General features: G+C 39.7%; 1 protein-coding gene across 2 annotated transcripts; it reads left to right on the top strand.

Annotated features, from left to right (window-relative positions):
- Positions 1 to 43,144: 43,144 nt before the first annotated feature.
- Positions 43,145 to 115,446, top strand: LOC117411898 (gamma-aminobutyric acid receptor subunit beta-4-like). Of its 2 annotated transcripts, XM_058989019.1 has the most exons (10): positions 43,147 to 43,793; positions 45,772 to 45,860; positions 93,748 to 93,815; positions 96,428 to 96,648; positions 99,312 to 99,394; positions 102,697 to 102,834; positions 110,271 to 110,423; positions 111,771 to 112,027; positions 113,836 to 113,925; positions 114,900 to 115,446. In XM_058989019.1, exons 1-10 carry the CDS (start codon positions 43,711 to 43,713, stop codon positions 115,251 to 115,253), a joined length of 1,536 nt encoding a protein of 511 aa, XP_058845002.1. In that variant the 5' UTR covers positions 43,147 to 43,710; the 3' UTR covers positions 115,254 to 115,446. The 2 variants fall into 2 exon arrangements, with proteins under 2 accessions (XP_058845003.1, XP_058845002.1); XM_058989020.1 differs by lacking the exon at positions 113,836 to 113,925 and having other exon boundaries at positions 43,145 to 43,793.
- The last annotated feature ends 28,733 nt before the right edge of the window (positions 115,447 to 144,179 follow it).

The following is a 144,179-nucleotide window of genomic DNA, read 5'->3' as shown; positions in this document are numbered from 1 at the left end:
CCTATCCCCATACCCCTACACACACACACACACACACACAGCAACACTTCCACCCTGACTCCTATCCCCATACCCCTACACACACACACACACAGCAACACTTCCACCCTGACTCCTATCCCCATACCCCTACACACACACACACACACAGCAACACTTCCACCCTGACTCCTATCCCCATACCCCTACACACACACACACACACACAGCAACACTTCCACCCTGACTCCTATCCCCATACCCACACACACACAGCTACTAGGGGTGTACTGATACTCGTCCTCGTAGTCCTAATTGCCTTTAAGAAGCATTCATCGGCAGCTACTAAATAAATCCATGTAGATTTCAGAACAAGAAAAGCTGTCCTTCCCTCACCTTTACAATTGAATCTCAATCAGTGGCAATTAACTTCCGCACTGACCGGGCGGTTTTTTAAAAGATTTTGCTCTACTCCATTAGTGTATGCTAATATGCTCTTCGCTTGTTCTTGTGCAAAAAATGACTATTTGTAATTGATCTCTGTGTGGTTTTGCTCCGGAGCACACAATCAAATATTTGTGTATTCATTCCTATGGTAATGAAGGACTTTTACATTCTCTTTGCTCTGCCAAACAGGAGCAAACAACAAAACTAATGAAAATAGGGTAAAAGCAACTATATATATATATATATATATATATATATATATATATATATATATATATATATATATATATATATATATATATTTTAGCTCAAATAGCCAGCTGCCCTATATAATATATATATTATATATATACAGTGCCTTGCGAAAGTATTCGGCCCCCTTGAACTTTGCGACCTTTTGCCACATTTCAGGCTTCAAACATAAAGATATGAAACTGTAATTTTTTGTGAAGAATCAACAACAAGTGGGACACAATCATGAAGTGGAACGAAATTTATTGGATATTTCAAACTTTTTTAACAAATAAAAAACTGAAAAATTGGGCGTGCAAAATTATTCAGCCCCCTTAAGTTAATACTTTGTAGCGCCACCTTTTGCTGCGATTACAGCTGTAAGTCGCTTGGGGTATGTCTCTATCAGTTTTGCACATCGAGAGACTGAAATTTTTGCCCATTCCTCCTTGCAAAACAGCTCGAGCTCAGTGAGGTTGGATGGAGAGCATTTGTGAACAGCAGTTTTCAGTTCTTTCCACAGATTCTCGATTGGATTCAGGTCTGGACTTTGACTTGGCCATTCTAACACCTGGATATGTTTATTTGTGAACCATTCCATTGTAGATTTTGCTTTATGTTTTGGATCATTGTCTTGTTAGAAGACAAATCTCCGTCCCAGTCTCAGGTCTTTTGCAGACTCCATCAGGTTTTCTTCCAGAATGGTCCTGTATTTGGCTCCATCCATCTTCCCATCAATTTTAACCATCTTCCCTGTCCCTGCTGAAGAAAAGCAGGCCCAAACCATGATGCTGCCACCACCATGTTTGACAGTGGGGATGGTGTGTTCAGGGTGATGAGCTGTGTTGCTTTTACGCCAAACATAACGTTTTGCATTGTTGCCAAAAAGTTCGATTTTGGTTTCATCTGACCAGAGCACCTTCTTCCACATGTTTGGTGTGTCTCCCAGGTGGCTTGTGGCAAACTGTAAATGACACTTTTTATGGATATCTTTAAGAAATGGCTTTCTTCTTGCCACTCTTCCATAAAGGCCAGATTTGTGCAGTATACGACTGATTGTTGTCCTATGGACAGAGTCTCCCACCTCAGCTGTAGATCTCTGCAGTTCATCCAGAGTGATCATGGGCCTCTTGGCTGCATCTCTGATCAGTCTTCTCCTTGTATGAGCTGAAAGTTTAGAGGGACGGCCAGGTCTTGGTAGATTTGCAGTGGTCTGATACTCCTTCCATTTCAATATTATCGCTTGCACAGTGCTCCTTGGGATGTTTAAAGCTTGGGAAATCTTTTTGTATCCAAATCCGGCTTTAAACTTCTCCACAACAGTATCTCGGACCTGCCTGGTGTGTTCCTTGTTCTTCATGATGCTCTCTGCGCTTTAAACGGACCTCTGAGACTATCATAGTGCAGGTGCATTTATACGGAGACTTGATTACACACAGGTGGATTCTATTTATCATCATTAGTCATTTAGGTCAACATTGGATCATTCAGAGATCCTCACTGAACTTCTGGAGAGAGTTTGCTGCACTGAAAGTAAAGGGGCTGAATAATTTTGCACGCCCAATTTTTCAGTTTTTTATTTGTTAAAAAAGTTTGAAATATCCAATAAATTTCGTTCCACTTCATGATTGTGTCCCACTTGTTGTTGATTCTTCACAAAAAACTACAGTTTCATATCTTTATGTTTGAAGCCTGAAATGTGGCAAAAGGTCGCAAAGTTCAAGGGGGCCGAATACTTTCGCAAGGCACTGTATATATATAAGCTCAAAAAGCCAGCTGCCCAACGTTTTGATATGTTGTACATATCTTTCTCAAGGGAGCCTGTGTTTGAATCAAAACATTAGAGGTATTTATAGGTGTTTGACAGCAAAACAACTACTTGTTATTGTTTATATTCAAATAGATATACTGTATATATATATATACACGCCGGTAAGAAAAACACTTCCCAGTTAATCAGCTTTTTGTTTAAGTTAACATGTACAGTATGAGACCACACAAGAGGTTGAAAGCTAAATGCACTATTTCTCTTATTAATTATCATTTCAAAAAGTACCGGTATAAATTAAAAGTGTATGCTATGTACAAGCTATAGGCCAGGTTTGTTTAAAGAAAACAAAATTAGCTTGAGAAACACGTTACTGGCTTTACAGAGACCACAAAAACATACAGAATATGAGACCAATATATGAGATCCTGAAATATTGAACGTTCAGTATTCTGAACGCGCGTACCCAAGGTAGCGTGGGCAATTTCAAATAAAAAATGTTCGCTACACTGGACAAAATGACCAAATATGTATTCTTATTCAATAATTGAGTTATGCAAGTCGCCCTGAATAAGGCGTCTGCTAAGAAATAAATCGTTTTTATGATTTTGACAGAACCAAAAACAATATCTGAATATTTATATTACATAAATTTTCCTAACATCTGGTTTCTTTCCTATGATATGTGTCCTTGGCTGTGATAATTAGTTGCATGCTTATTAACGATTCCAGTGAAATGCTTCTGAAAGACTCCTCTGCACTGATTGTGGTTAGAAGCGAGGCAGGGAAGAATATCAGTGCTTCACAGGCTGCGTGCTCAATGCTTCATCTGTGGCCTTCAGTCGTACCTGTCAACATTGGGTTCTCAAAATAAGATAGCTTTTGTAAACTGAAATCTTAGTGGCCTGGATTGAACTGAATACCTACATAAGACAAAGGCATACTGTTCCACTTTATTAGACTGTGATACGGTCTCCTTCTCATTGCTTTTAAAAAGGAAACATATCAAACAGCAAAACAACCATGCCATGCTTCCCAATCCAATTCTCTCTTGGCCCCTGTGGTTCTTATTGTGCTGTAGTTGTAGGTGGCTGATTTGGCAGCAGCCAGTACTTTGTAAACAGGACCACTGTAGTTGATTTTGCAGGACAGCAAAGCAAACACAGTTGCCGTTGTTACTTTCATCACACGAGAGATCTAAAGGCTTAGTTTAGTGCTGCACTAAAGGACAAGCTATGGAACCTACTTTATAACAAGACACTTTATTAACTCCATCATTACACTGCACGTATGTGGCGGATCAATAATACCCGTCAGTAACATTTAATTGCCAACTATCTTCAGTTTTAAATGAGCACACTACTGCTGTATATAAATACATTATCAATCAATCTGAATTTCTAAAGCGATGTTGATGCTGAGACTGTAATAGAAACACCTTTCACTATTGTGTGACTTAGACTTTCTGCAGAATACTCTGCAGTGTGTGAGTCTGGGAACATGTCTAGTACAGATTTGCTGAACTAGTCACAACATGTAAAGGTCTCTGCATATATAACTTTCTTGATCTCCATTTTGACTCTTGTAACACTGTTTTCGGTGCAAGCTTTAAGACTCCAGATGTAACTCTCTCTTTTAGTGGTTTGGTTCAGAAATGATTTAGTGGATTCTGATGCCCTCTACCTGATGAGAAAAGAGAGCAGATGCACTGAGAAAACCCCAACAAAACATTCAGCGCTATTACTGGATAGAAGAAAAGAAAGAATCTGTCTGGACTGTCTCAAACATTCTGAAGCCACAGGTAAACGTCTGCTGTGTCCTGCTTTGTGGTGCTGAGGATAGCAGAACTATAGCAACATTTTAAATCATGTTCTCTTTAACTAAATGGGTTCTGTACTTGATCCCAAACTGTAGCTCCACAATGGCTGAGCTTGGCACTGGCTTACTGACCCAAAGCTAAGAAATCTACCTGAACAGATGGGCCCATTCTCAATGCACTTTACCCATGATCATTTAACAAAGTGTAAAAGAAACACTGTTTATTTTAGTGCACAGCGCCACGCTATCATGCTTCCCCACAATCAGCTACAGGGAGTCTTTTCAGAAGCAGACTTTGCTGGAACACTTAGAAAGCACATACTGATCAGATCAGAAACAACATCAGAGAATCATATATAACACACTGTTACAATACCATTCTAAATGAACATGAAAAACACTGCAGTCTGCTCCCAAGCCTCTAAATTCAATGGGGTTTATTTCTAGCTTGGCAATGTTTTTTGGGGTTTTTTTTTTCTGAAGAAATAGTGTTATGACAAGATATCTGGACAATAGGGCAAGTCCAATAGTTTAGGTTAAAGAAGTGTAGTGCTGTTGAAAATGGAATCGCCTGCATCTGGAGGGATGCGTCAGCCCAAGATTTTGAATAAATAAACACTATAAGGGTTAATGAGAAGTCTCTGGAATGAGCACAGCTGCCTCTTCATGTGGAGCTGCCTGCCCTGTGGAGACGGGGGGTGGGAGGAGGAGGTGGGGGGGGGGGGGGGGGCTGGATTGAGACGGAGGCCAGAGCAGCCCTGCAGGAACATCCCCAGCTGCAGGGGCAGAGGAGGACAGATCACTGGCAGCAAGGTCATCCATACTCCCAGCCTCGCAGGCTCGCTGTGCATGCCATGTTTTAATTTAGGCTTGCACATGCTCTCCTGTAACAGACTGCTTTAACTCCTTAGGAATTATGGTGCTTTAGTTCATAAATAGGGCCGTAGAATTTGTCTTTTGTGCACAACAACAGTCATTCCAAATCACTCAATATATCCATATTGGTTTTTTTGTTTGTATAACAATATATTTTTTCATTTACCTCCTTTCCAACTACAAGAGCCAGCTAAATAGGTTTAGTTGAAGCCCATACTTCAGTATTCTTGTGAAGCCCATTGTCACTGCACCTGTAAATCAGAAGAGCCCTAGTGTGGAGCTTGATGAAGCACATAAGACTCAAGAGCCATCCGTTACAGCCCTCCAAATATTATTTGTGTTACTAGTCCTTTAATCTAGTTAAATACATTAAAGTAATTACACAGTAACAAAATACAGCGCCTGCACTTAAGCACACTATATTACTATAGCAACATTCAATCAGATGTCTGAGAAGTGTGCTATAATACTGTTTTAAATGAACAGCTTATATAATGTTTGTTTTGTTTTTGAGCATGTGTGCTTTATTTGAGGTTCATTATTGAGTAACAACAGAACGACTGGCCTCCACATGGTAAACATCCAGTGTAAATACGAGAATGCTTCTACATTATAATGCAAACATTTGCAAAACCCCACCTTTAATGCGCCATAGACCATAGAATATGGTCTTTTCTTTTTAAATTATAGCAAGCTGGGTCGTCACTCGTTACTGAAAACCAGGCCCTTCATAGAACATTTAAAAAAAAAAATTAAATATCTGATGACCGGATTTCACTCAGATTATGAGCATAAGAAAAGTTTGAGAACGAGAAAAGGCTATTTGGCCCATCAAGGCTCATCCCTTGTTAGCACACCATTCTCCCCTACTGGGGGGAACTAATTTAAAAGCACAGAATCTATTTTTTTTTTAATGTTTCCAGTGTTTTAGATCCCACTACTTCACCTGGTAAGCTATTACGTGCCTTTATAATTCTGTGTAAAAAAAGTGCTTCCTACCCTTTCTAAACTTACTTTTACTTGGCTTCCACTTATGCCCTCTTGTTCTCTCTTTGCTAAATTTGAAGTAGTCTTGGGTTAACTTTATCTTTTCTTGTTTCTAAGATGAAGAGATTTAATCATTTTAACCCGTCCTCACAGTTCATGTCATTAAATCCTGGGATTAGCCAAACTGCCATTTTCTGTACCTTCTCGAGTGCCATCGATGTCTTTAGCAGTACATTTTGCCAATGTACAGCATAAAAATAAAAAGAGCAGTTATTTCAAGGTATGGCTATAAATATTCATGAAAGATACAGATGGAAACAAAACATTAATGAGGGAATTTCTCATTTAATGAGAGGTTGGCTTTCCTGACAAAACCATTAAAATTCATCAGCTAAGACCTGATGGCCCTGCCTCGTTAGGCTTGTGGCTTAACGAAGAACCTGAGTGCAGAGAACACATCACTACTTATGTTACTTTGCCCAATTAAAAAAAGACAAACATTGTGTCATCTGTGGGATTACAATCTGGAGGTTATGAAGTACATTACAGAATGAGGGGGGGGCAATACAAACAGAATATCACAGGGCTTCTAGTCAAAACGTTTTTCATTGAATTGGGTTCCTTTTAGTGTTTCTAAATTCACAAATCAATATAATATAAATAAGGAGATGTGGTCACTGGATAGTTCCAGTGATGGCTCGTGATTTTTTTGACAGGTGAGGCACAAATCACTAAATAGTTATTAGCACCCTGTGACCGGGTCTTACGTCACTTGCGTGGATAGCCGCTGTTTACAACACAGAGAGACAACTGGGGGTGGATTTGAAACGCCGGCACACGCACGCAGGTTTTATTCACAAACAGAAAACGAAAGTAAAAGTGGTCATGTGACATTACCAGCGATGGTAACGCACAGAAGACACATACAGCAAGCTGTACAAAAAGCAAAATAAAACACAGTTCAAAAACTACAAATAAAAGGTGCCCCAGAGGGCGAGCGCTAGCCTTAAAACGAGGCGTCCCGCTCCAGGAACCGGTTACACTACGTAACCCTCGCTATACATCACATGGGATCACAATCGTCTAACTAACCTACTCATGAGCCTGTATTCATACAACGACTCCTGCTGCTTCATACGGCCTTGGCTGTGCATTGCCATCACAAGCACAGCTTGCAGTCTCAGGGTTGCGTCGCTGTCGTTCCTGCAGCGCGGACCCTCTCCTCCTGAGTGTACGCCGCTCCCCTCTGGCATGGCGTTACAGTCGCCCCGAACCATCTCCCGCTGATGCTTTTGAACTGACGGACACTCGGTCACCTGCTGATTGAGGTCCAGCACAGCCAATCACTTGCTGCCCTTCCCCTCAACCAAGCCTAGCAGGCAGCAAGTCTCAATCGAGCGTTCGTCTGTAAAACAATGATTCCATTCAATAAATCAACTCCAAAACGACACACAATAAACCCATTTCCCCATACAAATTATATCCACACTAAATACACGTGCAGGGCAATCGCCCTGCTACCCCCCCCCCCCCCACTCAATGGCTAACGTACTATAAGGTAAATGCAGTTTGTTCAGCTGATTTCATACATGCCGCCGCTGAGAGCGTTTAATGCATTCAAATAGACTGCAGTCGCTGTGTAAAATATACCCTCATCAATTAAAAAAAGCAACATTAGCACAGTAAACACCACACAACTTACAGAATTGCGGATACAAGTTTTTATAATCAATTCGCAAATCAGAAACTTAAAACCATGTATTATTTAGTTATAACACGTGTATTTTACTAGGCTACATGGTACTATATAAATGTAACACCTCCCTGATACAGGAGTGTACAGAAACAGCATTACACATGCCTTCAATATCACAAAATGTAGAAAGATGCCAGTTCTGTGTGATAAGGCACAGAACAAATGATAGGATACCTCTAGGTTATTTTTATTCAGAAAACAGGTTAAATAGCAGGAATAAGGTCACAAAGAAAATCACCCAAATACATTAAAAAAAAAACAACATTTGTTTATTGTAGAAATCCTCAAGTAGCAACACATTGTTTACAAGGCAGAGAGAACAGTTAAACACATTAATGAGAATCATTTATTTTGTAAAGTGCAAATGCAACAACGCTGCTACCCATCAAAGAGGGGATATACATTTTTACAGAGCACAGTAACAGCAATAATAAATGCAAACTACCACGTTCTAAAAGTCTAAACACACACAACGTCCGTACAGGGGAGGTGTTACATTGAATGAGTGTTTGGCTACCGAGTGAATGATGACAAAGTTGTTTTAATAATGGTGCCCTTCTGTTGTCAGGGAGACGGCCTGAAGTTCTGGATGAGCACTGCAAAGGGAAACTGTTCTGAGAATGGAGCTGACTTTGACATGGTGAGCCACTTCCTGAATGGAACTGGAGGGAGAAGGGGCAGTGGAGATCCGGCCTCCCTCAGTGGACCATGGCTGGTTACGAGATGCTTGGTGAGGGGTCCTTGCTAGATATGGTGGTAAGGCTATGGATGCTGCTCCCTAAGGGAGAAAGAGAGAGCCTGCCACAGAACTAGTGTGGGGGACACCACTGCAGATCTATACCCCAGTGTGGGGGACACCACTACAGATCTATACCCCAGTGTGGGGGACACCACCAGATCTATACCCCAGTGTGGGGGACACCACTACAGATCTATACCCCAGTGTGGGGGACACCACTGCAGATCTATACCCCAGTGTGGGGGACACCACTGCAGATCTATACCCCAGTGTGGGGGACACCACTGCAGAGTTATACCCTAGTTTCTGCTGGCTAAAGAGGCCAGAAGAGAAGATCGGTTACATGGGCATATTAAAGCATCTCTGCCACCTGTTGGTTTATAACTGGAGCTATAGATGTTGGTGATACATTAGTAGATGGTGCTTATCAAACAGTAGGGGAGTTTATAGTGAAGGAATTTAAAAGGGCAAATATTGTAAGGGATGGGTTGTGTTTTTGTTTCTTTTGTTTTATTGTGCAGGTGATTCAAGCGCCAGAACAGACGGTGATGCTTCTTGATATGGACAGACAGAAGATTGTACACCTCAGTGAACAGGCTGGCTGTAGTGGTGACATCAGATCCGGAAGAAACACAGCACTGCGAGTGAAATGAATGGAAATCCACAGCAGATTGGGGTAATGAATGTGCTGCAGCGTTTTTATTATTAATAAACAGAAAATAAAAAGGTTGAACAAAACGAACACTTTTGCAAACAAAAACAAACAGACAAACAAAAACAGATAAACAACAAGTACCGTGCTGGTGCTTCCAACGCGAGTAGCAATTGTTATTATTATTATTATTATTATTATTATTTATTTATTTATTTATTTATTTATTTATTTATTTCTTAGCAGACACCCTTACCCAGGGCGACTTACAGTCGTAAACAAAAAAGACATTTCAAGAATCACACTACAAGTATTAATACAATTAATGTTATTGTTAGCGTTAAAGTTTACTCCCTACTTTCTCCCGTTCTCCAATCTCGAACACTCAACCCCCGAGTGAGTGAAACTGACTCTTTTTAAGCAGCTGTACTGAGACTCAATTGCTAATCAATCATTCAATTGGAATCTCGGTACATCTGCACGTGAATTACTTGTGCTCCCTGTGCTTCCATACTAACACCCACTTTAATCTGCAAGTGGAGTGATTGTGCAATCCCCGTGCCTAAATACAAATATACATTTTACATCACCTGTGCTACATAACCCACACTTCGTGCACCACTTCAATAATACATATAACAGACAACATTAACACGCCACATACAACATATAACACAAACTACACACAGGGGTGGGGCACCCTGCCACAACCTCCTGATAGTTACCGGCTGAAGACCACAAAAGATATTGAGAGATATGGTATGGTGTCTGAATATTGAAATATGTAGTATGTCTCAGTAGTTGTACCATAATATGGGTTTTGGGCAGTCATGGGGACATGACTGGGTTTCAGTAGGGGAGGATGTTATTTTAATGTATTTTTATTTGCACGTTCACAATCTGGTTTGTCATTTAGTATCACTTAGATTAGTATGATTTATTAGGAGTGTTGGTTTTGTTTATTCATTATTTAATTATTGTTTGATCAAGCATAAAGTGTGTGTGAATATTTAATTTGTTTTGTGTTTCTTTCCCTGCGTGAATGATCTTGCTGAATTTCAGAGCATGGAGTCGATTTTTTAGTGATTGACAGCTGTCCTCCGAACGGGAGTAAGATGACATCAGAAGCGTTGATTGAATCAATTTCTGCTTGCAGCTTACTTAAAACCAACAAACCAGGTTGGAAAGGAAGGGAGAGAACAGAGAGGGCAGAAATAAAAGCACTCCTGTGCCTTGTGTTCGTTGGTGTTTGTTTGTCTGTCTTGTTGTTGTGTGGTTTGTGTGAGATATGAGCTACCCTCTGTCTTTTGTCTTTTTAATTCTGGTTTTGTTTTTGTAAATTGAACAGGTTGCAGACCATGTGTCTCCGATAACGAGAAAGCACATTCAGTATTATATTACTGGACCTTGTTACGTGAAAAGGATATTGTCTGTAACTCTTAGCATATACATTAGGCGCTATAAAGGTCTTCTGTTAAAGAAAATGATTTGAAATTGTAATGATGCACAAATTATGTTTTAAAGCGAGTATGATTATTCTGCTTTGTATGGTAAAACTGAGGTTTGCACGTTATCTAATGAATAATGTAGATCAATTTAGAATGTGTTAAAAATGAAACTGGAGGTACTTGAATTAATTATACAATCAACTTCAAAACTATAATAAGAATGAAACGGAACTGAACATACTAGTTTTGAGAGTGTGCTGTGTTTTATGGGTAGTCCTTTTTTGTATTTTATGTTACCAGTTTTAGGTTTGTGATTTTTGAATGAATGTTGTATGTAAATTGACAAGATGATCACAGTCCCAGCCTGATTGAGGACTGTTTAATTGATTCAGGATGGAGGTTATTTGGGCTCAATTGTATTCCTGGTGTTCTGAGGTGTGTACTGAGTGCTGCTACCTGGAGGGGAGTAGAGCTTTTCAATGTACCATCCTCTGCACAACAGAGGGCTTGGTGGTGATTGGCTGCTCATGTAGGCAAAAACCTTAATGAAATGGAGCCATTCAGGTAAGCGGGAACTGGTGGTGCTGTGTTTGGCTGCCTAGGGCCATCCCAGCTACAAGTTCTTGTGTGTCCCCTCAGGGTATTAGGGCCCTAGCCATTGGGGTGGGTAGTGATTGGTGCTTTTCCTTCAATGTACTAATTTACAAGAGACTGCTACTATTTATTGATAGTGACTACCTATTTTAAGTACTATGTGGTGTTAATGATTATTGATACCTATAGAAATGTGATTTAATGATTATTGATATCTATTGAAAGACTTTTTGTTAATTGTTGATACCTGCGGAAGTATTATTTAAGACTGCTAATCATGACCTGTTCGTATATCCGTGTTTCTGTGTATAACTGCTGAGAAACACTGACCATTAGAACTGGTTTACGTTTTTAAATAGGATGGTACTGTGACAACAATAAATTGTTTCATTTTAAACTCTTTTTGCATGTGTGGCGAGTGTACATCTGCTCTTCCAAATTAAAGAACCTTTGTGTGTGGAACGACTTTATTCTGGTTTGCCTTTATAGTTGGGGTGGAAATTAATTAAAACAGTTTAGGGGATCTCTCACCTCTATATAAAAACTAAAGAGAGTGGCGTAGTTGGGACTACAATTATTACCTGCCGGTAACTGTAATAGTAGTGATGAAATAAGTCAATTGATACACTAGATAGTATGTGTGTCATCTTTTGGTAGCAGGACGGGCTCCGCCGCGCTTCGTCTCGCGCTGGTCCCCTTGTTACATATACAGTATTTATAATCCAGGGCTGGCAATGGAACGTGAAACAAGCAATGCGATTGGTCGAGCAAGGTTCCAGCTGTCCGTATATTGGATGGATACGGATAGTTGGAGCCTTGTCACATATTCTAAATCACTGCGCTGCCTCACAGAATTTAAAATACCGGTAGCTATCTTGTTTACAGCTACAGATGTACAGTAACTATAAAACTGAGTGACCAATTACCAGCAAAAAAAGCCAAAAAGTAGTAAGTAGACATGCTGATTTGGACAAAGAACAATTAAATGAACTGGAAGATAGCAAAACAGAAAAAAAACCTAAAAAAAATCTTTATGCTCACTCACCCCGATTTTGTCACTTCTAATAATGTATTTTTAGTGGTTTGTAAACGATACGGAAAAACACAAAAAGGCACTTCTGCACATTATCCACCCCTTTCTGACACAGACGACAAAACCGAGACGTCATTATTATTATTTTTTACTCCCCGTTCTGCTGAAATAACAGCGTCTTGCAATCGCAGAAAAACAAAGAATCAATGCCGTCTCAACTGCGCCTCCTGGTGGCTCTTTTCAATGACAATGTGCAATTCAACACATCAAAAATAATATTGACTTACTTGCACGTTTCAATTAAATCAATTTACTCCGCTTAATTTAGTGTGTAGTTCAAAGTTATAAATGGGACTGCTTTTAATAAAAAAAAAACTGCATTTTTTTGCCCTAAAAATTACTTCTGCTTTTTTTTTTTTTTTTTTAAATCCACTGTTTGAATAAATGCAATAAGGCCCTTCAGGGCTACAATATGTTTCAAACTAAGTCATACAGCTATGGACCAGTCAAGCATATTCTGTGCAATATACTGTAGGAGATACTTTTGTAGGGATGTGTATGCCAAAATAGACAAACTAGCTTGTAAGCAAGACAGTAGAAGTGCCATTTGTTAAACTGCTGATTTATTCCATTTTGTGACTACCTGTCATTTCTAAATAAATCAACAGCTAGAGTAGAGCCTTCGCCTCACTGCAAACAAACACGTGGCTAATTCCCAGGGATTGCCACTAGGGGCTGTCAGGGGGTTATTTAAAGAGCAACACAGCATGTGCACTTCAGAAGCCTATTTCTGAAATGGTTGGTGTTGCTGTTTCATTGTAAAATTATACAAATGATATATATATATATATATATATATATATATATATATATATATATATATATATATATTCAGAAAAAAATGAATAGTAGTTCATTCTATATATTAATTATTTATATTTTAAACTTATGAATTTAGGTTGAGTTACAATGACATTCGAGACAATGAAACGTGAGAGAGAGAGACAGAGAATGGAGAGAGGGAGAAAGGAAGAGAGAGAAAGGGGAAAGAGGCAGAGGAAGAGAGGAAGAGGGAGGGGAGACAGATGGGGAGGGAGAGAGCACACTTCAGTCCTGTCCTGAAACCCCCTTACCTATCAGTCCTCGGTCTCTCTCAAGCACACTCTGTGCAGTGCTTCCATTATATATGCTGCACCATACCTCACTGCTTCAATATGCAGCATTAAGTTTGCAATGCATTTTTCTATGGTAAATGTGATTTTATTTACTTTGCATGCATATTTGTTTAAATCCACGATAACAATCAGCTCATTTGATTGGCATACAATAGGCGTAATTATTAACAAAAATAATTAATATGATTTCAATATTTATATATAGGCTATATTACAACTTAACAAAATAGCAGAGATCATTTCCACTGAACTGTATTGAGACAGGATCATACAAATCCCTGTTCCATTTTTATAAAATGAAAAAGGCACTTTACAGTGTTTAAAAGGGACCAAAAACAAAGTACACAGAAAGAGTACTTGGAACTGCAAACACAAGTCAAAAAGTAAGTTAGAAAAGCCAAGAGAGACATAGAAATCAATATTGCTAAGGGGGCTAAAACCAATTCCAAAATGTTTTTCCAATATTATAACAGCAAGAGAACATTCAAAGAGGAGGTTAAATGTCTAAGAGACACAAATGGCAAAATCATAGATGAAGAAAAAAAAATAGCAAATATATTAAATGATTACTTTTCACAGGTTTTTACAAAGGAGGACACGGACAACATGCCCCACATGTCGACCTGTTCCTATCCAGTTTTAAATAACTTTAGCATAACAGAGCTTAAAGGGAGTGTTAAAGGGACTAGGAGCTGTTAAAGTAAACAAATCCCCTGGGCCGGATGAGATCCTCCCAATAGTACTCAAAGAAATGAAAGAAGTTATTTACAAACCGCTAACCAAGATCATGCAACAGTCTCTTGACACAGGGGTTGTACCGACAGACTGGAAAATAGCAAACGTAATACCGATCCACAAAAAGGGAAACAAAACCGAACCAGGTAACTACAGACCAAATAAGCCTGACCTCTACTATATGCAAACTTATGGAAACTATAATAAGATCCAAAATGGAAAATTACCTATATGATAACAATATCCTGGGAGACAGTCATCATGGTTTTAGAAAAGGGAGATAGTGTCTAACAAACCTGCTTGATTTTTTTGAGGATGCAACATCGACAATGGATACTTGCAAAGCATACAACATGGTTTATTTAGATTTCCAGAAAGCTTTTGACAAAGTCCTGCATAAAAGATTAATTCTCAAACTGAATGCAGTAGGGATTCAAGGAAATGCATGCACATGGATTAGGGAGTGGTTAACATGTAGAAAACAGAAAGTACTGATTAGAAGAGAAAACTCAAAATGGAGCGAGGTAACCAGTGGTGTACCACAGGGATCAGTATTAGTTGCTTTTCCTAATCTATATTCATGATTTAGATTCTGATATAGTAAGCAAACTTGTTAAATTTGCAGACAACACAAAAATAGGAGTGGCAAACACTGTTGCAGCAGCAAAGGTCATTCAAAATGATCTAGACAGCATTCAGAACTGGGCAGACACATGGCAAATGAAATTTAATAGAGACAAGTGTAAAGTATTGCACACAGGCTATAAAAATGTGCATTATAAATATCATATGGGAGATACTGAAATTGAAGAAGGGATCTATGAAAAAGACCTAGGAGTTTATGTTGACTCAGAAATGTCTTCATGTTGATTCAGAAATGTCTTCATCTAGACAATGTGGGGAAGCTATAAAAAAAGGCCAACAAGATGCTCGGATATATTGTGAGAAGTGTTGAATTTCAATCAAGGGAAGTAATGTTAAACCTTTACAATGCATTAGTAAGACCTCACCTAGTTCAGTTCTGGTCACCTCATTACAAAAAGGATATTGCTGCTCTAGAAAGGGTGCAAAGAAGAGCAATCAGAATTATCCCGGGTTTAAAAGGCATGTCGTATACAGACAGGCTAAAAGAATTGAATCTATTCAGTCTTGAACAAAGAAGACTACGCGGTGATCTGATTCAAGCATTCAAAATCCTAAAAGGTATAGACAATGTCAACCCAGGGGACTTTTTTGACCTGAAAAAAGAAACAAGGACCAGGGGTCACAAATGGAGATTAGATAAAGGGGCATTCAGAACAGAAAATGGGAGGCACTTTTTTACACAGAGAATTGTGAGGGTCTGGAACCAACTCCCCAGGAATGTTGTTGAAGCTGACACCTTGGGATCCTTCAAGAAGCTGCTTAATGAGATTCTGGGATCAATAAGCTACTAACAACCAAACGAGCAAGATGGGCTGAATGGCCTCCTCTCGTTTGTAAAATTTCTTATGTTCTTATGTAACATAATTATAATTATAAATGGAACGATAAATGCATGATTAGTCACATATACAAAATAAAGCATTTATTAATTTTGTTTTATTATTTGTACAATGAAAAATAATACAATACAGTTCCCGGTGTAGTAAGGTAAAGTTAACATTTATGAGTAAGTGATAACAATAGATAATAACAAAAAACACAGTCTATTTAATGGTATGTCTTATTAAAAAGTGTTATTATTAAAACGATGTGATTTATGTCTGTAGCACACATTAGCAAAATATGTTTTCACATAAAATGTGGTTTTAATAAAGGTTCTGACAACATCTTTTGCTCAGCAAAGACGATATGTACTTTTTTCACACTCTACCAAAAGTGACGCTGGATTTTACAGGTTTTACAGTACCATAGAGTATAATAATAATAATAATAATAATAATAATAATAATAATAATAATAATAATCTATTTTATATAGCGCAATTTATACGACACATCTCAAAGCACTTTACAGTCCAAGAATAATAATACATAATCATGGGCAGCAGTGTGGAGTAGTGGTCAGGGCTCTGGACGCTTGACCAGAGGGTCGTGGGTTCAATCCCCGGTGGGGGACACTGCTGCTGTACCCTTGAGCAAGGTACTTTACCTAGATTGCTCCAGTTAAAAAAAAAACTGTATAAATGGGTAATTGTATGTAAAAATAATGTGTAAAAAAAAAAAAAATGTAATTGTATGTAAATATAATGTGATATCTTGTAACAATTGTAAGTTGCCCTGGATAAGGGTGTCTGCTAAGAAATACATAATCATAAATAATCACAGCAGGCTATATACGTCAAAACACACAAAACACAAGTACTGTGCAAACTCATAAAAAGCCAGTTCCTTACACAGGTTGAAATGCCAATTTTAAAAAATGTGTTTTTAGGTGTCGTTTAAAAATATCCACATTCTTTGAATCCTTGATTATCTGTGGAAGAGCATTCCATAACTTAGGTTCATAGCAACAGGAATGTGACAGGAATGGACGAGTGGTGACGTCACGGCAGAAGAAGGGACAACAAAAACAAAAAGGTATGGTGCAGTGGCGCGGGCGCCGTTTTATTTAAGCAAACCAAAAATAAAATAAATATTTAAACAAAAACACTCGCTCACAGAGCAAAATAAAAGGGTAAACAAAAATAAGTCATGAACACAAAATAACTGCAACACAGGTCAGGCTGGGCAGATTGCCTTCACTGTTCCTATGTTTACTTTCTTTCTCTCGTTTCTCCGTCACTCCTCTCGCACACTCTCTCCTTCTGACACCCACCACGAGCTAGAGAGCTGCAGGCTTTTTATAACAGGTGACCATCTCCCGATTAGCAATAAATTAAATCACCTAATTAATTCGGGAGATGGCCACCTTCTGCACGAGTTTTAATTAACTTGTGGATGGGGCTACCCATCCACACTAAACAAAACAAAATCGGCTACGCCGTCATGTATACAATAATACAATAAAAATAATACAAAATGAATACACTGCACAGGGGCGGAGGGGGAGACCCCGATCTAAAAATAAACAAAACAATGTACAGGGCTGCTCGCCCTGTTACACTCCTATAGACCGGAGCCTGGTTTTCGGAACTTTTAAGAGCCCAGCATCAGTAGATCGCAGGTTTCACACAAGAGTATATTCAATTAACATATTGGGGATGTAACTTGGTGTCAAACCATTCAAGGCCTTATATTTTAAGAGTAATATTTTAAAATCAATCCCGAACTTAACTGGTAGCCAATGCAGGGATGCCAACACAGGTGTTATATGTTCAAAGGATTTAGATCTAGTTAGGACTCGAGTAGCCGAGTTCTGAACATACTATAGCCTATTGAGAGCATGTTTTGAAACACCAGCAAGCAAGGCATTGCAGTATTCAAGTGGAGGGAAGACAAAGGCATGCACAAGTCTCTCAGCATCAGATATAGAGAGGATAGGTCTTAAGCAGGCTATGTTACGCAGGTGAAAAAAGGACACCTTGGTAACATTTCGAACATGCGCTTCGAAAGTTAGACAAGGATCAAAGATAACACAGAGATTTCTCATTTCAAAACTCGCTCTAATTCCAAGCCCGTCAATAACCAAACTGAAGCTCTCTACATTACTCAACTGACACGGAGAACCAAACAGCATAACCTTTGTCTTATTGCAATTTAGCTGCAAGAAATTCTGTTGCATCCATAATTTAATTTCTGCCAAACAGTGTGAAAGTGCAGAAACAGCTACTGTGGTGTCAGGTTTAATTTGAAAATAAATCTGGGACTGTCATCGGCATAAGAGTGAAAACTAACTCCATGGCAACAAATTATCGGGCAGCAGTGTGGAGTAGTGGTTAGGGCTCTGGACTCTTGACCGGAGGGTTGTGGGTTCAATCCCAGGTGGGGGACACTGCTGCTGTACCCTTGAGCAAGGTACTTTACCTAGATTGCTCCAGTAAAAACCCAACTGTATAAATGGGTAATTGTATTTAAAAATAATGTATATATAAAAAAAAATAATGTAATTGTATGTAAAAATAATGTGATATATTGTAACAATTGTAAGTCGCCCTGGATAAGGGCGTCTGCTAAGAAATAAATTATAATAAACAACAAAGACCCCAGAATAGAGCCCTGTGGAAACTGGACTGGAATTAGATGAATAACTCCCCAACAAAACAAACTGCTTCCTGTCCGACAGACAAGTGCCGGAGATACCAACAGATTCTTTATTAACAACTGAGATCCGCTGAAAGTAGCCCTGGCAAGCTTCTTTGACCAAAACACAAAACAAAACAAACAAAAAACAAATTGCCCAAAAGGTACGACCAAAATAGCATGACAGAAAGGTGAGGCTTATTGTTATTTGTGCATGTAAACCAAGCCAGTGGTCTGTTGTCCACCCTTGACAATTAACCAATTGGTGCCATCTCAAGTATACATGTTCACAGCACAAGCCGTCAGTGTGCTCCCAGAATCTTGCTCCACAGCACAGGCGATTCTGGCTTTAGGCTTTAGTCCGTGCTGTGTGGGAGAAAAAACATAATTGGACATTCCAAATTGGGGGAAAATAAATCAAAATAATAATTGTTCACTCTAAACTAAAAAAAAAAAAAAAAAAAAAAAAAACATAACAAGAAGTTCTCTGGCTTTTCTGTTCTATACCACATCATGGATCATTATTGCTGTGTTACCTGTTTGACAATGTGGGATATAATCCTCAATGCACCAGAGCAGCCATTTTAAAAAGAGCTTTGAAACAAACTTTAAAGTTATCAGTGTAAAAAGTTGTCAGGATGTTAACAATGAAAAGAAAAAAATACAAGTATGTTATTTAAACAGGTGCAGTAACACGTGGGGATGTGTAACGCTATATTTAAACAGGTGCAGCAACACGTGGGGATGTGTAACGCTATATTTAAACAGGTGCAGCAACACGTGGGGATGTGTAACGCTATATTTTTCAGAACCCCGCTACTTACTCTTTGAGCTCTGTTGAATATCACTCTTTTTTTCTTTTTTTTTTTTTTTTTTTTATTGTTTTAAGTATTGTTTCATGCTGTATGTAAAAATAATGTGATACCTTGTAACAATTGTAAGTCACCCTGTATAAGGGCGTCTGCTAAGAAATAAATAATAATAATAAATAATAACAATTAAGCTGTTCTAAATTAGGTCTCTCTTTAACAGCACACAATACACAAAAGTTACTCATGGAAAATGTGCTTTTTCTATATGCAGCTATAGACAAAAGTTTTGCATCACCCTATAGAATGAACTCATTTTGATTCATAAAGTTGAATGAAACCAACTGAATAATGTTATGTTAAGAGATTGAATTATATACCGCTTTGTATTCATTATGTGTATATTTCTATACACATAATGAAAAAACGGAAAAATTTTGAAAAAATTGAAAAATGTGACACTCTAACATAAAATACTGTACTATTATTATGGCTTTCTTTGATTACATGATGTTAAATAAAATTATGCTCATATAGTGTTTTTTTTAATTCTGTAATGATGTAATGTTCTAGATGGCCATAGCTGTAGATGTATGATTTTGTATGTGATCTTTTTGTCCTGCCTGCAACATTACTGTAGTTATTAAATGTTTGTTTGTTTTTTTGCTAATGTTCATGCAATGTATTACAAGGCATTGTTTTATATTATTAAACATGGATGCCCTGATGACATGTGTATGTAGTTGTGTACGCCTCAGACCAGGTCAAACTGCATCTCCACACTGCACTGCATCGTACTCAACTTCATACCGAAATGAAGCTGAAATATTTTATATGAAAGAGGAATTCAGTAATGATTTCAACATGTCTCCATGCTGGGTCTTTAATAGCAAGGTCACTAACAAGTATTTCCTACATTAGACTTGTTATATAAACAGGATACATATTTAACGAGTGCATTGTGTTTCTTCACCACTCTTTTGGGGGCTCGTTGATTACCTGGCCACCCTTATTGAAGCCATGCCTACAGTACACCTTAAACGTTCAAGGAGTATCCTGTATTCATCCTTATAGCACAGTGAGAATTTCAATATTTAGCTTAAAGCAAGCTCTATAGGTGCATTCCCACTAGTAGCCATATAGTGTATTTAAACCCCCTCCACACACAAACACACACGACATGCTTTGCAGGCGAGGCTCCCTGATGCATAAATGATGAAACAATGGGACTCCCGAACAGCATCAAAACATCTGTGCTGAGAAGCTCAGTAGACCGGGCAGCCAAAATATGCTCAGCAGAAACATGACTAAAATAGGAACTGAGCTCTATCGGGAACTCAGCTGAATGATACCCAAACGGGATGGTAAAAAAAAGAAAAATTAAAATAGATACGCAATCTGTCCAAAGAACCAACCAATGTAAAACACACTGATAATAGCAGCTGCTAATATCCCACATGGAGCATGTGTCAATATACCTGTTGACAGGAGCAATATAATACACTGTGGTGGGGTGGGGGTGTTGACTCAGGCAGGGGTGAAATTACAGGCATTATTACAGGAGTATTTTTAACTGTGGCACAGCAAGAGCTCTGCCTGTAATTAGTGTTGGTGTTTGTGTTGTTTTCGTGGTGGTTGGCAGGGATAGGGTTAATTCCTGTCCCTGCCAAAATCATGCCAGAATGTGGCTGCTCCCAAAGGGAATAATTGGTGCTAATTGGGAGCAGCCACATTCTATAAAAGGAGAGCCCAGAGCTCCATCAGAGAGAGAGGACCAGGGAGCTGGAACAAAGAAAAGGTTTATATTTCAAGAGTATACATGTTTGATGCTGGTAAACGGCTTGGCCGTCCAGTTTATTATTTTAGAACTGAAACGTGTAGTTAGCAGTCCTGTTATTTTACACAAAAAGCTAAGTGAAGACGCTCCTGCACGTGGCAAGCACAACCCGGTTTGTCACGTTAACATTAAGTAGATTACGTTTACAATGTGTAAAATTCAAAGGTAAAGCACAGCACTCTAAAGAATCAAGAAGTGCAGTTAACATATTTAATGACTGGTGAAACGCAATTCAGAACTGCTGCAGTATGTCCACTGTTTTGTCATTTAAAATGTTTTCACTAAACAAACATTGAGCTTAAAACTTACAAGGTCGATTGCAGATCCAAAGTTAGGCCCTGTCCACACTATATAACCGATCTCGGGAACCGTAGTCGAAACTGTTCTAATTAATCCAGCTCAAAGCGTCCACACTGAAGTACGGTTTCATGTTTAGTCAGGCTTAATGCGTCCACAAACCATTAGAATAGTTCAGTTACAACTCCCAGCAGCGCAACGAACCGTGTAAATTAATACGATAGTATCCCACCATGCACTGTATTTTATTTTAAAATAATGTGTTATGCCCCATATTAACACAGGTGCATATTGCATGAATGAAATATAACAAGTATTGCGGAAAAAGTAAATCCGAACACACACACACACACACACAGGTAGGACTTGAAGTTTTCAGGTTTTATTTTTAATCAGATGAAGTCCCTTTAAACAAATTGAGCTGATTCTGTTTTATAATTAAACTCAGTAAAAGCTGTTCATTACTAAACAATCTTTGTTTTTACCTTCATATCTTGCCTGAGCCTAATTCTGGTCCCTTTAATTTTATTTCAAACAGAGCTGACAAATTACGTAATTTGTTCATCCCCGATCATACTTTTAACTCGCATTTCATTTTTGCAGTCACCTAATTTAACGTTGTGTTTTTGTTATTTTCCCCACTAGTTTAACAGAGATGTCCTCACAGATGTTTTGAAGCACGAAAATGAATACCTAGTGCGGAGTGTACACTGATAGCAAGTTCTTCAGGCGCCTGCACGAAGTATTTCGCCAAACATAGCACAAAGCATTTTGGGTTATTGGAGGATACACAAAAAAAATATAGCTTGGTATTACAGCGTCCACACTTCTGATAAACCGCACTACCTGATGCGATCTAATTAGAACTGGACTCGAGACTACCTCCTTTGGTGGTCTCGAGTACGGTATTAAATGCTGCGTATTGTGGACGCAAACCGTATTTAGCACGTTTAAGCCGGTTTAAATGCAACTAATACAGTTTAAAGGCATAGTGTGGACAGGGCCTTAGTCCACTTGATGCGTTAAGCACTTGCTTAGACTATAGTTAGTACACTTGTTAACCCCGATTGCAGCGTACCAGAAGATCACCACAGGTGGATCATCCGCTAAATCCGACTAAACATGATCCAGATTGCAGCGGACCAAATCGAACGTGAGAAGATCCGGTTCAGGAGGATTAACTAGTACTATGAAGTATAAGACTAACGTCCTACGTTTGTACAGCACATTTTAACACGAAGACAGCGCCATTATTGTCTGAAATGACGTCTAAAAACAAGTGAAGTGAAAAGTGAAGCCTTTTGAACCTCAGTCTGAACCCTTTGAAGCATTTAGTTCAGTAAAGTTCGCTCACCAAGTCGCAGAAATATCCTTAATAAATTGACAATTGCACTGTGTAATGATATAATGTACCTTAATATGTTGCTGATACACTATATTAAGCAATTATTCATTTTCTTAGGTAGACAGCGAATGTTTCCGGTAGTTTAAATAAACTACTATAGCAATGTAGCACCCTTTTCCTGTTCGTCTAAATTATTATGGTTGAGGAACAACGTGTTCTAAAGATATATTGGTTTTGTTTTTTCATTAAAATATTGTACCAACTTTAATGAAGTGCTGCACAATAAGGTACTGTGTATGTAAATAATAAGCATGCATGTTTGATGCATTCAATTTAAACTGAAATGACAGTGTAATGTGTATTACAGTGCCAAGAAAAAGTTTTTTACCATGATAGCCTTCTTGAATCAAAACCAGTCTTTTCTTAAATATCCAATAAGGTTTATATTAACCAATTATATGTCTTGAAACAAAATGATGTATGAATTAGACAAACAATGAGTAATTAAGATTCAGGGTATGTGAAAAAGTAAGTGAATCCCTGGTTTTATGAGCTCAATTAAGGGGATAATTAGAATCAGTTGTTTAAATAATTAGGTAGATCAGGGGTGAGTTTGGGAGGCCCCACCCTATATAAAGATCAGAAAAATTGTGAGTTTGGTCTTCACCATACAGGTGTGTGGAAACACGTCATGCCACGATCAAAAGAAATCTCTGAGGACCTCAGAAAAACAGTTATTGATGCTCATCAGATTTGGGGCTCCACCAATCCACTGTCAGACAGATCTACAAATTGAGAAAGTTCAAGACCATCGTCACTCTACCCAGGAGCGGTCGTCCTACCAAAATCTCTCCAAGAACAAACCGGAAAATCATTAAGGAAGTCACAAAGAACCCCAGAGTAACATCCAAGGATCTGCAGGCCACTCTTGCCTTGGCTAATGTGAGTGTTCATGACTCAACTATCAGAAAAAGACTGAACAAGAATGGTGTTCATGGAAGGATAGCCAGGAGGAAACCACTACTCTCAAAAAAGAACATTGCTGCCCGTCTGAAGTTTGCCAAAGAGCACATAGATGATCCACAAGACTTCTGGAACAATGTTCTCTGGACAGACGAGTCAAAGGTAGAACTTTTTGGCCTCAATGAGAAACGCTATGTTTGGCAAAAACCAAACACTGCGTTCGAACAGAAGACCCTCAACAGTCAAGCATAGTGGTGGGAGTGTGATGGTTTGGGGCTGCTTTGCTGCCTCAGGACCTGGACGGCTTGCTATCATTGACACAACCATGAATTCGGCATTGTATCAGAAGATTCTAGAGGAGAATGTCAGGCCATCCATCCGTGAGCTGAAGCTGGGTCATGCAGCAAGACATGATCCTAAATATACAAGCAGATCTACAAAAGAATGGCTGCAGAAGAAGGAATTCCACGTTTTAGAATGGCCTAGTCAAAGTCCGGACCTAAACCCCATCAAAATGTTGTGGCAGGACCTGAAGAGAGCTGTCCATGCAAGGAAGCCCTCAAATGTCACCTGATGTGAGAGACTGACCAACAGTTACAGGAAATGCTTAGTTGAAATCATTGCTGCTCAAGGGAGTGACACCAGTTACTGAATCTAAAGGTTCACATACTTTTTCACACATGGATATTGAATGTTGAATCATTTGTGGATAAATAATGTAGAAAAAGTATCATGTTTTTGTGTAATTTGTTTATTCAGGTTATCTTTATCTATTATTAGGACTTAGATTAAGATCCAATAACATTTTAGGTTTGAAATATGTGAAAATCCTGAGGGGTTCATAAAACTTTCTCGGCACTGTAAATATAAACAACACATTTAGAACTTAATGTTCAGTGTCAAGCAGCAATAGGCTACCGGTAAGTTAAAATCCAAGTATGATCCGTGTGCGGAATGTGCATAAAAAGAGATGTAGTAGGCTACAATTATATTATGAATATAGGTGTACTTTTACTTAAATGTGTTTGCCCGAATCAAGCTAATGTAATAAAAACGCTTTGACCATTTTATCATTTATATATATTAATTATTTGCTTTTTTCTTTCCTTTTCATATTTCTGACTTTTTTGCCGGTTCAATATCTTCAATGATTTTTTTTGTTTGTTTGTTTGTTTATCAAACGCTAGTAATGATAATGTACATGTCAGAGTTTGTGTTTACACTTTAAATTGTGAATTTTCATCCGCATTTTTAATGGCTTATTATGGGTTAGTCCTCATTATCAGTCTAACTTGTTCCACTTTTTCAGGTCAGCTAAACCAATTTTCAGGATTAGCTGTTTGGCACACTGCAATCAGGACTAATTTAGTACAGAGCTGCAGGATTTGCTAGACCGCATTTTAGTCCACTTGATTCGGACTAAATCACTGGTACGCTGCAATCGACCCGCAGTGTCTAGTGCAAAATCACATCATGAAAAAACACGTGTAGGTGAAAAACGCTAAAATAAAAGTTGTTACATTTAAAACATATATAAACACACATTAACTTTTTGGTCCACTAAGTTACAAGCTCTTGCTGTGTCTACATTTTTATTATCTAAAATATGGATTGTAGTGTAATAGGAAAGCCTAATGAATCAGACTGCGGAGTCTGAAACCGCCGAACTCCACATCTTCTTTATCTGAACCGAAGATAACCCTAACCCTGAATCATTAATGCACAGAGCAACTACTTCTAGGCAGTTTTTTCTATTCACATGACCCGCGATATTTCCCCTCAGACGTTATTTGCGCATGGTTATTAAAAACTTGAAATTAATGGTGAAAATGTGACTTTCAGCTAAAAGTAGGGGTGGGGCGATCGTTCAAACCGAGGTGTTGACTTGGCAGAATTCGCTATATAGTCCCAATTATGTACAGACATGTCATGGTTTACTAAAGATATATGATTTTCAGGCAGTTTCAGTTTATTTTTTTAAACTGCAAAAAAATGTCTGGTGCACGAACAAAGATTTTTTTTCTGACGAATGAAGATTAGACCCTTGCGAAAAAGGATATTTTGTCGCGAGGCCAATTACTTTTTTTTCGAAATCAAACTGAGCATTCTCAGAACCAAAATTTCAAATCCCCATAACAGGAACAGATTAATATGATTTGACCAAACCAGAATACGACACTATTCCCCTTGTACCCTAAAGCTGTCAAACAAGAATTCAAAACCATTTTGGAGTGGTGCTACTGTGCCACGCCTGGGGTGGTGATAAGGCCTGAGGCGTAATATATATATTAGGGGTTTTAATCGATTAAAGATGAATCATGCCTGTGGGTGTTGATCGATTATAAAGTAATTGATTGATTAATCTAGTCTACCCACGTGCTGTAGGAAAAAGCAGTGCGTGAGAAAGACATCTAGAAAGATGGCGGAGTACTTCAAAAGACCATGGCAAACCGATTACAGGTGATATACTCAACATTTTGCCATAGCTCAGAACAGTGTTTTTCAAGGTTATTAGAGGGGCGCCAAGACCTGACTGGAAAATACATTTTTCTGACTTCCTGCCGATTGTAAAAGCTCCACGATAAATGGCAGACTCAGTGGGTCTCCAGGATGATTGACTATCATTATCCAGACAAGGATCACATTTAAACTGACCAACCCCCGTCCACAGAGGTTGTGTCATTTCAGACCTATTGTAGCTCAGCGCCTCTATCGCCCAGCCCTGCTTCATTTGAAAGTGTAGCAATGGTGGGTGTTAATATCAGTGAATCGCAGTATTACATCTGAATGCAGTGAAGCTGCGATCAGTGCATCGCAGTATTACATCTGAATGCAGTGAAGCTGCGATCAGTGCATCGCAGTATTACATCTGAATGCAGTGAAGCTGCGATCAGTGAATCGCAGTATTACATCTGAATGCAGTGAAGCTGCGATCAGTGAATCGCAGTATTACATCTGAATGCAGTGAAGCTGCGATCAGTGAATCGCAGTATTACATCTGAATGCAGTGAAGCTGCGATCAGTGAATCGCAGTATTACATCTGAATGCAGTGAAGCTGCGATTAGTGAATCGCAGTATTATATCTGAATGTACAATTCATTGTGGAGCCCCTGCAGCTTTAAATCAGTTATACAAAGAATAGGCAAATCTGCAAACTATTGATTTTGGATACTATATGTGAGCTGTGTCTAATTAATGTGGGAGGAAATTAATGAATTATTCCCAACATTGGTGTGTTCAAATTATCATGGGAGGGTTCAGTACTTGAAAGAGTGGCTGATTAGTTTTTAGCAAGGCAGCACTTCCACTCATTAAAGTGTATCAGCACTAAACTGTCCTCTTGGCTTGGCATGGCAAGCACATTTTGCAGTTCTGTTCTCATTAGTGAATGCAGTCTCTTGCACGTTTTTTAAATAGACTGTCATGCTATTGCTAAATAAGGTCCAGCACGCAATCCATTAATGGTCTTTTGATGAGCTGCAGTTGGCCCTTTCATGCTGTCCACTAGAAGGCAGACAGCAATTCGTTTTCATATACTTTGAATTGATGCAAAAAAAATTAAGCAGGTTTCACACCATTGCTAAATGGTTTAAATCTGTAATTAAAACAACGTTAAAGTCAAGGGATTCAGGGTGGAGGCACTAAATATACTGTACAAACATAACCAGTTCAGGGATGGAAATAAGCAGTTTCACCAATATTAAGTTTTAATACAACCTTGATTAGCCACAGCATATATTGTAGGTAACAAGCTCAGGTGTGTCTGATTAAACTCATAGTAAAACCAGGAATGCATCAAACTGCTATGCAGTAGGAGTCTTATTACTACCCCTGCTGTTTCATATTTAATCCTGTACCCTGATGGTGATAATGCACCCATCCACTGTGCCATAATAGCTTGTAAGTGGTTTGAGCAGCTTCACACATTTTCCATGGCCACCACAATCCCTGATCTCAATCTAATTGAGCATGTTTGGGATGAACTTGAACAATGCATTCAGCATCGTGATCCTCTGCCTACCTCTCTGTACAACCTGTGTGAAATATGAATAACTGAATGGATCCTTTGAGTTCTATGCCTTATCGTGTGAAGGCTTTGATCAGGGTGAACAGTGGCCAAACTAAATATCCTAATAAAGTGGTCAGAGTATGGGCACCCCTGTGGCTATTAATTCTACAGATGAACTCATTGAAAGACAAGCAACAGCACTGATGTCATGGTCTGGAGACCACTAAAATGAATGGTAAAATGATTAAAATACAGGTATTAACTCTTCTGAGGTTTTGTCATATCTTTACAGAACAATAACTGCTGGATATGTACTTTCCTTACCTTGTGCCATATATTATTCATTAAAACAGTGGTGGCAGTTAGATCCAAAGTGATTTAGATCAGTTGAATAGACCCCTAGAGGAGCCTGGTTAACAATTCCAAATGAAGAAGATACAAAAGAATTGGTACAGTACATTATATATAATGTTCCCATACTTGTTGTACAATTGGTGATTTGTATTAACTGAAATATATGGGACAGCTGGAAACAGAAATGCTACAGTATATAACCAAAATCACATTTACACAGAAACCAAAAAGGGCTAAAAGCAGCCAAACATCGGAGCACTGACCCCAGAGGTGCGAGGGTGTGCATGAACACAAGGCTCATACCATACCGAAAAGGAGGGGAACCTGGCTGAACTAGAATCCCAACCGGCTTGTTTTCTATTTTATTTTTCTACAGCATTGAACTGGACAAAGACAAGCAACGAGCACCCCACTGTAAACAGCTGCCTCACATGATCACCAAGGCAGCTCCTCCCCCACACCATTGGCCAATCAGAGAGTGTGGGAGGGCTGCAGCTCCTCACTCCTCCCCTACACCACTGGCCAATCAGAGAGTGCGGGAGGGCTGCAGCTCCTCGCTCCTCCCCCACACCATTGGCCAATCAGAGGATGGGAGGGCTGAGAAGTGTTCATTTATGACAAGGAGACAGAACTTGTAGATAAAAATAGTGAGAGTGTTGTTATGCTTGTTAGTGCTACATTTAACTGGGAAAAAAAAATGAAAGGTGTTGAAATGTGTTAGCGCAGCAAGCAGTTCTCAGTGTTCTTGTTGGTTTTTTTGTTACTCTGTGATTGAGCCAGGCTGCTTGAGCTTCTGCATTGCCCAGCTGAGTGCAGACTGAAGAAAGAGTGAAGTCTGGCAGAGCTTCACACATAGGAAATGAAATGTACTGTAGCATATATGAAATGCACCTCAAATGTGTTTGATTACTCATAGATGCCGTGGCCCGACTTGATATTATAGAGATACTTTATACCATTCCCATTCCTGATTAATATCCTAACATGTATGTGTTGCGCATAACTCTGTTGCTCTTTTACTACAGTAACGCGATAATTCACCAGGAATACTAACTAATGTAATGTCCTTCTTCTGAAAAGACTCCTACACATTCTAAATTGAAGTGATTTCCGTAATGGGAATTAGGGGTGTGCAACTGTCATTATTGCCCCCTCTGAAACTAGCACCTGAGAATTAATACATGGAAAACCTTTATACAAAATCACAGTTTCAGAGGGGACAGAAATGGCAGCTGCGTGTTCCACCTCCTCAGCTTTGCAGAATTGAATTCAATTCAATTCAATTCAATTGAATGGCCACATGTTCTGGAATATATTATTAATAGAATAATGTATGGGACAGAGTTTATTATTGGCTTTGTGCACACTGTATAATATTATTCGAGCAACTGAATAATAACATACTGCTGGGGAGGGCTTTTGTGGAGGGGTTTTAACTTACCGACTGTTTGTCATGTTCCGAGCAAAAAGTGACCCATTTCCAACAGTATGAGGAATGTTATGCAAATGAAGTGGGTACCTAATTAACATACAAAAATCAAAAGGGTTGATGTGATCGGATTGAGTATCATCCGTCTAAAGTGGTTCTGCCTGTTTCAAAAAGTCCTAACGGAGATGGGAACCTGTTTAAAACAGGCTCTCTCTAAAAAAGGCTCTGGTGTGGGTGCAGTGACTCTGACTGCTTTGGTGATGGAGCCCAATGTGCTGTAGAGATTGCTGAGGATGAAAGGGATAATGTAGCTGCTATGCCAAAGTGAAAAGCAAATAAATAAACTAATACATAAATGAATAAAAACAAATATAGAAATAAATAAATACATGCCATTTTGTATTTATTTTGACGTGTTTATTTATTTATGCATTAATTTATTTATTTTTCATTTTGGCATAAAATATCCTCCATAACCGAAACTATACATTAGGCTACAATAGGCTCATTAAAATAGGAGCTCTCTAACTTTACTCTTTGATCTCTTTGTCCTGATGTATTTGCTTTATTATTGTGTTCTATGAAATGTATCTTCTCTTGTTTCTCTATCTCCTGAACCACACGTCTGTTTTTATTTTTCATGGCCTTTCAAACTTTCAATCCCACCTGTCCATTGATTGAAATCATTTGTGTCATTAGCATATAGGTTTCTCATTTAAATACTGAATCGTTATTCCAGCACTTTTATGTAAATTGCATCCATTCCTCCTGTCGGAAAATAAGCAGAAAATGGTTACATTGTATGATGGAAACAACTTTCTGGAAAGAGTCGGGTTAAAACAGTCGGAGACAGACAGTTTTGGACTGTCAGAAGGCACTTTTGATAGTCCGCCACCGTCATCAATGAAATGGATTGAAAACAAAGACATCGTATCTCTCCAAGCCCTTCTTGTGTATCTTGAGTAGTCCCTTTGTTTCTCCCACTGAAAGCAAATGCATTTGTGAGGTTTGGTCTGTATCAGCATTTTTTTTTGTTCTCCATTTATGTTCCCTTGTAAACATATCCTTAAATTCTTCTATTACTGTTCTGAACCAGAGCATGTGAGCGGAGTGGAGCGCTCATAAACGCCGCTCCTCGCTCTCTTCCTCTTTGAAACCGCTCGCTCCAAGGCTTTCATTTCCCCAGTCCGCTCCTCTCTGGTGCTTTTAATTCTGCAGCCAGCTCCACTCATATCTTATATGTACAGTGTCAAATACATCTCTAGTTTTCGCAGTCTATTATTGACATATGGACATGTTTTTTCGAAGTAGTTTTGGAACCGGTTCCAATGACAGATACCCGGTTCAGAACCGATTCCAAAATTCTCCTCAAATGCACATCGCTACCAAAATGTATATCTTGCTATCCCACACTTTCTCACTCTGTTCCCTCTTCAATTATTTATTTTTACTTATTTATTTTTATTATTACCCGTTTTGTACGTGCAGCTGAGTATGTTGGTAACTAAATTTCATAAATTAGTAACGGACTTGCTCGCTCTATTTACTAATACACTATAAACCCTGATAAGTCAAGTTTACTCAAAAAAATTGAGTAAACTCATTGCCTTAATATAATTAAGTTTATCTACTCATTCAGTTTTTATTATGACAACTTTCTCTGGGGCTGAATAAACTCAACATGTATTATTATTATTATTATTTATTTCTTAGCAGACACCCTTATCCAGGGCGACTTAAAATCGTAAGCAAATACATTTCAAGTGTTACAATACAAGTAATACAATAAGAGCAAGAAATACAATAACTTTTGTTCAAGTGTGACAAACCACAATTCAATAATACAGCAGATAATAGTGATAGTTACATCAAGATATGATTAAATAGTGATAGTTACATCAGGATATGATTAAATACAAAATACTACAGGTTAAACACTTGGCAGATTACAGTATTCTGAAGTACAGGATTAAATGCAGTAAGATAAGGGGCAGATAAGAGCAAAATAAAGCACATTTACATGAAGGGTGATAGTGTCCCAGGATACAAACAGAGGAGTTCTACAGGTGCTGTTTGAAGAGGTGAGTCTTAAGGAGGTGCCGGAATGTGGTCAGGGACTGGGCAGTCCTGACATCTGTAGGAAGGTCATTCCACCACTGCGGAGCAAGGGTGGAGAAGGAGCGGGCTCTGGAGGCAGGGGAGCGTAGCGGAGGTAGAGCCAGTCTTCTAGTGCAGGCGGAACGGAGAGGTCGAGTGGGGGTGTAGGGAGAGATGAGGGTCTGGAGGTAGCTGGGTGCAGTCTGGTCAAGGCATCTGTAGGCTAGTACAAGAGTCTTGAACTGGATGCGAGCGGTGATCGGGAGCCAGTGGAGCGAGCGGAGTAGTGGAGTAGCGTGGGCGAAGCGAGGCAGAGAGAACACCAGGCGGGCAGCAGAGTTCTGGATGAGCTGGAGCGGACGGGTGGCGGACGCAGGGAGGCCAGCCAGGAGGGAGTTGCAGTAGTCTAGGCGGGAGAGTACCAGGGCCTGGACCAGGAGCTGGGTAGCATAGTTGGTGAGGAAAGGTCGGCTTCTTCGGATGCTGCTCAGGAAGAATCGGCAAGTGCGTTCCAGAGTGGAGATGTGCTGGGAATAAGAGAGGCAGGGGTCCAGGGTGACTCCAAGGTTCTTAGCGGAGGAAGAGGGAGAGAGTGTGGTAGATTCCAGAGGAACAGAGATAGAGAGATCAGAGGAGGGGGAGGGGGGGGGAGGGTGAATGTATATTCATGTAATTTAATCCATTTGAGTTACATTTACTTTTTAATAGTCAAGTTAGTTTGAACATTTTTATTTAATTTAAACAATAAAAAGTTAGCTGAGCAACAGAATGTGTAATCAACATGCTATTTTGTTAGTTGCTAGTGCAGCACTTCTGCTTATGCGCTTATGGCAGCATTTACAAGGGCTGGAACCAGGCAGATGGAGAGATGCAGTGTCACACACAGAGTGAGTCTCTTCTGATCAGCCTACTGAAATTTATGATCTAAATTTTAAAAGCAATTCAGCAAAGACAAATTAACGAGAAGCTTAATCAGCTTTATTAAACGCTACATGAAAACTTTATTTAATTTTATACGAAATGAAAGAGCTATAAAACCTTTTTTTAGTTACCTGAGTTAAATGCTGTAGGCTATGATACACTTATAAATCGCCTAGATTAATAATAATAAAATTTTTTATTTTTTGTCACCTTTTTTAAAAAATCTCTCTGCAGCATACTCCATCTTGCCTATAGATTTCGGCGCGAGTTTTACGGCAGAATCAGACGCGCAGCACAGCACAATGACACCCACACACACACACAACATGTGCACTGCTCAGGCTGTCGGCGAGAGGGGTATTGCTGCAGAACGAAGGCTCCCACAGCGTAGCTCACACAGGGTAGTGCTGCATGCGCAACCCGTAATAGACCTCTCAAAGTGATAATGTAGTAAAGGTATCTGAAAGTGATAATGTAGTAAATGTATTTGAAAGTGATAATGTCACTTTGAGACACCTTTACTACATTATCACTTTCAGATAGCTTTCATAAATGATCACTTTCAGACACCTTTACTACATTATCACTTTCAGACACCTTTACTACATTATCACTTTCAGACACCTTTACTACATTATCACTTTCAGACACCTTTACTACATTATTTCCACTTCATTTTGAGATATCATTAATACATTTGTTTGTTTAGATATATCTTAAAATGAACAGGAAGTCAATGTCGAAATGAATTACAGATATCTACAAATAAATTCTATTTAGAAGACTTCATTTTCGTGATATATCAAAATGAATTTGAAATATCTCTAAATCAACAGGAAGACATTTTAAGATATCTTAACATGAATTACAGATACCTCCATGTGAAAGGAAGCTGTGATCCAACTAAAGATATCTTTATGTAAGATATCTCAATTGCATTTGAAGATGTCTCAATCATTTTAAGATACAGTACTGTGCAAAAGTTTTAGGCAGGTGTGAAAAAATGTTGTAAAGTAAGAATGCTTTCAAAAATAGACATGTTAATAGATTATATTTATCAATTAACTAAATGCAAAGTGAGTGAACAGAAGAAAAATCTAAACCAAATCCATATTTGGTGTGACCACCCTTTGCCTTCAAAACAGCATCAATTCTTCTAGGTAGACTTGCACAAAGTCAGGGATTTTGTAGGCATAGTCAGGTGTATGATTAAACAATTATACCAAACAGGTGCTAATGATCATCAGTTCAATATGTAGGTTGAAACACAATCATTAACTGAAACAGAAACAGCTGTGTAGGAGGAATAAAACTGGGTGAAGAACAGCCAAACTCCGCTAACAAGGTGAGGTTGCTGAAGACAGTTTACTGTCAAAAGTCATACACCATGGCAAGACTGAGCACAGCAACAAAACACAAGGTAGTTATACTGCATCAGCAAGGTCTCTCCCAGGCAGAAATTTCAAGGCAGACAGGGGTTTCCAGATGTGCTGTCCAAGCTCTTTTGAAGAAGCACAAAGAAACGGGCAACATTGAGGACCGTAGACGCAGTGGTCGGCCAAGGAAACTTACTGCAGCAGATGAAAGACACATCATGCTTACTTCCCTTCGCAATAGGAAGATGTCCAGCAGTGCCATCAGCTCAGAACTGGCAGAAAACAGTGGGACCCTGGTACACCCATCTACTGTCTGGAGAAGTCTGGTCAGAAGTGGCCTTCATGGAAGACTTGCGGCCAAAAAGCCATACCTCTGACGTGGAAACAAGACCAAGCGACTCAACTATGCACGAAAACACAGGAACTGGGGTGCAGAAAAATGGCAGCAGGTGCCCTGGACTGATGAGTCAAAATGTGAAATATTTGGCTGTAGCAGAAGGCAGTTTGTTCACCAAAGGGCTGGAGAGCGGTACACGAATGAGTGTCTGCAGGCAACAGTGAAGCATGGTGGAGGTTCCTTGCAAGTTTGGGGCTGCATTTCTGCAAATGGAGTTGGGGATTTGGTCAGAATTAATGGTCTCCTCAATGCTGAGAAGTACAGGCAGATACTTATCCATCATGCAATACCATCAGGGAGGCATCTGACTGGCCCCAAATTTATTCTGCAGCATTACAATGACCCCAAACATACAGCGAAAGTCATTAAGAACTATCTTCAGCGTAAAGAAGAACAAAGAGTCCTGGAAGTGATGGTATGGCCCCCACAGAGCCCTGATCTCAACATCATCGAGTCTGTCTGGGATTACATGAAGAGAGAGAAGCAACTGAGGCTGCCTAAATCCACAGAAGAACTGTAGTTAGTTCTCCAAGATGTTTGGGCCAACCTACCTGCCGAGTTCCTTCAAAAACTGTGTGTAAGTGTATTTAGAAGAATTGATGCTGTTTTGAAGGCAAAGGGTGGTCACACCAAATATTGATTTGATGTAGATTTTTCTTCTGTTCACTCACTTTGCATTTTGTTAATTGATAAATATAAACTATTAACATGTCTATTTTTGAAAGCATTCTTACTTTACAGCATTTTTTCACACCTGCCTAAAACTTTTGCACAGTACTGTATGTCCAATAGATTTAGATATACTGTAACTTAAATGTATTGCAGATATTGTATCTAAAAGTATATTAGAGGTCAGGAAAGCATTTGAAGATTTCTTTGTACTGATATTTGAAGAAATCTCTAGTTATTGGAAGATATCTTTAAATATTTCAAGATATCTCTAAAAGATTTAAAGAGATCTCTTAATATTTCTACACGATCTCTACATGATCATTTGGCTTCCCATATTCTACCTTCCAAAGATTGAAAAGATTGTACTTCAGTATTTTACCATAACAACGAATTCCAAGCTGTTTGACTCTTCCCCCCAAAATCTCTTTCTTGGATACAGTGTCTGAAATACATTTGAAGAAAAGTCTAAGCAGATTTAAAATGCAGTGCACAAACAGCAACCTATTACAAAACAGTATGTTTACACATAGCACACCAGACATTATTAAGTACATGATTTATTCATATGTTTACCTCATCTATTCGACTCGTTCTACCCCTACTACAGTGTAAACATAATTGTTTTTTTTTTTTTATGGGATCTCATTTTCGAATCTGTCTTGCATTCACTCAATTCCAATGTCAGAATGACTGGCAGAGTCTCACTCTTCCAAACGACACCACATTGTTCAACACATGCAGAGCTTGATTTAAAAGAAATCCCCAATTCAGCTGTTTAATTTAGATTTAAACATACTTACATTTACATACAGTGTTATATAAATAGAACACTCCGTGAGCATGCTGTATCTACAGACACAGTAGAACTGCATGTAATGTATACTGCAGCTGGTTCAGCAATATAATATGATATATTAGCAATATATTTCAGATGTATTTATTTATCACTCCTTTATACAGTTCTACATGTTGTAAAAGGCATAATATATTTTGAAATATTCGTTACTGCATGTGCATTGTGCTTGGCACAGGAATACCTCTGTTGTTCTATAACCACATTTGTCCTGAATTGATGATACAGTATTTGACATTTATAGTCTTTCCTCTATTGCTCACTGCTCAGAGAATGTGTTGGAAGATGATCACCTGTTGTTAGGGCTGGTAATTGTGAGTCTTTGTTAGGAGCGGCTGAGTTCTGCAGATTCTTTGAGGAAGGTATGTGATGTAAAGCTGCTCTCTGAATTTTAAAATACTTCCAGCTCTATTGGTTTTTCTCTGTGTGTGCTGAATGGCTCTGTCTTGAAGTAGTCACACTGCTGTTTCCATGGCAATATCTATCTGTGAGGAGAATATATTAACCCTTTAAGAAGGGGGCCTGTCTTGCAATAATAATCATACACAAGGCACTTAAAGAAACAGGACTGCTTTCAATATTTAATGGCTGGAGGCTGCAGGGAAAAGTCAAAGTACCGTATAAACAAATCAGGATCTTGCGAATGAGCATATTTTGATTACATGCATGATCCCAGTATTCTTCTTCTTCTTCTTCTTCTTCTTCTTCTTCTTCTTCTTCTTCTTCTTCTTCTTCTTCTTCTTCTTCTTCTTCTTCTTCTTATTATTATTATTATTATTATTATTTTGGATATGAGACCTGCAAACCCATACAGCAAATGTGTTCAACAAGGAATGCAGAAATGTCCATAACAAGGCTGAAAACAATGGCTACTGTACTTGTTAACCACATTAGACGACATAGGAAGCGGGTTGTATAAGGGAGTTTCACTTTAAAGTCAGTAGCTTAATATCACACTCATCTCATACTGACAAGAGCCATGTATTATCTTCTAAAATATTTAAAAATAAAGCATGCCACCTGAATTGCATGTGCACTTCACAGGCACTTTTTTTGGAGAGACAAAGATACAGTGATGCATTAGGCATCTGATACTATTTTTATCACACATGGATGACCTAGTAAGAAACTCACACGTGTTACACAACATGTTTGGAAACTAAACATCAGCGTATGCACAGGCTCCTGCAAAGTGCAAATCTGGGGACTTTGTCACGTGAACTGTGCTTGTAACAGCCACACAGAGGCCAGAAGGTGCCCAAGATGGAAAGAACCTTATTGATTTCAATTAGCAATGATTGAGCTTAACTGGCAGAAACTGACAGGCAGACAGATCTGAGAGATGAATGTCAGATGTTTTTTTAGTGGTAAACGTTTTGGAAAACCTTAAGGTTCCGAGGCGTGTCACATCAAATATGTTCCATGGTGACCCTTCATCCTATTAATACAAGTCTGTTTTAATGAATAAAAGGAAGTTTCATATTCACAGATAAATGTAATATTTAGAAAACATCATCTAGTAACAACTGTTAATAGAGTGGGATGCTTGTTAAGCTTGGGATCCACTGGAACAGCTGTTGCTTTATGATCTGGGCGTACGCTGGAAAACCGCACCCCCCTTAGTCGAGCCGCAGAACTCAAGACTCAAGAGCTCAAGACTTAGCTAATACTACAGTTTTTGTTCTGCTCACGTTGATCCTCTTTACAGTCCATTCTGAATTCTGACACGGCTCCTGCTTGGCTACCTAACTTATATTCTCCTATCTCTACCCCTTAACCCTTTCATGCATGACAACCTCCTATGGGGATGGACATAAGGAAGTCGCAAATGCATGATGACCTCATATGAGGATGCCATTTTTTTCCAATACAAAGCAATGGAAAACATGGAAAACATTTTCAATGAAAAATATAATTAATATAGAAGTTAATGACCAAGTCCCATCCCAAACATCACTTCCTAAACCAATACCCTCGTGGGTGAACCCAGAACCCAGGAGGGTAGGGTGCCATAGTGAAAACAGCAATGAACGTTCTTTCAATTTCAGCTTCCATTGCTCAGACTGCTTCTTTCTAAGCACAGTGTTACCGCTGGTTCCTTTAAAACTAAACACAATACCATCCCACTATCCCCCAGAGACCTTTGACGCACGGCAGTGGAAACGAGGCACAAGTCCCACTCCTTGACACTCCAAATATTGAATCACAGAATCAGTTATCATGCTGTGTGTCAGGTGCCTCTTACTGTTAGAAGAGATGTCTTCTCATGTAGTCTGGGTTCTGTCTGCTCACTGTGCAAAAGGTTGCTGTTATATTAAGAGACACACAATATATTAACTTGTTATAAATCACAAAAACAAATATTGCACTCATCAACTACTATTAAGCAGTGTGGAGTAGTGGTTAGGTCTTCCTTTGATCCCCTGGTACTCGTTCTGGCAGACAGGAGAGTCTTCCCTTGGTCCCCTGGTACTCGCTCCGGCAGACAGGAGAGTCTTTCCGGTCCCCTGGTACTCGCTCTGGCAGACAGGAGAGTCTTCCCTTGGTCTCCTGGTACTCACTCTGGCAGACTGGAGAGTCTTCCCTTGGTCCCCTGGTACTCACTCTGGCAGACTGGAGAGTCTTCCCTTGGTCCCCTGGTACTCGCTGTGGCAGACAGGTGAGTCTTCCCTTGATCCCCTGGTACTCGCTCTGGCAGACAGGAGAGTCTTTCCGGTCCCCTGGTACTCGCTCTGGCAGACAGGAGAGTCTTCCCTTGATCCCCTGGTACTCGCTCTGGCAGACAGGAGAGTCTTCCCTTGGTCTCCTGGTACTCACTCTGGCAGACTGGAGAGTCTTTCCTTGGTCCCCTGGTACTCGCTCTGGCAGACAGGAGAGTCTTCCCTTGATCCCCTGGTACTCGCTGTGGCAGATGGAGGGCTGTGGTGAAATATGTTCTGTTTTTTTTATATATTTATTGTGTATTAATCACCTGTATATAGAGGTTATGAATATATTACTTTCAATACAGCTGTCGAAAAAAAATAAAAGTACAGGTTGTGTTGAAAATAGATGAGGGAATCTCAGGTGTATTGGTGGCGGTCCTATAATCATGTAGCTTGATTTAGTGCCTCCATCACCTGCAAATATTCATTGTTCTGCAGTGAATGGTACAGTATACACAGCTGCATTGCAAAGTGCTCTACTCACTTTAATACCAGCTATCTTATCTATGCCTTTAGAGAGTTAAAGCACACAGAATGAATAATTCCAACGAAAGCATGCAGGTCACAACAAAAGAAGTGATTGGTTACTGAGAAAGCTGGGAGTTGGAGTCTTTATGCTTTGGCTCTCGTCAGTAAGCTCCTGCTGCTATTTCTGTGATGTGTTTTTTGTAAAGAAACATTATGATAGGAGACACAGAAAAAAGAAGGTCCAGCAACTAACCTACTTGTGTTTTTTGAGGACGATACAGCCAATGTATAGAACTGGATCAAGATACAAACTACAAGATGAAGATGTTACATTTGCAGATGTCACCTGACTCGGGGGCAGAAGTGGACAGCCAATTAAAAGAGTTAAACATCTTCAGTCTAGACAAAAAGACAGGAAGAGGGGATTTAATTGAAGTTTATAAAATGCAAAATGGTATAGATATACTGTATATATACTGTAGTTAACCCAAGTGAAGCACAGAGAGAAGGACGAGAAGACGAGTTTGTTCAGAACAGAAGGTCTGAGTTATAAATGCATGGAACCAGTACCATCTAAAACACTGTGATCTGTTCGATTGTCCTATTAAATTAGATCCCCCTCAGTGAGGATAGGAAGGGGTGTGCTAGCAAGGGGTGAGCCTGATGGGCTTCCTCTAGAAATATTGATGACAGCAATGTTTTTACTAGCTGTATGTGCTTTTAGTTTTGTTCAGTAACGGGGAAGGTAAGTAAACATAAATAGGCAGACAAATAGGCCCAAATCGGAGCCACTTCAGCACACTGATAACTTCATGATTACCATGCTTTTAAGACTAGAATCATTTAAATGAACATGCTAGTACGACTGAATTAAAAAATGAACAAGGTAAGCATTTTAGTTCATTAATGTGGACTTGGATACACTGCAGTGAATTAACAGGCAGTAACAGGTCCCCACTGATGAAGAGGCCAGGCTGGTATTGACACATCTGACGATTGCAGCTTTACAGTTATGGATCGGATTTTACACTTTTACAGCAAACGCTTTCATTATCAGCTCTTACGTGGGTAATGCAGATGCCATATTAAATCTGAGTTTTTCTCTGTGGCTAAAAGCATCTTATTAAAATGATGGCTAAAAACTCCTGAATATTAAAGGCGGGTGTTGTAGCACGTGCGTATCTAGCAGGAACACCCACAATATGTAGCACACACCTGCATGGGGCAGACTGTCCATTTGTCCAGCACTAGATGCTCAATTGTAACCGTGTATGTTGTAATGAGAATGTTGTTTCAGTCATTTCTATGGAGAACATACTATCAAATGTGGTCTGATTTAGATTTTAAGGTGAGGATTAAGCTAAAGGTTTGGGGTTAAATTGACTTAGTCTAGAATAGTTTAGTCCATCAAAAACAACTTAAAAAAAACCTCAGGAGTAAATGTCTTGTGACTAAGGCCCCATAGCTTATTTGATCGATAAACTTTATAATTACAACATTTCATTTTTGTTATGCACTTGTTTAAGAGCAATACTAAACAAGCTCTCATCCTATTCTATTTAATATTGGTTAGCCACGCCTACAATTGAGCAGGTAAAGATAAATTTGCTTATGGGACAAAATAACACCACCTAAATAAATCCACCAATTACAAAACCAGCTGTACATCAGTTCTTTTTCTTGTCTTCGACAGCAATAGCAGTAACTGCAGTTTGTCAACCTGTAAATTTAAAAAAAAAATGAACACAGTCAGCACCTATACTGTGGGTTATTGTTTTCTGTACTAAAGTCAAAGCAAATCAAATTGTATTTATATATTGCGTTTCATCTCAAAGCACTGTACAGTACAAGGCATAGCAACTCAATTAGACCGTTACATTCAAAACCAGTCTGATAAAGAATATTTTGAAAACAGTAGTTAAGGAGATTTAAAAAAAAAGTGGTTTTAATTGTAAAAAAATATATATATATATTTTGTATCAATAAAACAATGAAAAATGTTTAAAATAAAAATGTTATACAATTAGAATTTTTAAAAAAAGGACTAAAAGAAATTGATTGCAAAATAGGAAACCTAAGATAGAGAAGCTGTTTTATAAAAATAGGTTTTCAATCTTGACTTATAAACAGTAAGAGTCCCAGCTTCCCTGACATAATTATAGGAGCTTTACTATAAAGGGCCCTCCCTCCTGTGTAATGCTTTAATACAGAACACTGATTATAACTCCCTGGTAACGCCCCCCCCCCATCTGTCAAGGGGACTTTAAATAAATTGGAAGTTGTAGGGTCAGGATGCAGTATTTACTCAAGGTGACATAATCATTCTTGGTGGAAGGTAACTTATATTTTAGATAGACGTGTACTTTTTTCATAGCATCAGTGCAAATAGACATAGATACTTGATAGCCACTATGTATTGTGATAGCCTTTCCTCCTGCTGCTTTCTAATCACATGCAGGTTACTGCGGAATACAAATGAGTTTAATGTCAATCACATGTTCCCAGGCTACAATGCATTAAATAGAGCTCAACATGCTTTGTATCAATGCGTGCTCTGATGAGCATATTTAAAGTTCCCCACCCATAAAATACTCCACACACAATTCCACACTACTCTTATATTGTTACGGGGCGCCAGTAACAAACACCTGGGGGGTTTCTGTCTTAACGGAGGAGCGGAAAAGCTTTCACCTGAAATTCAACCCCAATTCTTTGCAGCGACAGTCTGTTACTTAGCCCTGAGAAGAGCCTTGTTATTCCCTGCTGGTACCAAAAATAGAACACAAAAAATAGAACACTAAATATAGTGGCGTATAGGAAGACATTGAAAGCATACAACACATTAGAAATAAGAGATACTGTGTGGTCATTATTACTACATGGGTTTCATTTTTGTTATTGTAATTATTATTTAGCTTCAGTCCAACAGTGTTGATAAAAACAATAACCAAACACAAAAAACAGGCAAAATACAAATACAATATGGCAGAGGCTCCTAGGAGTTGGATTTTTTCAAGCATTAAGGCAGCTGATTTTGTTGTTGCTGCACAAAAAAAACACATACTTAAAATTTAAGTATTCATCTTTCTCAGGGCTGCTGTGAAACTAGTTCTGGAGCAGTCTGTTTGGGGTTTCTTGCCTCCACAAAAGGCTACTGCCAATAGATTGTCTACTGGTTCAAGTCACTCCGTTAAAATATATGTTCTATTCATTAAAAAATGTACAACTTTACTGAATATTATATTGAGGTATGTATGTGCAATATGTATGTACGTATGTATGTATGTATTTTGCGTGTCCATTTGTGGCCATTGTACAGCTAGATTGTTGCTAGTTGCTGTCTCACGGAAGCTCCTTGTTCCTTTAAATCGTTCTTCGCACATAGCCTTGGAAACACTAGTTTTGCTGCTCTGCATCACTGCTCATTGTGTGTTGCTAGGCAACTAGGCAGCGCACAGAGCCCTGCAGAAATTCTCTTATTTAAAAAAAAAAAAAATCCTTTTAAGAAAGAACACACTGTAATTGTTTTGAATTGTGTTTCAACAAACGCATATCCCGCTTTTCGTTATCTCATTTTGAAACGTGTCTTGCTATTTTTGGTTATGTGTTTAGGGATAAGCAGTTAGTATTTTTTTCCCCCTCAGTGACATCAAAGATAGTCCCAAAACAGTGGGCATGATGAAAATGCACAGGAACACATTTTCTACATTTCAATGCATTGCTCTGAAATACATCAAACATTCATCTCGCCACACAGTGTATTTATAATGGACATCATATCCTGCTTTCATTGTTATTAATAATATTGTTCTTAACGTATATTTTCTTCAGAATATTTTTTAGTTATTTTCTGCTTTTCTGTTTCATTTTCAAGGTTTTAAAATCGGGATATAGACTGATATTTTGTAACTGAAATGGCTTGTGTTGTATTAATTTAATGTAGTACTGTACTGTATTCACATTATACCATGGCTGCTAGTTTGTAGTCCTGGGAGGGTCGCTGAAGTAGGTGAGAGGTAGGATACCATCGATTGTAGTCGGATGTTCTTCAAAATACTCTGGTAAAAAGGATTTTTTTTTTTAAATATCATTTTAAAAGCTAGTTTCCCTGATGGAATTCGGTATGTTCTAAAACAATACACACCCAAGCTCTGTAAATGGTTAATAGACGCTGTTGTGACGTCGGACTCACAATTTGCCCAGTGCATTTTTTTTTTTTTTTTTGCAATGTGCAAATTATTTTCTCCCTTAGTGACTTTGCAATGAGAGAGAAGCAAATCTACATCATCAACAGCAATAAAAAGGGATGCAGATTCTTTTTTTTTTTCAACGTTTGCATCTGAATAAAAACAAACCCTTAAAACTCCAAACAGATTGAGGTGATTCCCATCTCAGGAAGGAGAGGAGGACCATCAGGAACAATGTATCTGCATCTACAGACCTGGGCTGAAACATTGCAGCAGCAAATATAACGAACAACCAACTGCTGCTGCAGTTCTGTCTTTATTTATTTATTTATTTATTTATTTATTTATTTAATTTTGAAGTCTTTTCTGTGTATTTATTTTTTATTTTATTTGTGCTGGTAGAGGATGTCTGGCCGTCTTATGGTATTGGCAGAAAGGGTCTGTGACTTGCACGGATTTCCTTGAGGAGAAATCTTGGACAATTTTGGTTTATTTATTTGTTTGTTATTTATTGCCTTTTGTGTGGTTTTTTTCTATTTTTTTTTGGTCCAAAGGCAGTTGGATTACTGGAACTAAAGGACTGTTGGAAATGTTGGGTCTTCAGGAAGACACATTGTGTGGATTTGTTTCTGCTTTGGCAGCTTTGTGTTGTGTCTGCTGTGCTAGTCAAAGGTAAGAACATAAAACTGTGATACATAGCCTACATAATGCAAAACAAATGAAAAATAGCACATTCATTCATTCATTCATTCATTCATTCATATATATATATATATATATATATATATATATATATATATATATATATATATATATATATCGTATCACTTTTCTAAAAAAAAAAGTTTGCAGTTGGTGAGATATATATATATATATATATATATATATATATATATATATATATATATATATATATATATATATATATATAAGAGCGTTTTGAAATCTTGAAATAAGACTGCTAATCATAGAGATTGAAATAGACAGGCATACGGGTGTACGTGACAGCCAGGTCTCCGATACCAAGATTAGATGCTGAATCTTAAACCAGAACTGTTTGCGGGGGGTGGGGGTGAGGGGGGGTATAGCAGGTGGGGGTGATGGGGGGTTACATTTAGTTAAAAGAAGGTGTTTAACATGTTTACAAAGAGGGGGTGATGTACATTAAACGCGCGTATAAATGAAGGAATATGTATGATAGAATACTGATGCTGTTCTGAAAGGCTTTGGAGGCTTAAGAGTGAATGATACAGTTTGAGGCGACGGTCCTCGCTTCGCTTTCGCATTCAATTGTTCTATTTCATTTAGCTCCTTGAATTATTAATATTAGTTAGCTATGACACCGATACAGATTATTCAGTTTCAACTCATATATATTACAACAACAAAAAACAACCTGTAAACATTCAGGGATTACATATATGCCTCTGTGAAGGCACCAGTAGGAAGGTGTTTATTATTATTATTATTATTATTATTATTATTATTATTATTATTATTATTATTATTATTATTATTATTTAGCTTTACTCATTATTTCTACAACAATACGCTTTTCCTTGGATTAAACTCCCGAAGATGCTGGCATTATTAATAGTATTCGGTATAGAGGCGGCACAGTGCGGTGTTCTGAGCCACCTCTGAGCGCGGAAGCGAGCAAGGGGAACAATACAATAAAAAAGAACTGAATATCAAACAACCAAATTATCAAGGGGATTGGGCAGCTGGGTATCGGATTAGTACTTTATTACTTGAGTCGACGGGCTATTATCGTAAATACACCGCACCAAGAGCAGTCTCAACAGAATACACTCAAACCGGGAACAATATGTCTTCCATTTTGATGTTTTACTGATTGCTTCTATTAAATTTCAGTTAAATATATGTAATATATAGCTACATGTCAAGCGCTTGTTCGTATTGTTTAATTATGATTATATAAATGTATACTGTAATTGTAAGGAGCCGTTTAGAAAGGCCACAGTATAAATAGCCATAACAGATTTTTTTTTAAAACCAATTGATGCTTGTCAGTCTTCCTTCACCGATACATATTTAAATATATTGCACCTTATACATTATTCATTCAACCAGGGTTTCTCCACATGTCGTAAAACATCATTGCCATGTCATTTTCTCGAATTAATTAATTTTTACTGATTGATTTACAGCCTCACATAACATAAACGAAATGCTGGTTGTATGGGCTGCTTCCAAGGGTTGGCCTTCTGGAGAAAAACAAAACAAAACATTTTAGACGCCTATATCGTGTATGTTTCAATATAATATACACGCTGCTGCTTCACTTCTCAATCATAAACCCTTTGTGAAATTACATTATTCTTGAATCCGGGCGCTTCTGTGCTTACATATAGAATGCCTCATTCCAAATTGTGACAGCATAATAGATTGGACCATTCTTTTCAAAGGGTCAGGTTAAGAAGTAAATGGGGTTGCGTTTGAGAGTTACTGTCGATATTTTACAATATAGTTACAGCAGGATCTAATCATGCTGTCTTCCATTTTACCAACTACATCAAATCAGTCATAAAGATGGAACACACTGCTGTATAGTCAAGACAAAATAATGCACTTTTAATACAACACTATGGAAATGTTGTCAGCTTGCTAACCATATTATTTTCACTAGCTCCTCCAATGGGAACATATCTGTGGTGAAAAACACGGTGGACAAGCTGCTGGAGGGATATGACATCCGCCTGCGACCAGATTTTGGAAGTATGTCTAATTTCTTTGCTTTAGGACATTATTACATTATTGATTCTTTCTTCACAGCTCTCCATGATAGGTAAGTTCTTCCAGTGTACTTTGTTTGTCAGAACTGTAAAGCCTCCAATAAACACTAAATATTTGCTTATGACCTAAACCCTGGAAACCCATGCAGTATTGAAGAATCCTTCAGGTTCTATCTTCTCATAAAAGTGTGATCTCACTTGGCATGGACATTCCTCCGAACAGAAAATCTGAAAATCCATGTTCTTTTGAAATGAAGTGAAACCAGCTGATTGCTCAGAAAGAGGAGGGCTGTCTGACATATGACAGACCTGCTTTAAGGAACTGCATTTGATGTTTTTGCATCGCTATCTGATTTTATGCACAAAGGGGCGCTCATATGGATTTCTCGTGTTTGTTTGTCAACCGCCGCCACACAATCTGTGGGACTACATTGCAGGTTTACCATACTAACTTCTTTGACTTGCTATTCAATATTACTGCCCAGCCAACAAATTAACAAAAACATAAACAAAGGTAGTTCTATATTCTTTTGTTAAGGACATACTACTAATTCCAAACCAGTGCATGTGTGTAGAAAAAATTAAGAAAGCAGTGGACCTTTGTTGACTCAAAGGCCAAGGAAACTTGTGTCTAAACACCTTAAACTGCCTTGGAATATAATATTGTAGACTGGACTGCTGACATCCTTTCTGATAAAGTAGAGCAGACAGAGGGCTGAGCTGTGGAAAGATGTCATGAAAAACTGAATTGAATTACATCGTTGTTTGTTCCTGGTTTTGTAAAATGTTAAAATGCTTTGAAGTTTTGCTCCTGTGGGACAGGCCTACATTTTATTATCTCGCAAAGCCTCCACAAAATGTCCAAGCAAAGTTTCATTAAATCTGAGGAAGCAGTTCTGAAGATATTCAACAGTATGAGTGGTTCTCAAGATGGAGCTGTCGTACAGGGTTAGAATAAAAGATTCAGCCAGCTCCAGGCTCTTTTCTGGGTAGCAGTTGTACAACTAAAAGGTTAAGTGTCAATGACCAGTTTGATGAAGGGCTAACCTAACACAGACATGAATTGGAAGGCCATTCGGCAGGTAAGGATATACTTATTTAGGTTTTCGTGGGCAGTGATGAACAATTCTCTTACTTAGAATGTTCATTGGCATATGGGGTAGAAAAATTGGTGTGCCACAACCTTTTAACATTAATGTACTGCACAACTGAACCGAAACACAAAATAGAAAGATTTCCTGGACTTGTGGCACTGTTAAACAGTATCTATTATATGTACACCTATGGCCAAATATTTTGCATCACCTAGAATTTTAGGATTGAGACATCATATGTAAAAAAAGCTACATGAACATCATTTAGATCTTTAATTTTAACATCATGTAATTAAATAAACTACAAAATGATATCGCAAAAGTCTACTGGAAGCCATAACAGTATTTCATGTTATATACAGGGAAATCGTGTTCAACACATTTTCATTGTCAGGCCATGGAGTTTCAGAACGTGCTTGTACATCAGCAATGATACCAAGCAAGCACAGAGTGCCGTATTAGTCATGTGATTACTCTATGAGCCCAAGCTTCCTGGAACCCTACTTACAGGCTGACAGACATGTTGTGTATGATTTCATAAGACTTACTGCATGTATGTTCTGTATTAGCTTGTACTGAATAAAGATAGAAGAAATGCTCTGCAATAATCCTGTCTTGTGACGAGCCTTCCACAGCCTAGCCCGAGTCCCAGTCACTGGTGTCATTCACACGCTAGGAAAGAATGGAAGGTTGCTCTGGGTTTGAGTTCTCTCGCCATGCACGCACACACAATTTAGGACTTATTTTGGCTTTGGGAGCACAGTAATCATGAAAGTGTAAAGAATGAGCATCCGCGTGTCCTGGCTCAGATGCCCGCGAGGAGACATGGTGCAGTGCCAGCCTTTCACATCTGGAGGAGGAGCCTTGAACAATACGCCATGATTCAGTGCACTTGTTTTTTCTGAACTCAATGTTGGCCCACACCACCATGCATTTTGCTTCTGTTTTTGTAAATACTGTGCTTCGTACTGAACACCAAGTGTCAAACTGCAGGCCATGTCTCACAAAGAATACCTCTTTTATTCTTTTGAGGCACGCGGGAATTGATAATGTTGATATAGTCATTTTAATTTAATACTAATGTCATGTAGTCTGTGTTGCCATTGAAACAGAACGTTATATTGCGAGAAAAGATGTCCTTGTAATTTTCATGTACATACGTAGGTATGTGCAAAAAATATATAACATCAGATAACAAAAAAAGAGATCCCCTTTGATCCAGGTCAGTACAATCAGTTAATAGAAGCCCTGACATTTAGGGATGTATTTATTTATTACCGATCTCACAGCTAACAACTGGAAGCTGTATTAAGCATTCTCTCCACTGCTGCCTGCCTGCCTTGTTTTTTGATTTGTAGCAAACTTACTGTAGCTTATGTTTCTACCAAAACTATGACCTAAATATTAAACTGATACATTAATGTTACTCTAACTACTGCGTGCTGTATGCTGCATAAACCATATTATTATTATTATTATTATTATTATTAGTCGTAGTAGTCGTAGTAGTAGTGTAAAATGTAGGCTAATGTAGCAGTGCAGCTAGTGCATTGCAATGGTTTGAAACGCAGTGCAGCTAGTGCATTGCAATGGTTTGAAACGCAGTGCAGCTAGTGCATTGCAATGGTTTGAAACGCAGTGCAGCTAGTGCATTGCAATGGTTTGAAATGCAGTTCAGCTTTTGCATTGCAATGGTTTGAAACGCAGTGCAGCTAGTGCATTGCAATGGTTTGAAACACAGTGCAGCTAGTGCATTGCAATGGTTTGAAACACAGTGTAGCTAGTGCATTGCAATGGTTTGAAATGCAGTTCAGCTTTTGCATTGCAATGGTTTGAAACGCAGTGCAGCTAGTGCATTGCAATGGTTTGAAACACAGTGCAGCTAGTGCATTGCAATGGTTTGAAACACAGTGTAGCTAGTGCATTGCAATGGTTTGAAACGCAGTGCAGCTAGTGCATTGCAATGGTTTGAAACGCAGTGCAGCTAGTGCATTGCAATGGTTTGAAACGCAGTGCAGCTAGTGCATTGCAATGGTTTGAAACGCAGTGCAGCAAGTGCATTGCAATGGTTTGAAACGCAGTGCAGCTAGTGCATTGCAATAGTGGTGCACGTCTACTTTGTTAGTTTTGGTTTAATTTCCTGTGTATTAAATTTATTTAAAACGTGTTAAAACATTTTGTTTTTAATCCTATGACCGAACATATAGATTGTCTTCCATTGTAAAATAATTTCCAGCATGTGACACCTGCTGGTGAACAGATGTATTTCAGTTATAATTCTTGAAATTTCAGTTTCTAGCCATGTAGCGCCCTCTAGTCGCAATGGCTGGTTAAATAAATGGCACGTCGCATCGACTTCAACTGTGCTGCAGATTTTGCTGGAAGTTGGTTTTGGGCAGTAATGCACGAGTGGGAGAAAAAAATAAAATAACACAACACATGTTTATCTCAGAGTTTTAATATAATCTCCCCTTTCGTTTACCATCACTCAGTGGCGTAACTTTGGTTTCAGAAGTGTGTGTGTGGGGGGGAGTTTCTGTAGCTGGGGCATGCATGAAGATTACTCTATCTGAAATAATAAAATATGTTACAAACAAGTATAAGAAAACATTGCATCCCTTGTATGTCCAATTAAAAGATCCAAAGACATTCCTGAGGCAATCATTCAAAATTGAAATCATTCAAATGGTTGGCACAATGTTGTCATGAGTGATGCGTGTGGCAAATAGCTATATTATTCAGTCACTTCTGAGGTCATGTAATTACGAAACCATGACTTTAGACTTCAAAGAGCACTGAAGCTCCACTAAGCTCAGAGCCTGGCTCACAGATCAGATCCCTTTAGTACAGCCAGCCCCTGAGGCAGCGTTGGGCGCTAGAGCGAGTGTGGCACAGTGCAGATTTAATGAGATTGCCCTTGAAATACATTTCTAGAAACGCTGAGGTTTCCCCACAATTGAAATACTTAAGATGAATACAGTTTTGCTATTAAAATTATGCTAGTACTGTATTGGTGTAAGAAAAGGGTGTTTTTAAAAGGTATGTTCAGCTTCCATCCACTTAAAATATGCAGATGTAGCTTGAACCTCAAACCGCAGTGTATCGACGATAATGTAAATAACACCAAGCTCCTGACAATGAGTTTAACATTTTAAACGTGTTCCTATTTACAGGTAGAAACTCAACTTTACTATGATGAATATGATAATGTTTGTTATAGTAATTGTTTATGTATTAGTTTAAAAATGTTTAGCAAAATGTGACAAAGAGTTTTTGCAACATTGATAAATGTATATGTGAGAGTCTGTGTGATGTATTTAAACACACTAAGTAATTTAGAATTGGTAATATATTGTGATTAATTTGGTATAATAATTGTGTAAAAAGTGGTAATGTATTTAGTTGTTATTGATGTCTATATTTATTTGCACAAAGGTAATTTTGCTGTTTTAAGTTTACTGTTTCAATTTAAAATGAAAAGTTAAACTGTAAGTAGACAGAAACCTCAGTGTGATAACATTAGTAAATAACACGAGCTATGGTGAATTACAAACTTAAACCATTTCCCTGTGTTTTGGATACATAAGTGTACTGCATCCTCCTCTATCTTTGTCCATCCGTTTGCCATTTTTCCCCAACATTACTGTGATCTCAGGCTGTATACAAATGTGTCAGCCGGGATCTTTAAACTACGTGCCATGGGCCTCATTTATGAAAGGGCGTTAAACTTTATGGTGCACGGTAATTGCAATTTCTGTACATGTTAATGATTTCCATATGAACTATTTCACGGGGCGGAAGCCCGGGCTATAAGAATAGCTTGTTAGATCATAGATTGGGTTGGCATGGGAGAGACCTCTAGTGAAAACATATAAAAGAGTTGTCTTGCTCTGAGGAGAGGCATGGCCTGCAAGACCGTGCACAGCATCCCTGAGGATAGAATAGGTAGTGGATGCAAACCTGAATCCTTCGAGGATGGAATAGGTAGGGGATGCAAACCTGAATCCTTCGAGGATGGAATAGGTAGTGGATGCAAACCTGAATCCTTTGAGGATGGAATAGGTAGTGGACGCAAACCTGAATCCTTTGAGGATGGAATAGGTAGCGGATGCAAACCTGAATCCTTCGAGGATGGAATAGGTAGTGGATGCAAACCTGAATCCTTTGAGGATGGAATAGGTAGTGGATGCAAACCTGAATCCTTCGAGGATGGAATAGGTAGCGGATGCAAACCTGAATCCTTCGAGGATGGAATAGGCAGTGGATGCAAACCTGAATCCTTCGAGGATGGAATAGGTAGTGGATGCAAACCTGAATCCTTCGAGGATGGAATAGGTAGTGGATGCAAACCTGAATCCTTCGAGGATGGAATAGGTAGTGGATGCAAACCTGAATCCTTTGAGGATGGAATAGGTAGCGGATGCAAACCTGAAAATGAAAGGACAGAAAAGTAGTTTCCCTGGCTATTGTAGGGCTGCTCACGGTGGGAGCGGAGACCCTCCCTCAGGGAATCTGAAAACAGGTGGCAAGTAGGTTAGTTAGGACATTGAGCACTAAACACAGAGCAGGCTACGGTCCGAGCGGAAATAGGAAGAGAGAACTGAGCCTCCTGATTTAAGATAAGTAATAGCGCACGAGCTGCGAAAGGATATGTGTGGCCAGGGGGTCCCCACTGACTCATATGATGAGAACCCCGCTTATCCGAAGGCAGAGGTGGCGTAGCCGGACCCGAGGTCGGGGCAGTGAAATCACTTGACCCCGAAAGAAGGATCTTCAACTCCATAGAAGTTCCCCAAAATCGTGCGACAAACAAGGAAAAGACCACGTCCCAACGCATAGGAAAAAACACACAAGACAACGATAAAATCGGGTTAGATAGATGTATGGATTATGTGCATGTATAACTATACCTATATCTCTCGCTCAGTGGAAAGGAAAACCCCCTCGTGGGAGGACTTCTCTGGTCCTGGCGAAGAGATCCACTCCAGGCAAGCTAGCAATACTTTGTTGAGCTGTGGAAATGTCAGAAATGGAAGAACAAATGTACAAGTTAACTGCTGAAGAGGACCAGTGCCTCAGACTTTTAATGAGATGCTGGTTCAGAATTAGCAATGAAAATTTAAACTAGATTTATGTCCTTGACTTCAATGATCTGACACCTGAGATGAGGAGCCAGAGTGTGATTTCTGACAACAGGAGCTTGCTGTGGAACATTTAGGGTGCTGTTGCCAGGTTGTAGGTGGGGACGTCAGCTGCGGGGACCGGAAATGCTGGACAGAAGAGACGGTAGCTGGGGCGGAGACGAATGCTGGGCCTGGAGGAATGGCGATTGCAGCAGAGTTGGCAGCAACCTGTTTGTCCATGTCGTTGAGCCGTGTTTATTAAAGTAATTGAAGTAGTGATGGGATGAATGAGAGATTTCATGTCCTTAAAAATGCTGTTGTGAAGCTGAAGGAGTGGATCTATTTCATTCTCCTCGTTGCTGAACTGCTGTGCTGGGAGAGGAGGCGGCGACCATAACTGGAGTGGGAGGGTGGTGGCGACTGCCTGTCCTGGGACTCTGGGCGGGCTGAGCTGCAGGAATGATTGCTGAAGCACGCCTGCGAGAAGGAGGCAACATGGGTGTAGCAGATATGAAGGTACAGTAAATATTGAACAGCGCCACACGATCACTTCCGGGCGATCGCTTCCGGATATTGTTATCATGCAGGATTTTTAAGAGTTTGGCAAGTGGCCAGTCCTTGTAAAATAGCTGCTCCGGAGGCTGCCTGCTGGAGGAGGGTGTTTTGATCACCGTAGTGCCGGGGCAGAAGGTCTGGTTGCTGGGTAGAGGTCGGCATAAGAAGTAGCAGGTGCCGGGTTTCCATCGGTGAAATTGAAGGAGAGGTTTTGAGGAGAATCCAGCAGGGAGGTTTCCTGGTCTGAATCAGAGTTGTCAGGGAGTTGGTTCATGCTGAAAATTAAGATTTTAATTTAAGCAAAGAACGGGTCGCGGTATATGCAGAAAAGCTAAACACTTGACAAGTTAGATAGGGGTGATTAGACTTTAAATAGGCAGTAGATGGTGATTGAGGAGCAGAAAGTAAGAGAGCCCTAGCTCCCACCCCCGAACCTCACATAAGGTTAATGTAGGAGCCAATTAGTATTTTTTGCCTATATTATTTATGAGAAGACATATTTTGATACATTATATTTGTCTATTACGCATTTACAGTAATAGGGTAGTATATCTTTAAGAGAGCGAGCTTTGTTAGGTTCTGGGGCTCGCGCGCTTTTGTATAAATTCGGAAAATAACTGTCACTTGTTACTCTGTTGTAGACATAGCTTTGGAGCCTCACGGTTTTCTTACCGTGTCGTGTTATCTTCGTTATTCTGTGGAAATTACCGGTCAATAACTTATCTGTTATTACGCTGAAAATCCTGTAAAATAACTGTGAATACTAACATGTGGAAACCTGAGGAATAAAAGTGTATTGCTTTATTTTACTACGGAGTCTGTGTGGATTGGTTAACGTTAGATGGATATGCGTCAGCCATACCAGCCCAAGCTATGCAAATTTGGATGTTACACATACATATAGTAAGAAAACCCAGCTCCGGTTGGAAAATTGAACGTGTAAAAAAAGGAGCTTTTGGATAATAGGACAAGTACAAAGAAGGATACGGAAGGTCGCGTTGAATGGGCAAACTCGACAGCAAAGTAAGTCCTGTTTATTTCTCAGTGTAGCCTTCGCTATTTATGTCACAGTAAAAAGGGATAGTACAGTACCGGATTTATCTCCTTTGTTGCTAGTTCTATGTGTCGGACGTCGTGAAGGAATATTAGTGGAATATTGGACCATTTGCTGTATTCAGTGTGACGCAGCTATATTTTGGAAGTGCTTTGGAACGTACTGTGTTAGCTAAGCTACGTCATCATGGATGGTGATGAAGCGTTAGCTGTTTTACCTGTGGTTAAAAGGCAAGTGAAACCTACAGTGAAAGCTATGGAGGAAACGCAGAATCATCTCATCGGCTCACGGAAAGCCAAGCTAGGTCAGCTGACAGGCAAAATGAATGAGATGCATCATTTAATGGATGATGATGGTAACTTTGAAGTAATTAAGAACAAGCTGATGATTGAGCTCAGCCAGCTGTTTGGGGATTTTTGTGAGCTAAACACATCAGTAAAACGGTTACTTCAGCAGCAATCAGAGAAGGATATGAATGACGATCAGCTTAACTGGTTTGAGCCCAAAGCTAGTTCATTCAGAGAATTCATAGAGAAAACAGAGGTATGGGTGGAAGAAGTCCATCAACGTATGGAGCAAGTTAGGCAGTGTGATGAAGAGGTACAGCCATCAGATAGCATATCTAGTGCGTCATTTACTACTCGGAGGAAAAAACAAAGTCACGCTGGGCTTTCTTCACAAGCTTCATCTTCTGCCTCATCTGCACGTTTAAAGGCTGAAGTAGAAAGAGCTGCTTTGCTAGCTCAAGCAGCTGCTCTGAAGCAAAAGCAAGCTTTAGACAGACAGGAAATCCAGCTAAAGGCTCAGAGAGAAGAGCTGGAGTTACAAACCGCTTTAGCAGCCTCAAATGCTAAAATTAAGGTTTTGGAAGAGTTGGAGGGTTTTCAAGTCCCACCCAAATGCCTGAGTGATGAAATGAACTCCTACCTGGAGTCACACAAGGTCCTACCTGCTGTGAAAAGGGTTAGTTATAGCAACAAAGATGAAGAGTCACTTGAAGCTCGAAGCCAAAGTCAGCCTACCTCTACCGCCGTACGTACTGCTGTGGAGGGAGAACAACAGTTGAGTTTCAGTAACCAAAGAACACCTACCAGTGCCGCTCTGCCAGAAGATGATGTTACAGGGACGTTGTACGGTGTCATGCTGCGACAAAACAATATCACAGAATTCCTGGTGAAACAACAAAGGCTATCTACACTACCACCATTGGACATACCCATCTTCAAAGGGGACCCTTTGGAGTACAAGCTGTTCATCAGAGCGTTTGAACACGGAGTGGAGGATAGGACAGATAGCAGCAAGGACAGACTTTACTTCATGGAGCAATACACCAATGGACAGCCCAGAGAGTTGATTAGGAGCTGCCTCCACATGGATCCAGAACGAGGGTATCGTAAAGCGAAGAAGCTTTTGGAAGAGCACTTTGGAGATGAATACAAGGTCTCTGTGGCATACATAGACAAGGCTCTGAGTTGGTCTACCATTAAGTCTGATGATGGAGAGGCACTCCATTCGTACGCTCTCTTTCTCACTGGATGTTGTAATGCCATGACGGATATGGAGTACATGGAAGAGCTCCACAATGCAGCTAACATGCGTGGTATTATTGCCAAACTTCCATACAAGCTGAGGGAGAGGTGGAGAGGCATGGCCTGTGATATACAGGAGCGGCAGAAACGAAGAGCAAAGTTCAAAGACCTTGTCAACTTTGTCAACAAGCAAGCTAAGATAGCACTGCACCCGCTGTTTGGAGACATAAAGGATGCCGCTGCAGTGAGGGGACAAGTGAAGTCTCATACATACTCAAAGTCACACAAGACAAGTGGTAGCAGGAAGAGTTTCACCACAGCTGCCACACCGGTGGACAACCAGACGGAAGGCACAGAGTCTAGGCCTATGGGAAATGATTATGGCAGTCCTAGCAGTGCATTTACCAAGCCCTGTCTCTTCTGCCAAGGTGATCATAGCATGGAGCTGTGTAAACAGATGAAGAAGTCTCTTCACAAGGAGAAGATTGACTTTCTACGGAGCAAAGGGCTATGCTTTGGCTGTCTGAAAAAAGGACATATGAGTAAAACTTGCAAGGAAAAGCTAAGTTGCAAAGTATGCTCGTTGTCACACCCAACTGTGTTGCACATGAAGATTAAGGAAAATGCTACTCTCAAGAAAGAGCCGGAAGAGCCATCAGAAGATGGTGAAAAACGGTCAGTCACCAGTGGTTTCGTTGGAACAGAGAAGGCGATCTGTGGACGCACCAAGGCCGGTGACGCTGACAGCATTTTGGCTATTGTACCCAGTCGAATCAAGTCGAAGAAGGGCAATAAAGTGGTGGCTACCTATGCTTTCCTTGACCCAGGCAGTACTGCCACTTTCTGCACTGAGGAGCTTATGAGTGAGCTCAATGTCAACGGTAGGAAGATAGACATACTGCTGAGAACCATGGGTGAAGAAAAGATTGTCAGCAGTCAGGTTGTGTCAGGTTTGGAGGTGAGCAGTCTGGAGGACAGCAACTTCATAGATCTTCCAGATGTCTTCGCTCAGAAGACCATTCCAGTGAGCAAGGAGAACATCACACTGCAAAAGGAGGTGAACAGGTGGCCTTACCTGGAACAAGTGCGACTCCCTCATATCGACGCAGAGATAGGGCTGCTGATAGGGACGAACACGCCAAAGGCAATGGAGCCATGGCAGGTCATCAGTAGTGTTGATGATGGACCTTATGCAGTGAGAACCATACTGGGATGGACTGTGAATGGACCTCTTAGAGAAGACACAGGTAACGGGATAAGAAGTGGACTGATCCAGGTAACAACAAACCGAATATCAGTGGCCAGGCTGGATGAGCTGTGGAGTCAGCAGTTCAAGAATGACTTCCCTGAGTGTGGTCAGGATGACCAACTGGAAATGTCAAGGGAAGACCACCAGTTTATGGATTTGGTCTCACAGTCTGCCAAACTAGTGGACGGATATTACAGCATTAGGCTGCCATTAAGGAATGAAGTGATCAACATGCCGAACAACCGCAGAGTAGCTGAACAGCGCGCTCTGAATTTAAGAAATAAGTTAATCAAGAATCCCTCGTTTCACTCCGACTACACTGCATTCATGGGTGACATCATCGCGAAAGGCTATGCCAAGAGGGTTACCTGCGAGGAGGCCAGCCGCAATAACGGAAAGGTATGGTACATACCACATCACGGGGTGTACCATCCCAAGAAGAAGAAGATCCGTGTGGTGTTCGATTGTGGGGCATCGTTTCAAGGTACCACATTGAATGACCAGCTGCTACAGGGGCCGGATCTCACCAGCACTCTGATAGGTGTTATCACCAGGTTCAGACAGGAGCAAGTGGTGATTATGGCTGATGTGGAAGCCATGTTTCATCAAGTGAAAGTGCCAGCTGAAGATTCTGACCTTCTCAGATTTCTCTGGTGGCCACAGGGTGACATCAGACTAGCCATGGTGGAGTACAAGATGGTCGTGCACTTGTTCGGTGCAACGTCGTCACCAAGCTGTGCCAGTTTTGCCCTCAGAACATGTGCCGAAGACAACAGAGAACAGTTTGACGCCAAGGTGGTCGACACAGTGCTGCACAATTTTTATGTCGATGACTGTCTGAAATCAGTCAGCTCAAAGGAAGAAGCTGTGTTATTGTATCATGATCTGAGAGCCATCTGTGCAAAGGGAGGATTCCGACTGACGAAATGGATGAGTAATTGTCGAGCTGTACTGTCTGCTATTCCCGAAGAGGAGAGAGCCAAGGAAGTCAAGGACTTGGACCTGGAACAAGATGTACTCCCTGTAGAGCGAGCATTAGGCGTACAGTGGTGTGTCCAGTCTGATACCTTCAAGTTCAGAATTGTCATTCAAGACAGGCCTTTTACCAGAAGGGGTATCATTTCTGTAGTCAGCTCGATCTATGATCCTTTGGGAATCTTGTCGCCAGTGGTTCTGCCAGCTAAGAGGATCCTGCAAGAGCTTTGCAGAACAAAGCTAAGCTGGGATGATGTCATACCAGATCAGCTTGCTCAGCAGTGGTATGACTGGATGAAAGAGCTCCATCAGCTGAAAGACTTTGAGGTTGAGCGGTGTTTTAAAACTGCAGGCTTTGGAGACTCCTCATTCGCTCAGTTGCATCATTTTGCAGATGCGAGTGAAGAAGGCTATGGTACAGTGAGCTACCTGCTGCAATGGAACAGCTGCAATCAAGTACATTGCTCCTTTGTTATGGGGAAGGCCAGAGTTGCTCCGCTCAAGACAACCACCATTCCTCGCATGGAGCTCACTGCAGCCACTATGGCAGGACGCATGGATAAGATGCTGAGAAGGGAGCTGCAGCTGCAGCTCGAAGATTCCGTGTTTTGGACAGATAGTACTGCTGTACTGAAGTACATTAAAAATGAGACCACTAGGTTCCACACCTTTGTGGCCAATAGAATATCAGCGATTCTGAAGATGTCTGAAGCTTCACAGTGGAGGTACGTTAATACTGCCAAGAATCCAGCTGATCATGCGTCGAGGGGACTGAAGGTGGATTCCTTCATGCGAAATGAAGCCTGGATCTCAGGGCCAGACTTTCTTGTGAAGTCGAAGGAGGATTGGCCAGAGTACCCAGACCTCCCTGTAGATTCTGCCATGGAGGACCCAGAGGTCAGAAGGGATGTTGTGGTGTACACTCTGACTGCTGAAGAGGAGTTGGATACAATTCAGCAGATGATGGAACACTTCTCTTCTTGGATTCATCTTAAGAGGGCAGTGGCATGGGTCCTCAAGTTGAGAGGCACTCTGGTGCGTTTTTGTCAAAAGAGGAAGGAGTTGAGTGTGGCCATCGCTCAGTCTGAGGATGATAAGAATCGACAAAAACTTGTGCTGGACAAGGAGATGCAGAGCTTCAGAGCAAGCCTAGACAAGAGAAACGTCACTGTGAAGGACCTTAAGGACGCTGAGTTGGAGATTATCCGCTACAGCCAGAGGAAGAAGTTTCCTGAGGAGATATCCACCCTGCAGAAGGGTGAGAGTGTGTTACAAGATGGAGTACTTAGAGTCGGTGGAAGACTCAGTAGGGCAGCTATGCCTGAAGAATCTAAACACCCTGCCATCCTGTCGAAAGACCTCCATGTGGCAGAGCTTATCCTACGTGAGATCCACCAGGATGTGGGTCACAGTGGTCACAACCATATGCTATCCAGGCTGCGCTTAAACTATTGGATTCCTGGTGCCAATGCAGCTATAAGAAGAGTTCTATCCAAGTGTGTTGTCTGTCGGCGGTTTCATGGTGCTGCTGGGCGACAACAGATGGCTGATCTACCCCAGGACAGAGTCTTGCCGGATGAACCTCCATTCACGAACACTGGTGTAGACTACTTTGGTCCGTTTGAGGTTCGGCGTGGAAGAAGTGTCGTGAAGAGGTATGGGGTTATCTTTACCTGCATGCACTTCGCCGCTTTATAGCCAGAAGAGGTCAAGTGTCATTGCTTCGTTCAGACAACGGAACTAACTTCATCGGAGCTGAACGTGAACTTAGGGAAGCAATCAAAGGATGGAATTGCTCCAAGATCAAAAACACTCTCCTTCAGAATGGAATCAAGTGGACGACCCCCCTACTGGATCTCATCATGGTGGTGTCTGGGAGGGGTTGATCAGGTCAGTAAGGAAGATTCTTATTGCCACTTTGAGAGTACAAGCTCTGGACGAGGAGGGCCTTCACACTGTTCTGTGTGAGGCAGAAGCTATCATCAATAGTCGTCCGATTACTAAGGCATCCAATGACCCAAACGATCTGGAGGCGTTAACACCTAATCACCTGCTGCTCCTCAAGCTCAAGCCGTCTCTGCCTCCAGGGCTCTTTCAGAAGGAAGACATCTACTCTCGTAGAAGGTGGAAGCAAGTCCAGTACATGTCGGACCTGTTCTGGAAGAGGTGGGCTAGGGAATATCTACCTCAGCTACAGGAGCGCCAGAAGTGGTCACGTGCGTCGCGCAACTTCGTTGTTGGAGATGTCGTGCTGGTGGTGGACGACTCAGCACCTCGTAATTCCTGGGTCATGGGAAAGGTCATCAAGGTTGTGCCAGACAGACATGGATTTGTACGTCAGGTCCGCATCAAGACTAAGACCAGCGTACTGTACAGACCCATCACTAAGGTCTGTCTACTTCAAGAAGCTGAATAAGAATGAGACAGTGGTAAAGACTGTTCTCCTACGGTGAGTCATGTACTAGTAACCTCTGACTCCAGGTAATGTAAGGTAATTGAAGACTCAAGATTGCTCAAGAAAAGGTTTTCAGTTAACTTGGCTCCTTGTTTTTATTTGGTTAGTAATTGTTTTGTGATTTAGATAACAATTAGGGGCCTGTATGTAGGAGCCAATTAGTATTTTTTGCCTATATTATTTATGAGAAGACATATTTTGATACATTATATTTGTCTATTACGCATTTACAGTAATAGGGTAGTATATCTTTAAGAGAGCGAGCTTTGTTAGGTTCTGGGGCTCGCGCGCTTTTGTATAAATTCGTTAAATAACTGTCACTTGTTACTCTGTTGTAGACATAGCTTTGGAGCCTCACGGTTTTCTTACCGTGTCGTGTTATCTTCGTTATTCTGTGGAAATTACTGGTCAATAACTTATCTGTTATTACGCTGAAGATCCTGTAAAATAACTGTGAATACAAACCTGTGGAAACCTGAGGAAAAAAAGTGTATTGCTTTATTTTACTACGGAGTTAGCTATGCAAATTTGGATGTTACACATACAGTTAATATTGCAGTTTTATTCATTATTGTGCAAAATAGTGGGCATATTATGGTCACACGAATTTTATTGTGCTATACTATGGTAATCAGAATGAATATGTGATTTGTATGGTAATGCATGCTAATGTATTTAAATGAGGCACCCTGCTCTGAATAATGAGATGAGCTTCATTCACACCGTGTTTACTAAAGGGTGATAACTGTATTGTGCACATCAAAGTGAGCGATAGTTAGTTTGGATACCAGGCTTTAACCACTGATAAGCGCTATTTAAACCTATTTTTTTCTGGCGTGAAAACTATTGATGTGCAGTTCAATTCATTTTACTGACTCGATTTGTTTGAGTCATTCAGTTTAGTGAATCAATTCAACTTGTTAGTTTGAATCACTGATTCTCAAATAAGTACATCTTGCTGAATTACTTGGTTATGAACTTGTTTGTTATGAATTTGTTTGTATGGAAAAATATGGCAGCAAGGGCCATTTAAGTCAAGCCGCACCGTAAAAAATATATACATATATACGTCGTACATGAAAATGTTTATATAAATTGTACATAGGCCAATATACTCAAATATACTACTTTACACAAAACACATGGACTAGAAGCAGCTTTAGAACCCTGACAAAAAAACTCAGTATCACAAATGTAATATAATGGAGTAAATAGAAGAGAAAATCTCAAACAAATCGCTACCAATTTTAAATTTTACACAAAGTAAAATAAATAGTTTAAAAAGCCTTCACTTTGCTATTCTAATCAAAATTATGTGCATGGGGAAACGGATCCCTTGTGCTATTTGATTGGCTATTTTACTACCTCTGTGAGCTGTGATTGGCTTAATGGGAATGTCACTCAAACAGTTGTTGAATACGAGTGTTATATTAAAGAGGCAGGTTGTTAGAATTCCAAAACGATACAGTACATCAATGCAATTTTATAAAGTAATGGGCAGGCCACCAAAAATTGCCCCGTGGGCCGTATGTTTAACACCCCTGCTTTAGAGTATTAACTGTTTATTCTAAACTGTGTAATTCAGTTTTTAGTGCAACCTATTTAATAAACTGCAATTTACACCAAAAAAAGCCCTGCTAAAGCTCACAGGGAATAATATTACATTTCCCACAGCGTACAGGTTTACAGGACATGTGCTATTGATTGTACTCACATAGCACTGTCACCCCGATCCATGGAGCCTGCTCTGCAGGGTGACAGTGCCGACAAGGAAGAGAATTGAAGCTACGTCTCATCAATCAATATTTCACGAGTCAGCAGAACAAAAAAAAAAAATGCCATTGCACAACATTACTGTATATGCATTAAAGGAGAAAGGATTTTTTTGTTTTACATCACACAAGGAATAGATGTTAAAATTAAAAGTTAAGCAGTGCAGTTTCACTTTATGTTGCCTCTGCCTGTCCCCTGCTGAGTGCTGTGTCTGTTGATCGCTCATTTTCGGTCAATGTAAGCCACCTCCACCTTTCACAATAAGCTACTGACCAAAAGATACACCTGGACTGCTGGGGCTTTTGATATCACGGTGGTCATGGGTAAGTCTCTGACATTAACGTGCACATTAAATTATCGCTCACAATACATGTAGTGTGCACGGTATGGTATGTAAATTAGCCAAACACTGTGCACGTAAATCAATGTGTTCTCTGTTAGTAAATGGGGCACTAAATTTTGATTTATTGCGCACGTTAGGCTCACTACTTTACATGTGCGCTAACTCCAAATATAGTGCCCTTTAGTAATTGAGGCCCCATGTATGTTCACTTCTCATTGGTCAGTTTCCCCATTAAGGTGTGTGCAGCTCCAGGATCGGATCAGCATTATGGATCAGTGGAGCCTGATCCAGATCCTCGTAGGATAACAGCATCTCATGATCCGGCTCCAGTGATCCCGGACCCAATCCCATTTTTCTTCCCATTGACTTCTATACTGACTCGCGATTTATATAAATAACTTATCGTGAAATAAAGGTTTTAGTACTCCTGCAATGTGAGGGGGACATTTCCCCATCGTTGAAAAAGTGAGGGGGACATGTCCCCTACTTCCCCCGTGTAAAGACATGTCCCCCACGTCCCCCGTGTAAATTACTTCTGTGCATCACTAACATCCCATGTGATCATTTCACCCAGTATGGTTTTGTCAGCAATATCGCACTTGCATAGCCGTGTCGTCCCAGCGCAGCGAGTCTGCCAGCAATCCGACACTCAGTTTCCCTCAAACATACACTGGGTGCAGATAGGGGGTTACAATTTTTTATACTTTGAAATTGTGCCTTATTTCAGTGGTTTATGAATAAGAACAACAGAAATAACATAAAATAAATGTTATTCTACATTTTGTGTTAATATATAGGATGAAAAACTGACAAACAATAAATATAGCAATGTTTTGTTTTATTCATTTTTGTATGCTTTAAGAAACAGAATGTACAAAATAACATATGGTTCAGAATATAGTATTCTCACACAACAAACACATCCAGTGTGTTTGTTGTGATGCCTGGGATCAAATCTAGTCTCCTGGTGGAGGCAGATTTTTTCGGGGTTCAATAGGCAAGAATATGTATATTTTTTAAAATCACCTGTTTTGACCAGTTTCTGTTTAAGTTTCCATATCGTCCCGGAACAAAAAAAAAAATCTCAGAAGATGTTACTGCAACCAAACACCCAAACAGCCAATCAGTAACTTAACACTACACCAACACAGCAACACCCGAGATCATTTATCATGACTGAAATCTAAGCACATGCAAGTACAGTATAGTTTCAGATTGTTCTTTTATGAGCAAAATAGTCTTTACTGTGTAGTTTGTACTGGTAATATAAAAAACAGATAATAAGTCTCTATGCTAGAAATGGTCTGCTGGACCCCCAAATGTAAAGGTGGCCCCTGGATTCAAGCTTTGGAAGGGGGTCTCAGTTTTGGGGGGACATGTTCTGAGTTTAGAGAAAAGAAGTAGATATCCTGTACAGGGGCAATAATAAAACAAATACAATTAGAAAGAATGGTGAAACAAAATCCAGTCATATAGAGGAGGGGTAAGGCAATAGGTAAATATGTTGGCTATCAGTCGCTGGTCTTTTGAAACTTTGTCACATTGAGCATTCAGCATGTGCCCCTGGTGTGTGACCACGTGGGCCGGCTCTGATCTGGAAAGGCTAGTTCCTGGTGACAGTTAAAATAATCTCTTCTGATGTGTGTTTGTGGAGCCCCAAGTACCTGGATCATGTTTAAACCTTACAGTTCATTGGAAGGACGGTTTCATTGAATGTATGGGGAATTCTCACTGTGTTCTAGGTTCAGTCTCCACTGCCATCCCTGGTGCAATTGAGTGCGAACAGCCAATCAGCTTCCAGATCTAGCGGACTTCTATTATGCATAGATGCCCGCTGGAACGTTGAAGTGCTTAAGTGTGAATTTAATTTTAAATCAGTCTGTGCATAAATACAGGCTTTTTCTCTTAACATTCTAATCTACAACTAATCTGATAACATAAAAAGATAGGGAAACATTGATACTTTCTTGTTAGGGACTATTTTCCTCAGCGGAAGGTTACTCGGCGAAATATCAGAAGTTCAAGGTAAGCATAGGTTTTAAAGTTTTTTTTAAAGAGAAAATACAGAAATAAATCGTTTTCTAATAGTGATGGAGCCCTCTGGATGCGAGCTCTACCGTGTGGTATATGACCTGACTTTCGTTAGCGGCCACTCCTACGGCTCGGGACACATAACTCCAGTCGCTGTCATCTACCACATGGTAGAGCCCGCATCAACAGGCTGTATCGCTGAAATAGATATCTACTTTGAAGAGGTTCACAGGGTACACAGTACCTGACTAAGTGTAACATCATTTTCTTAAGTGGAAGTGCTTGGGAAATCTTCCTGCTGCTTTCGCCTGTGGCTCTCAGTTTAGTACTGCAGCAGAGTCACTTTCTAAATGAAGATTTGAAGGTGTCACAGACGCAAAAACAGTACTGCCTCCAGAGCTATCTGAGCTTTGGAAGGGTAATTAATCACAGAGGAGCCTTTGTGCTTTTTTAAAATCTAATATGTATATTATCTGGTAATGTATAAGCATATACAGAGTTCTACAAGGCAGCACACTTCCCCTAAAAAGTGTTTGTTTTAAGGTAAAAGTATAAGAAACTAAGTCAAGTAGACAAAGTTTTAGGCACAGAGTTTTACCTGTGAATTCTGTGCGCTGCCTGGAAATCATAGCGTTTTGAATGAATGGATAACGTGTTCATTGCACAGTGATCTGCATCCACATTCTGACACAGCACTGCAGTGCACATTCATTTCAGACACGTGACGTGCAGTACCATGTTCCAGGGAGCTGTTTCTACTGCACACATATCAATCAACCTGTAGGGGGAAGCACTCTTTCTGGATATGCACGTTATGTATGGTAATAGTTAGAATATACTTTGTCTATGATTCTGAATTAAATATTAAATATCAGTGGACAGGCACTCCAGACTCCTAGCCGTCTGTAGACCTTACGGATTGCATTCAGGTATAATCTGATAAACTGTTATTTTTATGCAGATTACAAATATCCACCCGATATTTACAACTTTGCTGTGGCTTTAGATAGTGAATAATTATACTGTTAAAATGCATTGACATTCACATGTGTAAAGACTGAACCCACAGCACTGATCGTGTTAGAGGGAAGACATTATGAAATATGTTACCTAGAAATAAATAGTTTAAAATAGATTTGTGTGTGTCAAGATTTTTATTTTTGCACTTAGCCTCCAGTGTGATGTGAATGCTTTCCATATTGTTGTCTTCAATAAAAAAGTACAGATTTGAAGTACTTACTAAATGTCTTTAAGTACCAAGGCTTGTGGCTTAATCCTCATTTATCTTCGACCTGCATATTGACAGAATAATGAAGTAGGCACAGATAAAATGAGGTTGTCTGTACTGGAATGTGAATCACTTTCCAGACTGAAAGGAGTACCTCTTGCTGCATTGCGCTGCTCTTGCACATGGAGGTGTGGGTTACATTGTGAGCTCAAAAGCTGCATTGGCGAGATAAGATATTGTAACAAATGGGGTAGATTCATTCCCAGATGTGGTTCGTTTTTGTGCTCTAAACATCACAATAGCCTGTGGTTGTATTGTTTGAGCTGGGAATGCTGGGTATTGCTTTGCATTAAAGCATGTTTGAGTTATCTGTCAGCATTGTTGATGTTTGAGATTGTCAGGCAAATCTTTGAACTCTGAAAAAGCTGTTATTCAGTGCTGACTGAACACTGTTTCAAGTTTTGATTTGGGATTCTGCAGTGGCATTTGTTTCATTGAGTAATTTTTTTTTTTTTAATTTCCTGCCCTAGGATTCTTATGAAAACTGTTCTTTTTAAATGTTATTTACTTAATCAAAACAAAGCTTTGTGAACAGGGTCCATAGCATGCTATATTATTTAGGGACCACTCACCAAAATGAAATGAAACATTGCGTAAGTATTTGGTATGAGATCCCATTCCAAAAGCGGCTCGTGTTTTCATGATACTCACACCTGCAATGCATGGGAGTGAGCTTGTTTTTCAAGAATCAAGAAAGCTAATGCTGTTACACTCATTATATGAATTGTGCTTGTGGACGCTAAGGTTGCCACGGCAGTCAATAATTGATAAATAGTAAGACGGATAGTGAGAGAAGCCTCACTGTGTAACACAGAACCTGTGTGTAAATGAATACATAAACTGACAGCTGCTAATTACATTTTCATTGAAAAAAGCCCAAACAAACAAACACTCGCAGTAGCCTGCGATTAGTTGCGCTTGTGGCCTCTATGGGCTAAATAAAAATGACTAAACTGTTGCCCTGTGACTCATATCACATTACCGTTTCGTCTGCTAAAGTATTTTTAAACATAGGTATTAAAATGAATGACCATTGAGGGGCAGTTCTCTAAATTAATCAGTGTTCTCTAATGGCCTTCAGTTAAATTTCTGATTTGAGAATTACCATCTTAAAGGAGTGATAAGCCTTGCTTTAAAATTATACCTCTTCTTAGCTTTATTAACATTACTGGTCCCGCTGAAAATAATGTTGTTTGTATTTTATTTCTACAACTCTATTCATAAACTAGCCCATCCTTGCTGTAGATTACACGTATGATTACATCTTCCCCATTGGGGTGGGTTCTTGGAAGCAACAGCAAATTGTAGCATGTCTTTGAAATATCTACTTATTCCAAATCGGAGTATAAAATACAAGCGAAGAACCAACAGATCTTTAACAGAAGAATGATGGGGGGGGGGGGGGGCAGTTATAAAATTGCTAGTGCTGATTGGTGGTGAGAATACTAATGATAAAATCTTAGTTAAGATCTCATTTCACTTACCTTTTTTATGATGTTTGCCATTATGTTGAGTGCTTCTAGGTGCTGTTGATTGTTGATTCAATCTTGAGTGTATATATATATATATATATATATATATATATATATATATATATATATATATATATATATATATATATTCTTTATCTTTGCTGTCTTTATCTGGGAGAGGAGTAGGCTGGTCCATCACAGTCATACAGTTTTAATGGCATGAGGAAGGCTGTCCAGTGGTTGGTTAGGCTCTCCAGACAAGTTGAAAGCCAGGTAAAGACAGATACCTTATACAGAAACATGACTCAATGTTGGAGAAACAGTCATAAAAGACAAGGGAAAAGTGAACAAATAATTCAAGCAACATGTGGAGCGACTTGCTGTTTAATTGGGAGTGTGCAGAATGACTCTTCAGTGTTCTTCCTTTCACAGAAATGGTGCAAGTGCATGCTGAGGCTCCAGCACTGCATCCAAGCGTTTAATTATGAGAGAAGTTGATAGTGAGACAGCACAAGGTGTCAGGAACGGCACAGCTATGTTCTTCATACCCAGGGGAAAAGGAAGAGAATGAGGGACAAGCAAGCGGAACCAGGCAGCATGTTACTCACTGCACAGCTCACGGGTTCCTGTCGTCACGAGGGCGGTGTGTGGGGAAGTATGAGAAGTAGAGAGACTCCCTGGGTACTGATACAGTGAGTGCCTCTACTACCCCTGGAGACCTGTGTCTAAATCTAGCTGTCATCACAAGCGAAATGACATTCTGGTCTCTGCTTATCCTGTTGACAAAGCCTGAAGTAGTGGCAACAGTTTACCACACTGAACAGCACTGTCTCCCCATGGACTGCGGCCCTGCCTGGCCCAAGTGAAAGAACCTTGTTTAAGTTTCAAAAGCAGCAACAACAATTCACATTTCTATAGCGCCTCTCATCGCAAGGATCCCAAAGTGCTTCAATGAATAATTCATGAACAAGTAAACCAGTACATTAAATCTAATACAGAATTTGATTAAATAAAAAATAATTTAAAAAATTGGGTTTTCATTGTAAAAAAAAAAAAAGCTAGTTTGACAGAAAACAAAAATGTAATAAAATTAGAATTTAAGAAAAGACAAAAAGAACATGCAGTTTTGATTGTAAAATCGGAACACTAAGATAGAAAAGCTATCTCCTTCAGGGATGTAAAGCAGACTGAAGGCTCCCCTGGTAAAGGCACGACCGCATGGTGTGCAGGGTGAGTCGTACAGACAGGGCAGCGCAGGTTCATGCTCTGGCTATGCAAAGTTGCCCTTCTTTGCTGGTCAGCCATGCTCCTCAAAGCATTCTGCACAGCTGGCACGGAGGGTGGGAGCTCTTTCATCTTGAACATCATCAATGCCATCAGGCTACAATTGTAGCAGAGTTCTGCAACTTTAATAATTAGTGACTGAAACATTAAAAGTAATAAATGTATCTGAACACAAATAAGGGCGATTAATGATTGAAACGTGTCAGCTGCTTGATGTTCATTTAGATTGAATGGATTTTCAAAACTGTATCATCCCATATACCCAGTAAACGATGCCTAGCTATAAGTGTCCAACAAGAGCCCTCTTTTTGTGGTTTACCTGTGTTCCTGCACTAAGATGCTCTTGCAGTGTTCTGTATCCAGTACAATAACACAATGTGTTCTGCCCCTCCATTTGTTACAGCTGTAGCCTGCGATGTTCTGTTTTGTAACACGTTTAGAGCCACAACCTGTAAGAACAAAAGTCATCATTGTTGCATGTCTGTTTCTGTGATCACTACATGATCGTACTGCACTTGGACTGTGTTCAGCTGTCTTCAGCGTTGCATCCTTTTCTTTAGTGTGCAGTTTCAGCTGACCTTTCCCAGCATGTTCATTAATTCTACTAAGTCATTTACACAATACAGTTATGACAGTCGTGAAGAACATTTCCTGTTCTACTGTAGTTTGCGACATTATATTTGCAGTGCCCACTAAGCCATTGTATTGTATTTTAAATCTGATTTTAAAATATCTGCTTAAATGTGGAAACTGTTATATCAACAAAACACACTTTCCCCCCATCACCACTCTCTTTCATTTTCCGTTTGGTTTCCTGAGCTGTTATTGTATGGCACTGAGCTGTTATTGTATGGCGCTTTTTCAACACAGAGAAAACACTGCAGTGAAAAAATACACAATACGGATCTGTGATAGGGTAGACCTGTGCTGGCTATCAAGCGCATGCATGATCCTGCAGGGGGAGGTCGGGAGCCCTGTGGGATCCGCCTGCCATTCATGGCAGTGACAGAGAGGTTGGGTGAGGGTGTGTCGCGTTTTCCTCTCTCTGAGTGGTCGGGAGGCAGGTCTTGGGGTGTTGATCGACCAATAAAAATTTTGCTTGCTGTTCCTTCGGTTTTGCCCTTCTAGGAGAAACGACACAAACCTGTATTAAAAACATAACAGAACGCCAGTGTCTGGAGCGAGAGAAAGGGGCAAGCAAGCCCGGCTGAGGAAGACAGCTGCTACGAAGAATTTGTGTTTTACCACGTACCCCTAGTGAGACGCTATTAGCTTAGCTGGGGAAGTCTGGGCAACCCCATGAGTGATAATGAGGAAATAGCAAAGCATAACTGAACCCGAGCCGTCCCGGATAGTGGAGGCTGCGAGACGCTGCCTGTAGCAGCACCTTTTGTTTGTAGTTTTGTTACTGTGTTTTATTTTCCTTTTTGCTTACCATTGTCGGTATTTGGGCCACAGCATAAGACCGCCCTCTGCTGGGATAAATAAATCCATGCACCCCAGTGGTGTTTCAATTAAACTTTCTGACTCTTGTGTCTAGTGAATTCCCCACACCCTCTCACAGGATGCAGTTTTTCTTCAGTTTCACAAACAGTACTGTTAAATCCCAAACAGATACTAATGAGTATATCCTCCTCGGTCCTGAGACCAGGTTTGGAAGAGAAAACAAAATTTGGCTGTGAAATGCGTTATTTGATTTACACAAGACCACAAAAACTACATGAGACCATTATTTGGGACCCTAAAATTCTGAACATCCGTACCCTAGGGCTCTCTGGCTGATGGTAGCCTGGGCAATTTCAAATGAGCAAAAGGACAGAGGAGGTAAAGGCAAAACTGCATTGTTAGAAAGATGATTTCTAAAATGTGGCATCCAGATTTACTGTAGACGAGAGCCAATGTCAAAGTCACGGTTTAACCATTGGAACCATCCTCCTCAGTCACTCTCAAATCCTTCAGAGTAGTACAGTATGCTTCTGGGATTCCCTTCCTATGCAAGCTCACTTGATTCCCTTAAAGAGATGATTTCCTTCAGTGTAACAAGATTGAACAGGCTCTCACTGAAGCAAGTACATTACAGAGTGCAGGAACAGCACCCAGGGAATGAGGAGTAATGCTTGTGGACAGTCACACCTCTCACAGGGATAGATGTTGCTCTTCATTCTTCTTTTCCTGGAATAGCCAGAGCTGCTTGCACATCTGAGAGCAGCTTTGTGGTGCCTCAATGCATAGGTCACATTATCAACAGATCTGCTGCATTTCACAAAGAGACAACAATTGCAGCCGCCCTTATCAAATGGGCAGTGCAGTGACACTACAATAGTTCTGTACTGTAGGGTTATGTATGTGTGGACACCTGCTTTGCTTTAAATATATTATATACTGCTTTATTGTTGACCTTGTTAATATAACATACTATTCATGACCTTTATTTAGTCCACTGGCAGTTTCATTGGAAATCGGGAAAAGGTTGATGAAGTGGCTGAGATACGTGGCCAGTTGTGATGTCACCCCCGTCTTGAGTGTTTTTAAAGAAAGAAACAGTATCAATATAGAGAATAAAGCACGGTAGTAAGTCAGTATTCTTTGTGATGTGTTGTGGCTTACAGCAGACGAAAAGTGTGCTCTGATTGGCTGACAATGCTTAGCAGTATCATGATATTGAGTTAGTACAGGCTGTTAAACATCACCTGACCCACGCGTGAAGGTGCACAGTAAACCTGAGCTTGGATCATGTCCATTTAAAAGCAGCAGTGTTATCCAGAGGAATAATCACAACTAAATCAAGGTTTTTTGGTTTGTTTAGAAAAAAATTAAAATGCTGCTCCAAACGCTAAACAGACCATGCAACAAAAAGAATCCATGATAATTAGAAGCAGATTGTTTTAAAATATATATACATACAGTATATATTATTATTTATTTCTTAGCAGACACCCTTATCCAGGGCGATTTACAATTGTTACAAGATATCACATTATTTTTTACATACAATTGCCCATTTATACAGTTGGGTTTTTACTGGAGCAATCTAGGTAAAGTACCTTGCTCAAGGGTACAGCAGCAGTGTCCCCCACCGGGGATTGAACCCACAACCCTACGGTCAGGAGTCCAGAGCCCTAACCACTACTCCACACTGCTGCTATATATATATCACTGCATAAACACCTAATTCACATTATATATAGTATGGCTTTTTCATATATAAATCGATCAATCAACTAAAGAGTTGATCGCAGATAAATAAAAAAAAAGATAAGATAAAATAAAATGAACCAATAGAAGATCTTGCATTTTCTCCATGGCAGTCCAATCATAAGTGAGTGGAGGTGGTACATAAATAGTTGACGGTCTTGAGTAGGGTTAACCAATGGGAGAGTCAACGATCTGCCCCTTGTTATGCAGGTGTCCAATCACAAGTGAGCAGAGGCGGGACATAAACCGTTGAAGGTATTTTCTGTTTAAGCTGAAGGTCTTGGGAGTTTAACCAATGGGAAAGTCAAAGATCTGCCCTGGTTTTGCAGTGAAACATAAATATGCTAGGGTGCGTGGTGTAAGAATAGCTGAATTTCGCACAATATTGCTAATATTATAGAGACCGTTATTGAGAATTATATTGAGAACTTCAAAGTAATATTTAGAATATTTTTTTTTACAAATAAAAAAATGTAATCAAACAATGGAGACATCGAATTATGAATCCATTTTCAAGAAGAACTTTCTCAGAAAAATTGGAGATTATTATTAATTTCTTAGCAGACACCCTTATCCAGAGCGACTTACAATTGTTACAAGATATCACATTATACATTATTTCACATTATACAGATATTACATTATTTTACATACAATTACCCATTTAAACAGTTGGGTTTTTACTGGAGCAATCTAGATAAAGTACCTTGCTCAAAGGTACAACAGCAGTGTCCCCCACTGGGGATTGAACCCACAACCGTCCGGTCAAGAGTCCAGAGCTCTAACCACTACTCCACACTGCTGCCCCGATTGTTAAAAAAGGGAGGTATACACCACAAATACCCAAACTGACACAGGAAGGGAAGGGATATACGTGCCACTTACAAATTATGAAAGTTATCCGTGGCTTACCGATAGCTGTACAGAAACAGAAAAGGCGATATGGAACAGCACTGGCTACAGCAATCTAGGATGTCTGTCGAAGACAGCACAACAACATAAGCATTCCCAAAGTCACTTGCGAGCCGCTGTAACACTCAAAACCTTTGGATTGATGTTCAACTGGATGAGCAGAAGCGTAAGGATACAATACATCACAATGAGCAAGCAATAAAAAATCGTGACGTTCTTAAATGCTTGACTGATTCTGTTGTTTACCTTGCAAGCAAGAACTGGCGTTCAGAGGGCACGATGAGACACCAATTCCTCAAACAGAGGTCATTATATGGAATTCTTTCTCTGATTTCTGACTGCGACAGCATGTTAACAGTCGCTTGTCAATAGCCACAGTATTCTCGGGTACCTCTAACAAGATTCAGAACAAATAAAAACAGAAGTACAGGAAGCCAAGTACGAAGCTGTAATGGTAGATTAAACAACCAACGATGGAAACACAGCTCAGCTGTCTTGTGTTTTCAGGTATGTGACTGACAGTGGCCCGAAAGAACGGTTGTTCTGTGAAAATGTGTTACCTTTACTAAAATAAAAATAATAATAAAAATGCTTTTAAAAAGACCAAATCCCCATTGGGCTTTTCTTTAGATTGTATTGATTTTTTTTGTGCAGGATAAGATCGTTACCTTTATTAGAAATGTGCACGAATTCATCTACCGAGTAATCTAACGATTAATCAACTAATAAATTAACCGATCAAAATGTGCATGTATACACTGGTGAGCAATACCAAGGGGTATTCCTATATGTCTTAAGCTCCAGTATTTAGGATTGGAAGAATGGTGCTGATTTCCCAGTCAGCATCTGTCAGGCTTGACACGGACAGCATTCATGTCTCATGGTTATCCATTGCCAGTACCATGCTTGGTATTCAGAACCGCAACCAGATCAAGTTCAACTCGTGGAGTTTCAGAACATGGTTGCACATCACAACAAGACGTTGTTATACACAATGGCCATGACACAAACATGAATAACAATAGCACGGCACATTACCACGTCTCTGGATTGCACTCTCCCAGTGTCTGCAGCCCCCGTGTTCCCTCACAACCCAACAGCTCGGAACGAGAATGTACAGCAAAGACGGCTTTGTCCAGAAACTGCAATAGACTTTACATTGGGCTGTTCATCCCCTTTTTAGTACCTGGGTTCAAACATAAATATGTACACTGTAATGAATCACACTATCTAAATAATGCACAATCGTCCCGTTTTGTAAATGGTAATGGAAGTCACTTGGTTTAACATGTGTTGATGGCTCATTATTTAGCTGGTGTGGGTAGTTTTGAGAGAAACCATTCCATTACCATTGTCAGCTGCACTAGATCAAGCCTTATCTTGCTAGTTAACACAGTGGCTGTGATGAGATTGCTAGAGATTGCTGTGGCTGCAGGACACAGGTCCCCTTATATCATGGAGAGATGTACACGTCTTGCAGCCGATGGTTGCTCTGCTGATGATTTTGAAAGATGTGCTGGATGAGGTTACAGCTTGTGATTCTAAGAGGTGAATTGATTTATTGCTGTTATGCCTCCTTTGTTTAAGTAATTCTTATGCTTCTGATAAGACAAACCCGTGGCTTGTTAACGTGAGGTGAATTAAACCGCATTCACATTCTCTAAATAATGCGCAATCCACACACTGAAAACTAACAGAAGTTCATATTTTTTAAAAAAAAGGAAACATTTATCAGGTGTTTAGCGTTAGATTTGAGTTAGGCACATCTGGATTCAGGGCTTGCAACAAAAGTGGTATTCATGAAACTCCTTAAACAAATACAATTATGTGCAGTGCATCCGTGTGATTGGAAGAGCTGAAAAACTTAGCCCCGCCCCCGCTCAAAACATTCCATTGTGTATTGGGTGACCCTTTATGAATACAGGTTAAAAAAAAAATAACCAAAGGCTTTAAGCGAGTGAATATTTTACATACATCTACCAGATATACAAATACACCTAATAAATGCAGCCATGGGGCTTTAAATTACTGGTGGTGGAAAATGAATGCAAATAAAATACTAGCCCAGGAAGAAATGGAAATAAAGAACAAGGTATAGCATAGGCCATGAGCAAATCCTCTGTGTGCAGGCAGTAATCCAGTTAGTGCGTTTTTCACTCGGAATGGATGTGAGGAGTCAATGATGTTAATCATATAATTGTATTAAAACACCGGGCTGCAGTTTATGTGTATCAAGACCTTTAATTAAAACATTTAAAAAAAAAAAGAAGATGTCCTTGAAAATGAGGGATGTGGTAACTAGCAAAGGAGAGGATGCGGGTAGTGAAATGTTAAATGAATAAAAGCTGTAAAATGTCATTCATAGCAGGGAAGATTGATGGTCCCGGCACAAGCCATAGAATCCATTAAATCTCACATGTTGTTTTTGGCTGTTGTTTTGGGGGGCGGGGCGGGTCACATCCTTGGATGCTCTCCTTCAGTGTCTTTGCTTGCTCCTTAACCTCCTCCACCATTTAATCAATAACACAGTGTTCTGCTCTCGAGGCAACACTCCCAGTCTGTATTTATTAGGCAGGGGTAATCTCGTTTAGTTCCCTTTGTACCATTGCACAAGGCTGCATAACGACTTACTCTAATAAGTCATTTGCTCACTGCCGATGACCCACCCTGCATTCATAACGTCTTTATTACAAAAAGAGTTGCAACCACCAAGCACATTGCTGTTTGTTTGCATTCTAGTCAGAAGCGTATCCAGTTTTTTTGTAATAAAGGACATTGATAACACAAAGGCAGCTACAACAGTGTGAACCACTGGTAACACATTGATATTGTGAAATACAGTGATCACACTATGAACCAATACACACCAGTAATCTGCAGTACCACAACTAGGTATGCTGGATTCTGTTTAATTTCCTAAATTACACCCCGGGGAATTATGCAATTATGCACCTGCGTCATTTTACACATAAAACATATCACCACGCGCAGGTGCGTACTATTAAATAATATCGCCGTTAACAGAGAAGGATAGAGAAACATGTTGGATCACACCGAGGATAAAGGGAACATTAATTGATTTTGCCAGAAAATGCCATGACAAAGATCCCACGTTGCAAATATATCAGCAAAAGAGAGAGTAAAAGATGTTATTTGCCTCGCTTTGTACACTGAAGGTGGGACCCAGAGCGACCCAGAGCGATCCAGAGCACTCTAGGGGAAATTGACATCGATTTGTTTTGGTCATCGACAGCTGACTGCTTTCCTAATTTGAAAACATTAGCTTTCAGATACATAAATGCAGTAACAAATACAGCTGATGCTGAGCGCAGAAACTCGCTGTATAATCTTGTCCTGTCACATCGGAGGCGTGCTCTTTCGGAAGTCAAACTGAAAGAGCTGGTGCTCCTTTATTTCAGTCTTGAAATTTGGAAAGACTTTATGTTAAAAAAAAATCCATTATTCTCTACTTAGTTTTTTTTTTTTTTTTAACTTATGCTAGTATTTTGATATCCAGTATGAGTGAAGGACCCAATACAACTGCACAATACTTTTGTTACTTTGTACACACTAGTACAGAGATACCGCATTATTTTGCATACTTTTGATTTTTTCTGTGCATAATTCCCTGGGTGGCAAGAAATAAGATTATAAAATCAATGGCAAATCATTCAAACAGGACAAAACCACATTTTTGTTGATGTCTTCCAAACCAGTGTAGCCTTGCTTAGCAGGATAGTTTCACGGTCACTCTTGGTATGGCAAATGCCTCGTGTGATATACTGAATGTTTAGCAGTGATCTGTCTGTAGTGTGTATACCGGGGTGAAATTCTGTCGGTACGCACCGGTACTCAGTACCGGGACTTCTTTTGATGCCGGTACTGGGTCCCGGGAGTTATTTAATCTGCTTTTCATCCAATGCAGATGCATTCCATCCACTCACACAGTCCACTAGCGCAACGTTTCTCAAATGCGCTTTCATTCAGCACAGTCCATGCTGCTTGCATTCTGTTTCTCTCATGCTGCTTCTGTTTCTGTTAGCTGCTATTGGCCTCCATTAGCGTCAGTATAATCATTGCATGCTGATTGGCCGAGCTTTCATTCTGATAAGATTTCATTTTGGCATGAGTCACAAATCTCCGCCCATTTTGCTTTGTGTCAGTGCTCATTCGTTGATCAATGAGAGAAGACCTTAGCAGTGCAATGTGAAAACAGCAGTATATGGAGTATATTATGTCATAATTCTTTTTGTTACTGTAGCAGAGAAACTATCTGAATATTTTAACAACCATTGCTGCACATGAATTTGAAGGCAAAACATGTCAGTGTTCGCCATAAATTACATAGCTGATAAATATTAGAAATAATTATCATAATGCGTTTTGCTTTGCACCGATTTACCACATTGCCAGAATTTGCGCAAAAGTTTCTAAAATGGCAAGTGATGTGTGGGACAGTAGGGATTAACATTAAAAAAACAGGATCAACAACGTGCTGCTTCAGATTTGGTAAGCAAGTCAGAATCAGGATACAGGTGGAGGTGTGCTTCACGCTTTTCAAACACGGGCCCAGCTTGCAAGGTACATGTTAAGCATAGTGATCAACATTTGGTTTTGTTGTGATCATAGTATTTTCTGTTATGAGGACTGTAATAAATGAAAACCAAAATGGTGAGGTGTTTTTCCTTTGTACAATGCCCCCTTTTCTAAAACATTTTGAAGAGTTTATTTAACTTAAATGTGAGTTTTCACTTGCATGCCCATCTAAAAAAAAAAAAAAGTCAGAAGTAAACCACAGTAATGATATTACTTTATGAAAATGTGTCTTTTTGCCACTTTGTTTCTTGTGCAGAAACCACAATACCAGGGATAAAAAAAGATCTACTTTTATACTGTTTCTGTCTGAAAAATCTTTTTTTTCTGGAACAGATCATGGTAGTTAATCTACACCATGATCATGCAGAGGATACAAAGCTTTCAGTATGTTCAGCTTCCTTGTTTATTGTGAATTGGTTATAATTGATCAGTTATTTTTTATTTAGTATTTATAAATGCATCATGTAGAAATATGTATACATTTTAAAAGTATTTATTCATTGGCACTCAAATTGTCTCACTTTTTAAATGCTTACACCCGGCTGTGCATATGAGTACCTGCACTTTTTTGTTGAGAATTTCACCGCTGGTGTATACCAATAGTGGACTTGCACTAGTGGACTAACAGGGTAAATCAGGGCTGACCATGTTACTGCTTCATAGTTTAATCATGACTTAAACTTGACACAAATGTCTACCTTCCTTGCACTCCAAAAATGTATTGATTCATTTGAAGGCAAAGACATCTAGGTTGTGCTAGCATGGTTAACTCATGGCTTTTATGAATAAAATAAATATATTTATGATACTGTTCTAGAAGCCAATAACAGTCATTGGATGTGAAAAATAAATAATTTTAGCTACTTTTTCTGTCTGGTGCAACAGAAACCTCCATGGTACATTCATGCAGGGTGGTGAGCGCCCTCTAGTGGCTCCACCTCTATATACTGCACTCTGTCTCCCAGTCCCTGGTGTAAATCTCATGAAGAGATGGAATCTGTAACATGGTGGATCGCAGACAGAAGACTCAGCCTTAACGCTGGATGCATGTTAATAAGATCACTCAGAAGCTGGCTAAACAAAACACAAATGTTTTTTTTTTTTTTAATATTTGTGAAATCGCAGCTGCTATAAAATTCACAATGCGAATTATGAATTGGTGCCTTAAGCTTCTTTCACATACGCACCGAGTTTAGAGTGTTTTTTTTTTTTTGTTCAACTGTACAGTAGCTTGCAGGAGCTGGACCCTCTCTATGGGCCTCATTCACTAAACAGCAGTAACGTGTTTTGCACGCAGTAAGCCTCTTACTGCATGCTTTGTACACCTGCTGTATTCACAATTCCTCATACTGTACAATGACGTAACATGCGAGTCAGTGGCGGGAAGTTTAAAATTGTTGTTTAGATATTGTTGGTGTATTAGCTTGCAGTGTATGGTTAACATTAAAAATGCAGACAGCTGACAAATAAAAAAAAGCTAAATTCATTTCAACAGAAGATCGCATGCAGATGGTGGGATTCTGTTTTGCTCAACTTGCAATGTGTCTTTGGATCATCTGAGAAAAGGTACTATTGACAAGCATCTTGACAGCGCAGTACACAAAAACAAGAAAATCAAACGAAGTTCAGGCTAAACAATTACTGAACAAGCAGCTCACAATCACAGGATTGTTTAAAAAGAGCACGGAAAGTGGAGAATATGTCAGCTCGTAATGTCAGCACGTTTGAATTAGTGGAAGCCTTTGTGCAGCGAACATACCGATACAACGGCGGGTCGATGAAATATTACCCATTTTACCCATTGTGGAGCACACTAAGAATATTTCAATGTAAAAATGAACGGTTTTGTTTGCGTTGTATGCGACAAGGACACTTATGAGTTTAATAAGTTGGGATTAAACGCAGCAAAATAGTCTATGGGAATTACACAGTCATTGTAATTAATGTGTCAACATAAGTTTTAAAGGTTTACAAAACTCAAAAATGTTGCTGAATATGTCATTCAAGTTTATTTTAAAAAAAATCTGTTTTGTCTGCTTATTACTTTTTTTGCAGCCAACACAGACCATTTTAAATTACTATTGTTTCCAGAAAATGTTTGTTTCATTTTTAAAGATTGTTTCAATCGAGTTCCAGTTTTCCAGTGTTCTCGTACATCCTCAGACAGTCCGGGATATGAAGATTACGAGGCAGGTGTATATGCAACACTTTTGGCTATGTTCATATATTTATATAATCACCATGTACTTGTGATATTTAAGTAGGCTATGCTTAACATAGCTTTAAAATATACAAAATAAACTGTAAATGTCTAATAAATGAATGTACACAGAGTGCGAGTTGAGGTACAGTCATAAATACAAGCAACAAATGGCATCCAATGTTTAAAAAGTGACGTTTCGCAAACACCTTTTGAAATGTAAATAGTGAACTTTAAATTGACTGAGCGAGTGATTTGCTGACTTTTGATTAATATTACAAAATAAATCCGAGGGAGATCAAGTTGAACAAACATATTTATTTGATTTGCATTAAACATAAATGTTTCATTAACAATTACTTTCTCTGCTTTGACGGTTTTGCAGGACGCTGTGATTTGGGACGAGACCCCCGCCCTCCTCCTACGGAGCACATTTATTTTGTCCTTAATGTTTCATTGTAGTTAATGTTCTCGCTGATTCAGCACCAAAAATCCTTTCATAATTCCCCACCACTTCTACTGCTAATACATTTAGCTCCTGGTCTGTAAACTTTAGATTCCTTACTCTGTCCTCCTTGGTTCGCTGTCATTGTGACAAACTCAGAACTGTACTTACCTTCTCCTTCTCTCTCTCTCTCTCTCTCTCTCTCTCTCTCTCTCTCTCTCTCTCTCTCTCTCTCTCTCTCTCTCTCTCTCTCTCTCTCTATACTATAATACAGTGTGTGGAAACCTCATGCATAATTCCGCGTGTTGAATTCTGCGTGCAAAGAAACCACAAGACACTTGTGTTAGTTATCGCGTGTCAGTTATCTCAGGTGTCTCGTCTTGCTATAAGATGTGATTTCATCCCATTGCATTTTGCTAAAACCTGATCAAATGAACCTCAATAGAATTTGGTGCGGTAGATTTCAGAGGGGGTAAAGCATTACCATGTGTGTAAACAGCTGATAAATAGCCCTTTATTTGCTATGGAATGTCATGAAGTTTAAAAATAATAAACAACTTGATAATTTAGCGTACTTGTCACAGCTTTCGTTAGCGGCTCCTTCATGAGTACTAATAAAGGCAATGTATTAATTCCCTCAATTGTTCTAGTTTATTAAGAGCGGATTTAAAGTTTGCTTTACCTGAGGCGCAAACCACTGCCCCACAGTAAGCATCGTAGAGACACAGACAGAGTTTGAGGGGCGCACACCTGACTAAAAGCATTAAAAGCCAATCGATGAAACATATTGGTGTTTCTAATATTGTGCCTTTTGGGAATCAGGGGGTTGGTGTTTTAAAACCTTTCTGCAGTGCCTTCTATTAATAGATGGCCACAAATGTATTCTGAATTCTCTGGGGAAATCACTGCTGTTGCTTTCCTGAGTGTCTCAGAAAATAGCTTTCACTTTGCTTTTAGAAAGATGGTTCAGTAAACAGAATATAGAGTGATGTCGGTGCAGCAGCGAGGTGGCTGCAAAAAAGCATTGGGAAGCATGCATGCGAGCATGCGGTGAAGAGAAATTAGAAGTGTCAGTGGGGTTTTTTACATAAGAGTTTACAGTAAGGGTCTGTTTGTGGGAGTCTCTGGTGCAATGCATGGCCTGGAAACAAAGGAGAAGTGAATAATGTCAGTCCCACCCCCCACAAACAAACATTATTCAAAGTGTAGAAAGGGTGAACAGTGGCTATACGTCACCACTTTGTTTTTGAAACACTTTGAAAAAAGTGTTGAGGAATAAAAAGAAGGGTATTTTTGATTGAAGAGCAAACCATTAAAAAAAGCTAAACTTTAAAAAGCTTATATAAAAAAGACAACTACCTCATGTTAACAGACCTTGTTTTTTAATGTTGTTTATCTCATTTTCTTTTTTGGTGTAAACTTAATTATTTTAATGTTGAGATCATCTGTTGTATAAAATCAGAAATGAAAATGCTACAGAAGCCACTTAAACAGTTTAATAAATGACCCATACATTGTGGTTTTCACATTGTAAGTAATGTAACTATAATGACAGCCCAAGCATTTTCATATTGTACAAGGCTTTGAAGAAATCCCAGTGCAGGAGACAAAGTTATAACAATCGATGCAAACCTCCTTTCTGTTTGAGCTAATCCAGCCTCTTGTGACTAGAAGCATTTCAACAAATTGAATGAAAAACTCAGGCAATACTATAAGAAACTAAGTGAAGAAGACAAATGTTTTGGATAGTTTGGTGTACTAGCCAAGGCACGAGCAGAAAGTTTGCCTACTTGACTTTTCAATGGGAAACTTGGTTGTATTTCTTGAAGGAGAATTTGCCCACTAATCACCATGTCATCTCCAACTGCATAAAGGCTCTGCGGGGCTTTCATTCATGTCGTTTCTTTAGTTTGACCTCTCCATCGTGTGCGGTGAGGCCGAACAGGGAGACGGCCATCTTTAGAGCCTGGAGGAAGGGCTACCCTCAGATTCCTTAAGGTTTCCTCCTACCATTTAGTAGGGTTAGCCGAGCGGTTTGTAAACTTTTTAAGCTGTTGCATTAACCATTCATCATTTTCATTTTATCCAGTTATCATCCTTTCCTATCTTTTGGGGGTAGGTAGCAGTGTGACACTGCAGGTTTTGTGTAACCATTCATCATATTCAATATCCAGTCATGGTTTGGCGGCGTTGTCTTTTGGGGGGAGGTGGCCCACGCAGCACTAGCCTTCATGATATCGTTCGTGTATACGCTAGCCGGCCAGCATTGTGGGTAGCTGTGAGCACCCAAGGACAAGGTTTCCAGCCAAATTCATCATCGTCATTAATTCGCCTGTTCAATTGCAATTCAATTCATTCACATTGCGGATTCTCCATCCTGAATATAGTTTTACATTAGATATCTGATGTTTTCAAGTTATGGATAAAGTACTGAAAGTGCAAACTTCTCACAATTTCTTCCCCTTTATTTCAGTTACGAAGAAGAAAATAAGCATGCTGGTTTTGGCTGTATGCCAAGTTCTTTTTTTTTTTTTTTTTTTAATAAAGGAGATTGCGTATACACACAATAAACCATATGTAATACCTGACAAGGTAGCAGGATTCGCAGACGAGTAAAGGCATTCATTACTTTTTCTTTACACAAGGGAAATAATTTGTCCTGTACATTGCAGTGTTTGCAAGACACACAGAACAATACTTAAATCGTAAAAAAATAAGCATTAGAACTTACCGGGTGAAGTCATATGACAGTATAGGACAGAGACACAGCACTGAGACTGTGCACCATTAACCTTAAAAACAATCTAAGGACTCAAAAGTTGGATATTAGTTTTGAACTGTAACATTAGCGGTTTTAATTTTTTCCCCCAATAAATTGTGGTGTGAAGACTTTCGTCAGTCTGGCCCGATTTGTTTTGTTGGCCATTGTAAAACGAGCACTACTGTTCCTGTATGTTTGTTCATAGCTATTAACTGTTAAGCAAGCCCTGGGTATTTGCTAATAATAATAATATAATAATAATATATTTATATAGCGCCTTTCATAGTGGACCACCATCACAAAGAGCTTTACAGAGGTAGGCTGTGAACTGCATTATATGCAGAGTCACTTACAGTAAGACATTGATTTAACATCTCATCCACAGGATGGAGCACAAGGAGGTTAAGTGACTTGCTCAGGAGTCAGTCAGTGGCAGAGGTGGGATTTGAACCGGTGACCTTCTGGTTACAAGCCCTGGACTTTAACCACTGGACCTCCTTAATGTGTGTGCATGCACTGTTGCCACAGAATGAATGGTTTCTGTCTTTGTTTTGATTTGAAACAAATTATTATTATTATTATTACTATTATTAATTTCTTAGCAGACACCCTTATCCAGGGTGACTTACAATTGTTACAAGATATCACATTATTTTTTTACATACAATTACATTATTTTTTACACATTATTTTTACATACAGTTACCCATTTATACAGTTGGGTTTTTACTGGAGCAATCTAGGGAAAGCACCTCGCTCAAGGGTACAGCAGCAGTGTCCCACACCTGGGATTGAACCCACGACCCTCCGGTCAGAGTCCAGAGACCTAACCACTACTCCACACTGCTGCCCTATAACAAATACCCTCCTATCCTCAGCGGCCCTTGGCTCAGGGAATCTCATCCCCACGAGCTATCCTGAACAGCTAAATGGAGTGATGTTCAGTTTCCATGAATTATTACACATCATATAATGGTGCACTGCTGGTAAGATTAATAATGTCTTGACTGTCAATGAAAGGATTTGTTAATTCTGAAAACATGAAACAACGTATTACCCAGGTATTTTTAACCATGCACTATTAATATGGTCAGCAGTGATTTACTGTGGTCAGGGTTACATAAAATAGTGAGTGGACTCTATAGGGTTACGCAATGTGAAGCAACAATGCATGTTTTCGTCTGCATAAGGGGTTTTGGGACCCTTCAGACCCCCGGTGGTGCAGTCAATTTTACACCTAAAAAGACAAAGAAATTGACCTATGGAAAGTCATATTTTTAGTTGGAATAAAACAATATATATTTGCATGTTAATAATTATATGTAGTAACGATTGGAACTAAGTTTTAGACTACCAATAATCAGTATAATTAATAGTAGAAAATGCTGCCAATTTCTGTGTTGGGTTGATTTTCTGTGGAAGGTTCCCAGCCCAGAATAAAGAAAAGGAGACTCTCACTCTAAACTAGGAGGGCTTGAGAAATATTATTTGGCAGCAAGGCTATATTCGGTGCAATACTGGATTTTCACAAATGTTTATGTCAGTGTACCCACATGAAACCATTTGGAAAACAATATGACTATTCGCCTCTCCTAACTGGTCCCAAAAAATGTGTTTAAATATTTAAAATAAAAAAACCGTCATGTTACATACACTAAATGTCTGGTATAATGTATAAAGAATGTTAGGATTAGACCATGATTATTTATAACCGGAGAACAAAGATGTTTTGTCCACAAAATAGCAAAGGCTTGGTATCAACACACTGCAGGACATCTCTCAAAGTGACACACTGTCATCCTTTGACACAGCACTGTCAGTCACAGTACAATATAGCAAAGGAACTCTTTCAGTTCTTTCAAATAAGACAAGGCTTCAAAATGACCACAATATAGCATACACACTAATAAAATACATCCAATCGAAGAAATATTATTGCTGCATGGTAAACTGTTATAAAAAAGAAAAGACCATGTAACTGCAGGGCCGTTTGTTCGTATCTTCAAAACACTCTGCTGCGCTTTGAATTCACATTCAAAACGGCCCTTTTCAGGACCAAAGCACTACGTACGCCGAAAACACAATCAAATAAATAGTTTAATACTAATATGTACATATACCATATTTTCTAATAACTGCCAGCGTTTTTTCATTACAGATGGCCAACTAATGTACAAACACAAGGTACACAAAAAAACAACAAAGGTGAGCCACAAAATAGACACATTATATCAGCATATACATCAGTATGTTATTATTTGTTATAATAGTAATTAAACATATTTTTTGTTCATTAAACAAGATAACATGTTGTATAGTGAAAACATTTGTAATCCCTCAAGAATGATTTTTGTTTTTGGAGCAAAAGAACTCAAACCAGAAGGTAATCCATTAGCCATAGATTCCAATTTACTGTGTTCCTGTGTGCGCGCGTTTCAGGATGTAGTACTGCTTTTATATTTAATGTGTATATAGTTCGTTTTGGTATTTTTTGTTTGCTTTGTATTTCAACTCCATATTTTGATGTACTGTACGGTTACCGTTTACATTAGTCCATTGATGTGTTGGTTAATTCAGTTCGCTTTAGCTGAAAAACGTTTGGGGAAAATACAAATGTAATACCATAACTGTAAAAAGCAACGTAAATGCTTTGAACGTAATGTAGAGTGTTTTGAAAGTACATATTGTGTTGTTTTGAACATAGAAGTAGAGTGTTATCAACGTGATCCAAGTGTACACTAAAAATACTCCCCAGAGTGTTTTTTTGCGTGAGTGTTTTGAGTGTACTACTACACCGGCGTATTGCCTGTGCACGCACTGCTGCAGGCGCGGGTGAGAGGCAGCGCGAGAGAGTAAACATAGAGGAACAACTAGTGACTAAGAAAATGATGAAAAAAACATTTAAAGGCACTAAAAAACGTGATGTGTCAAAGACAACTGCTGTGTCGATCACGTGTCTTTTACAATGGTTCCACAAATCGGGGCCCACAAATCTGGTTGTCGCCAGGCCCATGAAAGGTTAATCCAGCCCTGCCTGTTGTGTGCTGTTTTTCTTCGAGTTGTCGGACAGTGTTTCATTTGTCAGTTTTGGAAGGAAAACAGAACAACATTAGCTATTATGCTAGTTTTCACTTAGTTTATTTTAGAAATGTTTTATGATTCTGTGATAACTTTATTTAAAAAAAAATGTAATCACCCTCTAAAAAACAGTTTCACATGTCAATTTCAGTTCTCGATGCAGGCTTATCAATTTCAGTACAAGACTCAAGTGACTGTTTAGCCAGAGAGCACACGCAGACGCACTAAATGGAAAAGTTTTGTCGGGAACATTAAACTGTGAAGTACTGGTGAGAAATAAAATAGGCTACTGTTCAAGATAATTAATAATGGCGTTTCACCCAAAAAAGTGGGTGGAGTGGACAGCGTCCACCCTCGAGTCTAACACTGAATATGGTTAACCATTGCCAGCATATACTTGGTGTATTGCACACATTTTAAACTCCTAGACATTTTTACTGCAATCCCACCAGGGAAATTTATCAAGTAGATTGAGTATAATTATTCCTTAGAAAAGTTAACCACATTAAATCTGCACAGTCATTTTGCAGTTTTTCCATGCTCTTCCCCATGGTTATACAATGCATTTACCATAGTTTACAATGCTTCTGTATGCTTTGCCATGCTTGTATTATGCTATTATAATGTACTATGTGTGATAAACCTTTATAAGGGAAGCCTTTAACGTGATCTGCACTGCACTGTAGATGGGATTTATTTGTTATTCATTTTTTAACTATCCCAAAGTTACAGCCCTACCAGCATTTCCATGCTTAGCTACAGCATTAAACACATCATAGTGCCAAACATATCAAATTAATTTTGCAACACGTGTATCCAAAACTCAAACTGTAAATACATTATATATATATATATATATATATATATATATATATATATATATATATATATATATATATACAGACGTGCTCAAATTTGTTGGTACCCTTACAGCTCATTGAAATAATGCTTCATTCCTCCTGAAAAGTGATGACATTAAAAGCTATTTTATCATGTATACTTGCATGCCTTTGGTATGTCATAGAATAAAGCAAAGAAGCTGTGAAAAGAGATTAATTATTGCTTATTCTACAAAGATATTCTAAAATGGCCTGGACACATTTGCTGGTACCCCTTAGAAAAGATAATAAATAATTGGATTATAGTGATATTTCAAACTAATTCGTTTCTTTAATTAGCATCACACATGTCTCCATTCTTGTAATCAGTCATTCAGCCTATTTAAAATGGAGAAAAGTAGTCACTGTGCTGTTTGGTATCATTGTGTGCACCACACTGAACATGGACCAGAGAAAGCAAAGGAGAGAGTTGTCTGAGGAGATCAGAAAGAAAATAATAGACAAGCACGGTAAAGGTAAAGGCTACAAGACCATCTCCAAGTAGCTTGATGTTCCTGTGACAACAGTTGCAAATATTATTAAGAAGTTTAAGGTCCATGGAACTGTAGCCAACCTCCCTGGGCGCGGCCGCAAGAGGAAAATCGACCCCAGATTGAACAGAAGGATGGTGCGAATGGTAGAAAAAGAACCAAGGATAACTGCCAAAGAGATACAAGCTGAACTCCAAGGTGAAGGTACGTCAGTTTCTGATCGCACCATCCGTCGCTTTTTGAGTGAAAGTGGGCTCCATGGAAGAAGACCCAGGAGGACTCCACTTTTGACAGAAAACATAAAAAAGCCAGACTGGAATTTGCTAAAATGCATATTGACAAGCTTCTGGGAGAATGTCCTTTGGACAGATGAGTCAAAACTGGAGCTTTTTGGCAAGTCACATCAGCTCTATGTTCACAGACGAAAAAATGAAGCTTTCAAAGAAAAGAACACCATACCTACAGTGAAACATGGAGGAGGCTCGGTTATGTTTTGGGGCTGCTTTGCTGCGCCTGGCACAGGGTGCCTTGAATCTGTGCAGGGCACAATGAAATCTCAAGACTATCAAGGCATTCTGGAGCGAAACGAACTGCCCAGTGTGAGAAAGCTCTGTCTCAGTCGCAGGTCATGGGTCCTCCAACAGGATAATGACCCAAAACACACAGCTAAAAGCACCCAAGAATGGATAAGAACAAAACATTGGACTATTCTGAAGTGGCCTTCTATGAGTCCTGATCTGAATCCTATTGAACATCTATGGAAAGAGCTGAAACTTGCAGTCTGGAGAAGGCACCCATCAAACCTGAGACAGCTGGAGCAGTTTGCTCAGGAAGAGTGGGCCAAACTACCTGTTAACAGGTGCAGAAGTCTCATTGAGAGCTACAGAAAACGTTTGATTGCAGTGATTGCCTCTAAAGGTTGTGCAACAAAATATTAGGTTAGCGGTCCCATCATTTTTGTCCATGCCATTTTCATTTGTTTTCTTATTTACAATATTATGTTGAATAAAAAATCAAAAGCAAAGTCTGATTTCTATTAAATATGGAATAAACAACGGTGGATGCCAATTACTTTTGTCAGTTTCAAGTTATTTCAGAGAAAATTGTGCATTCTTCGTTTTTTGTGGAGGGGTACCAACAAATTTGAGCACGTCTGTATATATATATATATATATATATATATATATATATATATATTTTTTTTTTTTTTATAAACTTATGGTGCAAAATAGGCTGGTGTCTTGGTTGTACTACCACGGAAAGCCGTGGTGCTCGCTTGCTTGTTCCCTGTGCTGTTTATGGTGCTCCTTGTTTGACTGCCCATTTTCTTTCCTGCAGACCTGCTACTGTTAAGTATTCAGCTGCAACATGTGGCCACACTTTGTATTCTCTGCTGTTGCTGCAGTTTTTCTCATATGCTGACACTGCCAGGATGTTTGCTCAGGTCTCGGGTGTTTTGGCTGAAAGACACTTTGAGGCCGTACTGTAACAAAGTTTCCATATCAAGACATTTTGATTTATTTGTGTTTCAACACAGATCTGGACACAATACATTATATAGGGGCTGGTGAACAATATAATACCCAACACAGAGAGTTGTACAATGCTTGGTCAGGTCACATCTGGGAATGAGATTTGTAATGTTTTGGCATGTGTACTATATGCCCAATGATGTGGCAGGTTGGACAGAGAAATCTGTCAGAAGAACACTGTCAATATAATGAAGAGACTCTGATTCCAGCAGGGTGTGCACACTGTCAATAGGGTGAAGAGACTCTGATTCCAGCAGGGTGTGCACACTGTCAATAGGGTGAAGAGACTCTGATTCCAGCAGGGTGTGCACACTGTCAATAGGGTGAAGAGACTCTGATTCCAGCAGGGTGTGCACACTGTCAATAGGGTGAAGAGACTCTGATTCCAGCAGGGTGTGCACACTGTCAATAGGATGAAGAGACTCTGATTCCAGCAGGGTGTGCACACTGTCAATAGGATGAAGAGACTCTGATTCCAGCAGGGTGTGCACACTGTCAATAGGGTGAAGAGACTCTGATTCCAGCAGGGTGTGCACACTGTCAATAGGATGAAGAGACTCTGATTCCAGCAGGGTGTGCACACTGTCAATAGGGTGAAGAGACTCTGATTCCAGCAGGGTGTGCACACTGTCAATAGGATGAAGAGACTCTGATTCCAGCAGGGTGTGCACACTGTCAATAGGATGAAGAGACTCTGATTCCATTAGGGTGTGCACACTGTCAATAGGATGAAGAGACTCTGATTCCAGCAGGGTGTGCACACTGTCAATAGGATGAAGAGACTCTGATTCCAGCAGTAAGGTCTCCAGAATGGCCCCTCAGTTCTGAACCTGATAGCAGTCTCATGTGAAAGTCAGGTCAGCTGGTTTGCCTATCATGACTGATATGCAGTTTAACTGTATGTATTTCAAAATACATTTCAGGGGTTACATTTGCCTAACAAATTTGCGCAAAAGTGTCCTCTACATATTGTAAGTGTTTACAGTTTGTTTGTTTTTTTGTCTCAATCATGTGCAGTTCTGGCCAAAAGTATTGTATCACCTAGAATTTTAGGATTGAGTTACAATTTAGATATTTTATTTAACATCATGTAATCAAAGAAACTACAAAATGATATCACATAAGTCTACCGGAAGCCATAATAGTAGTACAGTATTTCATGTTAGATTTTGAAATGTCACATTTTTCCATTGTTGTCTGTTTTTTGTTAAGTATATGGAAAACTACAAAGCGGTATGTAATTCAGTATGTTAGCGTAACATTATTCAGCAGGTTTCATTGACTTATGAAGTAAAATGAGTTAATTCTATATAGAGGGTGACGCAAAACTTGTGTCCAGAGCTGTACAGTTTGTCAGTGAATGAAGATACGTTGCTTATGGAAGTGTTTTTAAACAGATTTGTTTTCCTTTGCTGACCTTGCGATATCCTTTCCAGACTGAGCTTCCGTGCATTGTCAATGATGAATCTTGAAGTGGAGTGTTTGTGTTAATTAATCAGGAGCACAGGAAGTGAAAGAGACGTCTCTGTATTGCTCTCTATAATTAATCAGGAGCACAATCAGTAAAATAGATATCTCTGTATTGCTCTCTGCTACACTGGGTTATAGAAGGGTTACATTCATTCAGAAGCTTCACACTTCCTGGCCACTCACGGGATTAATGCTGCAAATACAGTTTTATTACATGACCGAACCGCATTAATCTGTGAATGGTTTCGTTTGCTGCCTGTGCTTTCCTCTCCTTTCTCATTTGTTTATGTCTAGCATTTCAAGGTCATTTTGCTTGTGTCAGTCTTCTTCTCGACCTCATGCTTTCTTTGTCATGTGATTACTCCTGAACAACTTGATGGAATGGATTGTGCTTTTGCAAGCGAGCTGAGGGGTTGGTGTTCTAGACACTTATTGATTTGGGGGAAAGGGATCTGGGCAGGGCTGTAAAGTTACACAATTCATTACCAACATTTCAGATACAGTCACATGTCCATCTGCATCTCCAGCAATGGCAACACAATTGGTTTGGGGGGGGGGGGGGGGGGGAGTATTGCACAGTTGTCATGATACAGAGCCCGCAAACACATGTACTGTACAGTTAAACCATGAACTATTTACATGGTCTTTTTTACCATGATTCACCATTGCCAGACCTGGAACAATGCCGAATAGCAGTGGGACCAAGTTGTGATCAGTTTATCAAGGGATCAATGGGAAAGTCATTGGAATTTAATATCAAGTGGTTGTGCGTTCACTGATTACAGATTCATCTTTTGTACATTGTGCTTGACAATTTCCAAGATGCAGCTACAGCACTTTTTAGAAATGCAGAAGTAAACCTTAATCAAGCACGTCAGTAAGAGGAAATGTTCAGCTGCTGGTCTTTGAGTGCTTGTCTTTTATATGAAGGTGTTTCGCTACTAATGTACTGATTTAGCAATTTGTTTTCCACTGAAGTACCTGACAAAGGCTGAACAGTTTCACGTTTCAAAGCAGCTCTGTCTATTGCTATGTCATTGACCGAATGCAATGTCCTTACCTCGTGAGAAGCACCCAGAGTAAATACTCCAGTGGGGTCTGGAGAACACAGGGGATTAATAGTTACAAATTAATCACTTGTAAAGTGGAGCAGTAAGCTGCAATTGGAGCCAGGTGGCAGAGCTGTGAAGGTTGTTTTGGTAATTGATTTGTAATTAATGTTTACTAATCCAAATAAATAACAAAATCAGCAAAGAATCTGAAATAGGGGTGTGAGGTAGTGCCTTGTAGGTCAGGTGGAACAGAAGTCACACACACACTGGATCAGAGTTCAAACGCTGGCTGCGCAGTTTTATTCAAAAGAAACTCAGACTTTACAGCAGGCTTCTGGCCCTTTACGAAACAAAACTCTCCTTCTGGGAGAACTAGTGTAAACTTCTAAGGAGGTAAATTCTCCTTAACTCCAATATATACTTACTGTGGGGAAGGCTACGTCCTTTCACCCACAACATATATTTAAACCTTGTAACTGACCTCATATACTATCAAGAGGATCCAAACCAGCACAGTCATTCATATTCCCTGGTAGTCTTTCCTGTAAGGGTTGTCACCTCCTCTCTCTCTTACAGAGCTGACTTAATTGGTTTATTGAAGACAGACAGAGATGATTGGCAGCGCTAACAACCAAACCTGAAAGTAATTAACTAATTAGCTAAGCCAGACTTTTTAACTGCCCTCAACCTGAAGCCAGAATTCCCCTTACCACCACCATGTTCCCCAGGGCCCAAAATCCCTTATTTTGCTGGATGACCAGTACACTCCATCACAAGTGCTCAAAATGATTTATTGGTTTTAAAACTGCCTGCAGTGCTGCAGAAATGTAAATTAAATTGTCTCTCTGATCTGGGCCCAAAAGCAACTGCCTGCAGCCAGAACAAGGCAGCCTGAGAGCCTGTGAGTGAGTGAAGCAACTCACCTAGAGAGGAGAGCCAGCTGTGAGGTGGGACATACAAAACACAACAAGATAACAGGGAGGATCAAGGTTAAATAACTTCTTCCAGAAATATGCAAAATCATATAGGGTTATAGGATGCCATTCGTCTGTGTAAGAGGGAATACTGGCACGTGGTGTGTTTAGTGCTGTCCATATAACCCACGCACAGACATCTGCCATCCTGGAACTCTGTTGGGGCTTTGCTGTTCATATACACGTTTCCAGCTATCATATTTGCATGAAACATCTTTATTTATTAAGGATGGATGAAATTCATGGCCAATTGTGATGTCACAGCTGAATTGGTTTTGCAGTTGAAGAGAATACCAAGGGGTGCTCCATGCAGTTTGTTCTTACAGCAGGTGATGTCAGCTGTTCGATACTGAGTGCATAGCACGGCAGAAACTCAGTATGGTACAGTTAGTGTCATGAATGAGTTTCTTTGAGATGTGTTGTAACATACTGTAAACAAAACTGCTGCACTGATTGGTTGAAAAATCTCCTTCAGTCTATGATGACAGGGAATTGCCAAAGTTCTGTATGTTACATTAATGTTTTTAAGAGGCACAACACCTGATATGTCTTTTAAATGATGGGCTTTTTGTATGCCAGCTATGAGCTTAGCAGATTTGCAAATATCAGTGACACATTCCGGGCTATCCACCTAGTCTGGTTTGATTGAATAGGGCAATAACGTGAGTCATAAGGCGCCTCTGTTTTATGTCATTGAATCTCCCCCTTAGTTTGGTTGGCTTAGTGTAAGGTCTTCACGTGCTTCCCCCAACATACATATTCAAGGTCACTTGACATGTTGTTTACTTGTTTCATTTAATTTGCTGATGCAGAACCAGAATCAGCTTTTTTTTTATGACAGCAAAAGGCAAATCAAGACCTTTCTGGAGGTCATTGTTGAGCTTGGCAGCAAAAGCAGCCATTTGATTGTTTGCTTTCAATGTGGGTGACCCAGTTTCCAAGCCCATCAGCAGCTTTTTTCGTGCGTGTGTAAAACTTTACACTTTGTACGTTTTCCCCTAATGTATAAACTGTCCTCGCCGGACTCCATCTGGCGTTCTCCTTTCCATTTCACTTCACTAAACGCTGCATTACATTTCATTAGACTGGCTTCTGCAGCAGCCTCCATACAATGGAAACTGGGCATTTCAGCGCCAATGCACCAACGCCAGGATTTCAGGAAGCGCATTCTGATTGCCTGTTTCTTTCTGTTTGTCTTTCACCTGGTTGTGATCGGCCACTATAAAAGCAATGGAGAGGTTCAAGGCAAACAAGGACACAGATTTTGAATTCTGAATGTGGCGTGCTGATTATAGAAATTAGACTCACTGGTGGTAGTGTTTCCAGAGGTAAAATTTGGATAGCACTCCCTAAGAAAATATATTTACTGTAGGTATGCAATTCTATCTGATTGTGGATCCTGTTAATGTTTTTTTCCTATTCTATAACTTGCATGTTGTATGTGAGTACTATGTAATCACTGGGAATGGCTCTGTTACTCCAGCTATAGTATAACGTTATCTGTGGACCTTTAAGTGATTCTGTGACTCCATACCCAGATATATGTATCAGGTTGATATAATAGGATCTAACAGCATGGGGAGTCATGATTTCCTGTGGTTACCCATTGCCAGACCATGCCTGGTATACAGAACCACAGACACTCAGTTGACCCTACCAGTTATCCCAGTCATGCAAACAATGATACCACAGTTTACACATTGCTTGGCTCTATAGTAAAGGTGTAACAAGGGATTGTCTTAAAGGGGTAGTTACTGATGAGTGTTTTAATATTCAGGCCATTTAGCATGGGAAGTGTATGTAGATACTGTACAGCAGTGTAGGTACAGTAGTATACAGGGTTAGGGTTAGGGTTTAGCATGGGAAGTGTATGTAGATACTGTACAGCAGTGTAGGTATAATAGCATACAGGGGCTCTTCTGTGCAGCTTTCAGAGAGCCAGCAGACAGCAATAATCTTTGTGACAGCTCAATTCAGAAAGTCAATGTCATGGGTATAGTATCGCAATGTCTAAAACAATCCCAGTCATTTATAAAGACACTGTTTTTTTATTTCCTTTAGGTGCTCCTGTTACTGTGGGAATGAGCATTAACATCGCCAGCATCGATGCGATATCGGAAGTTAACATGGTGAGTGCAGCAGACACAGGGTACGGGGCTCCTGAAATCTGTGAACTTGCTTCCTTTATCTTTAAATGTCAATGGTTGGGTTCAGCAAGTTTCACCCAAATATTGTACTAATGTGTGTACAAAATGTCAGTGTTAGCTTTTGATCGATGCTTTACTTGAAGTTGTAATTGTTGCATATGTAAATAGGAGACCAGTGATAATGTTGCTGGGGCTATTAAAAGGTCATACATTGATTATATCTTTGGTAGCACCCCTTTAAACCTATAGGCATCTTTATATACTATGGTAAACCGTTCCCGGACCATGCTTGGTATATGGCACCATTGCCATATACCAGCCGAAGGAGTTTCAGAGACATTGTTGTACATCACGACCTGTCCACAATCATGGTGAGGAGTGATACCATGGTTCCTCTCTATCCACACAGTAGGGATAGTTCAGTCAGTGGCAACAAGAGTTATATTTACACAGTGATAAAGAAGTCACTCAGCTGCATTTACTGCTGCTGTAAAAAAAAAAAAATAAAAAAAAATAATGCAGGTTTTTCAGCAACATCTGCGTTTGTGAATGTGCATAGAACAATTAATTAGTTAGTTTCATTTTTTATAACCACCGCTGCTAGACAGTTGTGCTTTGCGCCAGCTGTTTTGTGTCAGACATGCCTTGTTTAAGTCAAATAGCATTAGCGATAGTAAAGACGTGACAGTAAGCTCCAGACAAAGAACGAGGTTAGAGTTGAGTCAGTATCTTCTAATAACACCCTCCTCAAACTAATCAGTCATTTCATTTGAGCTTTAAAAACACATTCCCCTGCAGAAATAACTCTGCATCTTCTGTGTTTTCCTGCAAAAGCTATGCATAATCAAGTTATTTAAAGAAATAGTTGTAGTTTATATGCATACAACTGTTCTAGACTTCTCAAGGACAGTCCAATACATGATTATCAAACTGTATTTTATTCATATATGGATACTTTTTATACAAAGAAACACAGAGAGCTACATTCTCAAAGAGATGTGCCGTACTTTTTCTCAAAGCACAAAACACTGATTCAAAACCAAATAAGAAACAACTTACAAGAGACTTATAAGCCCCAAGAATAAACTGGTAAATTGTTTATTTATGATTTGGTAACTTTACTGGGTGTGTTATTCCTTTCTGAAAAACCTGGGCGAATGACGCTTAAGGGACCAATCTCTCCCATCTCTACAAAGACAGTTTGGCTTCATTCAGCATTGAAATGTAATATTTTAGTAAAATGTCATTGGTCCCTGTCGGAGTGAGTTTATGAACTACAGTGTTCAAATCCGCTGTTCGGATCATTAAAATAAACCATGCCGATGTGCACTAAACATGTTCAAACCGCTTGGGTACACACTTAATATTAGAGAACAGAAGCAAGAATCGCCCCCGCAGCACAGCTGTCCAGTGCTACCCAGCTTGGTGATTGTAATTGGGGTCAGGATGAGAGAGCTGGCAGCTGCTCAGCATGAAGAGCTCATAGTGGTTATATGCTCTGTATCACCTGGACTGCACGTAGAGCTACAGTGCTGTGGAGTGCTCGCAGCTCCACCTGGGGCAGCTTCATTAATATGCAGCACTCCAGGGTGAGTATCCACACATTACACACATACTGCATGGTTAAAGGCAGCATGGCAGGTCGGGATATTACCTGAAACAGACTGGTAAGTGAGTCATTCTGTGTCAAAATGTAGGCTGATAAAATGGATATTTTTCAAACTAATATAATTAGTTTCACTGAAATATATTATTCTAATTTACTGTTTACTCAATTTTCATTTGATAAATGATTCGTGAAATATGAATATTGTGAAATGGATACACAATGTTCTTTTATTTTATTAAATCTTCTTGTCTTGACTTGGTTAAATTATCTTCTGAATTGTGATTTTTAAGGGCAGTTTCACCTATTTAAACCAGATCATAATGTCTGAATAATGATGTGCAGAGTTTCATTATTTATGTATCCAAACTCTTCAAGTGCAAAAGATATCTACTAGCAGTACCGTAGATACTAGAATTACCCTGCAGTTCTTCTGTTCATAAGCTCATAGGAGGCTGTGTGGTCCAGTGATTAAAGAAAAGGGCTTGTAACCAGAAGGTCCCCGGTTCAAATCCCACCTCAGCCACTGACTCATTGTGTGACCCTGAGCAAGTCACTTAACCTTGTGCTCCGTCTTTCGGGTGAGACGTAGTTGTAAGTGACTCTGCAGCTGATGCATAGTTCACACACCCTAGTCTCTGTAAGTCACTTTGGATAAAGGCATCTGCTAAATAAACAAATAATAATAATAACCTACCCCCCACCTGCCATTACATTATCGATCCGAACCACTGTGATTTGTGATTATCACCCTTATGTGAGCTTTGACCTCCACCGTCATCCACTATTACACTCCCTCCCCCATCTCCACCCCCAATCACTAATACTTGAACTTCATTCAAATACAGCATTAGGGTCTGTTTTAAATACTGGCTACCATTTATCTTAGAAACAAATCTGTTTTGGGGAATTGTGTGATGGTAATTAGAAGTGGTTTTGCTTTGCCCCCTTCCCTCCCAACGTTCTTTCTTTGTTCTTCATCCCCCAGGATTACACGATTACAATGTATTTCCAACAGAGCTGGAGAGACAAGCGCTTAGCATACACGGCACTGTCCCTCAACCTCACCCTGGACAACCGCGTGGCTGATCAGCTGTGGCTCCCGGACACCTACTTTCTAAACGACAAGAAATCCTTCCTCCACGGAGTGACAGTGAAGAACCGCATGATCCGGCTCCACCCGGATGGAACGGTCCTGTATGGTCTCAGGTATCACATTCTCTACTGTGACACTGCAATGCATGCATTCTATTAGGAAGCATCACTACGTATCATACACACCAGACTGTTTACAGGAGCAAAATACAGCATATTTTACATTTGAACTGAGGATATTCTAGTAGAGGATTATCAAAAAGACTTTCCAAAACACCGGGTAGAAAGATTGCACTTCTTTCTACCCAGCTCACCTGTCTGAAGGGACGAGCTCCAATCTACCAGCGCACAAGCTGGGGTAGCTACGTTCTATTTGTTCTAATATCTTATAGCAAATATCAGTATTTGTGGCAAGAGCCATGACGTCTGGTATTCCTGTCCTAGGGTGGTGGCGGACAGATAGCAGACTCATTGTTATTGCTGTGCCCCGCACCTGACAGGGCTAGCGTACAGCATGGATATTCATGACTTATCCTCTATTCAGGTCATTCCAAACCAGCCCAGTAAGGGTTGGAGTTTCACTTTCCTTTAAGTGGTTTACTTCCGTAGAAGAAACAATGCTGCCACTCATATGGATAAATGGCGACACCAGGTGGCCAGAATGGTGTAATGGAGGATGCTGACCTTTTCTCTCTTAGTCACACTCTTTTTTTGTTTTGATTTCACTGCATAGCCCTGTCTAAAGCCCCTTTCACACTGGCACTCCTACCCGGGTCGGCAGCGACCCACCTCAGGGTGCGGGTCGACATGCTTTGACCCGGGTCGAGCGAGACAAAATGCATGACAGACACTCGTGAGCCGACACAATAACAAACAGCCACGCCTGCATGAAGGTTTCACTTCCACAAGGAACATTTCTGTTTATTCTGTTTAGCCATATTTTTTGTTGAGACACACCATGAGCTGGGTTGCAGCAGGGATGAAGAAACATTTGCTCTAATCAACATTTGGGCAGACGATTCAATCCAGAGAAGCTTGGGTGGAAGCGTCCGTAACAAGCTGCTTCCGGGGCATTGATGCACACGTTGTGTATTTGCTTCTGTTACCCAGGTGGACCCTGCTTCTTCAAAAGCAGTGTGAAATCGCGTAGCCGACCCGAGTAGAGTATGCCAATGTGAAAGGGGCTTCAATTGAAGAGGCTGCATATATGAAAGAGTTGACCGCAACTGCACACAGTGAACAGAGCATGTGAGCAATTGATAAACCTGCGGTGTTTCTGTTCAGTAGTAGACACACTACTCATGTATTTTCAGTAGTTATATTACACAGTTCGAGTTGATTTTGAACAGCAGCAACCCCCTTTAGTTTCTTTGCTTCCTGTTTGGGTGCTGTTTTTTCACGATAACACCGAACACATCCCTACACCAACATTAACACTTATCATTCTATCTCGCACCCGCAATCACACTATTTATACACCTGTGGCTGGAGCCTTAATTCATTATTGAATCAATTATTCAAGTCACGGCTCCAGCCACACTGCCACATAAATAAATATAAATATTGAATAACTGACTAAAGCTCTGGGGCTCATAGCCTATTGTTTTAGTAGGATATTACCAAGGACGGTTTTCTAAAACAGTCATTGAGTAAATACATGTTCAGCTCCTGGGATCGTGCTGGCTTCATCACTTTTCTACATTCAGGCTCTTGAATTGCAGTAACAGAATGATGGATCAATATTATATGAGGACTCATCCTCTTGGAATAGCTTACCCATATTCTATTTATATTTTCTGGCAACAATAATAAGTCTGAGCTGAGCTAGAGCTCCCGTTATAACTGAAAGGACAAAGCGTCAAATGAAGCGTTATATTTTATAGACATGTGATAGCCGATGCATTCCTGTCCTTTCTTGTGTTGCATCCAATTGATTTTTAATTACATATCTCAGTGATGTGTATTAAAATTACAGTGAAGAATAAATCTAGCTTGTCAGTTGTAAGAAGCATTTAATTTACTTAGGTGTTTATTGCAGCCTGTCTGTTAGTTACATCTCTATACCCAGTCATGGGTAGCCAACAGGTGTTAGTAACGTGGAGGAGATTATTTATATATAAGCAAACGCCAGAGTTTTTTCAGGGGTTTTTAACAAACAAAACATCATAATTAAGATCCTCCACTGTGTTGATCATTAAAATAGAGCCCTAAGTGTTGCAGAACCTGAGGTAGTGTTTTAAATAGGCTGGTTACTTAAAGTTTCTGTCTCCAGTACATAATCAGGATTGTTTAATATTATTATTATTATTATTATTATTATTATTATTATTATTATTATTATTATTATTATTATTATTATTGTACAGCTATGGCCAAAAGGTCTGGATCACCATATGTAATCAACTAATTTTGCTTCATAAAGTTGAATGAAACCTGCTGAATAATGTTACATTAACATATTGAATTACTTAATGAAAAAGTCAAAAATTGATGTGACCCAATGTACTAGGTGTGTCTCCCGTGCTGTAAATAAATATGATTTCAGTACAGACCCTGAGCTTGCACAGAGTCCAGATAATTCTGCACATTTAACATGGCCCCATGGCAGCGGTTATGTTCACTAAGATGAGCCAGCGATTACAATTCCTTTAGCAAAAGACAAGGCTGCTGGGGAGAGAAAAAAAAAAATGAAAATCCAAGTGTTGTTGTCAAAGCTAAGCTGCAATCTCCAAAGGTTACCACGGTAACTACAGTTCTTTCTGTTCCTTGTCTTTCAGAATAACTACAACAGCTGCCTGCATGATGGATCTGCGGAGATACCCCCTGGATCAGCAGAACTGCACCCTTGAAATAGAGAGCTGTAGGTAGACAGACATCTGGGGTACCTGGGGATGGAGCATTATGTATTCCTTTCATCTTATCCCAACATGCAGGTCTACCTTTAGAAAAGTGTACCATTGGAAAAGCACAGCAATGTCTAATACAAAGCATAGCTAAGCATTGAAAAGCCTGGAGAGGTCAGGCAAAGCATATTAAAAAGCATGGGAAACCATGGTGAACCGTGATAAATACCTAGTGTAAGGATGGGATAAGTATGGGAAAACTGCAAGCATACCAACAAAAAGTCATGTTTTTATTGAATGTGGGATAGGCAGCCCATAGCATGTGAATGAGACTGACCGACAGTATAGTAAGGGGAATCAGGAAGCAGACGTTTAAACTTGTGCATATCCCAAGCATAGAAAGCATAGAAACAGAACCTGCAAAGAACAAACAGACGTGCATCATGATGAAAAAGGGACCAGTCATGATGCAGCTGGTGCTCAAGAAGAGTAAGAAAATGGGTTTCAAAGCCTTGGGTAGCACTGCTTTAAATGGTGTGTAAGTGCTTTCAAAACCACTGCTGGTTTGCCAGGAGGTAGTGGCGTGGGTGAAAATATGATTTCCAGACAATAGTTCAATTCTCATAAGAGTCTGTATTTAAATACTAAATCTGCCCCTCTACCAGCAGTGGGGGGGGGGGGGTATATGGCAGGATTGCAGTCCCAAAATAATAATAACAAACAAGTAAAATAATCCACGTTGGTGCACGGCAAAGTGCTGTCCCTGTGGTGCTCGCTGTGCAGTGCAGTGCAGTGCGGTTGGTGCATGGAAAAGTGCTGTCCCTGTGGTGCTCCCTGTGCTGTGCAGTGCAGTGCGGTTGGTGCATGGTAAAGTGCTGTCCCTGTGGTGCTTGCTGTGCTGTGCTGCGCAGTGCAGTGCGGTCGGTGCATGGCAAAATGCTGTCCCTGTGGTGCTCGCTGTGCAGTGCAGTGCGGTTGGTGCATGGCAAAGTGCTGTCCCTGTGGTGCTCGCTGTGCTGTGCAGTGCAGTGCGGTTGGTGCATGGCAAAATGCTGTCCCTGTGGTGCTCGCTGTGCTGTGCAGTGCAGTGCAGTGCGGTCGGTGTACGGCAAACTGCTGTCCCTGTGCTGGCTCTCTGGCTGCAGCTCCTTGGCTCCTCTCATCTGCAAAAACATAACAAAACAAACAGCACTCTGGTTTGTTACTCATTTAGCGTAAGGGGACCATACTCACGTAGCTGCGTCCCCTTTGTACTGCCAGACTCCTCCTTGTGATCAGCTCGGTGCCCTGGTGTATCCAATCCCTGGTGTATCCAATCCCTGGTCTCTCCAATCCTTGGTGTATCCAATCTTTGGTGTATCCAATCCCTGGTGTATCCAATCCCTGGTCTATCCAATCCTTGGTGTATCCAATCCCTGGTCCCTAGTGTATCCAATCGCTGGTCTCTTCAATGGTCTGTGTATCCAATCCCTGGTGTATCCAATCCCTGGTTTCTTCAATCCTTGGTCTATCCAATCCTTGGTGTATCCAATCCCTGGTCTCTTCAATCATTGGTGTATCCAATCCCTGGTGTATCCAATCCCTGGTCTCTCCAATCCCTGCATGATCTGCAGCTGATCACAAAGCTACGCTTTGCTCTTTCTCCAAAATGTCCGACTTCCGGTTCCCACCTACCATCAAGTCACCCCGTCTATGGGAAAGCATACCACCCACTTTACAACACAGCGCCCCTTCTGTTCGGGAGGGAGATCTGCAGCTCAGATTTCTTCTCTCTGTTACACGGTATAATATTTGCAAAGAATTCCAGTTGGGGTTGTTGGTTACGTGTGTCAAGATGTTTCAATGGGCTTTGATATGCTGTAGCTGGAGTTTCCAGGTGTATCACAATGCCTCCAGTAAGTGCAGTCAGCCAGCTGGCTTGGGGAAAACGATTCATATTTTCATGACAGTACAATAGAAACCGCACAGCAAGCCGTCCCCGAAGGCTGACAAGAAGAAATATTAGCTAAAGGGATTAGGCAAGGTGAACAGAGAACTTCTGTAAAAAGAAATAGGAATAGTGCTTAGAGCAAGGAAGGGGATGATGGATTTCTCTAGCGTGGTGTGTCCCAAAGGGGGGTTTGTGAAGTGTCTCCTGTGCCCCGCATTCCGTGTGGGCCTTCATAACACTAACTCTGAGCTGGCTGGCAGCAGCTGTGAGCAGTTTCCTGGTCCAGGCATTCATATGTTCTGTATGACTGGGTTTAGTGCAAGCAACTCTCCGCTACTTCACTGAGTTCATTAATATAACACTGTGGAGACCAGGGTTCGATCCTCATGCACTGCTCTATGATGTGTAAAGGACGGCAGCTTACCTCCCCAGGAATTCCTCACAGGCAGTTTTGTCCAGTCACTGAAGGTCTGGTCGTGATGGTTATTACAGTACTTGCAAATTAATTTAGTGTATGTCCCTGCACCGTGTTTTGTCTTTCCTTTGAATGAAAACAAAAAAAACTATACAAAAGAATAGTTCAGTGTTTGAGGGAACACACAATTCCTGAAAACATAATGATCCGAGTACAGCATAGAACTAGCAAACGCGCGGCTGAGATTGAATCAGCCAGTCATCCATTACAAGATGCCCTGTGATGAGTCAGCACTGCCTCAGCTGGACAGGGGTGCTGTGGGATAAAGGAGCAGCAATGCAGTGGAGTCGATCGATCTCTGATAATGATGTCTAGTAAGAGACTGATTCACAGAGATGCTTGTTTATTATAGCCCATGTTTTGCTGATTGGTTAATGAGCCTAGAGTAAAGTCTGCAGATCTAACAGGCAGTTTTATTTAAACACAAATGTGTTTTGCTTGCCCCGGGTCAGACTGCTGTGCTTTCTGCACTTCTCAGCAGGGCATGGTTTTCGTTGAGCAGTCCTGCTGCTGTCAGTTTGATGCACATCTTTGATGTTACAATATGTTAAATACTTTAGTATTTTACTTCTTTTTTTTGTTTGTTTGCATTGAACAAATATAGAACGCAAAGTAACAATAAATCCACCTGTGGTACACATAATTATAAATATATTACAGTTCAACGTGTGTGAGGTAAGATCTGTAGTAATTGCTGTAATTGGAGATTTATAACCCTTAGTGACGGGGCAAATATTCAAACACTTTTTGAAATGTATGTGGTGCAAAACTGACCATGTTTGCATTTGTTTATAGGCCTGGCCCATCGTGTTAGTACAAATAAATAAAGCTGGTAGCATTGTGATTGTACACTGCATTGCTTGATGTGAGTGTGAGTTTGGCTAAAGCTCTTGTTTTCGTTTGTTCCCTTGCAGACGGCTACACCACAGACGACATTGTGTTCTTCTGGCAAGGGGGGAACAACGCTGTGACCGGGGTGGACCGTCTGGAGCTGCCTCAGTTCTCAATCATGGAGCTGAGGCTGGTCTCCAAGGAAGTGGTGTTTGCCACAGGTAAGAACTACTGAAAGTACAACTGATATTTCATATCTGAATGGCCAGCTTGTAACAGTGATGTCAGAACTAAGGCTTTGCCAGCCTTTGAACTCAGACCTCCCCATAGCAATGGACATGTTTAATCTGTAAAACAAAAATAATGAATCAAATGTATCATCATAAGTGTGGTGATTTGTTAGTAAAGACATAAACAACTCAGGAACTTTCTCAATCCTAACAACTGTCAACTAATGTCACATCAGAAAGGGTTACTCCCACATGCTTGTGAACTTTCACTCAGTAAGTAGTTATCAATAACTAGCCATTTTAAACCTACCACACTGTGCAGTCTATGCTGTGCCTTTGAGTTTCCTTCTGGGGTTTGGCAGTCGAACTGCCTCCCTGCCAGTCATTCAGTTTGTCTTTCTAAACTGCAAGCTTCCAAGGGTTTTCAATCTGGAGAGCAGTTCTGACTGAAAATAATGTGACATGAAAGTGCTATAGAAACCTAAAGCAATTTTCACGAATGGCTTGGTGGTGATGTCAGACCAGGAAATAGACAGTACTATGGGTATGAAGCGCTGATGCATGTGTTTATTTAAATAAAAGGTTTGTACAAAACAAAAGAACACAGACAAAACAAAAGGCACGTTGGCCAAAACAAAACAGACAATAAACATTGAATGGTTTTCTGGAGAAAAAACGACTAGAGACCTGTTTTTTACGTCTTTTTGATGATGTCAGACAGGGTCTGACATTGGACCGGAAAGGGAAAATTGCAATGTCGGACCAGGTCCGAATAGGACCGCAAAGGGTTAAAATGATCAAAACTTTGAGGACCACTAGGGGGGCTAGAAATGGAGTAGTGGTAAAACACAGGCGCCTCCACATCTGTTAACATAATCTATATCAATCCTGTTGCTATCGATCTTTTTTTGTCTGTTTACTATTTTATTTTAAGTTAGCTGTATCTTTTAGTATTTTATTTTATTTGATTTACTGCTGTTGTCAATTACTTTTATCCTGTAATGCCACCAAAACAAGCCATCAGAAGAAGGAAGCCTTGCCGGTCCCAGTTGCAGCTATGCATGCTTGAAGACTTCAGACAGATCGTAAAGGAGGTCATAAGGGATGAGATCGCAAGCCTTAGGTCTGAAATCCAAATGGCTATAGCCCCGATTCAAGCCACACTGTCAGAGTGTGCAGAGAAAGTGTGAGAGGTGGAGGATTACATTAACCCTTTCGGCATCGGCTTGCTGGAGTTGAAACGGCCTGCTCCTTGCTGCCCTCTGAAAACCTCAAGCTCTGTGCTAAAATTGATAATCTAGAGAACCACAATCTCATTTCTTCTGTTTTCTTTCCTTTTCTGTCTCTATTTCAATGTACTTTCTCTCTTCTATTGTGCTTTTTGGTATTGGTCAGGGACAGGGTGCTCTGGGGTGTTTACTCTACAGAATATATGCGTGTGCAGTCTCTTGCTTTCTCTATATCCCTAAACTAGTGGCAGCAATGGGTGCCCACTTAATGTTATAAGCTGGGATGTAAAGGGGCTTAATCAACCAATAAAACGCTAGAGTCCTCTCTCACCTTCAAAAACTTAAAGTGGGCATTGCTTAACTGCAGGAAACACATCTCCAAAACTCAGACCAATTTTGTATACGTAAGTCTTGGGTGGGGCAGCTTTTTCACTCCAAGTTTAATGGCAAGGATAAGGGAGCTGCAATACTAATTCACAAATCGATTCCATTTATTGCCTCACAGGTGACTGCAGACCCAAATGGCCATTGTATTGTTGTTACTGGTACTCTTTTTGACCGCCCATTAATTTTAACCAATGTTTATGCTCCCAACTGGGAGTTTTTCAGCACATTTCTATCTTCTCTACCTGACATGCACACACACCACCTTTTACTTGGGGGGGATATGAACTGTGCATTACACCCTAGACTAGACCGCTCTTCCACAAATCCAACCCCTCCCTCTAAATCGGCCTTGGCTGTTCGTTCATTTCTTGAAACCTGTGGTATCTCTGACCAATGGCGCTTTCTTTTTCCATCAGCTCGGCAGTACTCCTTTTTTTCACCAGTCCATCAAACTTATTCCTGTATTGATTTTTTGTTATAGATACTAATTTGCTTCCCATGGTCCACTCGTGTACTTACCATAGCATTATAATTTCAGATCATGCCCCCTTGACTTTGAAGCTAATGTTTCCCAATCAAACAAAACCTTGTCGCTCATGGAGGTTTGACCCCCTCCTGCTGTCAGATCAAACTTTGTCCAGTTTATTTCCTCCCATGTAGACCTTTTCATGGTTATAAACTCAACTCCTGGGATATCCTCGACTACTCTATGGGAAACTCTAAAGGCATAGTTACGTGGCCAAATAATTGGGTTCAGTGCTAGAGCAAATAAAGTCCGAACAGGTCGGCTGTCTGAAATAACTGACCTTATTTTACTGTTAGATCAACACCATGTTAACTCTCCATATCCAGACCTCTATAAACAAAGATTGTCCTTGCAAACTGAATTTGACCTGCTGTCCACAAAGCAGGCTGAATAATTAATGACTAAATCTCGATCTGTAATTTATGAACATGGTGACAAGGCCAGCAAAGTTTTGGCACACCAGTTACGCCAGTCGGCAGCCTCACATCTGGTCCTGCAAATTAATGTACCATCTGGCCAACCTACAACAGACCAGCAGGAGATTAATGATCAATTTAAACATTTTTACTCTGCTCTCTACAGATCGGAATTGTCCTCAGATCCTTTATTAATTGAGAACCTTTCTATTCTGACTGTTGATCCACAATCTAAAGCTCACTTAGAGGAACCATTATCTTCAGATGAAATAACTCAGGCTGTTCGATCAATGCAGAGTGGTAAATCTCCTGGCCCGGATGGGTTTCCCATGAAATGTAGCTATAGTCTATCTGTTTTGTTGAGTGATGTGTTTACAGAATCTTTTTCGTCTCTGTCTTTAACCCCAACATTGCGCCAAGCCTTCATATCATTACTATTGAAACAGAATAAAGACCCTCTTGAATGCAGTTCGTACCGTCCTATATCTCTGCTTAATGCGGACTTTAAAATTCTTGCTAAGATCCTAGCACACCGTCTTGAATTAGTTCTCCCCTCTATAATATCCACTGCCCAGACAGGGTTTGTACAGGGTAGACATTCGTATTTTAATTTAAGAAGACTCTTCAATGTTATATATGCTCCGACTTCCCCCTTGCCTGAGGTTGTTGTTTCACTTAATGCGGAGAAGGCTTTTGATCATGTTGAGTGGGATTATTTATTTGCTACTCTGCACAGGTTTGGCTTTGGTCACAATTTTATTTCATGGATCAAACTGTTGTATTCCTCCCCATCAGCCTCAGTTCGCACAAACAACATGCAGTCTGAGTATTATTATTATTATCATTTATTTCGTAGCAGACGCCCTTATCCAGGGCGACTTACAGTCAATTTACAGTACTTCACTCTCCACCATGGTACAAGACAGGGCTGCCCTCTCTCGCCCCTCCTCTTTGCCATTGCCGTTGAACCTCTTTCGATATCTCTACGTAGAAAGCAGGATATTCAGGGTGTAATTCGAGGGGGTCGAGAGTAGAAGGTCTCTCTGTATGCAGATGACCTACTTTTATATATTTCAGCTCCGATGTCCTCTCTCTCCCATGCATTAGCTATATTAGAGCAATTTAGTTGTTTTTCAAGTTATAAACTCAATTTACACAAGAGTGAACTGTTCCCTATCAATACAGCCGCCCATCGATGCCCCCTTGATAACTTCCCCTTCAGAATTGCACTCAATAACTTCACCTACTTTGGTATTTCAGTTACCCACTCGTACAATACACTTTTTAAATCTAATTGTACTCCCCTACTAGAGCTTATTAAATAAGACTTTCTTTGTTTGTCCACTCTACCTCTATCACTTGTTCTGTCAAAATGAACACACTCCCTAAATTACTTTACCTTTTTCAATATATTCCTGTTTTCATAAACAAAAACATTTTCACTCTAGACAAAGTAGTTACTTCATTTATTTGGAACAAACAGCTTCCCAGAATCCGCAAGGATTTCCTTCAGAGAACAAAACCAACAGGGGTATGGCCTTACCTAATTTTCAACTATATTATTGGTCGGCTAACATTCTGAATTTATTCCATTGGTTGCAATCTCATCCCCAGCTAGACAGGCCTGCATGGCTGGTGATGGAAGCTGCTTCTTGTCAGGGTGCTTCACTGCCTGCCCTACTATGCTCCTCCCTTCCATCTCTACCTCTCAGTTCAGGGATAATCCACTGGTGTGTCAATCCCGCCGGATTTGGGTGCAATCGGTCTACAATCCATGTCTATGTCTGCCCCTGTGGATGTAAATCATCAATTTCCACCCTCAGTAGAAGATTCTGCTTTTAGTGTGTGGTACAGAAAGGGTATTAAGTCACTGAGAGATGTATACATTGACAATAATTTTGCCTTATTTTATCAACTCGTCCAAAACTGATTCCATACTGGAGATCTGTCCATATGGTAGAGGAGTTATATCTAAATTGTATAATACTATACAATTTAGATATAGCCAGAATTTATCCTGGATTGGACCCAACCAGTGACAGATGCAAACTAGCTCCTGCCTCTCTTATTCATATGTTGTGGTCATGTCCCAGGTTGACTCCTTTCTGGACTAATGTTTTTGAGTCCCTCTCTCAGACCTTACAAGTGCCGATTGATCCCACCCCTTTGATTGCGCTTTTTGGGGTAGTGCCTGATGATGTCCCTTTATCTGGGCTGCAGTCAAACACCTTGGCCTTCGCAACCTTATTAGCCAGTGGCCTCATCTTGTTTGGTTGGAATCAAGCTGCCCCACCCTCTTATGTTCACTGGATTAGAGATGTGATGCAATTTCTAAAATTAGAAAAATTAAAATACACTCTCATAAATTTTACAAAGCATGGCAGCCCTCTCTCTCTCGTGTTGAGCAGCTCAGACTGCCCTGCCTTCCATAGCATGTTGAAGGGAGTGTGTGATTCTCACTCTGATGTGTGACATTGTAACCACTGTGATGCTCTCTCTCTCTCTCTCTCTCTCTCTCTCTCTCTCTCTCTCTCTCTCTCTCTCTCTCTCTCTCTCTCTCTCTCCCTCTCTCTCTCTCTCTCTCTCTCTCTCTCTTTCTCTCTCTCTCTCTCTCCCTCTCTCTCTCTCTCCCTCTCTCTCTCTCTCTCTCTCTCTCTTTCTCTCTCTCTCTCTCCCTCTCTCTCTCTCTCTCTCTCTCTCTCCCCCCTTTGTTTGTTTTTGTTTTGTTGCTTATTTTATTGTTTAAAATAGTCAGTTTATTGATGTAACAGTTTGTTTTATAGAAAAACCAATAAACAAAGTTAAAAAAAATAACTGCATTAAACAAATATGCATTACATGTAGGCCTACCTTAAATTACGTTTTCTGTTATTATTATTTATTAATTCTGAAAGTCACTTTCATCACTGTCACTTATTAGCAGTTCATTACGCTAATTTACAGCGTTTATTTACAATATTTGCCAGCAGACCCAGCGTGTATTGGAGATAGGCAATTATTTGAGACCCGGCAATTATTTTAAGTTTTACGGTATACAACTGCCGTCTAGGGGCCTGGAAATGCAGGATTTGAATTTTTTAATACACAGCAGTTGCTCATATGGTCAAGGAGGCCAGTGAGTCATTGAATTTACTTCGAACTCTAATCAAAGTGGAAATGGTTGGCGTGCTGTCTTATAGATTATTTCACATTTGTATGATGACTTCATTAATAATATTTTTCACCAATCATAGCAGTTACTGTGACTTTTGATTGAGTTCAGACATACAGAACTTTTTAACTAGCAGCTGCTATGAGTGATAAGAAACAGACATATCGTCTTGATCTTTACAAACTTGAAATGGAACTGAGGCTGCCTACATTACAGCAATTTCAATTACCTGTACATCTTTGTCGGGAGATTTTGTACCTCAATGGAAAAGTAAATTGGAAGGCAGATTTGAGTTAAATAAATGTAAAGCGACAGCCATGCTTTCCTGAAGACACTACACATGGACATTTGAAATATAATTAAAAAGTACTTACAGACTCACTAATTGCATATATGTCTGTTTGATTTTTACTGTCAGTGTTCCGGAACAGTTTAAGCTTAAAGAATCAAAAGATAAATCATTTACATTCTTAAGAATAACATATTCCAGGTAATACTGTTGTATTATTTTGATGGTTTTGCAGGAAATATTGCCAGACAGTCCTCAAGTTGTATAAAGTTGCAAAGGGGACCAAGTGGAAGGAATCTCGTGGGATTCCAAATCCTATTGTCCTGCGATAAAAAAACATGGACAGTGTGGACAGACAAACACCCCAAAGATAAAACAACATGGCATAGTGTGGATAGACAAACACCCCAAAGATAAAACAACATGGCCTAGTGTGGATAGACAAACATCACAAAGGACCAGCAGACTGTAGTGATCCGAAAGACCGATCCGATTGAAAAAGCAGAGGGGAAGCAACACTAAACTCATTTAAACAGGACTGTAGATGACAGAGACCAAGACAATAGATACAACTAGACGACACTTTGAATGTACAGTGATACCCCGTTATAATGCGGGTGTCTGGGTCCATAATTAGGAGACTGCGTTATTTGTGTTTTGCCTGATAACGAATATTGGCATTTTTGTTCCCGAAATTTATTTTCAATGCCCACAAACCAAATTAATGAAGGAAGGAGACACACACAATTTGTAGCTACTCAAATCAACAGTTTATAGGGGTGATTATTCCCGACTCCTGTTAGCCTGGGCCACACCAAAAACAGTCTTGCACTCTCACAGCAGCACATTAATACAGCAGCTTGTCTCACTCTTTAGTACAGCACATTTTTTGGAGTCATTCTTATCAAGAAAACCTCTTAGTTTTTCGCATTATAACAGGGTAGCACTGTACTTGGAGACAATAGCCTCCTTCACTGGTATAAAATACTTGACTGCCTGGCATCGTATCCACTCACAAGACGGTTATCTCCTTGTACAGCCTGCAGTTAGCGCTCCATTAAACTTACACCTGTGCGCTCACGTCCCAGACCACCCCCCTGGCTAGGATTGATTTACCTACACCTACAGTGGGAATAGCATGTTCCGACTGCAGTGACACAGAATCATCTTGTTTTGTGATAGCAAAATATGACAAATTATTTTTATGTTAAGGTAACGTTTGCAAGACTTTGACAATAAATGTATCCATTAGTGTTTATTTATTAAATGAACTACAAACCTTCAATATTTTAATAGACACTGTGCTTATGAAAATTAGAAAATTAAGTGAAATGTTGTACAGTGTACATGCAAGCATTAACATGAAAAACTTGTGCATGCTGTATGTTTCTCTGCCCTGCTAATACCATGCCTTATCTCCTTGTTGCAGGTTCCTATCCAAGGTTGTCTCTTAGTTTCAGGATAAAGAGAAATATCGGTTACTTCATTCTGCAGACATATATGCCTTCTATCCTTATTACTATCCTGTCCTGGGTTTCCTTTTGGATAAACTACGATGCTTCTGCTGCGCGAGTGGCCCTGGGTGAGTCTCAAAGGTTACCTCACTCGAGAGCACACTGTAACCCTAGGACTGCATGCTGTGAACAGTGGCCCTGTCTCAAAGGTTACCTCACTCGAGAGCACACTGTAACCCTAGGACTGCATGCTGTGAACAGTGGCCCTGTCTCAAAGCTTACCTCACTCGAGAGCACACTATAACCCCAGGACTGCATGCTGTGAACAGTGGCCCTGTCTCAAAGGTTACCTCACTTGAGAGCACACTGTAACCCCAGGACTGCATGCTGTGAACAGTGGGCACTGATGAATGAATCTCTTTATTTGCAGCTTTAAAAAAATCTTAAATTGTATATATTTAATCATTTAATTGTAATCATTTAAGCATCTCTTTTTTTTCTTTAAAGAAAGTCCAAGTAAGTAAGGAATATAAATAAGAATTTGGATTCGGACATGTGTAATTACAGTGTGAATATCGACACGTTATGACAAGTGGAATCTTCCTGTTATTCACTCTCACTGGAATTCTACATCTTGTTATTCAGTGATAGCACAGCAGTGTGTGGATAAATAAACGCCAGACAAGCTCACACTATTGGTGAGCCAAATGACTGATTCTGCTTGTCAGAGTCGGAGCTAAAGCTACACAAAGCTCACTTTAGGGTCCAAGCTATTTTCACCTGTTTTTTTACTGTTGTTAGATTTGTGCCTAGAACTCTTTAACTATAAAGGTTACAGGTACATGTCATACATGAAATGAATGTGCACACACTAGGCTTCCATTAAAAAAAAGTTAAACAGTCTGAGACTCACCCTGTTTAGTACAGATAATGAAAACCACAGAAAAAACTATTATTTATGGTTTATAAAATGTCTTTTAGCATGGCCAGCTCAACTTTGACAGTGTAAAATGAAACTTCAACATGTAGGGAACATGGGGGGAAAAAATTGAACAAATTGGATAATAAATAAAGGAATTATGGCCATATATATAAAAGGGACCAAACGAAACCAAAAAAAATGAACAATTGAAAATCTTTTGTAAAGATTTTGTCTGGAAATGTTGGTCTACTGCACTGAGGTAGGTCTGTCTTACAGCGCAGCAGTAACTATGCAAAAAACTCTCATTCAATGCTTTCTCCAGACATGGTCCAATGCCGGAAATACACGAATAGGACCTCATTTTGAAGCAGAATTTTTAACATTAGGCGGACCGTAAAGTGTTGGAAAGACCAAAGCACTTTCCATATAATACTGTATAGATGAATTAAATTTCAGCAGTAATATTCTGACTTCTTTCTTCGTTAAACTGCAGCGATAGCGATTGTGTTTTTGCTGTATGTAAAGGGGGGTTCATTCTCATTCACGATTTCAGGTGTTACCACGGTGCTCACCATGACAACCATCAACACCCACCTGCGGGAGACTCTCCCGAAGATCCCCTACGTGAAAGCTATCGACGTCTACCTCATGGGCTGCTTCGTGTTCGTGTTCCTGGCCCTGCTCGAATACGCCTTTGTCAACTACGTTTTCTTTGGCCGGGGACCCCAGCAGCAGAAGAAACTAAACGAGAAGCTGAATAAGGCAAACAACGAGCGGCCTCGTTATGAGGAGAAGCGCCTGCGAGAGCAGGTCTGCAGGCCTGTCTGTTTGTTTGCTGCTTTATTACACTAGCTCACTTTTTCACTAAGTGTTGATTAAATGAACTGCTTAGTAAATACTGTCCTGAGGTATTCTGCACTTTTGCAGGACCCTCAATAAGGAAAAAAGTGTGAAGCTTGCAGATTTTGTGGGGGTTTATACCACATACTGTATGAAACATAGAGCTTTGAAAATAGTTCCAATAACTCTAACCTAATATGAATTAATATCAATTCGTTGGTAACTTAATTTCCAATATGAAAGAGTTTGCCGTAACAAAATCATCCCAAAGCTCTCGTAATTCACTTACAATGAACACAGAGAAATTGAAAACACAGAAAGAGCAGTGATTTGTAACTGAAAAGAATAGCCAACATTTGAGGTCCACTCCTAGAATGCAACTCTTTCAGTAGCCAATCATGTGACTTCTAAGTGCAAGAGTGAAAGTTTACAAGTGCTTTGGTAAATGTTAGTTTTAAATGAATAACAGTTTACTATTGATGTGGTTGTCTTTCATGTAGGAAACGTGAGATTGTTTTACTGGTTACTGGAATTCTTTTGTTAGCTGTACTTTAACAGTAAATATCTATAATATGTTTAGCACTTCTTAAAAATACACATCCGTCATTTCAAATGAGTTAGACAGGGTTCTAATGCAAAGGGTAGTGAAAGTGCAGATCTAAGTCTTTTTCCAGCAATACATATCTAACACACCATGGGCACCCTTGAAGTCATCCTCCATTGCTTTGCCTTATTGCCATATTTTGTATGACATCACTATAGCAGTGATCCTCACAGTTCTTTGACCACAGGCACATTTGTGTGTTCTCATAAGGTTGAGGGTTTTTTTTTCTTCTTCTAACTGCTTATTTCAAATCCTAAAATAAAAGGAAATGAAATGACAGATGTATCAAATGGCACAGAAGCAGAGATTGAGAGCACAGTGGTAGATTGTAATGACTTTAGTTCCCCTCCTAATACATACATACTGCAGTACCGTAGAATCTCAGAGTTACGAACCCCTTGGGAATGGAGGTTGCTTGTAAGTCTGAAATGACTGTAACTCTGAAAATGAGTTTACAACGGTTTTAATACATGTGTACACCTGCTATCTACACCCTCAATCTGGAGAATAATACAATACATATTGTTATGGTTCTAAAGTCTTAAAACATTACCTGGAAAATAGGCCAAATTTAAATCATTGTAGCAAAAAAACAGATTTAAATGTCAATGAAAACATGCGTTAAGTAGTGCTTGTTTTTATTTTAAACATGCAGCTTGCTCATTCAGCCTCCTTTGGCTTGAAAAAGAAACCTGTGCTTTGTTTAAACCTAAAATGTTCCTAGTACAGTTGCCCATACTTGCTTTGAAATCTGCCTCACCTTTGTCTGGATACATTTGTTGGTACAGTAGTTTAGCCTTCTCCATGAGCAGCACGCCGTGCATAGGAGTGCCTTTGTGTTTGCACTGCACACTGTTCAGCAGAACGGTTAGTTCGTAAGTTTGGTGTTCGTAATTCTGAGATTCTACTGTATTATTTTAGGAACCCTTGCAGGCACAATACTGTGGTCACAGACACAGCTTTGAGGAGCACCGTTCTGTGGTTTTAGCCAAGCATTTTGTATTTAAATCTAATTGATTCCGTTTCACTACAAATGTGCACATGCTTACAAAACTATTTCTTGTAATAATTCTCTTTTAATGATATTCATGTATGCTTATTTTTTATTGCATTTTTCATTGCTTCTCTATATTAATATTGATGTTTTTTCATTGTTTTTTTTCAACATTGAAAGGAATCCATTTCAGCGCAGTATCAAACCAACACCATCAGGTCATATTCACAGCGAAGGAATCTGTATCTCGAAGAACAAAGAAAAGTTGGGGTATATACATTAAGAAATCTTTCTGTAGTTCTGGTTTAGATTCAGCAAATAGTTAAACAGCAACAACTTGTAAAAAGTGGGTCCTGTCTGTTAGTCAATAAGTCCTTAATGTATTTCATATTGTTCTGAAGCAGCATTGTGTAACCCATCTCCCTTCCCATTATTAGCTTCAGTACCATTTCAGTTGTTCGCTGTATCATTGCACAGTTGAACTTTCCATTTCTCCAGTGGTTTTTCTTGTAGTTTTACTTTACAAATAGCCCACGTCACAGCACCCGGCTCTACTGAAATTGTGGGAAAGATTTCCTGCCTGTCAGAGAGGGGGGGGTCACTGAAGGGAAACTGAGTGATGATTTTTTTTTCAGAACAAAAAAATTATAATCTCAAATGCAAAACAAACAGCAAGCTTACTGCAAAATATTGTATTAAATATGTAACAACTCTATGTAAAGTTTGATGCCAAAACAGCTGTATAATAATGATCAACCATTTTAGTTTATTTTAAGTAGAAATATAATTTTGTTGACAGCAGTCAACACAGTGTAGTCCACACTGGATTGTTAAAGCAGTCAGCACAGTGTAGTCCACACTGGATTGTTAAAGCAGTCAGCACAGTGTAGGGCAGCACTGGATTGTTAAAGCAGTCAGCACAGTGTAGTCCACACTGGATTGTTAAAGCAGTCAGCACAGTGTAGGGCAGCACTGGATTGTTAAAGCAGTCAGCACAGTGTAGTCCACACTGGATTGTTAAAGCAGTCAGCACAGTGTAGTCCACACTGGATTGTTAAAGCAGTCAGCACAGTGTAGTCCACACTGGATTGTTAAAGCAGTCAGCACAGTGTAGTCCACACTGGATTGTTAAAGCAGTCAGCACAGTGTAGGGCAGCACTGGATTGTTAAAGCAGTCAGCACAGTGTAGTGCACCACTAGACTAGAGGCTTGTGTGCTGATGTTTTCCTGTGTCTGTATTTCAGGTTGACCCTTACGGAAACATTCTTCTTACTACCCTGGAAATTAACAATGAGGCGCTGCCCTCCGAAGTGGCCAGCAGTGTGAGTGACTCCAGGAATTCGGTCATGTCCGTGGACAGCTCCGGGGTCCAGTTCAGGAAGCAGCTGGCCGCTCGGGATGGATTTGGACAGGCCACTCTCGATCGCAGCGCTGCCCGCACTCGTGCCAACTGCCGTCTGCGAAGGCGCTCGTCCAAGCTGAAGTTAAAAATACCCGACCTGGCTGACGTCAGCACCATTGACAAGTGGTCGAGAATCATATTTCCTATAATGTTTGGATTTTTCAATTTAGTCTATTGGTTATACTATGTGAATTGATGTGCCTCTCCCAGGAGGCTTGGGCCATACTTTGAGAGCAAAATCTGGCTTTTGAGACTACTGAACATATTTAAGAAAAAAAACAACAAAATGTAAAAGACCTCACCGATGTAAAAAAAACAAAACAAAATAAAAAAAAGAATGACTTTAATGTTTAAAAGAATTCTCAAAAAAAAAAAAAAAAGAAAGAAAACATTTCCAGCCTGGTATTTTTTCCTTCTTCTGTTGAAAAAATAAATAAATAATAATAAAAAAATTATAATAGTAACAATAATAATAATAATAATAATAATAATAATAATAATAATAATAATAATAATAATAATAATCCCACGATGGGTTTCGACAAGCCTGCATGGTATTTTTGCTAATAGAAATACAGAGTTCTTGAGCAGAGACATTTCAAGCTAGCTCATTGGATTGGTTCTCATTTCTACATATTCTGGTCAGCATATCTTCAGCAGCACATGAAACTGTGGAATAAGCTGTACGACTCATAAGCGGTGTATGAATGGTTTCTCTTATCATGGATGGAAGTACAGAATCCTCTGTTTTTACTCTGTATAATAACTTTTTGTAATATGTGTTTTTCCTCGGTTTTCTTCATTGGACACCTGGCTCTTTGAATGGCCTACGTTTGGTACCCATCTTGAGCAATGCTACCGGATACAGCAGGCCATATTACAAAGAATTAACTCGGCAGTTATTTACTGTTTGGATAACATGGTGTTCTGAATGCATCAAACTTTTCTAGAATGTTATTAAAGACGCAGCCTAGAACAGTTTAATACATTTCAGACTGATCCAGTAAAACATAAATAACTGTGTGTTATTGTTAAATAGTGTCAAGAGTCTAAATGTGTTGATTTTCTTATCATAATGTTTTGGAGCAACTTCTTGGGGTATTTTTCTTTTGTCTTTTAAAAATAAGCAGTGTTTTGGGAGATTGTCACCTTCACAAGCGCTAGGATTTGTAGAGAGGCACATTTAGACATACTTGCTTTGTATAAAAAACGACTTTAACATGTAATGTATATTCTTTCAATCGCTAAACTCATTAATTGTATCACCATTAGAATGTTTTTTGTCAAGTGCAGTTCTGTATTATTTCTATGAAGTGGTTTTGGGTAATCCACCTGTGTAGATCTTCATACATTTCATAAATACTGGAGATGAAACTCATGACCAGCATTTGAGTTAAACCAACTACATTTGGGAAAGAAGTATCATTATACAAGGGGTGAAATATAGGAAGTAGCTTTTTAGAATCTACCTTGATTAAAATCCAACGGCAGAATAGCTGGGCGAATTGCACTGTGCCAAATTGATGCTGAGCTTGAATTTCCTGAATTCAGCGGATTAATTTAGGGTCAAACTTATTTTCCATACATGGTACTTATTCTGTTATATGAACAGTATAGCCCATGAATGTACATGGAGAGCTGCTGTGTTTATCTCACTCATGAAGATCGCCTTAAACAATATTTCAATAGTTTATCTGGCCTTTCTTATTCGCTGGATAATTCCTTGAACATTCATGGAGTAGCCTTTGAAATATAACCCTGCATATAATTATCAGATCTAGCATAATGTATATCACTGTACTTGGTTAACTCCTGGAAATATTAAATCATTACAGTAATTAAGAAATAACCCCACTTCATTGGAAACCTGTATTTGTGTGTGTGTGTATATATATATATATATATATATATATATATATATACAGGTAGTGGACAAGAAAATGGAAACACCAATGTAAAGTCACTTAATAGGGTGTTGGGCCACTATGGTATCCCGCTCTGTGGAGTTCTCGGCGGACCGTTTTTGATGAAACTGGCTGCTCACGCCCCAGGTTGAAATTTGATCTGCAGTTGCTCACCTATTTTGCCTTGCACTTCAAATTAATGCACGGATATCACGATCCTGGAGTATGCGCTTCCGCCCACTGTTGCCCTTTGCTGATAATGTCTTTCCCTCGGAGTTCCATGCCGACACCACCTTAGGCACCGTTGCTCGTGAAACATCAGCAAGTTGAGCTGTCTTGGTCACTGAAGCTCCTGCCAAATGCGCCCCAACAATCACCCCTCTTTCAAAGTCACTGAGGTCTCCTCTTGCAGCCATGCTAGCCATAATTATAGGCAACCAGGCCTGTCCAGCATTTTTATTCATGACCTTAAGCATGCTGGGATGTTATTTGCTTAATTAACGCATGAGCCACACCTGTGTGGAAGCCCTTGCTTTCAATATACTTGATACATTTACCCAGGTGTTTCCATTTTTTATATATTGTGTGAGTGTTTTCACCTTGGAATATTAGCTGTCAGCTTTATGTTTTTTGGAATGATGTAATCACACGGCTTGTTGGAGACACAGCGACTGTTCATTGCTTTAAAAGGCTAATGGGAGATGGAGTCCCCAATGACTTAATTTGCAAACACTGTGTTGACTATGAATCTTGAGATACTGTGATTCTCGCAAACTACCAAGAATCAGAGCTGCAAGCTAAATATCAAAGCTTAAAACTCTCAGCAAATACAGGTTTTTTTCTTTAATCTGTTCTGTTTTAGCCAAAAGGGCATAATAAAAGACCCCTGCATTTGAATGTTGGATCTATTAAATTGTGTTAGTTTTTAGTCCTGTAATTTTTCTTGTAAATGTTACTAATCTCTTGCATCATGTCTGTTTCTTTATTCTCATGTTTTATAGTATGTTCTGGTAAATAGCCTGGTTCTTGGGTTCACCTCTGAATTCAGCATAGATTCCTGTGTGGGTTCCCTGGTCATCATGTAGGCTGCTGATTGGCTGTGGGTGACATGCCATGACAGGGCAGGGCAGGGGTTGAGAACAAATGCATTCTGGATGTTTTGTTTTGGACAGAAAAACGCTTTTTCTGTGAGTAGTGCTAAAAATGAAAATAGTGAGAGATTTAATCTCTCTCCAAATATGTATCTATTTTAAAAATGATATAAAGTGCTACTGTAAGAAGCGCTTGGTATTCCCCAGAATCATATTAAATACAATTGAAGTTCATTAATTAAAAGCCCACATTTTGAGCAAAAACCATAGAAAATAACCATGGATGTTTGGTTAACACTTTTAAACAACTGTCTAAAGTAAACCAGGGAGCAAACTTCTGCTGTAATCAGAATAACGACTAATACAACTTGAAAATAAAAGGCAGGATTTACATTAAGGAAGTAAAAGTAAATACGTAACATTTACAGGGTGTAAAGAGGCAACGCTGATGAAAAAACAAGCTTTTCTTCTGAGGAGTTTAATGAAGTGTCTTAAAACTATTCCTCAATCCAGACTACTAAAAATACTTTCCATTTTAAGAAAGGAATGAATATGTTTTATTTCATTCCTATCAATTATTTCCCAAGGGTGCTGTTGATCTGCATGTTAACCTGCGCACAAACAGAAGCATACCCATGTGTTTTTATACACATCGATGGAATGCATCATCCATTCTATAGATATTCAGTAAAATACCAGGATACAGTGCAGAACGATTTACTCAATATGATAGACATTTAATAAAGGACTATTCTGGTTATAATTACCAATAGAGGGATTACAATACAGATTCAAGGTGAGAAGGAAGGGTCATTCAGAAAGAAGAAAATGGGCATTTGATATTACTATTTATTTATTTTTTAAAAAATGGGGCGGGGGGCATCATTAGGTGAACTGTTTATCTGTATTTAAAAGTGTTGCTGGCTTTCTTTATTAAATATGTTTTATCAGCTAATCAAGAAACTTAAATGTAAGAATTGTGTGGGATATATATATATATATATATATATATATATATATATATATAGATATAGATATAGATATAGATATATATATATATATATATATATATATATATATATATATATATATATATATATATAATTTCACAAGGAAGGAGCCAGGCATGCATAAGGGACTACTAGAATAAAGACTGCGTGTTTGTGACTTAGTAACAGAATAGGGTTTCCCTTTGACTACTTGGAGAACCGCCCTCGCTGAGGCTGAACCGATCAATCTCCAAAGCCAGAACTTCTCCCATAGGGAAAATAAGGAAGGATAGGAAGGTGAACCAAGGTCTCCCTGGCTAACTGAGTCATCTAGTCGAGAGAGGCCGCATGGAGAGCCTTGCGATCTACACGCAGGCTGAACAAAAGCGCTGGAAATGAGAATAAGAAATAAACACATAAAGAGGGCCAGGGGTCTCCTCCACCCCGGTTGTAAGAGCCACATTCACTAAGTGAGTCAATGACTAGCACGGAAGTTGGGAGAAGCTTGCTCTCCGAGGGGCATGGGTACAAATGAATAGATTAGCAGGAGAATGGAAAACGAAATATAGTTAAAGTTATTTGGCTGGGGGTCCCCTCTGGCCAGCGGGAACCAAGCTACCTCGGGTGAGTTGTCATTTTATATTGATTGAAAACAAAGGTTTTATTTTAAGATTGGATCTGCAAGTCCTGGCTCCAGCCCCCCGAAATATATATATATATATATATATATATATATATATATATATATATATATATATATATGCCGTGTCAATGTATACTAACTTACCATAATTGTTAAGTATATTTTGTAGCTCTTATTAGTATTAGCAGTATTACTATATCACTGCCCTCTTCAGTTTGGATTATGTATATATAACGCTATAGAGGTGAGGTGGTTTGCTGCTTCCTGGTATTAAATCACTTCCTGTGATGCAGCTCAGCTCAACCACATGGGAAGTAATTAGACACTAGGAAGAAACAGTTTCTTTTAATCTGCGTTGTCTGTACAATATATCAGAAAGTAATGTATACAAAACCAAATCTAGAACACAGGAAAAGGGGGACAAGTGAAAAAGTGGCTAATAGTAATAATAGGTAAAAAAATATATAGATATTTAAAAATGGTAAGTACTCCATGAACAGATTCAAGAATTGTTAACCCAGCCTTAAATAAAGAGCAGTATGCCATTTAGCTAAACAATTTGCTCATCCATGAAAAGCTCTAGACCCTGGAGTCTTATAATATGAGAGTCAATCCTCTTATTATGTGCAAAAGTGAATGGAACAAACACTTTGAAATGTAAAGGAACAGAAACTCAAACTCTTTGCTGAGTTTCATCCATATCGTTCTGATTGAAACAGTTGTACATATAGAATGCCAGCAGTTTTAGGAATATCTCAATACTCAATCCTCCGAGCCATTGGTTTAGAGATATAACCCTACTGCAGTATGGGACACTAGGGGGTTAGTCCAATGCTGCACATTCTTTTACTGTTGTGTCGTGGTTTATTTGTGCTGTACTGTGTGTGGGGTAAGAAGAGACTTCAGGAATCGCGTCTTACCTGTTACTCATTGGTAACGTTGAGACTCTGAAGCCCAGTGATGTGGAATTATGAACAAACAAGCTTTGTGTTGGAAATGGAATTTGTTGTGATGAAAAGTTCACCTCTCAGCTCCACGTGACACAAGGCTTTGCCTGTGTGCCATATGACAACATAATAATAAACTTTGATCTGTTCCTCTCTTTTCTTGAGTTTTCAGCTGTGATTTATGATTCATGTATTGTGCACAGTTCAAAGCTTTCTAATTCATGTTTTCTTTCCCGTGCAGATAAACCAGACTTGTAATCAAGTACATGTAATATGACTTCTACTGTACATAGGTCTGACAGCTATTAATAGTTCAGTCAAAAGGGTATCAGAAAATCAGCCTCTGCGGGCTATAGAGTCGACAGTAGTGTGTTTTTTGAACTGCAGCTGCAGACAGGAATGCAGTGGTACTACATGCTGGCTTTGCACCATTTTTGTTCAGTGACATGTCCACATGACGAAAGCTGTGGAACTGTTTAAATGTGATTTTTCTTGGCTCCTGTGTATGTGTGTAACTATATGTGAATTGTACTGTAAATATGAGAACTTCACTTAATATTTCTTAATGCATGTACAAAACAGGGCAGTGCATAATGGCAGCTAGCTTTTCTGCTAAGGAAACGACAGCTTTTGCAGCACTGGCATATTTCTGCAAATTAAATCTGGTAACAGAGCTCAGTTTTCGCATGACTTAAGTTTGGAAAAAAAGGGTTATTTTCGTAACTTTAAATCTTTCGTTGTGTTTGTTTATGCAGAATAATAAATTAAGACACAAGTGAGTGTTAGCACATTTTATTATAGAGATAATAGGATGACATCAACAGCTCAATTAAAAACCAAAAAGAAAAAGAGATCTCACCACTAGTGTAACATTTCAGTCCCTTCACTTTGATATAAACGAAGCAACTCCTGCATATATCCTGCTAGAGACAGTGTAGGGTTTAGCTCATTGCAAAAAACAATAAGAATATGCAACGATATAAACTGAGTTGTACAAGCAGTCATGTGATAAACTTCAACTCAGTTTTGTGGGCTCAAACTCAGGATAGAAGCTCACCCTCCTATTAGATAAGCATTTTAAGGTATACAACATAACTATAAATATGCTTAATTAGAGTATGTACAGATTTATGTACAATAAGTTCTGGGTCTACATTTGTCATAGACACCTTGCTTTTTAGTGGCTAATTCGTGATTATGAACAGTTTATAAGCATTAGTGTACCAATAAATACATTGCTTTTGCCAGTGTTCTAATGTTTTATGAATCTACTGTTGCATTCAGAAACTTGCTTTACACATATTAACATTTTAAACTGAAATGTAGAAAGCTTATAATATTGTTTATTGCAGTTATTTGGGGGTGTTATTGGTGTGCTGATGATCAGGGACAGATCTGCAATTTATTAATTTGCTAAATAATATTTGAATCATATTAGATTGTTTTTTTTATATATTTTGATTGGAAAAAAAAATCTACATAACCAATTACATTCTGCCCTGGAAAAAAAAAATATCTATATATATATATATATATATATATATATATATATATATATATATATATATATATATAATCTTTTTTTAAATTCATTTTTCTTATGTTGTTGTTTGTTTTTTTCATGAACAAGGAAATTGATTCAACTTTTATGTAAAGTTAACAAAAAAAATGTATTCCTTCAAATTTTGTCAGTGCCAATTAATGTATTGTGTAAATCTGCTTTTCTATGTGTTTAAGCAAAACTGTGTTTTTTTTACTAATACAAAATGTATGTGATACAGAAAGAGTTATTATGATTAAACACGCTTTTTACAAATAAAGGATCACACTTAATGGGAATGCAGTCTTTGGTTTGCCCTTTGTGGACTAATTATTAGTTTCATTCTCTTTATGTCCCTATATTTTAAGTGATTTGAAGGACTTATTTGTGTTAGTATTGTATTTACTTAGTTAGTCCTCAAACGGTAAATACATATGTTTACATTTTCATAAAACTGTGGGATACATTTTAAGAATCATTTCATTTCAAGCCACAATGCAGGGTTTGCTCTCTGCTGTAAATACAGTCCAACTGTTGGTATTACCAAGGGATATTTGTTTAAGCATGTTCTAGTCATGAGTAAAACCTGTTCTAGTCATGAGTAAAAACATTTTATTTGCTTTCTAATTGAACTATGAAATTCCCAGAGGAAGGAAATACCCTGATTCATATTTTCTCTCTGAATAAATATACAAAATAAATCCTGGGAAAGTGAATCATAACGTTGCCTGGCTGGTTAAGTTAAAGTCTGTTTTACAATGGCTTCGTATTTCTTTTACAATATTCAAAGAGCAAGTAGCTTGAGACGTTGTTTTAGTTTCTGCTGCTGGCAAACATGCTGAGAGCTTCTGTGTTCTGTTGCAACAATACTTTATGAATATGTTTCTCTAAATCGCTTAATTGAGCTTGCCTGGAAAATCCTAGGTGCAGGGGGTAAACAGCCGTCCTCCCTCCAATTAAATCATGTGACAGTGTGACGTGACTTTTCAACTCTGCCAGCCCCGCTACTCTCTACATACAATATGTACTGTAGAGTATGTGTGCCTGGAAGAGTTTGAAAGCCACGCTGTCACATGATCTGAATGGAATGAGAAAGGCTGCTCAGTGCAGGGATTTAGGATTCTCCAACAAACCCAAGGCGTCTCAAAACCATGGCAACATAAACTAGCAGTACTCAGAATGATGACCACCATAAAATAGTAAGGGAAATAAAAAGAAAATGAAGAAAAAAAGTAGAATAAGGAGGCTGTGTGGTCCAGTGGTTAAAGAAAAGGGCTTGTAACCACGAGGTCCCTGGTTCAAATCCCACCTCAGCCACTGACTCATTGTGTGACCCTGAGCAAGCCACTTAACCTCCTTGTGCTCCGTCTTTCAGGTGAGACGTAGTTGTAAGTGACTCTGCAGCTGATGCATAGTTCACACACCCTAGTCTCTGTAAGTCGCCTTGGATAAAGGCGTCTGCTAAATAAACAAATAATAATAACATTTGAAGAAACTGTACTTCCTCTTAAAAGGGGCGTTTAAGACAATCTTTCTTTCCGGTTCAAATGACAACACTCCAGTTTTGCTCTTAAACCTTCCAGTTTTGTTCTTAAACCTTTTTGCTTTCCTTTCACTGGGATGAAGTTGGTGTTTCCTGCCTCAACACTACAAGTCTTGATCTCTTCACCCTGTTCATATCCTGTGTTACAGGTCATTCGACCCCACAGGGTTTATTACGCTCAGTGTAGAGCAGTGGGATGGTTCAGCTCTTATTATTCCATCGTTCTGTTCACTTGCCAACTTTTAATTAGCTGTACAAGGCATGGAAATACTAAAACAAACAAAAATTCAGTGGCAAACTAGCTAGATTTGAAGACAATTGAAAAGCTGTTTGTCGTGGCATTTTAGTTGTGTTTTAGGATTTCTAAATCTAGCAGTGTTGAGTGTTTCATAGTTATAGACTGTCCAAGGCTGCTGCTGCTGCTGCTGCTGCTGCTGCTGCTGCTGCTGCTTTAGTGAATCTTGTCTTCTGGGTTGATAGTCGTGGTGGTGATAGTCTGGGGCCCAAGTCAAGATTTTAACTTTTTTTTTGCCCTCAAGAGGAATAAAATTTCACCTATGTCAGCCTGATAGAGAGGCTCCTGGGGGTCAAAATGAGGCAGGGTGTCAGTGACAGATCAGTGGCAGAGTTGAGCTAGGACCCTTTTTATAGAAGCAGGTACTTCCTACATTTATTCAAAAATTCCGCTCATTCAATAGAGTGAGTAGGACCATATTTGCCAGTGGTCTATGAATACTACTTGTCAGAAATTCATAAATCATATATTATTTTGTTTGTAATTAATTATATGTTCTGTTTTTGAAAATGTTTTAAAAATTGTCAGTTTTAAGGTTGCCAATGCATGTGATAGACATTGTATTAAACTGTCTTTTCAAAATGAAATTGATAGATATATGTACAGAAAATAATTTCTGTATTCTGGGAATCACCAGTTATGGAATGTTGCATTTGAATTGTGAGAATTCTGTGAGCAGCAGGGTGTCAGTTGTAGATGGATTGTGTTCTTGAGAGCTAAAGGAAAAGCAACACTAAACTATGGAAGGTAGTCCCTTGAAGCTTCTTCCAGCCAGAAAGCGGCTGTGTATCACCACAGATTGGTCCAGATGTGCCATATGTCAGTCCAGCACCAATTAACATTTAAGACAGGCTGAGTCAGAAGGTGTAAAGACATTTTGCGAAGCTATGAAGATGAACTTTCGGACAGGATTACTTCTGACCTTGATGAATTCACAGCAATCTTTTGGCATGAAAATTGCTATAAAACATATAAATAAAACATTACTTGAACAACTGGTAAAGAACAAGGCAACTAAAATATGGGAAATTTTTTCTGCCCCTTGTGGTCCTGACCCAGAGCCTCATGAAGTAAGAGCCACCCACTCGTCAACATCACGTCTTGATTGGAGGAGATGCTTTATCTGTCAAAAGGTGAGTCACAAAGCAAACTAGCATCTCATAGCTGTCCAAAGTAAAAACAGTGAAACCTCTCTTAGAAATGTAGCAAAGAGCACAGGACCATGCCATGCTTTTGAATCTGTCTTCTATGTCTGATCTTATTGCTGCTAATGCAAAGAAGAAAGGAAGGAAAGCTAGTAGAGGGGAATAGAAGAGGCAACAGATTCAGAGGTGTTGAAATAGAAAATACAGAAAATACAATTTCGATTTTTTATTTAACATCATGTAATCAATTCGTTTTATATTGCAAAAGTCTACCGAAAGCCGTACTAATAGTACAGTATTTCATGTCAGATTTTGAAATATCACATTTTTGAATTTTTTAGTTAAGTATATGGAAAACTAGAAAGCGGTATGTAAGGTAAATATGTTAACGTAACATTATTCAGCAGGTTACATAATTCTACAGGGCGATGCAACATTTGTGGTCATAGCTGTAGATGGTAAATCTGTGTGCTGGCAATTGTAAAGTAGTCTAAGATAGTGAAATATGAATTCAGAGCTTCTCTCCATATCCCAACCACTGAACATTCAAAAGAAAGTACCCCAAAACCACTTGAAGTGCCTGAAAGAACTCTGAAATTCATTTTCAAGGCATTGTGCTCCTAAATGATTTATTTTCAAGCTGATATAATAACTATCTGAAGCCAGCATTAAAAACATAGTTATGAGTGGATGTCACATTGCTACATCTGTTTATATTCAGCACACATCATTATTTCAACCAGCATGGATCATGAAAGAGGAATTTCATTCAAATCTGCAACTAGCATATTTATTTTATGTCTCAGTGATATCCAAAAACTTAAATTATTCAGCATATGCACATATGCTTCAGTTTATTTTGGGGCCCAAATTAAAGATAGAAACTATGCAAATCTGGAACATGCAGCTTTTAACTTAGCCCCAGTGGACAACAGTCCCAGAACCCAATGGAAGATAATTGGCAGGTCTGAGGTCTGAGAGGAGCTTGCAAAGCTGTGATTAAAGCAGACTGTCTCTGTGTCTGACTGTAGCCAGTGCCACGGCTCCTCTCTTATTACAGGCTGTCTCTGTGTCTGTAGTCAGTGCCACGGCTCCTCTCTTATTACAGGCTGTCTCTGTGTCTGTAGCCAGTGCCACGGCTCCTCTCTTATTACAGGCTGTCTTTGTGTCTGACTGTAGCCAGTGCCACGGCTCCTCTCTTATTACAGGCTGTCTCTGTGTCTGTAGCCAGTGCAACGGCTCCTCTCTTATTACAGACTGTCTCTGTGTCTGTCTGTAGCCAGTGCCACGGCTCCTCTCTTATTACAGACTGTCTCTGTGTCTGACTGTAGCCAGTGCCACGGCTCCTCTCTTATTACAGGCTGTCTTTGTGTCTGACTGTAGCCAGTGTCACGGCTCCTCTCTTATTACAGGCTGTCTCTGTGTCTGTAGCCAGTGTCACGGCTCCTCTCTTATTACAGGCTGTCTCTGTGTCTGTAGCCAGTGCCACGGCTCCTCTCTTATTACAGGCTGTCTCTGTGTCTGACTGTAGCCATTTTCATGTATTCTAGACCTAATAAGAAATTACAAAAGACTACTTAGAATTTTGAGCATTTTAAATAGCCATGAATGGGAAGTTGCTTGGGCTGATCACATGATCAGTAGAACCCTACCCTACTCCAATCAACTGTGAAACTGCTCTCACACAGCAAACTGAAGAGCCTGCAGCGTTAAACAACCTTTCTTTAAACAACCAGCAACCTCCAAGGAAGAGTCATGCTCCAGTGTTCTCTCTCACATTCGATTGCTAACATTTTGCTTGCTAGATGAGAATGACCACATAGAGGTATTTAAACGGCTCCACTGTCTGGCTACTTTAATGGGACCTGTTTGGCATCACCCTGAATAATAAATATAAGTTAGTTAGATCATCTGTTGTGACATAAGATCCCAGCACTGTAGAGATCCTTGCTCCTTTCAAAACGATAATGCACCGTGCTAGAATCACACAAACGATCTGAGAAGCACGACGGAGACTTCAGGCATCTCCCTGGCCACCACACTCAACACATTGAGCAGCATTTGTCTTTACAATCCTCTGCCTACCTGCCTCTTCACAATTGTGCTTAATAATTGCCTATATTTGTAACTTTTTAACTTGTTTTTATGCCCCATCTGTTTTCTCTCTACACTTCTGTATTTGTTGGAAGATATGCATGACTTTTGTTGAGAATTGCTTTCTGATTTCATTTTAAATTGGAACCTTAGTTTTGATTTTCAGAAGCATAACCTGTTTTTGGACTCGTTTCGGCATATTTGGAATCTGGGTTTTGAAATAATTGTACATATTGTGCATTTTTAGTTGGTGCATTTGCATCGTCGTTAACTCGTTTTATTTTATTTAGTTTTTAACAAAAGTTCTAGCCCCTCCTCCTTCCCTGTGTGCCTTCTGAGCCAGAAATCGATACAGCTGTTTTTTAAAATACAGAATTACATACCCTCTGTGTATGGCTGCATTGTTTAGTAACCAGGCTTAGTTTTACTAAAATCTGCCCTGCAACACATGTCAAATCTGAAACCGAAATACAGTATTGGCTTGCGGTCTAATTGTCCTCATTCTAACAAGCCGTTAGTGGCTTCTGGTGTCTAAAAGTTAAGAGGTTTTGCAAGTACTTAATCTAGTAATTAAAAAGACCATATTTTGTCCTGTTTTCATAGGTATGTTATGACCCTGTCTCAGATGGGGGTACGCGGTAGACTAAATTATTTGGAAAGGGGTACTGGCCTAAAAAGTTTGAAAACTGGTGCTCCAGAGAATGCTCTTATGTAGCTTTTAGCATTAATAATGATGTTGGATTCAAGCTTGTTTTTCACATATTTAAGTACAATTCTTTGTACAAACCTGATGTTTTAAAGTGAATGTTTTATTGTTGTTGTTTTTTTTGTGTTTAATATTCAGCGGACCTGCTGAATATGGAAAAGGGACTGGCACACTATTACTGGAAATGCTTCTTTGTATAAATACAGGGAGGTGAGGAAATGTAAATGAAAACCAGGGCATTCTTCGCAGCAGTGTATTCAAAACAGCGCTGTCTTTTAATTTATTAACAGACTCCCTGTTTGCGTTATTTTAGGCATCTCAAGTGTTATACTTTTGGACATTCTCTGCCATTTTTGGAAATACATTTACAGTCAGTCAAACCTGCTTAATATTTTATTAAGATATTGCAACAAATATATATTGTAGAAACTCAATATGTTGCGGTTAATGTTATGAATAAAGAATAATTACTGGTTAGGTGTCCCTCTTTATCAATCCCCTTTTGGATCTGGTGGAGCCGCAAGGAAGTTGGAAATCCAAGAATGAGGTTTATATCAGAAGCACAGCAGTGAGGAGGCTTCCCAAGGCTCAGACAGCGTGTGGTGGGACATCTCTGCTGGGCAGTCTGCACAATCTGGGATGGCACAGCTGCACAAACAGCCTCTGGAATCTGGAGTCCATGGAGGTTTGGATCACAGAGTCATCTGTCGGATTAATGTCCTTATTTTAGAACTGTTGGAAAAAGATCACAGCAGCCCTTCGATCCAGTCTTAACGAGCCAGAGACTCGGAGGCTGATCAATGGGATTAATGAGAAAGGAGGGCCCATCCCGGTCATTAGAATGGAGTCCAGCAAAGCAATTAGACCAAGTCAGATGCTGTTTGAAACCTTCAGATCTCTAAGATGATAACTAGGGGGCTTGGTGAGACAGAGTCAATATTTTCAATTATTGCAGAATTATATATATTTTCTGTAAATCTGCAGACGGTGGAAGTCCCTCCAGGTGACTAGAACCAACCCCAGCTCCTCGCAGGGTCATGGAGATGTCTGAATGCTGCACCCATTACTGCTTCCATTAGGGCTTGGTGAGTAGACTTACCTGGATGCATTGCTCGTGCATCTCTTCAGGGCCTAGCATACTGTAGCTAGAGCTACAGGGCGCATGTACAGTAGAGTGCCTGAGATGAACAGTCCCCCTCACTAGTATAACATCTTGTCCTTTCAGATGATGGTTATCACCTTGTATACTCGCTGCATAAGTCATAACTCTACACTCTTGCATCCTTGTGTCCAACATCCCTTATAAAAGTTTACCACGGTACTTTTGCACTTTCTTTTTGCAGTGTTTCCCATGGTTATACAATGCATTTGCCATAGTTTACCTTGTTTATTTACTCTGTATGTTTTACCATACCTCACTATTCTTTACAGTGCTTTCTCTACACTTTGCCATGCTTTTACTATGGGAAGCTTTTTATATGGGGCGGCAGAACCACACTGAAAATGCTTTAGATCAGCTGTGCTCAAATCTTACTTAGGCATCATTGCATAATATACAGATTAATACCTGAAGGAAGGTTAGAGGACCAGATGTGTACACTAGGAGCTAGAGTCCTTTGAAAAGCATACACACTGTGAAAATGATCAATACTCTACAAGATTTCATTTTATAAACTGCTGTATGCCTGTTTTCAAAACTTCAAATATGCTGACAATGTTGGTGTGCATAGGTTATTGTATCAGGGACTGCTGTCACATAAACGCTGCACCGATCTTGGGATGCTTGTAGCCTGCATGTAGTGCTTTGTACACCGCAACGTGTAACGCAAGTTCCATTAACGGTGACTAACGGTGACATTTTGGGAATGTCATTCCATGCACTCAATATTGTGGTAAATCCTGTAATGCATCCTCCCGGAATAGCTGCAGCTCCTCATTAGTTTGCTTTCAAATATTTGGCTGCTGAGTGCGTCTGATCCCCTATGAATCACATCTGATAACTGCCAGTGTGTTATTATTTGATCTGCGTATGTACCTCTGGAACCATCGGCACTGCGTTCTCAAACGTAGGGACTGTGTGTCTGAGCTCTTGTGGTAAATCAACTGCTTGATTATTTGCATCAGTGGCGCTATGTAAAGGTCGGATGAATAGAGTGATGCAGCTATAAACACAGCTCTTTTTATATCACTTCAAGCACCTGACCACAAATACGACCCCTCATATGGGGCGCCAAGTGTAAAAAAAACACAAATATTTACCAGGTGTTTTTTTTTCTGCTAACATGCAAACGAGTCCCCGCCCATTTAAGCATTTGACATCTAGGCATTCTGTTCATTGATGAGTTCTTAAACATCTTGAAACATGGCATTGCATGTATTTCTGTTCATTAATAACTTATAAATAAAGACATAAGAAAGCTGTAAACACACACACTGCGGTGTTCTGTATGCTGCATTGAATTACCATACACTTCAATACTGTACAGCAACTTCATTAAAAAACCTTCTAGTCATATACTTTAATGGTTTCTCAAAGCTATATTTAGTGGTGTGGAAAATGAGTTACATGATTGATAGATATGATTGATATTAACAGCAGTGTGATAATAATGAGTGAAGTGATATGTCACTATTGACTCCCATTATATTTCAGTATGGTGATAATTAGCTCTCTGTTTTTAAAACAGGTGATATACAGCCGTCTCCACGTATAGGAACACCTGCTAAGGGAACACCCTTGTGGTGAAACAGATTTTCCCATTGTAAATGCTACGGCTAAAGGAACAGGAACTTCTCTTAAAAGAACACCTTCTTGGCACCGATAGCTATTCGTTCGCAACGGATACAGAACTATTTTGTAAAAAAGCAACTTGTCAGCGGACTGATTGGTTTATTAAATATTTCCAGAACTGCCGTCATATCATTGCCTCGTTTTGTATTCTGATTTCCACGAGTGCACCTCATCGCTACAAAATGGCACGTAAACAAACAGCACAACACGCCACTGTTTCTCTTACTACACAAATTGTTCAAGGTCTTGAAAAAAAACCTGAATCAGAAACAAGTCGCTAAGCAATTTGGCGTTTTCCGTTCTTGCTTCACGATTCTGCATTTTGTAGCGTGTGTGTGGGTGCTGTGTTAATTTAGTTTGACAGTTAGTTTATTAACTTTAAGTTAACCCTAAGTAACGCCCATTATTTTTGTCTCTGCTATTGTGATAGCCCGAATCACACCTGCCAGCTAATTTCAAAGTACATAGCAATTAAGAACATAAGAACATAAGAAAGTTTACAAACGAGACAAGGTCATTCGGCCCATCTTGCTCGTTTGGTTGTTAGAATCTCATCAAGCAGCTCCTTGAATTATCCCAGGGTGTCAGCTTCAACAACATTACTGGGGAGTTGGTTCCAGACCCTCACAATTCTCTGTGTAAAAAGTGCCTCCTATTTTCTGTTCTGAATGACCCTTTATCTAATCTTCATTTGTGACCCCTAGTCCTTGTTTCTTTTATTAGATGTTGTTTTGCTTAGTTCTATTAATGTTAGTTTGTCTGTTACATTATTATTTTATAAGTGATAACACCCGAAAGGTCGTTGGTTGTGTTGCATTAACATATGACTGTGGTTGGGTTGGAGGCACAATAATACATAGAAAAACAAACTTTTTAAATATTTTTTTTAAAAAATGAACAATTTTATTGTATATTCTTCCGCTTTGGAGAAAAAATAGTCAATCAGACACGGTTAAACTGGAGGTTTTCAACATTTCCAACAATAAATATAATAATAGAATACTATTTTATCATACGCATCATACACATGGGAGGAGTCATACGCAAAAAACACTTATTACACCGTGTAACAAATTTTTTTTTTTTTTTGGTTCCTGGGTAGTAAGTGTTATTTCCTAATTGCTTATGCCTCAAAAGTATAGAAAATGGCTATTATTCCCCACAAACTTTGCTTTTGTGACCAGGACAGTGATATTTTGAAATTGACCTATTTCCAATGAGAAAACGGGCGAATTTGTGTCTTTTCGTTCACATAAAGTCAGAAAAAAACAATATATGAATCCAAATGAACATGTATTTATACTAAAGTAATACAAAAGTGATTACAAAAGATTTAGAAATGAGTAGTTTTTCGAGATTTACGATTATACTGTAAATCACTTTCACGAATCAGCCCCCAAATGTAGTCTCCCATCATGTTCTCGTTATACTGTCCTTGGTAGCGGCGTTCAAAGTCCAGTATATCCTGGTGGAAGAGCTCGCCTTGCTCCTCCGAGTACACTCCCATGTTCTCCTTGAATTTATCAAGCTGAGCATCAAGGATATGGACTTTGAGGGACATCCTACAGCCCAGTTTTCGGCCTTGTGATTGCCCAGGAAGCCCCGAACCACTGCGACAAAGCTGTTCCAAGCCGCTTTCTCCTTACTAGTGAGCTTCTTGGGGAATTCATTGCACTCCAGGATCTTCTTTATCTGTGGTCCGACGAATACACCGGCTTTGACCTTTGCCTCAGACAGCTTAGGGAAGAAGTCTTGAAGGTACTTGAAGGCTGCCGACTCCTTATCTAGAGCTCTGACAAATTGTTTCATAAGGCCCAATTTGATGTGCAGTGGTGGCATCAGCACCTTCCGGGGGTCCCAGCTGTACTCATCGTACTTCAAGGCGTCCAGCAAGGTCTTGATGCTGTTGTAATCCTCTTTGAGGTGCACCGAGTGAGCCAGGGGAAGAGACGGGTACTTGTTACCATTATGGAAGAGCACGGCTTTGAGGCTCCTGGATGAGCTGTCAATGAAGGACAGTATAACGAGAACATGATGGGAGACTACATTTGGGGGCTGATTCGTGAAAGTGATTTACAGTATAATCATAAATCTCGAAAAACTACTCACTTCTAAATCTTTTGTAGTCATTTTTGTATTACTTTAGTATAAATACATGTTAATTTGGATTTATATGTTGTTTTTTTCTGACTTTATGTGAACGAAAAGACACAAATTCGCCCGTTTTCTCATTGGAAATAGGTAAATTTCAAAATATCACTGTCCTGGTCACAAAAGCAAAGTTTGTGGGGAATAATAGCCATTTTCTATACTTCTGAGGCATAAGCAATTAGGAAATAACACTTACTACCCAGGAACAAAAATTGTGTTACATAGTGTTATCATATAATAGACGTATCCCCCCAACTCAACACGACACGACCATCATGATAGTAAGAATAGACATAATGAAGCGTTTGTAATGATAAGTATGACTGCGTGAGTTTATGAGACTGCCATCTGGTGGACAGGGGAGGAGAATAAAGAACGAGTTGATTGAATAGCTGGAAGTCTGTGTCACGTCTCTGATTTGGATAACAAATATTACATGGTGTCAGAAGTAATTTTAGAATTTTCATCACACAATGGATACGCTGCAGCCACCGAAACTATTACATTTTGAAGGAAACGTCTCAGAAAACTGGAGACGATGGATGAATTCAGACTTTACATGAGTGCAGGAGGAAGCAAACAAAATCGATATCTTAATTAAGAAATTCGAGGAATACTGCACTCCAAAAAAAAAATACTACATTTGAACGTCACATTTTCAACACCCAAGTCCAAAAGCCTGACGAAACATTTGATCAATTCCTGACGGATCTCCGGATACTCTCAAAAAACTGTGAGTACAAACACCTTGTTGATGGTATAATTCGTGATAGAATCATAGAGGGGGTTGTAAGCAATGATGTACGAAGGAGACTATTACGTGAAGACAATCTAACTTTGCAGAAGTCTATAGATATTTGTAGAGCAGCAGAGTGCACGCAGCAACAAATGAAAACAATGACAGGGGATCATGTTGTGAACTCGATTTCCAACAAACCACACGAGATGAGAACACATAAATCAAAACCAAGACAGGTTGCTAACAAATACAACGAAGGCATATCTGCCTGTAACTACTGTGGATACGAACATGAAAGGGGGCAATGTCCTGCTTATGGAAAGATGTGTAAAAAATGCAATCGGAAAAATCATTTTGCAAAGGTCTGCAAGAGTAAAACTGTACACGATGTAGAGGTGAAGTGCAACACTGATGAAGAAAGCGCCGCGTTCTTTATAGGAGCAGTGACGCAGTCCAATTCGCCAGATGCGTGGCATGTGAATTTAGACGTAAATCAACATAGAATCAAATTCAAAATAGATACAGGGGCACAGGCAAATATAATTCCTGAAGAACTAGTTAACAGGATTAAGAAAAATACGCCCGTTACAATGATTAACACAAAGAGCCGTCTATCTACGTATGGGGGAAACAAACTGCCAGTCAAAGGGAAATGCATGCTACCCTGCAGGCACAAGAACAGCGAGCGCATGTGTGAGTTCTACGTAGCTGATGTTAGCTCAGAACCGATCTTAGGACTGAAGGACTGTGTAAATATGGAGCTTGTAAAGCTTATAATGAGCATTGAAGATGCAGACCAGGAAGACAGTGTCATTAAAAATTACAGTGATGTGTTCAAAGGCATTGGCTGCCTCAGTGAACCATACCACATACAGATAAAAACAGATGTAATGCCAGTTGTGCATGCACCCAGGAAGATACCAATAACTTTAACAGACAAGCTGAAGAGTGAGCTCGAGAGAATGGAGGAACTAGAAGTGATTGCGAAAGTAGACAAGCCAACAGAATGGGTCAATTCTATGGTAATTGTGGAGAAGACAAACGGAACTCTCAGAGTGTGTCTTGACCCCAGAGAGTTGAATGCAGCCATATGCAGACAGCATTTTCAAATTCCCACTGTAGACGAGCTAACAAGCAAACTTGCAGGATCTACATGGTTCAACACACTGGATGCCAGCTGTGGCTACTGGCAAATACCACTCACTGAAGAGTCATCATATCTCACCACATTCAACACTCCATTTGGGAGGTATAGGTACTTAAGACTTCCTTTTGGAATAAACAGCGCACAAGAAGTATTTCACAAACGCATTACCCAGCTGTTTGAAGACCTAGAAGGAGTTGTAACCTACATTGATGATATCCTAATTTTTGGGAAAGATCAAAAGGAGCATGACTCCAGACTCAGACAGGTACTAGAGAGAGCAAGACAGATGAACCTAAAGTTTAATGCTGCAAAAAGCAAAATAAGAATCAAAGAGGTCAAGTACCTGGGCCACACACTCAATCAGCAAGGAGTGAAGCCAGATCCAAGCAAGGTACAAGCTATTGCAGAGATGGAACCACCAAAGGATAGGAAAGAGCTTGAAAGATTTCTTGGAATGGTTACTTACCTGGGAAAGATCATTCCGCACCTATCCAACTTAACAGACCCACTCAGATAACTTCTTCAGAAGGACATTGCATGGCACTGGGAGAAAACTCATGAAGACGCAGTGAAGAACATAAAGAAAACACTAATCGACAAAGCTGAAACCTCACTGAAATACTATGATGTGTCACAGCCAGTGAAAATATCAGTGGATGCCTCCAAATCAGGATTAGGAGCAGTATTGATGCAGAATAATTTGGCTGTAGCTTATGCATCAAAAGCTCTAACAAAAGCACAGACTAATTATGCCCAGATAGAGAAGGAAACACTTGCCATAGTATTTGGGTGCCAAAGATTCCACCAGTTTATTTATGGCAAGGAAACTGAAATAGAAACAGACCACAAACCGCTTGTGTCTATCTTTGTTGGAAAACATGGAACAAGTATTGAATAGCAGTTTGCTACGCATGAGGAATGACAGGGCTGTATTCATGTTATTTTTCTGAAAAGTGATTTAACATTGGATAGAAAAAACTGTTAGTTCCAAAAATGCAAGCACTGCTGTAATAGATGAAGGCTGGCTATATACTCTGGGTATATAGATACTTGCACTGCATTGACTCTGAGCAAGCAAGAAATAATAGCAGCTTCATTGAGCAATGGATGGTAGCAGAGAGCTGAGAAAAACACCAAGTTAACGTATATTTAACTATATTTAAACAACCGCACATTAGAAGTAAATTGAAGGCAATATGGTAGAGAAGTTACCCTGAAGTTATGACAACTGAAAAGGATTCTTTTGTGTCAAAGCAAATGACTGGCCAGCAGCACAAGGTTGTACAAACAAGTCCTTTGACCTCCAGCCCTCACATGAAAGACGTTTGCCCTTCGGGGAGTCCACTGTGGGGTATAAAACTAATTAAACAGGTTTTTGCTTAGAATATACAGCTGGTTTATGAGGGGGTCATAAAGCTAGTCTTCAGGGGGATATGGAAGGAGCCAAACACTCCAAAGGGGCTGATAAGAGATTTGTATAAACTAATCAAGAGAAACTTGTTTTTTCCTGATTGGAGTGCACATGGTACATAGTGACCGGAATAATGCATTGTCCCTTTGCCATTGGTTGAGTGTTATAGGAAGAGGAGGAGAGAGACACCTATGCAGAAGGGTATTTAATGTCATGTAAAAGATGTAACAATTGGTAATCGGTTCTATACTTGGACTGGTTTCCCTGCATGTATGAAATAAACTTAACACTGATTAAGAAATGGCATCATTCAGAATGGATGGCCTAATAACAAGTGAGAGGTGCCAATAGCTGTACAAGACTACTGGAATCACAGAGATGAGCTCAGTGAGACTGATGGATTGCTGATGAAGAATGACAAGTTGATAATACCAGCTTCAATGAGACAGGAGATGCTAAAACGAATTCACCTGGGACACTTGGGAATTGAGAAGTGTAAGCTGAGGGCTCGGGAAGTAATGTTCTGGACGGGAATGTCAGGTGACATTGAGGACACTGTGTCCAGATGTGATATTTGCTTACAACACAGGAACTCACAGCAGAAGGAAACATTAGTGCCCCATGAGATCCCAGAAAGGCCGTGGCAAATCCTGGGGACAGACCTATTCTCATGGCATGGAAGTGACTATCTGTTAATTGTGGATTACTACTCAAGGTACTTTGAGACAGCTCAACTGCCAGACACAAAGAGTCAAACTATAATCGCCCACACAAAATCTATTTTAGGACGACATGGGATTCCAGAAGAAATAAAGTCTGACAATGGCCCACAATTCACAAGTACGGAATACAAGAAATTTGCGAAAGAATGGGAATTCAAACACATAACTGTCTCACCGCGTAATCCGCAAGCTAATGGTTTAGCGGAGAAAACTGTACAGATTGTGAAACGACTATTAGACAAAGCCAGAATGGATGGGTGTGATCCGTACCTCAGCATTCTAGAGTATCGCAACACTCCCATTGGAGAATGTGGATCCCCAGCACAAATGTTGATGAATGGAAGGCTTCGATCTAAACTACCATGCTCTAAAAACTACTAATACCTACTGTGCACAAAACATCAGCTGAAATCAATCTTCAACTGGAAGGAAGTAGACAAAAGCAGAAACATGGGAAGGATCTACCGGCTCTCAACAGAGGTGATTCCGTTCGAGTTCAAAGCTACATGGATGGGAAATGGAATCGAGCTGTAGTGAAGGACTTGGCACAAACAGCTCGATCATACCTTGTTGAGACACCGGACGGTCAAGTTCTGAGATGCAACCGCAGACACTTGATGATGACCAGAGAAGCAGCACAGGGGGAGACTGCTGACAGCTGGAATCCCGAGAGTGAGTGGCAAGAAAAATCCATAACACCCTCTGAGACTGCTTCAACACACAAAGGCACAACGCAGCCTGGAACTGAGCAAATTCAGTCTGAAGGGCAGACTAAGGTATCAGAAACAATCCGCACATCAAGTGGATGAGAAATCCGGAGACCAGAGAGATACGAAGATTGAAAAAAAAAAGAAAAGTAATTGCAGAGGCAGAATAATCCTCTCATCTGTAGGAGTTTTGGAAGTCCACCCAAGACATAGTTTTAATAAACATATTTTGACATTAAAATACAGTAATTGGATGGCCAGAGACTTATTGAAAATGTTTGTTATTTTATTTCATTTTTAGAGGGGAGATGTAATGATAAGTATGACTGCGTGAGTTTATGAGACTGCCATCTGGTGGACAGGGGAGGAGAATAAAGAACGAGTTGATTGAATAGCTGGAAGTCTGTGTCACGTCTCTGATTTGGATAACAAATATTACAGCGTTCTTCCCTTTGTATAAGTTAGTGATCAGCAGATGTGTCAGCCGCACGAAAAGCACAGCATGTGGTTTTCACTAACCCTACTGTGCAAAATAAATTTTTTTTTTTCTATGGGTAAATATTGGGACGTTCTTCCTATGCATCGGGACATTTACTAGGAAATCGGGACTGTCCCGACCATATAGGGACTGTTGGCATGTATGCATTTGCCTATTTTGCTTTTACTTATTCAGTTAATTTCATATGTTGATACACGTGTGTCATGACAAGTAATACACATGTATTTATTTATTGATTGATTCATATTGTGTCTGGTGGCTCACTCCGTCTTAGAGAACACTTTGGCTATAAGAACACTTCACTTGCTTTCCAAGGAGTGTTCTCTTAGCCGGAGACTACTGTATTGCACACATGGCCTCATTATTGGCAGCTGCCTTTTCAGTCTGATTTTCAAACTTCGGATGCCCTCTGCTGGAGTACCTTGTCCTTACACAGAAACACCAACAGACTGAATCAAATAAATGTATTTTTCTGAGGAAGCAATAGTAAGTAAGGAGTTTATATTGTGGAAGAAAAGTTGGCAAAGTCAGCCCAAGTAAAAGGTGGTGGTATAAAAGATCTATATTTTTTTTTGTTTATTTAGCAGACACCTTTATCTAAAGTGATTTACAGAGACTAGGGTGTGTGAACTATGCATCAGCTGCAGAGTCACTTACAATTACGTCTCACCCGAAAGACCGAGCACAAGGAGATTAAGTGACTTGCACAGGGTCACACAATGAGTCAGTGGCTGAGGTGGGATTTGAACTGGGGACCTCCTGGTTACAAGCCTTTTTCCTTAACCACTGGACCACACCAAGGGACTTTTTCAACCTAAAAAAAGTAACAAGGACCAGGGGTCACAAATGGAGAGTAGATACAGATTTAATGACATGTTGCAGGTGGTCAGAGATGATGATGTCACTGTTTGTATTAGTGGATGACATCACTGCATTATTCCAGCACTGCATTGACCCACTCTGGTGTGCATTGTGCTGCCTGAGGAATGCTGCACACAGCAGCACTGAAACTAAGATTAGTTTAAAGTTGGGCAGGAAAGACATTACACATCCAAGCATAAGAGATGGTGTGCATATTTAAGTTTAAATGGATTGCCTTGGGGCTCTGGTTCAAGTTGTGTTTAACAGGCTACAGTGCTGTATATACACTAGCTGGGTGTGCTAAGTATCTGAGCCGCTCAGAGCAACTCAGCAAAGGCACCCACTTAAAGGTATGTTCAGTTCCGCTCATCCTGAACAGTTCAGAGTGTGTTAGAGTAGATTTCATCGGTGAGCTGAGCGAGCGGAAAAATTCTCGCTCTGAGCCACTCAGTTAATTAAAATTGGAATTAAAATGTATGTGACATGTTTCATGGCAATTGGATGTCCATCTAAAAGTGTGACTTCTGCACCCATCCAGCATGGATCACAACAGCATAAAATTCTACACGTTAAAGACAAATATATATATATATATATATATTTTTTTTTTTAAAGTAACAAATCACAGATATCAACGAGCAAAGTAAATGAAATTAGACGATATGTGTTTTCCATTTCTTCAGGGGTGGCTGGTTTGAGCAGCAGGTAGTGGGCAGTGGCTCCTCGCTGATGTCCACCTCGATGGTGGGAGCGTCTCTCTTGTGCCCCCGAGCTGAGCTCTCCCTGAAGCCCACACTCCGGTCTGGGTACTCACTCTCCTGCAGGCTGGGGCAGCTTAGGGCCTCATACAGCCTCTGCTTGATCCGCCGGCCCAGCGCCAGGCTATATCGCCTAGGGCTTCCTGAGGAGGTCTTGAGCATGGGCTCCACCACGGCGTTGTACACCCTGCGGTACTCCTCCACGTTCATTCCGTGGATCTGTAGGGGCGAGTCCCCCCCAGTAGGGTGTCTGGCTGCTGCTGTGGAGGCCAGAGGGAGGCTGTAGCCTGGCTCCAGGACCTCCTCTCTGGACCTTAGGTCTGGAATGACAGCAGCATTCTTAATGTAGCGCTCCTCCAGGCCCTCTGTCTGCCTCAAGTGCTCCAGCTGCCCCTGCAGCTCCACTTCCTTCCTGCACCTCTCTTCCACCTGGAACAAGACACAGCAGGCCTTTGAAACAGAGCTGTCACCTGAGCTACGTACCCAGCAGTGTCTTCAGAGCAAAGAAGCAGGTACAAATTGTTTTTTAAAAAATGAAAGTTCAATGCAGCAGTATTACTGTACAACAACAAACAAGCAATGTTGTCACTACATGGCGATGATGTCATTTCATTCCACTCATACCAGTGATGTCACTATTTGATAGAACTGGATCTAAGGAGTTAGAATGGTGTAATATCTTAAGTTTCATCAAAATGCATTAACTTTCTGTAGCTGCCTCACTCCCAGTGGGGTGTAGTAATAATACAGAAGTTTCCCAAAGGATCAAACCATGTGAATGTGTGAATAGTAACTGTGTGCTCAGTGTGCGTTTCTCTCTCTATAAATACCCATCACAGATCCACCTGAACCTACACACTGTCCCACTAGACTGTACCTCCGCAGAGACAGAGACATCCTGCTGGTCACAGAAAAGGTCCCCGGTGCTGGCTGGGGTCCCCTCGGGACACCTGGAAGCCAGAGAGGGTGCAGCTGCTGGCTTCACCATCTTCAGAACCAGCTTTTTGAAGGAGAGGTGATTGTGGTCATAGGGCTCGATAACAACCTCCCAGAAAGTTGTCTGGATCTCCGCAGGGTCTCTCTTGGTGAGGCCGGGGCTCTGGCGTTGAGGGAGACTCCCCACACAGCAGTCCTGGAAATGAAAACAAGGGTTTATTGTTGACTGTAATTTGTTTTAAGTTTAATGTCAATTAAAAAATATATTAAAAAAAAAAAAACTGGATAAAATTCATGGATTTGTAAAACTACATAGCAACACGTGCAGCTTTTTATTAAGCTATTTAATATTAAAGTGTGTTAATCAAAGAAAGAGATCCTAAACACTTCTGTACTCTGTACCTCTGCTGAGACAGAGGCAACCTGCTGGACACAATATCCAGCCTCCTCCTGAGCGGCTGCCCCTCGGCTGTCCCAGGACACTGAGCTCCAGCTGCATCCCCCTGTCCCCTCACCCCAACGCTCCTCCGGGGGCGTCCTACAGGTTTGGGACAACCCAGCCTCCTCTCCACAGGACTGGGGGTGCTTCCTGATGGGACAGCAGTCTGAGGGGCTCACTGTGCTGAGGGATGGGGTCACAGCACAGCCCCTGGAGAGGACAGAAGGTGTCTCGACAGGCTTGATCATCTTCAGGACCAGCTTGACGGAGGTGGGGTTGCTGGGATCCTCAGGTTCGCTGACCACTTCCCAGAAGGTTTTCTGGCCATCTTGAAGTTTTGCTTTCCTGAAGCAGGCACCCTGGTTTTGGGGCAGACTCCCCACAAAGTAGTCCTGGAAGCGTCTGTTGGGGGTGATTGTCCTGCGGAGGCCGTAGTGTCGAGAAGCACTCCCCTCCGCTCGCCGGAGATCCGATCTCTGAAACAAAAACTAACGAGAGGGAAAAGTTGTCAACATAAAATACTGCGCTTTTTACAAACTATAAAACACTAAAACATTCTTAGGAGTAATATTAAAAAGAATATTAAATAAGTAAAATATAAATGTATATATTTGATCTTTAAATATCTTACCTTCTCCATTGGTGATGAAAATGTTTTTTTTGTTTGTTTATATATTTTAAGATAGGTAATTGGAGCTGATGTTTTTTCCTCTGTTTTCAGTAGAAATTAGCTTTATCATTTTTAAATGGTTTTTTACAAATTGAAATTCTAGACTGTTACCGAGGCCTCTAACACTCTAGAACACTGTGACAATGGATAAATCAAGTCTGTGAAATAGTCAGTGTTCTAGAATGTAGTCTGAGTTCAAATACCAATATAAATACAATTACCCATTTATACAGTTGGGTTTTTACTGGAGCAATCTAGGTAAAGTACCTTGCTCAAGGGTACAACAGCAGTGTCCCCCACTGGGGATTGAACCCACAACCCACCAGTCAAGAGTCCAGAGCCCTAACCACTACTCCACACTGCTGACCCTGCTTTCTGTGTATTCTGACTTGTTAGACATCATTCAGTAAAGCAGGCTCTCTATCTCTCATTCTGGAAATGTTCTTCCTCTGGAAACAGTAGGTGGCAACATAGACAAACAAAACAGTAACAACGCCTCTACTGGCAATTCTGATTCTAAACAAAATGGCAGATTTCTGAACATCCCAGTAAATCCAGCACATGGACAGTTCATCCTTATCTATTGTGCTCTTTTTGAATTAAAACCGGATTCATAATAAGATTATGTACAGTTGGCCCTGTGTCGTATGGTATAAGGGCCCACGGGAAGACAACTGTACACATTACCTACGAAAAAAGATATTACCCTGTGGAAAGTGCAGTTCCATCTGTTAAATCATCCAAAAAACTGCTTCTTGAGTCTTAACCTGCAATACAAAAAATGGTACATCATTGTCCTGGTAAATACTGCACATCGATTGTACTTACGGAATACACACAGTACATTTTAATACAATTAGCCACATTGGCACTAACATTTATTAAAGGAGTGTCAATGAGAAACATCCAGTTTAAGGTGACACTTTACATTAAGTGTCTCTAATTACTGTGTATTTACATAGTAGTTACTTAGTAAATACTTGTGTACCTACACATAATCACAGTGTTATTATGCAGAGTTACAATATACTGAATGTGTAAATCCTTTTGGAGGCTATAACCCTAACCCTAACGCTTTTCTGATATGATTATTATTATTATTATTATTATTATTATTATTATTATTATTATTATTATTATTATTATTATTATTTAGCAGATGATTTTATCCAAAGCGACTTACAGAAATTAAACAAAATATAACAATATATCAATTCTTAAACTGAAAAATAAAATAGAAAAAGAAAAATAAAGATGCGGAGAGGAATGGCAGATGGAAAGACATAGCAGACATATAAAAGAAAAAGAAGAATTATAAACATTTAAAATACACAACTAACTCACTAATAAAATAACAACACATATAGGAGGCTGGTGGTCCAGTGGTTTAAGAAAAGTGCTTGTAACAAGGAGGTCCCTGGATCAGATCCTATCTCAGCCACTGACTCATTGTGTGATCCTGAGCAAGTCACTTAACCTCCTTGTGCTCCATTTTTCAGGTGAGATGTAGTTGTAAGTGACTCAGCAGCTGATGCATAGTTCACACACTGTAGTCTCTGTAAGTCACCTTGGATAAAGGTGTCTGCTAAATAAACAAATAATAATAATAATAACACATCGCTCACACCGGCAGGGAAGATGAATCCGTAGCAATCCTTAATCGGAGGCAGTAGAAACAGGTATGAAACAATTGTGTAGTTACATATAAAATATTTATATATTAAAGACATTGTAACTATGCATAATAACTGTGTAATGATGTGCAAGTACACATGTATTTATTAACTGTGATGTAAATACACAGTAATTAGACACACTTCCCCTATGAGGAAAGCACCCATTCATGTTACTATCCAGCCTCCCAGTGTTTTGTCTCATGGCCCAATCAGAGTCTAGCTCACCCAACACATTGCTCCGACAGAGTTGAAAACAAGGAAGGCTTTGATGAAGCTCTACAGTATAGGGGCACCGGTCTACTGGCAATTTTTGGTGCTAAATTTGGTACCAGTCTAATGTGATATACTGTCCCTTGCCAAATGAATACCCACCCAAATCCCCTTCGTAATGCACAAACTGAATAAAATACCACTCGCTGTTCTCTAGACATAGGACCAATTGTATTGCTCTTTTTTCAATCAGTAAAGATTCAGGGCATTCATAGTTATATGACTGTCTGCATTGGATACACAATAAATGATACAGTAAAATGTAATTTTACTAAACATGTGCTTTCACATCCAAACTACAGGGTGTTGTCTAATATTAAATAGTTTACCACTAATAAAAAAAATGTATAAAAAAATTGCCTAGACAGATGGAGTGTGCCAAGTACTCATCAGTATTATTATTATTATCCAGTACCAAAAACTGAATATGACGCTGGTATGTAGCTTT

This window comes from Acipenser ruthenus, chromosome 16 (assembly GCF_902713425.1).
Source record: "Acipenser ruthenus chromosome 16, fAciRut3.2 maternal haplotype, whole genome shotgun sequence".
Classification (NCBI taxonomy): domain Eukaryota; kingdom Metazoa; phylum Chordata; class Actinopteri; order Acipenseriformes; family Acipenseridae; genus Acipenser; species Acipenser ruthenus.
Note: the sequence above shows the minus strand (reverse complement) of the source record. Positions and strands in the feature narration are given on the sequence as shown.

Coding starts and splice junctions, on each gene's coding strand:
- LOC117411898 (XM_058989019.1), top strand. CDS start 43,711: ATGTTGGGTCTTCAGGAAGACACATTGTGTGGATTTGTTTCTGCTTTG. Junction 99,395..102,696: donor CACCCTTGAAATAGAGAGCT/GTAGGTAGACAG, acceptor GTTCCCTTGCAG/ACGGCTACACCACAGACGAC. Junction 102,835..110,270: donor GGAAGTGGTGTTTGCCACAG/GTAAGAACTACT, acceptor TCCTTGTTGCAG/GTTCCTATCCAAGGTTGTCT.